Source organism: Camelus bactrianus, chromosome 13 (assembly GCF_048773025.1).
Source record: "Camelus bactrianus isolate YW-2024 breed Bactrian camel chromosome 13, ASM4877302v1, whole genome shotgun sequence".
Taxonomy (NCBI): Eukaryota; Metazoa; Chordata; class Mammalia; order Artiodactyla; family Camelidae; genus Camelus; species Camelus bactrianus.
In genome coordinates, this window is record NC_133551.1 from 76909088 (window position 1) to 77050212 (window position 141125).

Consider the following 141125-nt stretch of genomic DNA (forward strand, 5'->3'; position numbering starts at 1 on the left):
ATGGGAGTGGTGTCTGCTTAAAGCACTCACACGCTGCAGCAAGGATGGCCCTGGACTCGCGACAGAACTCACAGCTCTTAGTAACTTCTCCCGTCGTGGCTTGTGCAATGGCTCCATGGAAGAGGCAGGGAAAGACAGCCCGGTGGAGTGTGGAGACTCACTTGGGCTGGGATCTCCCCATACGGCCAAAGAAAAGGTGTGTACTGGCGCCATTTTGAAATGAAGACCCTGAGGAGACCCAGCCTGACCGTTAAAGGGCTGCAGGTGCCAGCCCTGAGCCTGAGCCCTGGAACTGCTTTCTTCCGAGAGAAGCCTCAGGAACGACTGATGATACTGGACCACAGGGGAGGAGAAGCAAAAGAGATGGGATAGCTCCACGGGCAATGGACTCAAAGGGAGACCATGCAAGGCGAAGGGTCAACTTCCCATTATGTTTGTTTCATAGCCTAACATAGGGGGGCGGACATCCACACACAAAGTTCCTGAATCCAGTGCCTGCAAGGAAGGTTCTGACTGACGCTGAAACGTGGCTGAGAAGGAAAAACATTTCTGAGACAATAGAGTGCTTGACGGCTGCAAGATCACAGCAGTGGCTGCTGACTTCCTGGGGGGCAAGTCCAGAGAGCTGGTGGGGTTTGCCGAGGACTCTAGGTTTCTAGGTTTAAAATGCTCACGAAGGACTGAGATGAATGTCTGGGAGCTGAAGCCAACACAAGGGGCCACCCAACCTCAGACCAGAAACACTTTGGAGAAAACGTGGCTTCCCAAGTGGCTTCTCTTCGGACCCTGCTGGACTCTGAGTTTGGCAGAAAACGCTCAGGGAGCCTTCGTGGCCCTGCCTCGAGCATCTTCCCCTCGGCACTCAGAACCTGTAAACAAAGTAATGACACCCTTCACTTCAACCAGACGACAACGGCACCATGTGGGTGAAGACTAGACGCAACCAAGCCTAGAGGTGGACCCCACCACGTGGTGGATTCCCGAAAACCAAGCCCAGTCGTTGCGGAAGTTTTAAGGGTCTGCAGGGAAGACCCGGCGGCCCAGGACGGTGGGGCTTCAGGGTCACTGAGGGGATGAGATGGAGGTGGACAGGAATTTGGGACCTCACTGGATGACGTGGCCCTTTGGGCACTATTCCTGAGGGAGAAAAGGGCAGAAGCAAGTGTAAGGACCGAGCCCTGGAGGCTAAGAAGGCTCAAACCTTTGACGGAACAGGGCAGGGTCGCCGATGGACTCTGAAATCCAAAGAGCCAAGGAAAGGGAACACTGAGCAACGCAGGATGTCGCCCAAGGCTGTGGAAGGGCGCCCGCGTTTGGACATGTGCACGGGGGCCCGATTCAGGAAGAAAGCCTGCGCTGCTGCCGCTGTGTGGTTGGAGCGGAAGTCTGTGGCCCGTTCACTTGCACTTTTTATCTCCTTGCACAGAGATGATGTTTCCAGGTAACCGTTAAAAAAATAAAATAAAACACCTCTATGCTCCCTCCCTCAATCGTCACGAAATGGGAGGCTTCCCCTAAACGGATGTTTTGTTCTGACAGGTGTGAGCACAGCGCTGGACTACTGGGGGGGTCAGGCCGGCGATGGCTGGTGGCTGCACACGTGCCTCCAAGCTCTGCCCTGAGCACCTGTCCAAGGGGCTGTTGGGGTGGGAAGAGGGGGCTGTTATTTCAAACTTCCTTTGAAAGCTTGGCGTCACCTGCATCTCTGGAGAGTTCAGGCATCCCAGGGCCGCCTGAGCTCTGGGGCGGGTGCCGAGCTGCGTCCCCGCCAGGAATCCTGGGTGCTGCTGTGGGTGGACGGGCAGACCCCCTGCCATCACCTCCTCTCAGCGCGTCAGACACAGAGCGGCCGCTCCCGGCGCCCCGTCGGCTGCTGCCGGCTCTGCCTTGGCGCTCATGTCAAGCTGCGCCTGCCTGAGTAAGGAGAGGCACCCTCCAGCGGGAGAAGGACCGGAGGAGGATGAGAGGGATGAGCTGCGTGACTGGCAGGCCACCACGGAGCGCCGCACAGGTGAGTCGGGAACCCGGGGACCATCGCTGACAACGGCTACGTTCGCGGCATCTTGTTTGATGTGTCAGAGTTTGGGGGGCGGGAGGGAGCACAAAGGAAACCAAGAAACCACCTTTCCCACCTCAGGAGCAGCCTCACTGATTCAGGTCTTCACAGGGCGGTGGGCCCCCAGCGGGCATCGCTTTACCCCTCCCTATTTCAGAAAGTACAAAAGCCAACTTTTCAAACACATTTCAGGTCAGCAGCCTGGCCAGTAAGCAAACGAGAGGTCAGCTCCCTGCCTGACGACCTTTAACCTTTAACCTGGCCTACAGCATCTCACCCAGTTGGTTCTCGCACCTCCTGGTGAAACCGCTCATAGGAGGCCAGGCACGTGGCATCTGGGGTCCCCAGGCGGACACGCCCTCTGCCTGAAGGGGCAGCGTGGGGTCTAGATGGGCCCCCCATCCCTTAAAGCACCCCCACCGACCGCATGACGGGGGCCGGGACACCTGGGTGAGGTGGGGGCTGTGAGGAGGTGTCTGCGATGAAGTGTGTGTGTGGTTGGGATTCTCTGTAACAAGACGCTGGTCTGTGCCCCGATGTCCCCCAGGTGGCTCCACCGTGGGATTCTTGACAGCAAAGCACAAACGCTGGCCGATGGGAGCCGACAAGAGACAGCGTCTTTGCTACCCCTCCACCGTGAGTCAAAGTCGCTCTTGGGCTCGAGAAAGAGCAGGCAACCTCGGAGCGCCTGGTGTGGAGAAGAGACCAGAACACGCCCACCCAGCCCCGTCCCCGCCCGGGGCCCGGCGCCCGGCCCCAGACCCATGGCGCGCTCATCCATGGCTCAGCGCTGCCCTGACGAGCGCACACAAGGCACCAGGCTGCAGGCCTTTAATTTTTGGAACTGGAACATTTTCTTTAATCCGGTCTAGGCTCGTATAACACAAAGATGGCCAGGAGCCCATCACCCACCCTCCCAATGTGACGCTCAGGCCAGCTGGTGAGCGGCCGGCCACACGAGGGCGCACATGGCTGTCAGGTAGCTTCTTCAAACAGGTAAATGGAAAAAGGTCGTATTTATGTGTCTATCTAGTACGTGTATATATATGTATGCATATAAAACCATGGCGTTCTTCATTCTGGCCCAAGATGACAGTTCAGCACACCTCTGGCGCCACCCAGCAGGCAGCCAGCACGTGCGGACCTTGCCAGGCCAGGGTCGCCGCGTGCGGGTCGGGGCCGCCCGTCCGGGACGGATGGCGGCGGGGCGCCAGGTCACCAGAAGGAGTATGCTCACGGGTGGAGCTCCGTGTCCAACGTCTGCGGATGTGTGTGCGTGCGTGTGTGTGTGTGTGTGTGCACGTGTGCGAGTCTGCAGAGTAGAAAACACCAGTTCATTCTACGCGTACTAAGCATGTTCAATAAATCTGATTTCGTAACTGAGAACACATTTTCTTTTTTTTTTAAAAAGGAACATTGAAGATCTTCAAAAATTGCTACAGTACAAAAAAGGGGTGTGTGTGTGTGTGTGTGTGTGTGTGTGTGTATTTATATATTTATATATGTATAGTAACCAGAAACAGCGACTCTGGCGGAAGAGATTCTCGCTCCTGCTTTCTGTACGACTTCTCCTCGCGGCTCGCGTGGCTGCAGCTCTGTCCCCAAGTCCTTCGGGTCAGTACATGGCACATAATGGTATTATTGGCACGGGTTCAGAATCGAAGTACAAATCCCAGCGTCCGGCGCGACCTCCTTCCTGTCCCTTCCCTCCGCCTCCAGGTCCTTCCTTCCCTCGCGGGTCTGCTTCCTGTTCCCCGAAGCAGCTCTGGGAGAAGGCAGTTCCCATAGGCAACAGCATCTTTATAAAAATATATTTGGCCTACAGCGTCCTGCTCTGCGAGTTCCCCACCGGCAAACAGAGGTGGTGGGCGCGGGGACCCTCCCCTTACATAGTTTAGTTTTAGGTTTTGTGGGGGGGTTTTTGTAATTTTTGATTTTTTTTTTTTTTACAAGTTCACCAACGGAATCCTGTGTGGAGAGAAAACAAGAAGAGATTAAAAGGCAGTAGGCCAGGGGCAGGGGTGTCTCGGCAGCCTCCCGAGCCTCCAACGCAGGGCCCCTGCCCCTGGCTACAGACACCTGAGAGTCCCGGGGACACCCAAGGCTGCCTCGCGGGGCCTGGTCACCGGAAGTCGGTGCGCACGCCAGGAATCCCAGGGGGAGCCGAGAGTTAATTACGGGGAAATTGATGGAGGGGGGTCCCCCGCCTGCCTGAGATCGGGTGTGGGCTTCCCCAGAGGGGGCCGGACCACCCTACATTAACTGTTGAAGGGCAGGGACACTGCACCCCAGACCTGCAGGTGACTGAGCGCACCCAGCACCCTGCTTGCTCTGGCCGCCAAGGCACAGAGGGGGCCCGCCAGCTCCATTCCTGGGCTGCGGGAAGCAGTGGAGTCCACTTCAGTCCACTGCTCAGCTAGGAGCTCGCTGAGGCTGGGACTCAGGGGAGGTCAACGGACTTCATCAGAAAAACCACCTCCTGGGTCTGCCCAGGGGCTGATCTTGCTGGAGAGAGAAAGAGACGGTGAATAACCGTGCACACAGCTCAGGTCAGCCGGCTGCAAAGAAGCTGGCGGCTCTCGCCCCACCTGGGGGGTGCCGCTTCGGAAAATGGAGACCCCAAGTCTTCCTGCTGCAAGGAGAGACCCCAGGGACAGCGTCCCCCTGGGAGTCAGAGAGCTGCAGCCGTCCTGGGCAGGGCCAGGGGAGTCGGGATGCCTCCCAGCTCAGCCCCGAGGGGTGCTGGCTCCAAGCCGCAGCTCTGTTATGAGGGTGGGGCAGGGTGTCTCTCTGCTGTCACTCAGAGTGCCCACCCGCGTCCCCACAACTACCGGAAATCCGGACCCTCAAAGGTGTAAGGAGGAATGATGGTGCATCCTTCCTCTACACAGACTAGGGGGTAGGTGCCTGCTCCTGAATCAGAGAAGCCCTCTGGGTGCTCCTTGGTAGGACTTAAGGCTGAAGGGCACCCGGGTGGGGGGCACACCTGCAGGGGTGGTGGGAGCAGTGTCCCGGTCAGCACCGTCTCTGGCATCTTCTCCAAGAGTCTTGGTGGCCGAAGACCGGGGTGGGGGCGACGGCGCCCATTCCCTCTCTAGGACCCCTCCCCGTCTGGATGATGAAGGCAGAATCACCTTGACTTCCTTCTACCTCCAAACAATGCCCGTTTGGGCAACTCTGGGAGGCCTCAAATAGAGCTTCTAATCACCTCCTGTGGGGTGGCCCGCCCTGCTGTGGGCAGGGGTGTCATCGCGTGGAATGGGGCCGACATCCTGTCAGCTGTGTGCCGGACGCCCTGGGCAGCTGCTCTCCAACCGTGCCCCGCCCCCGCCCCTCCTCCGCTCTCTGGGATTTGCGGGGGGGGGGGGGCTTGGTTAGAAAGTGCAGTTGTTGAAATGAGAGAGGAACGTCCCTCTTGTGTGTCTCTCTGCATTATAACCTTTTGAAAGTTAAAAAAAAAAAAAGCGGAGACAAATCCTCTGCGATCTCCCTGATACAAGGTCCCTGGAACTATCAGATGCAGTGAGACGGAGGGCAGAAGGCGGGGTGAGGCGGGTGCGGACACAGTATGTCAGTTTGGGAAAGTGAGAAAAGTTCCGAGATGAACGATGGTGATGGTTTTCGTAACAACTGTGGCTGTATTTAAAGGCCACAGAACTGCCCTGTTTAATGGTTCAAATGGTCAGTTTTTTGTTATGGACGTTTTACGACAATTTTAAAAATTTAAAAAATATATTAAAAAATACAGGGACCCTAAAAGCTGGGTCTAGTGACCCTCCCCCCATCCTGGTGGCCTAGGACCGTCTCGGGTTTAAGCTGCTGCCCATTGCCCCAGGGTGACGGCTGCTCTCAGATGGGCCCGGGGTTGGACCGCGAGTCACAGGGCCTCCTTCCCTAAGAAGGGGGCTTTCCTCGGAGAGCCGCCGCTGGTGGTTTCCTTCCCACCCTTTATTCCGACCTTACGCAGACAGACCAAGGGAGGCACTGCTTCTGCTCCGACTCCTGGGCTCTTTTCTTACAGACGTCATCTGCCACTTTGTTACTTAAAAGTCTTGGCTGCCTCTGCCGCGGGCTCCCTGCATCCTCCAGGACAAGGTCCCACCACCTCCACCCCATCCCCCCCAGTTACACTTCCAACTCCCAGTTTCCTCCAGTGGACTCTTCGGTCAACAGTCAAGTACAAACCACAGCAGCAGAGTCTTCAACAGGAAAGAGTCATCAACCACAGGCCCCGACAGGACAAGACTCACACTGCGTCTCCGACAGAAAGCCGCCACCCTGGCCGCGCGGCCAGCGAGAAGCCGCTCACACCCTGAGCTCCCGGTTTCCCAGCAGGCTTTCACTAAAAACAAAACCCCAAACCCTCTCACCTGCCTCATTTTTCTCTATAAAATAACCTCTCCTCTGTTTGTTGGACTTACCCGTGGCTTTTGTACAGCCTGCTTGTTCCAAATTGCAATTCCTCTGCTGTTCTTGAATAAACCCACTTTTGCTGGTTTAACAAAACAAAACAAAACAAAAAAGCAGCTCCTGTACCCTGGCCTCAAAGCATAACTCTCTGGCTTCAAATTCCCCACGTCCCTGCTGACCTCCCCTCCCAGGGAGGCCTTCGTGAATACTGCCTCCTCTCCTAAACGTGTTCTGTTTCATTTCTGTCCATCAGAGCATCCGGCTCTGCGACTCCTCGGGCACAGGACGACCGGCACTGGTGTTATTTGCATGTACGTATGTCACATGTCACCCCAGGTGCCACGGGTGCCTGCTGGGTCCCCGTGGGTTTGCCCAGGTTGCAGCTCTGAACCTGGCCCGGGAGGGAAATCCACGTGGAGTGAAGCTCAGAGAAGAGGCAACTGTACCAGAGGAGCTTTGTCCTCGGCATCCTTATCTGCCAGAAGTGCCTACAGGTGAAGTCACGTGGGAGGATGGAGGGCAGGGCTCTGGGCCACTCGGGGGCCAGCCTCTTCCAAACCTACCAGCATCTGCTTCTCCCCGGCATCTCAGGATGGTGCCAGCTCTGCACCTTGAATTGCCATTTGAACAGCGGCGCTGGCTTCTTGTAGAGGGGCTGGTAGGTCGCCTGCAAGGAGGAGGAGCGACCCCGGCCACGCTCCAAGCCGCCAGTTCCTGCTGCCTGCACTCAGCTCATGGGGGCTGCTCGGGTTGTCCTGCTCCGGAGGCTCAGCACGAGAGCCTCTCAGCCGGGCACTGACCCCAGGAGGGCTGGAGAGAGCGCATCCTGCCTAGAGGAGGGCACAGGCGGCGGTGTGGACGCAAGATTCTGGGCCAGAACGGGAGGCTTCTGCTTCAGAGATCCGAGAGATGAGGATGTGGGATAAATTCTGACTTGGGAGAAACTAGTGCCCTCTGCTGCCTGGCGGGAGAGTCTCGGCTCCCTGGGCCCACCGGGCTGCAGGCCGCACGGGGTCCTGGGCTTGAGGGTCAGCGCCTGCTTGCGCAGAACGAAGAGAACAGCAGGCAGACTGCGTTAGGGCCCAGAGTGCGGGAGCTGCGGCGAGTCCCCCGCACCCCGGGAAGGCTCCTTCCCCACTGCTCCGCTCGGCGCCGGTCCTCAGCCTGGGGAGAGAGGAGTTTCCAGAAGGGGCTGGATGTTGCTTTGAACACAGCGTTCCTTTGAATTACAGAAGCTGGATATTCTGTTAATGTATTTTTTAGAACAAAGCGGGAAGGCTCAGGTGCGTTTCTTGTGTTTTATTAGTTATGTCTTTGGTGTGTTTTTGAAAATAGTCACAACACATGATTTATTCCGCACTGGCTTCGGTGCGGGCTCACCAGGCTCGGCTCGGCGTGACGTGGCCGTGGCAGACGGGAAGGTCTGAGCACTAGTGAGGTTTTCTGAAGTTTACTTGCTAACATGAAAAATGACAGGAAATTAGCGCACGAGCGATGGGAGGCATGGCTCCAAGGTCCCTTTCCTGGGAGCATCTTGTCTCGTCCAGAGCATCCAATCGGGCCCCACCACGCAGGGGGTCTGGGGCTAGAGTCTGCTGGAATCTATCGTAAAGGCTGAACCTAGGGAGACAGGCTTAACTGCTGCCCAGGCTGGGCTGCCTGTGTCCACGAGCCCCGGTCTTGCCGTCAACCTGCCGGCAGGGAAGCGGGCTCTCTGGGGCGGGGCTCCGGTCCCCAGTGTGCTGGAGTCAGTGTGAGCACGCAAGCCGGGCGGCGGGTAACAAACAGCTATATCATCATTAAAAATGCATGTGGAGAGGCTTAGTAGCCATGCAAGAGATCAGTCTCTCTGCTGGGTCTTAAACCTTAATTAAATGTTTTAGTATTACTTGCTGTTTATTTAAGGGACAGTAAGTGCCCCAGTAGATCTGAGCCATTCTCTCCTCCATCCTTACGCCCAGGCGTTGACTGCAGGAATCAGGGCTGCTTCAAGTCCGAACGCTTTCCCCCGGTGAGTGAAAAGCAGTCGCCCGATGCTCAGGGACGGGATATGGAAACACTTATCAAGGACGGTCAGGGCTGCTGGCGTGGCCCTCCTGGTCCGTGTCTGAGGGGGGATAGGCGGAGAGAGCGGATGCTCTGAGTCCGTGGGCGCCGTGGCTGAGTGTGGTTGCGCTTGGAGCAAGTCCCATGGGTTCTGCTCACCTCCCCACACCAGCCACCTGAGATCACGGTGACTCGGTCAAGCTCTGGGGACACAGGTATCCTCCTCCTGAAGACAGGACTGGTCCTGAAGCAGCTCCTTGAGAGACTTGGGAAGTGCGGCCCAGACACACGAGGAGAAGTGGTCCCCGGGGCCCATCTGGGGTCACACACGAGGAGAGCCCACCCCAGTGTCCGTGGGTCCCTGGGGTCGCACACGGGGAGGGCCTGCCCCAGTGTTTGGGGGGTTCCTCTGTGCCCTGTGCTGCTAGAAAGGGAACTGGGCTTGAGACATGAAGGTCTTTGGAAGATGAGGAGGGAATAAAAGCACTTTCTCCCAATTTGATTTGCATTTAAAGTCAGAGCTGTGGCTCCCTGTCCACTGGGGCTGAGGAGGTCCCCAGCCCAGGCTTTCGGACACGCAGGACCTGCCTCCTACCTGCGTGGCTCCCTGCCCTGCAGAGTCAGGCTGAAGGGCCCCCATGGGGATGCCGAAGTGGCTGGAAACCCGCCCTCATCTCCCACCACTCAGCTCTCATCCCATCTGGGGCCAGGCCGGAGCTGGAACGAGGACAGAGGCATTCCACAGGGGACTGCGATCAAGGCTCTTTGGGTGGTGGGCAGAGCAGGGCCCGGAGCCAGGTGACCAGGGGACGTGTGGCCCCACCACTTACAACCTGACTGTAAGCTCAGGCAGTCACTTCACCTCCCCACGCCTCAGGTTCCCATCTGTCAGATAGGATTGCCGAGAGGACTGAGTTTTGAGATGTTCAGAGTGCTCCAATGAGCTGCGGCTGGAATGCCATGGGAGGGGACCGTGTGCCCCCGGCCCCCGGCCCAGCAGGGGCCTCCCTGGAGTGGAAGCATGTCCACCTCCAGGCCTGGGGTCCCGTGGGGCTCAGAGGAAGAGAGTGAGGTCTTTGATGGGCACGGCCAGCATCTCCCAGCTCCACGTCTGGTGTGTTTGTGCATTTTTGAAATCCTGACAGAGACACTGGCGCCCCTGTGGCCGCCCTGACGAGGCCCCACAGGGCAGCAGGAGTTCTGCAACTAATGGGCAGGCCCCCCACCGCCAGCCCAGCCGGGACTCCAGCGGGAGCCCTGTCACCGGCCTTGACGAGGCCAGTCGCATCCAGGCAGACAAAGGTACGAGCTGCTGGCGGACGGGCCGCACCAGGGCATCTGGCCCTCGACTGCAGGGACAGACCTCCTCTTACAGCCTCAGCAAAGGCCTTTGGGCCGGAGGGGGACTCACTTTCCATCTGAATCTCATTAGGTTCCTTCACCCATCGGCTACTCTGAGCGCTCAGTGGGCTTTGCTGGCTTCAGGGCAGGAGGTGAGGGTGGGAGATGTGGCTTGGAGCAAACAGGCTGCTCACTAGGGCTGGGATTAGGGCCTGATCGGTTCACTCCTACTTCTCAAAGCAGCCAGCTCCCCCGGCCCTGGCTAAGCGCTGTAAGCAGAGTCCCCTGGGGGTCACGAGTGCGCCCCAAGAAGACGCCTCCCCCGCCCCCGGCCTTCCCCCGACTCTGACAGTGACGTTCCCCCTGCAGCCCCCACATCAGAAGGTCAACAAAAGTAACAAAGAACATTTTCAAATATCTGTAGCCCCAGAAATTGGTTTCCTGCTGGTAGAAGGGACCTGACGTCACGTTCAGGAGGAACCTCTGGGGAGGGAAGATGCTGTCTGTGGATGAGCGAGACGAGCGTCCTCTGGAAACACAGCGTCAGAAAGGAAAACGCAGAGCCCTGGCCGCAGCCACTGCCTGTGCGTGCGGGACGCGCGGCCCCGGGGCCGAGACGCTCTCCCCCCAGCAGCCCGACGTTCGGGAGGCTCAGCCCAGAAGAAAGCAATTTACCGTTAGCATTAAAGTCAATATCACTGAAAGCAAACGGAATGTTCCCACCCAGCAGAGCGTGGAAAATTCAGTGCGTTCTGGTGCCGGTCTCCGGCTCCAAATTAGTAGATGTCTCAGCTCTTCACTTTCCTCCTTTATCATCTTCTTTCTTATCTCTTATTTTTATATTTCAAAATTGTATTTTAATTCTGCTCCGCGCCCTCCCCGCCCCCCCACCCCCGTAAAGACACGTGATGGAGGCCCGGCCTGGCATCCACCCGCGGCGCCGCGGCCCTGCCTCCTCTTGTCGTGGAAACGGGAGCTGCGCTTGGAGCTCGCTTGGAGAACTGGGGTCCCCGGCACTGCAGGGGAGTGGCACCCGCAGAACAACCGGGTGCCGAGTGGGGGTTCGAGGGCGTCCATCGGTCCCTTCCAGGGGGACCCGGGGGCATTTCTCATGAGTGCAGCAGAGAGACCACAAGCCCAGCCCTCTGGCTGGCAACCAGGGCGGTGATGCCCTCAGAATTCTACCTGCCACATCCGGAAGGGAGGCGGGGTGAGGGGGTGGAGGGAAGGTCAGGCAAAGGGAAAATTAATCAAGGTCCCCAAAAAAGAGGTACGTACCATGAAACAGACACATGGCGTCTGCCCTGCCCCCAGGAGGTAAAAAAGACTTCGGCCAGTCAGCAGGAGATTTCAAACCACTTCTCAGACACAAAGGCCACAGGAATAAGATGCCGGTCAGAAGAGGAGGGTCTGCAGCAGGCAGAAAGGCGGGCTGGCGCGTGCTGGCACCCGGCACCCCACCAGCCGGCTGGCTTGGGCCCGCCCCCGAAGACTGGCTTCTTAGGAGGAGGGTGTCGCTCAGGGGTAGGGCGTGCGCTGCGCACGCACGAGGTCCTGGGTTCAGTCCCCAGGACCTCCATTAAACAAAGAAACAAACAAGCCTAGTTACCCCCTCCCCTACCGATAAGGAAAAGGAGCCTGGCTTCTCGGGTAGAGGGGAGCCCCAGGGAGGTGATGCTCGGCCTGGCCCCGCTGGCCGCCCCGCCCGGAGCCGGCCGGTGTTCCCTCCCGCCCTGTCCTTGGAGGTCACGCAGCCTGAGGCGTCTGTGCACAGGAGGAATCTGGTGCTGAGGCCCACGGTGGTGCCATCTCCAGGTTTTAGTTTTTGACTTGCAGGATGAGAGCCAGGCTCAGCGTCTCTGCCTCCACCCGCTTCACTGCATGTTATAGGGAGGGCGAGGCCTGGCGCCTAAAATGCCGCCCCCGCCCGGGTGTTTCAACCCTTTGAGACTGAGCTGCCACTTCCCAAGGCCGGCGAGAGCCAACAGAGCATCACCTTCAAACAGAAAGCAAGAACCTGTTCCGCCCGGGGTTCCCACGCCAGCCAGCTGTGCCCGCCCTGCCCGCGGCCAGGGGCGGAGGGTTAGGGCTGTGACACCTCGAGACCCACCCGCCCCTCTTCCCCCAAAGGCGGAAGCACTGGCCGGCCGGGGCTGGCACCCAAACGGGCACACACACGTTCGGGGGGACGGTCTGAGAATCCGTGCGCACACGGCCCTCGGCGAGGCTGGGATGCAGCCCACGAGCTCCCCAAACGTCGCCGAGTGGAGGCCACAGCATTTAGACGGGCCATCCTGAGGGTTCTGCTGCCCCCTTCTCCCCTGGGGAGGGGGCCTCTCAGACAGAGAACACGGCAGAGTCCGGCTGTAAGTAAGTATTAAAGGAGCTCCCACTCGCTCTCGGGGACAGGACAAGGCGACATCAACTCCGGGAACAGCCCCTGCATCTCCTGGACGTGGGTGCAGGGCGGAGCCCCTTAGGGCACTGGGGCAGCGCCCCGGCTTCTCCCACTGCTGACCATGGGCCCTCAAGTCTGCCTGGGGTCCTGCTCATTTCTTCCTAAGATTTTTAAGTTGTGGGATTTTTTTTTTTATTATTTACAAAATGCTGCATGAGTGAGGGCTCACTCAAAAAATAAAACCTAGTTTATTGCTGTTTCAATCTAATTCTGGATGAGCCTTCAGAAGCGACTCAAGGGTTTCTTGCACACTCCCCGGGCCGGTGAGAGGCGTGTCTTCTTTGAGGGATTGTGTATGATTAATAAAAAAGGGCACTTAACAACCAGGAGTCGGGCTGGTGTTTGATATTTTCGCTAGATTTGCTGCTGACATTTTATTGATGGGGGTTCAGAGATGCTGGTGGGGGCGGGACGATCAAGACTTGTCGGTATCTGGGGAGCTCGAGACTGCGAGGCTGGCTTTGGACTCTGGGCAGTGAGCCTTGCTCGGCCTCCGAGACGCGGGACCCAGGAGCGGGCAGGACAGTCGGCACGTAGCCAGGTGCCGGGGTCTGGACTGGACCCCGACCGCCGCCGCCGCGTCCCCTCCCTGGAGGGCGAAACCCCTGTTTGCGCCTACCCCGCCCCTCTCGCCTCACCTCGCCCGGCCGGCTGCCTGCGTGTGCGCGGGCCACCGGCAGGACAAGAAGGCTGCCTCACCCCGAGGACAGCCCGGCACCCCCAGGAGCGGGCGGCGACCGCGCCCGGCTCCCGCCTGTGCTTACCGGTTCCCGTTAAACGTGGATTTGTACTCCCCGGTCGGGTGCAGCGTCTCGTCGGTGTACACGGGCACGGACGCCCGGACACACTCATGCGAACACTGGAGGGTCTCGTTATAGGCCGTGAAGATGTCCAGGCTGCTGGGCACGCGGGCGGGCGTGAAGTCCGTCAGGTTCTGGCAGCTCTCCTCCTGCTGGGTGGCCTTCCGCTGGTGGCCGTTCCTGCGCGTGTTCCCGCTCTGGGCACAGCTGGGCCGGAGAGACGTCGGGATGGGCGGCGGGCAGACGCCGGCACCCACAGACAACGCCAGCGCTTAAAGCGGTGGGACCTTCCTCTCCAGGCATTAATTATCCATCATTTAATATTAAACGGTAATTCCCAGCCTCTTCAGAAAGATGGACCACAATCAAGCAATCAGCGCTCTCTTTTTATTTTTTTAAGAAAATTTGAATTTTAAATGTGGTCGTTATTGCAGGGAGGATTCTGAGGTAAGTGGCTGAGCTGTGCTATCGGGGAGCTGAAGCCTCCTCCGGCCACAGGATGTCAGCCGGACAGGGGTACTGACTACGCTTCCCCAGGAGCGTCTGAATGGGATGGACACCATGGCAGGGGCCCGTGGGGAAGACTTTGTGCCCCGGTTTGAGTGGTCATCGTTCGCTGGGACTGGACCATGGAGTTATCCTTGGGGAGAATTGGGGGGGGGGAACCCTGATCCTCAGCCCCTCCCCTGACCCTTCTCACAAGCTGGAAATGAGACCGGATCACTGGGTCTTGGAGAGAACTGTGCTGTGTGCCTCGTGGGTACCTGCCTCCATTCCCCGTTCTTCTGGGCCACAGAGGCTTCCAGACACTGTGCAGACCACACGCGGGACCCCACCCTTACGGGCCAAGAGATCTGATGGAGAAGACACGCAGTGACCCCTCCCAGCCCCCGGAGGTCACTTCTACGGCAAGTTCACAAGGATGGAGGGAAGTGTCTTGCCCACAGAGGAGGGCAGGGAAGGGGAGATTCCAGGAGCCTCACTGGGGTACCAGATCCTTCCCTCTCCCCCCTTCACGTTCAGAGCCTGTGCAGAGGGGGCTGTAAGGGGCGGGGGTCCACGAGCCCATCTCCCCGTAAGTTGTTTTAATTCCCTGCCACGTCTTCCCAATGAGAGGAATCCTGGTTGCTGGTGGGACGCCTCGCCCACAAATGAAGGTGGGAAGATGGGTATGAAAGCTGGGGGCCCCTCAGCAAGTGAGTGGAGCCCACCCACCTGCACCCTGGGGCGTCCTCCCTAAAGGAGTCTTGGCGGGCTTGCTGCAAACCCCAAATGCAGGACAACCAGGAGGAAGGCTGCCTGCCTGTCACATAGCGAGAGGGTCGCAAAGTTGGCCGCCTCCTTGGAGGGAGGGGCTTCCCCTCATCGAGCCAGCCGGGGGCACTGGGGCCGCCGCGCACGCACCCGGCCCAGGGCCCCGGAGCCCCTTCCCCAGTCAGGCAGCCCTGCCCAAGATGCCCCGCCGGGGGCTGAGTGCCATCCACGTCGCCTGCCCCAGAAAACACCCTGGGTCCCGAATTTGCTGGCCGCCATCAGGCCACTCCAGGCCTTTCCGGCTCAGCGTGAGGTCTGTTCCGGGGTGGTGCCCCCCAGCCCCATCCTCTCTAATCCTGGAGACTGGCCTTCGCTCCCGTTTCCATGCTTCTCTGCTCCCCGGAGGCCCAGGGCGGCCCCTCCCCTCAGCCCGCCTGACCTCCTGGCCGGTCAGCAGTGGGGGCTGGGTGTGTTACTCTACAAGGGCGGGTGGCTTCGATGCTAAAAGGAGCTGCGTTGCTGGAGGAGTGGCAGCAGGGAGGCGCACGAGAAGCAGTGTTGCCCAGCAGCTCCCTGATTTTCCCAGGGGTGGAGCAGGTGTGTACACCTAGCAAGGCCAACCTCAAAGTAGGCCAATTTCCAGGAGGAAACAGGCAAAGACAGGCTGCCTGGAGCAAAGCAGTAACCTAGTTCGGCAGACCCAGAGCGGCCTCAAGAGGAAGGCAGGAGACAGAGAGGCCGGCGGGGACAGCCGGGGACAGCGAGGGGCAGGCACAGACCCCCCCCCCACCGCACCCCCGCACCCAGGCAGCTGGTGGGAAATAATGAAAAACGCGCTGGGAGGGTGACATTCAAAGGGCACTGGGATCTGAGAGACAGGCTCTGGGAACAGGACACCTGCTGCTGCCTGTGGGACTAAGTCAAGGGGCCCGGGCTCGCCACCGGAAGGAAGGGCTGTGCCAGGGAGCGAGCCGCCCACCTGCCGGCCGAGCTGCCCAGGGCAAAGGTGAGGGGTCGAGCGTGGAATTCACCAGCAAACAGAAACAACTCCCTGGGCTGTGCGCTGGACCAGATTTGAAAAGTAGAGACTCTCCTGTGTGCATGTCCCCGGGGACCCCTGTTTCCAGGCCAGCAGGGCCGAGAAGCCTTACCAGTTTTTTAAGACAAGAGTTGTAATCAGAGCAGCGATGACCATGATGAGGGAGACGGTGATGGTGATGATCTGATGGACCGCCAAACCTGGAGACAGAGAAGCAGAGAGGGGAGCCATGAAACCAGGGGCACGAGATTCAGGGGCCCAGCTGAGAATGCTCTGAACACCAGTCCCCTCGTGTAAAGGGTGTCCCAGCAGGGGACCCCAGTTGACAGGGTCACGTGTCCTTCTTGCACCTGCCAAGCCCTTCACCTGGTGCAGGTGGGCTCTGGTGGAGGCACTCCCCAAAGACCCATCACCCCGCCTTTCTCTCCTGCCCTGGGTAGGTCCTGTCCTGAAGTCTGAGCCCTGGGGCAGCTGGCCTGCAAGCAGGAGCAGGGTTTGGCCTGACCCAGGAGGAGCCAGGACAGCCCAGGGTTTATTGGGAAGATGGGGGACGCGTGGGTTGACACTCTTGGAGACTCAGGCACTTGGATCCCTGGGGAGCATCTTCCCCTTTTCAGAATTCTCTCCAAGAACCATACTGCCGGTTGAGGCTCTGGGGAATAAAAGATCCAGGCCCAGAGCTGATGCTTCCCCAAGTCCCACGGGAGGATCTGCAGCCTGGCCTTTGCTTCTGCTTTGTGTGTGTGTGTGTACATGGTGGGGAGGAGGCAGCAGGATGGGGACAGAAGGACCAGCCACTCCAGCAGCAGGACAGCCAGAGCCTGAGGGAGAGCAGCCTGTGAACCCCACTGGAGGACGAGGATGGCAAGGACAGGAATTCTCTCCGCACTGTCCCTTTGCCCCTCGCCCCTGCAGCATCATTGTCCACCAACCACAGATGCAGGGGGAGGGGGAGAAGACAGGCTGGTAACAGCCCCCACCTCTGGTTCCCTCCCCAGCTAGGTCTCTCCGGACAACTCATCCATTACATCCTTCCTGGGACATGGACATTAAGGCTGAATCCGCTGGTCAGTGTGGGCCACCTGGAAGGTCCAGGGCCCTGAAGTTCTCTGCAGAGAGCCCTGCAGGTGGCAGCAGCCCGCCCCACACAAGTGTCAACTCCCCAAGTCCTCCCACCTGGGTCACTCGAGCATCTGTTTCCCTCCACTCCCGGCATCCAAGTACAGAGACCCACCCATCGCACCCGAGGCCCCGGCGGGTCCTGGGGTGAGAACATCACGTGTGCGTGGTCCAGCATGGAGCTTTTCAGGGTGTAAGAGTTTTCTGGTGCCTCCCAAGGACACAGTGTCACAAACAGATGTTACCTCTCTACTGAAGAGGATCCTCGTGGGGGAATTGCTAATAAATAATTCAAAGTTGGCGTGACCAGAAAACGAGCTTTCTCTTCCTGGAGGCCTCACTTTTGGGCTATTTCTGTTTGTCCTGAGGCATTCCCTTCCTGAGCCAACAGGATAAGCACCCCTGAAAAACTGGAGAAGATCCATGAACGTCATGGGACTCCCTCCATTCATTCTTTGAGCCATTGATTCAATAATCTTTTATCGAGCACCTGCTGCACGCAAGGCAGAGGCCGTTTTGACTAGCTTAGCCCTGGTGCCTGCTTTTAGGAGCAGCTGTGTTGGTGCCCATTGTTTAAAGTGGCAGCGTTCACTGTGGGTTCCGGCTTCCCATCCACCTGTGCCCAATCTGTGGCATGTGCTACAAATCTCTGAGCCAGCTTGCCTTCCCCCTAGGACTGCCAAATCAGCTTGCCAATGGGGCTGATAGCGACTTATGCCGTAGGGACCACCTTCAATCTTACCAATGAGGATGTGCCCACCAGCCTCAGTGATTGCTATTTATTCACAAGCTTCTCTGAGAGCCGACTCAGACTTTGTTGGGAGAGGGAGGTTGAAATGGATGTCCAGTCTAATGGACAACTGGGAGAGGTGGCTGCTCAGTTTTTCCTCACCCTCCCTCCATCTACACAATCCTTGCCCAGTCAAGAGATGAACATGCTGTCATGAAGTCATGAAGAGTAGGTGCTCATCCTTTGTGCTTCCCGTGATGAGAAGGAGGCTGATGTTGGTGATGGTGGTGGTGATGATGGTGATGGTAGTGATGGTGGTGATGATGGTGATGGTAGTGATGGTGGTGGTGATGGTGATGATGGTGGTGACGATGGTGATGATGATGATGGTGATGGTGGTGATGGCAGTGGTGCTCATGATGGTGGTAATGATGATGATGATACTGGTGATGGTGATGTTGATGGAAGTGGAATGATGATGATGGTGGTGATGGTGAAGATGCTGGCAATAGTGATGATGATTGTGATGGTGGTGATAACGAAGATGGTGATGATACCGAAGATGGTGATGATGATGGTGACCGTGATTATGATGATGCTGGTGGTGATAATGATGATGACAGGCGTGCTCAACAAGCATTAGCAATCGTCAGGTGTGGGCTATCCCAATTATTCCCAGCAACGACCCTCAAAGGTAGATACTGTTGTCATAAATTATGGAAGTGAAAACCATCTGGGCAAGTTTGTGGAAATTCCTTGGATCACATAGAATCTTCTGGCTCAAAAAGCAGTTGTGTTAAATGATTTTGAGCTCAGACTTTGTTCAACTCAGTTTTAACTTTGATCTGAGGTCCTCACTTTTTCCAAGGCAGAGGCTGGCAGGTCTACCCTCTACCTGCCTGGGGAGAACAAGCTTCTAAATTACAGAGGCTGGTACTTGAACCTCACTACTTCCTCCAGAGACAGACCCCTAAAAGAGAGCTCTGGGCCCCATGAGAAAAGCCTCTCAGCCATCTTGGCAGGTCACATGCCAAACTTGATGGCAAGTACTGAATTTTTGTTTCTTGGGATAAACCTGCCATCTTCTGGGCCAGGAGAATTCTCTGTGGAGGAGGGCGATGTAAGAAAGCGTGCTGAGTGGCGCCAGCAGGAGCAGGAGGGAGGGTTCAGTTGCAAGGCCAGGCCCAGCGGGAGGCACTGAGGGTCTCCGTACAGGAGCAGAGCGCTCTGTCGTCCACCCCCCAGTGTCTGCAGGGCCAGAGGAGGCCGGGCCACCAGCGGGTTCTGACCTGCCATCTCGTTACCAAGGGAATCCTTCTGTTGGGGTGAATGTCTGGTTAGCAGGCTCTTCGGAAGGTCACCTTGAGGTGACCAGTCGTATCTTAGATACCCGATTCCCTCCCACCCCCGCTGGGAGAGATGGGGAAGCACTGAGTCTCTTCTTCTGGTGGATGGAAGGATTTGAGGCCCAGAGGAGAAAACGTTTGGCTCACGGAGCCCCCTCACCGAAAACCAGAACAGAAGCCCTTTGCCGGAGGCTCTCGTGCATCTTGGAGCCCCTTGTAAAAGATCCAAACCTTCACTGGCTTTATGTCCGCCCCACCCCCAGCGCGCGCTGCCGGACACAGCATCTTACAACAGCAGCTGCGCCTCACGTTGTTAGCTCGGGAACTGAGAAGTAGAGGATAAAAAGCGAGGGGAACAGGAAGGAAGGTAACGACATAATTCCAATGCCTGCCTTGTTCTGGAGGCCCCCCTCCTGCCTCCGTGTGAAATTTCTCCCTAGGACTTGCCAAGTTCAAATTTGGAGGAAATGATACATGGGTTAATAACCAGCTAGGATCATCAGGGCGGGAATACAACGGTAACACCATGGTGATGCTCTCTGGAAAGACGTCGCCACGCCTGTCTTCACACACGTGATCGATTTAACCCGCTGCCCAGCCTGCAGAGCAAGGCGATGCTCTGCTCTGGAGTCCCGGGGACAATCAAGCATCCAACGCCAAATGAGCAAACCTGGTAATAAAGCCGGTTAGAGGCCACCTCCTTCCTGCTCCTCGCACACTTTGCTTGCAAAACAGTCCTGTGCTTCACCATCTGGCCCGTGGGCTTTGATGGGTCACTGGGCTCAGGCATGCAGAGTCAATGGTTACAGGAAGACCCCACGGACCCCACAGTCATGAGGGCTGAACGAGGACTGAGCCTTTTGACGTGTGGTAAGAGTGACATTTGCAGGAAGCAGGTTGGAGGATGGAAGCCCCACAGGGACGCCCCATCTTTCCCTCTCTTTGGGAGATCGCTCCTAAGAGGAGAGCAGAACCACTTATGAGAAGCTGTGTAGTTTCAAGTACGTCTTATCAATGAGGCTTCTCCGAATGCCAGGAGTCAAGTCCTCAACTGGGTCCCTGAGGTTTGCGTGCATCCTGGGTAGGCGAACCTTCCCCGTAAAGGGCCAGTTAGTAAACATGTTAGGCTTTGCAGGTGGTGGGTCACTCTGGTGACTTCTCACCCCTTCCATTACGGCCCAAGAGCAGCCGCAGATGATGTGCAAACCAATGGGTGTGGCTGGGTCCCAATGAAACTTTATTTATAAAAACAGCTTTGGCTTATGGGCAATGGTTTGCAGACCCTGACTTAGGTGAACAGCTGAAGGTGGAGTGACTTACCAAATAAATAAAAATGTAGAATCTACTTTGAATAGCTGGTTAAATCTGGGGCTCAAACAGCAAGCTTTTGGTTCTGTAGAACCTTCCTGCTCTACCAGCAAAGGTTTACAGTCTTTTGAGATTTTCACTGGCCACTGTCAAGGTGATTTCAAAGACAGCCAAGCCCCTGTCTTATCAAGTTGGACCATAACGACCAGCAGCGGGCAGCTCCGCCCCGCAGGGTGCGTCCATGTCAAGCCAGCTTCAGAGCAGATCCCTCTGTGTGACATGCATTAATCAGGAGTCTGGATTTTTGGAGACTGGAACTCAGGGAGAATCTTACCGATGGCATCCCACCAATGGCCCTCGAAAATATTTAGGCTCTGTGTCTATCAATTTTTTTCCATTAACGTTGAAAAGAAACCGCATTTTGTGAAAGACACAAATATTCAGATCACGGAATCTTTGTGCTGAGAGGACCTTACCCAGTGGTCTGTGGACAGGACTTCCCCCCACAAAAGGCACCGTTCTCAGGGGGACCACCTCCCACCCCCTCCCTCCTCGCTCGTTTCCCTCCACACTCGCTCCTGGGCCAATGTCCCCTCCAGCCGGATCTCCGGTGCTTATTAAACACTGCAGGCGGGGGTATCTGCGCCCGAGCCCTCGCTGACCCTGGGGGGGCCACCCTTGAACAGTGTCTACACCAGCTGTGGGGCGGCGGGGCTGTCACTGGGGTGACAGTGATGTCACTTTAAGGGAACGTGCACTCTATACTCCCAAGGAAGGGGGAAAAGTCAACAAACTTTCTCCTCTCCACTTCCAAGGTCAAGATTCTCCTCTCTGTCTTCAACCCTTGCAGCACGGAGCGAGCTGGGCGTGGAAGCTGGAGCCCCTTTCCTGACAGGTGTTATTGTTCCTGCTAATTTAGGGGTTCCTTCTGCTCCCGGCAATTGCCACTTTATACTAATGCGCTAGGAATCAGCTGCCGCCCGGATAGTGAAAAATTATACCCGGAATAATGGATGGCGACAGATGGATTACCCAGCTCGGCATCCATCAATAGGGCTTTTATGGTTATATCTGTGCTGGTTTGTGATAAGATCAGACCCTGAAGATTGATGTGGAAGTTGGTAATCTATCTCTGGGTCTCGATGAGTTTCTTATTAAATGGAGCTGAATCAACTGTCCAGGGCAGAAACCTGCCCCCCCAGGACCCTTCTCGCAGCACGGCAGGGGTGGTGTGGCACACCTGGCTGATGCCCTCGGATGGAGGCAGAAACCATGGCCCTGGAGTTTGTCGAGGCAAAGAGATGACATTTCTGTGTTTACCGTAGCTCATTTACAGAGCAGGGCTCTCGTGTGCCTGTGTTATGGAAACAAGGACCCAGTGATGGATGGATCCAAGGATGTCTGTCTCCTGGGGTTGGGGAGGTGACAGCGGGCACCCGCAGTGCAAATTCCACTGCAGAGGGACCACTCCTTCCCCGCAAACACTGCAAAATGTTGACTGCATAGTACGTCTTTGACAAATGGTCCCTGGAAAGTGGAAGCTTGCGGCATCCACTGGGAGACAGCCGAGAGGCCAGCCCCACTTCCTTGAGGAAGAGGTACCCCAAAGTTTAGGCCCATGCTGAGGCAGCTGGCTGCCTATGGGGGGTGGGGGGTAGGCTGCTGAGGGAAAATGCACCTTCTAAAACTGGGGTGTTTACCGAAAATCAAGGCCACCTGCTTTGTGGCAGGGACACAAAGGCACACAGGTTTCTGAGTGACCCTGAGAGGCCTTCCACGGGGTGAGTGATGGTGGTGCTTGGAGCCAAGACGTTGAGATGAAGTGTCCGCTCATCGGAAGTTCCCCCAGCCGAGGGCGGGACCGACCATCAGGAGAACAGAGCCTCCCCCAGGAAGGGGCTGTGCGGGCGTCTCACAGGACTCGGCTCTGTCCTGACAGCACGGGGAAGTGAGCCCTCAAGGAAGCAGCCCAGAGGGGCCTCGGAGGCAGGCAGCAGCTGCGGTCCGTGGCCGGGGAGCCGGGCCATGTGAGGCACTTCTGATTGTCAGCGGGGATGAGGGAGCCTCCTCCCCTGGCGTCTAGCGAGCAGAGGTCCTGATGCTGGCAGACATCCTGCCCGCACAGGGCGGCCCCACGAGAAGGAATGATCTGGACCCAAACGTTAAGGGTGCTGAGGTTCTCCGCTAACAGGAGAAATGTGTGACCGCAAGAAACGGGTGTTCACATCTCCAGCCCACGTCACGCCATCTGAATCGATTCACAGGGACACCATCACAGCGGCAGCATGTGGTTAGCGGGTCACAAATGTCCCGAGATTACACCCTGTGTGGCTGTAATGTGAAAAATGTGGTCCTTTCTCTGTCACCGCCCTCCTCCTCCCTCCAGCCCCGTCCACGTTAAGAGCACAGACAAGACGGGAGCGGGGGCGAGGGCGAGGGTGCAGGATGGACTCAGTGGCGGCAGATCGATCCACGTGGTGAAGTGAGTCCCGCTGGCAGTGATGCCCACGTCGTCCTCGGCGAATTAGCACAACCCCATGAAGCTCCCCGTTTCTGCAGGGAGGCTGCACAGGGCAATCGGGGAGGTTCCCAAGACTACGCTCAGGCGCAGCAGTTCCCAGGAAAGATCCACGGCACTGAATAAAGCCGTTACCCTCCACTTACGGCCCATGACAGCCAAAGCCTACAGACGAAAATCAGCACTGGGGAGAGGTGCCTGGTGCGGAGTGCAGGAGCGGCCAGGAGCTTCCCCCATCCTCGCTGACGGGGATGGTGGTGCCAACTCCCCCCAGCGACACCGGTGATGACATGCGTGGGGTATCGCCAGGCAGGGAAGCGCCCCCGAGCCTGGGTGTCCAGATCTTGTTGGGGCGTGGTGGCGCGCACATGGCTGACCTCCCACGTGGCTGGTCTCGGTCTCCCGCCGGTCCAGAGGTCAAGGAGACACAGCACCCCAAGGCCCCGCCAGAAGTCACATTGTTGGCGTAGCCGGCCTGCCCAGCCCAAGGCTCCGGATAAACAAAGACACTCTTCTCAGGAAGGACACGCCATGGCTCAGCGGTGATCTCCCAGGACGGGGACCCAAGACCTTTCTTCGAGCCAGTTTAACTCTTTACTGCACACACAACAAAGACCCAGAAAATACGAGACTCGGACCCAAGCAGTCTTGCTCCGGGGCCCAGGCCTTTAGCAGAACAGTGGTCCTCCCTCCGCAAGGGCTGGCCAGTGACCACGGGGCCCGGGTCCAGAGAGACTCTGCAGGTGAAGACGTGCGCCGCGTGCAGGGCCCACGCTGGAAGGGGAAGCTTGCAGCGCCCATGGGGGCCCGTGCTGGCTCAGGGCTCCACACGGGCCTTGGAGCTGGATGGCATCCGCCGACATCATGCTCAGCTGAAAGCTGTCCCACCCCCGGGCTGGCCACACCTGGGGGCGAGGTCCCCAGCTGAGAACCTCCTTTGCGTCGGGAGACACCGCTGAACTTGAGAACTAAGTTGTGCAGACGAGAAGACAGAGGGAGCCCGACCCTAACAGACAGACAGCGCCAGACCCCAGCAAATGCGAGTGTCTGCCAGTCCCTTCTCAGCACCATCTTCTGGGCCAGGGAGGAGGCAAGCTCTGCCCCTTCGGACCGGGGACCCTCAGGGGGGTGGGGTGTGATACACGGAGAGCCGGGGAAGCCCCCTCGCTGGCAGCAGGATTTGCTTCCTGTCATGGGGTCGAATTGTGTCCCCCTGTCCCCCGCCCCAAATGCAGATGCTGGCGTCCTGCCCCCATGGCCCCAGGAGCTCCTATGCCTTCTGCGGTTTGTGATGCTCAGGCCCCCGGGGGGGCACTGTGGCAGTGAGGGTCCCGGAGGCCCAGAGCCCCCACCCGAAGTCTGTAAGACCACTACCCACCTCCCAGCTGACTCAGAACCACGGCCGGGCTCTCCTTCTGGCCCCCCCACCCCACGCCCTTCAGCTAGCCCCCCCCACCAGGACATCACAGAGCAGGGCGGGGCCTGCACCCTGAGCCCCGATCTTCACCGCACACTCCCCCGGCCCCAAGACCGCTGACGCCGGGACAGGTGATGGGGTCTCTCTGTCGTGGGTTGAACAGGGTTCCCCCAGAATTCACATCCCCCCAGAACCTTGGAATATGACCTGATCTGGAAATCTGGACTTTACAGGTGTAATTAATCACTTAAGCATCTGGAGGCACTGTCATTCTCAACCCAGCGTCTGGTGCCCTTATAAGACACACGAGAGGAGAAGACACGGAGACGCAGGGAAGAAATCCGCATGGGGACAGGGGCAGTGATGCAGCCACCGCGGCCACCACAGCCACCGGGAGCTGGAGGCAGACATGGGAGCGGCCTCCCCCCGAGCCCCGGGAGGGAGCCCGGCCCTGCAGGCACCCGATGCTGGCTCCTGGCCTCCAGACCCGTGAGAACACATTTCTCTTATTTTATGCACTCAGCTCGGCCGCGTCTCGGGGGCTAGCTTCTCCCTCCCCGGCAGGCGCAGACCCTCCAAATCCCCGAGGGGCCAGTGAATGCAGACCCTGACTCAGCCGGCCTCCTGAGGGGCGACATCCTGTGTCTCACCTGCTCCTGGGGTCGCCGACACCGCACCCAATGCAGCAAGGCCTTGATCAGAAAACCGCGGCGTCCTGCCCACCGCCTGCCACTGGGGATAAAGTCTTACCGGCGCGCGGACACGGCCACTTGTTTCCATGTTGTCTCGGGCTGCCTCTGGGCTGCAATGGCACTGAGCCGTGTGGCCTGGAGGCCTGACGTAGTTCCTAGATGGCCCTTTATGGAAAATCTGGGGCCCCTGCCCTAGGGGACGGCTGAGAATCCCGGAGCAGGTACGGCGTGCGTGTGGCATGACCAGGGCGGGGACGGAGGGGCAGCTGGGCAGGGCGAGGGGTGACCCTCCTGGCCCTGTCCACCCTTTTCCACCTGCCTCTCGCGCTGCCTGACCGCACGGATTGGGGGTTGAGCTGCCCCTTTCAGAAAGCGGCAAAGGCTCGAAAGGGTTTCTGAACTGAATTTCATGGCTCTGAAAATGGGTCACCCACGGAGGCCAGGCTCCATCCATGTGGCTCAGACTTGCATTCAGTAACAAGAAACAACCAAGACACCGAAGGGGAACCCGGACACGTGGCTGCAGCCTGGCGCCCCGGCCTCCGCAGGCCCGGGGTCAGAGATGCCCGTTCCTGGCCCGCGTCGTTTCTGGCAGAAAGACCGGTCCCGAGGGGAACGCCGGAGCCCCCGGGGGGTGGGCCCGGGCTTCAAGGCAGCGTGTGCGCCGGGCCTTCTGGAGTGTGTCACCGGCCCCACCTCTCCCGTGCTGCTCGTGATCCCCGCCTGGAACGCGCAGGCTCGCTCACGTGCTCACGTGCACACGCACGCACGGGCACACGCACATGCACACACCCGGGCACACACGCACGCATTGAGGTTATTGCTCATCTCACTGAAGAACCAAAGCAGCTGATCCTGGGCTTTGAGCTCAGAAGCCAGTAAGGAAATGACCCATTTTCCCCTTAACTCCCAACAGCACCTGGCGACTTCAACGAAGGACGGCAGCCTGGGAAGGGGCACCGGGGCAGCCGGAACCGCCCAATGCCAAGGAGGTGGTGAGGAGGGACACGCAGCGCCCATCGGCCAGGGGTGCAGAGAGCTGAGGCCTTCTGCTGTCAGAGCGGCACGTCCCCGGGCCTGGGCCTGGCAGCTGGGGCTCTTGGTCCCACGTGTCAGCTGCCAAGTCTGTGACTGGATTACTCGCCAGCGGACCCAGCACCCGCCATCAGGACAGGGTCTAAATTTAGCCCATAAAACAGTGAATGGATCAAACCTCTGGCAGACAGCGAGGCTCTCCCCACAAAGCCTGGCTGCCCTCACTCCACACCATCCTCATGGCACCGCCTGCACATTCCCCGTCTGCAGGTCCTGTGCCAGGCGCTGCCATGGGGCTCCAGACCAGGAGGGGCAGGCACACAGTAGGTGTGTGGAGGACGGTGGCTCCCACCCGGTCTTCACAATGGCAGAACCCAGGCAGAGGCATCTCGCATGTTGCTGTTGCCATGAGAATATGCCCAGCCTTTGGTGGGGGGATGGGAGGTGGAGCAGAGCTGACAGCCTTGAACTCGGGGACAAAAGCCAGTCCCAATGAGTGACAGAATGAACCCCGGTAATTCATACAGTTGTACATCCTAAGGTTCAGTGCTGTTTGTTATGTGGCATTTCCACAGCCGTGGCTAGCTGATACACTAAGTGAAGAGGGAAAGGGATGGGTCTTCTGGGGAAAGAGGATGCGCTGTGTGGAGGATGAAGGTCAGAGATGGCTTCCTGGGAGTGTGAGGACTCAGGGCAAGAAGGCTCCACTGATGGACAGTGCAGGAGGGTCCCGGCTCCCGGTTGGGGGGGGTTCAGTTCAGAGCTCAGAGGCCCAGTCACCTTGGGGGCCACATCTCGTGCTCCCAGCCTTGCTCACTGTTCTCACATCCTGACAACCACACACAGGTGAGCCCCAGGCTCTCCCTTCAGGAACGCCAGGCTGACACTGGAATGAAGAGTGGGGACGGGGGACGGACAGAAGGGATTTGCCCTGCATTGTAGAGATAGAAGGCTTAGGGAGGTGGCTGTGGGCAGCCTGAAGGGAGGGGCCACGGTGGGTGCAGGCCCTCTGCCTCCCCAAAGACCCTTCTCGGGGTCCCCCCAAAACCAGAGTTCTGGGCCCAAATCACAACGTGTATCCTGCACTGAGGCCCCCGCAGGGGCTCGTGACGCACAAATGTGAGAATCGCCCGGGAAAGAAGCTGACTTCAGAGAGCTGGTTTCACCCCACGTTCCGCAGACATGTTGGCGTCTGCGCTCTCCTCCCCCAGAACACACGTCTGAACTGCTGAGAAGCCGCGTGTCCGTGGAGCCTGACAGGACGTGGGCTAGGAGAGGAGCCCGTCCCCGCCCCCGCCATGGGGTGCCGCTGCTTCCCCAATGCCAGCCCACTCCCTGTCGTCCCCTCCACCCTCAACAAACGTCTCTGGATGGAGAGAAGAAACTCAGCTCGGGAATCTGAGTCCAGGAGGGGCGACCCCTGTTGCCTAGTCTTGGCTGGGACAAGCTTCAGCTCCAGAGAGCCAGAGAAGCATGGTCAGGATTCCTGTCCACAAACCCCACCAGGAGCATCCAGAGCAAGGGTGCCCAGTGCCAAGCCAGCGGCCCCCGCTGAGCCAGGACAGCCATGCCTTCAGCCGTCTCTGAGCTGTTTCCTGCAGTGTGGAGCCTCTTACCTGGCTGGCTTCTCCTGGTTTGGGGCCCAGCTCTATTTTTCTGTTGAGAGTCTATTTCTCTGCATTGATGTGGCTCCTGCCCTCCATCAGGGACATGCCTTCCTGTGAGTTCTGAGCCAAACCTTCAGGGTCAAACTGAGCCTCAGGGGCGGGGTGCGGTGTCCGGCCCAGGCTCCTCGGAGCGCACAGCGCTAAGCTTGCAAACAGAGCGCGGAGGCCCAGCTGGCTGTCAGCTCTGCCTTCAAAATCCACTGGCAGTGTCAACGGAGCCAGCAGGAGGGAGATGGCTATCCCCACGTCCCATTAAAACCTCTGTGTAGCCAGAAAGTTTGGGGAAATTGCAATGCAGTTTTGACCCGGGTGGGGAGGCGGACAAGAGAACAGAGGCAAGGCGAGCGAGCCCAGCGTCAGCGGCGCGCATGGTTCCTGGATCACATTTCAAGGCTTCCTGGCGGGAAATCCTTACATCCATTCGCCTCTGCTGTCTTTATGCTGCTAACTACCTTTTTATTAAAACAATAAACAGACAAACAGCCACGCTTAAAAGACCCCAATACCACCACCCCCAGCCCCCCCAGAAGCCCCAGTGGCCCTCCCGAGGATCCTTCCCCAGCCCCTAGAAGGTACAGTGTCAAGGCTCAGAAGAAATCATGCAGGACCACCATGGAAGCCCATTTCCTCACTATGTGGCGGTGGTCTGATCCTCCCTCCCCCACCAGGATGGGAGCAGGGCTGGGCAGTGTCCTGCAGGGAGGGGCACAAGATGAGAATCACCGCTGCCACCCCCACCCCCCCACCGGGGGTAGACCCCCTGCCGGGCCAGCTGAGAAGCGTTGGTGCCCGGGCAGGGCTGGACCTGTCTCTGCATCTTGCCTCCCGGGGCTGCTGCAAGGTCAGAGCATAAAAGATCCAGGCAGTGATGGCTTTGGGATCCATCCCCATGATGCCAGGGGAGCAGGGAGGAGGGCCTGAGGGTGGGGGGCCCAGGGGAGGGCTGCGGAAAGGAAGCTGATCGGCAAACAGTGGCTCTTTGCTTTGTGGTGGGGTCCCGGCAATATTCTAACCCGTGTCTGCAAGACAGGCTTTTTCAAAGCACGAGACTGAGACCCCATCCAAGAGAACAAGCAGAAACAGACGGAAGAGTGCTCAAGTTCAGCCTGGGCGCCAGGAGCCGGGAATCCCCTGCGGGTTCAGGGCACAAAGACGGCGCTGTCCTACCACCCACCAGAGGACGGCTGCTTGGAATCAAGGGGGTGTCCGGGGGCTAGACGGCCTTCCAGAAAGACGGAAACCCAGCTTCTGGCCCACAGGAGCCTGCCCTCACTGCCTGGCCCCGGGGCGGGAGTCTGCAGACCCTTCCAGCAAAGGGCCAGCCGGTTAAGCTGAGGCTCCACGGCTCACACCGCCTCCCGCACAGCCCTTCATCCTGCCTGCAGCCCAGAAGCCGCCACAGACACAGCCGAGCAAACTGGGGGTGGGGTGGGGGGTGGCTGCCGCGTCCAAAGAAACTCCGCCCGTGGACACCGCCGTTCAGAGCTCACGTAATTTTCACAGGTTACGAAACATCATCCTCAGGATTTTGTTCAGCCATTTTACATGTGTTAATTCTCAGCTCCCACAACAACGCACACACACAGGAAACAGGCAGGGTTTGGTCTACCTCTGATCCAGAGCCTCAGACGATCTCTGCAGCTTTTCACGCATGATGTCCAGCATCTAACACAAGATTACCAGACACACCCAGGGACAGGACCAAATGGACAAAACACAAGGGAAGGAAAAAGAAAAAAACAGAAAAAGTCTCCTAGAATATCTAGGTTCTGGAGTTTTCAGGCACCGACATTCACTATTTTATTTTATTTCTTTAACAGTGGTACCGGGGATTGAACCCAGGGCCTTGTGTGTGCTGAGCATGTGCTCTACCACTGAGCGATACCCTTGCCCCGGCACCAACTTTAAAGTAACAGTGACTAATCTCTTAGAGACAACAGATGACAAGACAGAGCATTTCAAGAGAGAGCTGGGATAAATACTAGTATCTTATGTATAAATAATGCATATGAGTAATTTATGTATTTATATATGAATAATGCATCTGGCTATTTTTGAAGGAAACAGAATCTGTTCCTGCTAATCCATGTGTGATTGGCCCCGGGTAGGTCTTGCTTCCTCTTGGGGCCCTGGTTCCCCATCCACGTCATGAGGAACTGGGCTTCCATGGTGGTTCCTCCACCTGTTCTGAGCCTTGACACCGTGCCTTCGAGGGGCTGGAGAAGGACTGAGGAGGTGGCTCTGGGTCCCCACTCATGCCTTGCTGTCCCCCTTTAACTCATTCTCCATCCTGGGGGTGTGAGGGTTCACTAGAAAGAACTTTGGAAACTTTGGATGGATTCGTGCACAAGGGTCCTTCCAGCAGCAAAGATGTACAATTCTGTGAAGGGAGGAGATTCGTTTTCTCAGAGGCAAGGAAGGGATGAGCAGGAAAGGCCACAGAAGGGGACTGTTGTCTGGCCAGAATGAAGGCCACACGGCCACGGAGCCCCCGGGTCCCGACTGGCAGGAAACCTGTGCAGCGCCTTGGGCAGAGCAGGGGGCCGCTGCCACATCTGCAGCAGGACGTGTCTCCCCAGCTTCCAAGGTCTCCCTCTCCCCGGAGGACCCAGCCTTGGTCTCACGCCTTGAATTCTGCCATCAAGCTCCTGGTTTGATTGTTGTCTTTGAGACGCGAACTCTCCTTGGAAGACAAAATCATTCAGGTGGCTGTCACTGGGTGGGGGGTGGGGGGCAGGAGGTCATTTCTCAGTGACAGAAGGGATTGAGAGGAGCAAGGAGACCCTGGGTCCTGACGCACATGGTGGTGCGGGAAAGCTAGGGAAGGATGGCGGCTGACCCTCAAAAAGAGCTCCACGGCAGGAACTGGACCAGGTTCCTTCCTCCTTGGCTGGTGTCGACTCGACAGTGAGGCGGCCCAATTTGTTCCACCCCTGCTAGGTGCCCGGTGGACCACTCAGCCCTCCCAGCTCTGCAGGACGGTGAATACGGGCTCAGAGAGATTGCGCGCACGCCCCCCTGGGCCATCCTGGGAGCTCTCAGCTCTGCGATGACCGTCTCCACGCTGAGGAGGCATCACCCGAGGCATCACCTCCCACCGAGACCTCACCTCCTGCCCTCTGCTGGGATCTCCCCGGGGAAATTCTGCACCCTTCAGGCACCAAACAAACCTGTCCCTTCCTTGCCCCTCCATCTTGGCGGCCGCCACCAATCTCTTCCGCGCCTCTCCCCGGTCCTTTGATGACTGACACTCTGTGGCTTTCCCTCCAGTGTGTCTGGTGGACTTTCCTGCACCCACAAGCCCTGCTCTTTGCCCGGTGGCTCCAGGGCTAGCTCGCCCAGCCTCACGGTGGGCACTGACCACCATCTAGTGAGACAGCAGCGCCAGGGGTGGGAGGAGGGCTGGTCGCATTAGGACATGGGGCCAACAAGAGGCCGAGTCCAGGAGCCAGGCCCAGCCTCCCAGCTCCGGTGTCCAGAGTCACTGTGCACCCAGCTTCTGCTCAGGCCTGGCCGGCGTGTCAGGGTCCAGGGACACATGTTTTTGGAGAGCAGGGAAGCTTTTTCCCTTGACTTCTGTTGCAACAGACTTCTGTTCTCCTGGGTGAATACCATCATCTGGGCTGCCCAGCAGGCCTCTCTGTTCCTCAGAGGGAAAGGCCAGCTCCTAAATAAAGCTGGAGAACAGACACGCAGCCAGAACATGCTGGGCCGTGAGCCTGAGGGCGCCCAGATGGGCGCACCCGGGCGTGGGCCGGTCCCCTCCCCTGGGCTCCTGCCCCCGCCCCGCCCAGAGAGCCCTGCACCCAGACCCGTCGCCTCACCCACTCTGGAACTGAATGGGACCAGAACGCTCGTTCACGGCTGCCCCGTGTGCCAGAGGCTGTGCTGGACTGAGTGGTCAGAATGGTTCCCAGGCCACGGAAGCCTCTGCTGGATCCGGGAACAGGGATGTGGTCTCCGGATGAGGGTGCAGAAGAAAGGCTGGGATGGGGAAGAGGGGGAGTGCCTCCCTGCAGGTGCCGCGGGCGTGGGAAGCAAGGTCGGGGGAGGGGACGGGGCACTGGCCTCCACGAGTGGCTCGGTCACTCCTAACCACGTGGCCGTGGGCAGGGAGGTCGGCTACCCGCTCAGAGTCTCAGATTCCACACAGGAGACCGGCGAGAACTGACTGCTCCCCACTCGCCCTCCAGCCCAGCTCTGGGCAGTGGGTGGGGTCTCTTCCGCCTCCAGGCAATGCCATCCAATACGTCACCAGCTCTGGGGACAATGGCGGTGTGGCTGGAGTAGAGGGTGACCCTTCGCTCCTCCTCCTTCTTCCTTGGTCTCTCTCTCTCTCTGTCTCTCTGTCTCTGTCTGTCTCTATTTGTCTCTGTCTCTCTTTGTCTCTCTGTCTTTGTGTCTCTCCTTGTCTCTCTGTGTCTATCTCTGTCTCTCCATCTCTCTCTCTGTCTCCCTTTATCTCTCTGCCTCTCTGTGTCTCTCTGACTCTCAGAAGGTCACATTCCCTCCTCACTCGTCCAGTCAGGCCAAATCGGAGCACGTCGCCCTCCCACCCTGGCCGCAAGGGCCCCTCCTGGGCATGGAGGGCGGGGGTTCTGCAGGCGATGTGAGGCTCTCGCCGTGCCCCACCTCAGCCCCACTCCGGGGGCACCCACTGCAAATGATCAAGAGGATGTTTCTGTCCGTCAAGGAGCAGCTGCCACGGGCACCGTTCACTCTAGGTTTCCCCGAACACCATTTCTAGAGAACTTAGATGAGCTCGGCTGTCGGGGCCCTTCAGTCACCTGCCGTCTCCGTCCTCAGCACGGAAGTGTGCAGGGCAGTGAGACAGCCGGGCAGCCTTGCCTTGGTGGCCTGAAGTGCATCCACGCCTCCACTGTTTCCTGATACACGCGTGTACACGCATGTGCACACACATGGGCAGGCCCAAACAGGCACCCAGACACACGTGCACACGCCTTCCTGAGACACCCCTGCCATACAGAGCCCCTTACCCGCGGGGTCTCTGTACTCCTCTGGCGTCGGGGTCCTGGTGCCCCTCCCGGTGATGAAACAGACACCTGGGGTCACAGCGTCTCCTGCTTCGGCTTCCTGCAGAGACGCATGGGGTGGGGATGTTATCTCGCGTTGGTGGGTCAGACGACCTAGGGTCCAGGGGCAGGGTGGCCTCTCTTAGCAGCACAAAGCACAGCCCGAAGGCAGTGCCCGCTCCACGCCCCACGCGAGATCCTGTAGAGGTGCGCATCCTCAGAGGCCGCTCTGGCCCCGTAGGTCCTGACGGGGGTGGGGGTCCCATCAGCTGTTTAAACGCCCAGAAGGTACTTACCGATTGTGCAGGGAACATGAAGTTAACAGGACTGAAACGCCAGTGCCCCTGAGCCTGACCTGCTGGGGGCAGGGGCACCTGGAGTGTGACCGAGTTTGAGAAACAGTCCCACAGACAGAACTGTACCCCCTTAAAAGGTAGGGTGTGATCCTTGCCCCCCACCCCGTGCATCCGAATGTGCCCGTATCTGGAGACGTGGTCGTGGCAGATGTGATTAGCAGCCAGGTCGCACCGGAGGTGGGAGGCCCTGATCGGATGTGACTGGTGTCCTCATAAGGAAGGAGGGGACACACAGACATGCGGAGAGGAAAGGGCCACGGGACCACGGAGGCAGCGATCAGAGTGATGTGGCCTCGAGCCGAGGGTCACCTGGGAACGGAAGCGGCGGGACCATCCACCCCGAGCGCTTGTCGGGCGCACGCCCTGCCGCCACGTCGACCTTGCTCTTGGCTGGGGCCGTGAGGCAGTCCTTTCCGCTGCTCTAAGCCCCAGGCTGCGGTGCTCTGACACAGGGAACTAACACGGCATGCGGTGACCCGGGGTGCCACCGCTCCTGTCTCATCTGGGACACCCAAGGTCACCAGCTGCCATGTCAACCAAACTCCCGACTTGGGGGGGGGGGCACTTTCTCAGGCTGGAGAGCATTTCCAGAGGCTGAGCTGCCAACAACCAAACGAACAGGCAAAACCTAGAGCCTGCTGTTCGTTCCACCCAAACACCCAAGCTGGCGCCTGCTGAGCTGCAAGACGGCGGGGCTCAGTGGAAAGAGTTTGCAGCAAATGTGAAGATTTTCGCCCTGAGCCCTAAAGCCTGTTTGCAGTCATGGTGTGAAGTCAGCTTGCAAGAAGACTTGGAGCGGCCGGGGCTGGACGGTTCGGGTCCTTCCTAGGGTGACGATGACAGACCACCGTTTGTCAGGTCATCGCTGCACACCAGGGGCTGGCGGGCCACTGCGCATGGCGTCACTTCTTCCTACAGTGGCGCTCTTATCAGGCAGGTGCAGGGGGCTGAACAGTGCCCCCGGAGATGTATCTAGTTCCTGCCTCCCCGTGCCTCTGCATGGGGCCTTTCCTGGTAGCAGTCTTTGCAGACAGAGTTAGTTAAGGGTCTCCGTTCTGCTGGACTTAGGCTGGGCCCTAAATCCAGTGGCAGGAGTCCTTAGGAGAGAAGAGAGACAGAGAGACGCCGGGGCACGGGGGGAGGCCGTGTGGAGACAGGGGCAGACTAGAGGGGTGCGGCCACAAGCCAAGGGAACCGAAGCAGGAAGGACCCTCCTCCAGAGCCTTCGGAGGGGGCAGGGACCGCCGACACTCTGATTTGGGACTTTGGGGGATGACGTATTTCTGTCATGTTAAGATGCCCCATTTGTGGTGACCTGTCACCCCGACTTTGCTGCCTTCACTCTGCGGGGAGGAAAGCAAGGCTGGTCCCGGTGGCCGGCAGCCCGCTAAACGCGAGAGCCTGTGTTCAGACCCAGCTCAGCCTGGTTCCAAAACCCACATTCTCTCCACGCGTCTTCAGTCCCAGCCGAACCCCGAGCAGGCCGCTCGCCCAGCACCAGAGGGACGTGGCACGAGGACTTTCTCTGAGAGTGAGATTCTCAGGACCCAGCAGCCCCCACGGGCCGGGGTCCGCCTGGGGTCCCCGCGGGACCGGCCTTCTGGGCTCAGCCAGACGCAGACGGGGTGCCTCACACCTTCCGGGGCGGCCTTTCCTCCCCCATCCCCTGCGCTCCGCGCCGCGCGCTGGGAGCTTGGGAACATGTCCGATTCATCCCTGGGCACCAGGCGATCGGAGGCGCGCGGCGGGCTGGCCGTGGCGGGGGGGGGGGTGGTCCTGGCCCCCAGAGGAGCCCCTCTCTCAGGCTTGTTCTGTGTTATTTCCTAATCAAAGCACCCAGATCTGGACCTGCCGTCCAGGTTGGAAGGCGGGGACGGCGGTGGCCCCGAAGGCAGGGAGAGAAGCCAAACAGAAGCAGGATGCCCGCTCCCGCTGGGAAGAGGGGGCGGAACCACACCTGGGCCGCGGGGCTGGCGCCGGAGCAGTTAAGGCAGGAGACTGTCATCCTCGGCTGCCAACCAAGGCCGGGCCTTGGAGGGCCCCCGACGACCGTTTGTTATCACTACACATTGTTATTGAGCCTGATTGCCCGTGATTATTCTGATTATTTCAGTTCCAGCCGCGGAGGGGAAACGCAGCTGCAGGTTCCCCTGGGATCGCCTCCTTCACTCCTTCCAAGGAGACTCTGAAGGGCTCTTTCCCTGGTGCGGTGGCGTCAGTCTGAGGTGGGAGGACGGGGTCTGGGCCCCCGGGCCCCTCAAGAGCTGCTGAGCTCAGCGTTCGGGCCCCACTCGGGTCGCCTCACCTGAAGTCCCCCTAACTCACGTGGCACCCCCACCCTTGGGCGAACCACTGGGCGAACCCGAGGCTGGCGTCGGCCTGGTGTGCCCCCGTGCACACGTGCCTGCGGGCGCTACGCACCTCTGGCTGGGCGTGCCAGTGCGCACACACCTGCCGCCGGCGTCCGCGTTCAGACCCCCACCTGGGGCGCAGCTCAGACCGGCCCACGACCTTCTCCTCCGGGCCCCTCCGGCGGGGCCCTCGGCACCACGCTCTCTGATAGCTCAGTAATTGCTCGGTTGATTGATTCTCTGACCTTGGACAAACCACTTCAGTTCTCAGCCTGCTCATCCGCAGGAGGAGAAACCGTGTGCGAGCCCTTTAAACATCGCGGAGCCTCATACAGACGCAAGGATTACGTCTGCGGCTGGGACAGGAGGGGCGGTCACGGCCAGCCCTAGGGAGCCAGAGCTGAACCCGCACGCACGTGCCTGCCCTGGGCAGGCAGGCGACCCAGGCAGGCCTTGAAGGGCCCACTGGGTCCACACACTCAGCTGTCCCGTGGGCTCACGATGGCACTGAGGGGACGCCGTGAACCCACGTCCCCGTGCTCACACTCCTCTACACCCCTTGTCGGTCCCTGCAGCCTGTCCCTACTGATCCCAAACAGAGACACCAGACTGCTCCACCTCCCATCCTGAGCTGCGTTCCAGCCCCTGAGGCTCTCGGGCGACCATCCGCATGCCGTGGCCCCCCTTCCCCCACAATTGTATCATCGAGACCGAATCAGCACACGAGTGTTATCAAAGTCCGGAGACCCATTGCTCCCCAAGCAGTTCTGAGTAGGTAAGTGAGGAGATGTTCTTGGCGAGGACTCCTATACATGGGGTTCAGCCAACCTGAGCGTCGTGTGGCAAATCCACCCCTGCCGCCCAGAGGGCTTCAGGGTCCAGGTCGCAGCCTAAAGCACAGACTCGCTGTGGGCAGGCGGGGCTGGGCAGGGAGGAGTCAGAGGGGCCCAGTCGGGCTGGCCTGCCACGAGCTCCCAGCAAAGCCTCCGCCTCCGCCCACAGCCTCCAGCTAATGACTGAGCGAACGAACGGATACACAGACACCCGGGAGGGCGGGCGCGGATCCTGCAGTTCCCGGGTTTTCTGTGTTTCTGTGCCCATGCTGAGCCCTCTCCCCTGTATTCGCGACAACCCCAGGCTCCAGCTCTTGCCCCCATCACGTCCCCCCGGCGCATCCCTGACTCTGCCCCACCACACACGTGTCCCCGGCTATGTGGTGCTGGGTTTCCAGCCTTTGCTTGTATGGACTCTGTCCTGCGTCCTGTCGTCCTGGGGACTCTGATGACATTGAGGTAACCTGACAATAAGGAGCCCAAATGACCCCCTGGGACCCGCGGCAGAGAACACATTTCCTGTCTATCAACAGCCTCCCACACCTGGCCCAGGGCAGCCATCAGTGGGGCCGGGGACGGCACTGCAGCCACCATGGGGCGTGTCTGGGCACAGGCCACATTTCAGGACCCCCGAGTCCCATCTAGAGACAAACATGGAGCCATCACAGGCTGCGCGGGCACATGGGGTCTGAGGGCATCTCCCAGGAGAGGCCAGCACATCTGACCTGCCCTTCCAGGTACCTGGGAACTGGCATTCGGTCTGGCGGGTCTTTGCCATCATCGCCTCACCTTTGTTTTTGTTTTTTCCCCTACAAGGATGCAATTACCAAGGGAAACAGCTCACGTGGGAATGGCCTCCGAAGACCAGGGCTTTTACAGAAAAGTAAATGTACTGTCTCTGAGCTGTGTTTTACCTGAGGGTGGGGTCACGATGTCCCCTGACTTACATGGATTCCGGTGGCAGGAACATTTTTTCTTGTGTGTGCCTGTGTGTGAGTGTGTGAGCCTGTGTGTGCACGTGTGTCAGTGTGTGCCCGTGTGTGCGCGTGTGTCGGGGGGTGTGCCTGTGTGTGCGCGTGTGTCGGGGGGTGTGTCCGTGTGTGCACGTGTGTCAGTGTGTGTGCCTGTGCGTTGGTGCGTGTGCCCGTGTGTGCACGTGTGTCGGTGCGTGTGCCTGTGTGTGCGCGTGTGTCGGGGGGTGTGCCTGTGTGTGCGTGTGTGTTGGTGTGTGTGTCCGTGTGTGCACGTGTGTCAGTGTGTGTGCCTGTGCGTTGGTGCGTGTGCCCGTGTGTGCACGTGTTGGTGTGTGCACGTGTGTCAGTGTGTGTGCCTGTGTGTTGGTGCGTGTGCCCGTGTGCGCGCGTGTGTTGGTGCGTGTGCCTGGGTGTGCGCGTGCAGGGAGAAGCTTAGGGAGGCACTGAAAAGGGTGATCGGCTCTTAGGTTTGGTTGTCTAATTTATTTTACTTTGTCTTTGCAAACAATTCCAAAAGGGGCGAGGACAGGACACACACCAGCGTGCCTGTCCCCAGAGCCCCACGGGACCCACCAGTGATCCCGGCACCTCCCGGCCTGGACCACGCATCCTAGTGCGTTTCGGTTTGTCCAGTCCCCTTCAGTCTGGGACAATTTCCCAGACCTTGGTCTTTTTGGACATAACAGAATAATCAGGCATCCTGAGCACGTAGCTCTGCTTTCTCTGACGTTTCCTCCTGAGTTACGGATCTGGGGGGGAGTCACGGCGCAAGGCTGGGTCCTCGGTGACTCCTGTCGGCCGGAGAAAAGGCTGACGTGTCCCCTCCCTGGTGGGGGCAACTTGGACCACTGGGCCCAGATGGTGCCCACCAGGCGTCTGCGCTGCAAGGCTGCTCCCCTCCCCCTCCTTGGGAAAATAAGTATTTTCTGGGAGACAATTTGAGATGTAAAGTCCATTCCTCACCCAACTTTCCCCCACTCTTTTACGGCCCATTGGTGCTTCCTGCCTGGACGATCACTGTGATGCTGGCACCTGCTCAGTCCTGTTGTTCCTTCTGCGTTTATTAACCGCATCCACCATCAAGGGGAAGGGCTCCCTGTCTTCATCTCTTTATCCACTCAGGCACCCCTTACTTTATTCAACCGGTGACGGCATTGCTTCTGATGTTGTACCTGAAATTGTCGCAGGATTGGTCAGCGGGAACCCCTTCAAGCCAGCTTCTCCGCCTTGTGGACACGTCCCTCGGTCCTTTGAGTGCATCCTCACCCACTGGTACCAGGTGTTCCGGGCGTGACTTCTGCTTTCCCCGCCCCGACCCTGGAATCAGCCGTTCCTTCCAGGAGCCCTTGTCTTCCGTGGACAGTGCTGGCTGGGGTCTTGCTGCTCCTGAGTCCTCTGAGCTGGGAAGCCAGGAAACATCATTCTGAACACTCACCTGGGAAAGCATGAGGGTACCAACCCCTCTGCAGTTGGTGGAATATTGACCGCCCCACCCATCATATCCACTCAGAGCCTCAGAATGTGACCTTATTTGGAACAGGGTCTTTGAAAATGTGATTAAGATGAAGTCATTCTGGATTAGGGTGGATCCGAAATCCAGTGGGCGGAGTCCTTCTAAGAAGACGAGAGGACACGCAGACGCACGGGAGGAGACCGCGCCCGGTGAGGACGGAGCAGAGACTGGAGGGATGCGGCCACCAGCCAAGGAACACCCGGAGCCCCAGAGCCTGGACGAAGCAAAGAAGGACGGTCCCCTGGAGCCCCCGGAGGGAACACGGTCCTGCCCGCACCTCATTTCAGACTTCTGGCCTCCGGAACTGTGAGAGAATGAACATCTTGTTTTAAGCCCCCGGGTTGGTGGCACTTTGTTGCAGAAGCCCCGAGGAACCATTACAGCCTCCAAATGCAACCCACGCCTTCAGATCATGCTCGCTTCCCCCCTTTCCGAATTGGTGCCTCCCCCTCTCTGGGGGGAACCTGGCTCCAGCACGTGCTTGCTGGTCTGCTCAGCTCCACCTCTGCAGGCAGCCCATCCAGCCCCGCCGACCACCGCCCTGCTCTGACGCCCCTTCCCCTCCCCCCTTGAAGAGCCCCAGCGCGGGCGTCAGCAGGGCCCTTTCTTGGTTGCAGGACCTGATGGCGCCTCTGCCGTTAGAACCTCCAGGCGGTCCCTCCAGTTCCGGTGCATCCGATGGGGGCCAGTGTCAGAAACAACACACCTCGGTCCTCACACCACATGGAACTGTTAGGTCCTTATTTTTTTTTTTTTTTAATTTTTAAAAAACTGTGCTAAAAAATACACATAATGTGAAACTTATCTTCACCATCTTTAAGTGTCAGTTTAGTCATGTTAAGTATATTCACACGGTTGTGCAACTCACCTCTGGAAATTTTTCATCTTCTCAAACTGAAACTCTGCCCCCACTGAGCAGTAACTCCCCATATCCCCTCCCGCAGCTGCCGGCACCCACTGCTTCTACTTTGTCTCCATGAGTTTGACGGCTCCAGGGACTTCATCTAAGTGGAGTCACACAGTATCTGTCCTTTTGTGACTGGCTTACATCCCTTAGGATAACATCCTCAAGGTTCATCCAAATGGTAGCAGATGTCAGAATTTCCTTCGTTTTCAAGGCTGTATAATATTCCACTGTACGGATGGTCCACGGTGCGTTTATCCATTCATCTATGCATGGCTCTTGAGTGACTTCCACCTTTCGGCGATTGTGAATAATGTTGCTGTGGGCGTGGGTGTACAAACATCTCTTGGAGTCCTTGCTTCCAATTCTGTTGGGTGTCTGCTCTGTCAGAGGCTGTCCACCTTCCCAGGGGAGGGGATCTGTGTTCTGCATGGGGACGCCCACACTAGGGGAGGGCCTGGGGCATGGGGTCTGCATGGGGGGAGCCCTACTGCCCAGTCGATACCCAGATGCCAAGGGCACACGAAGAGATGCTGGACTCTGACAGGGAGGCAGGAGGAAACGTGCATTTGGCCAAATGCACAACTCAGAGTCAGAGGTGAGGGCCACTGTGACCCTCGGGGCTGTGAGGAACAGAAGCCACAAGCACAAAAGAAGCTGCTGTCTCCTCCCGTCTTCAGATGGTTTCTTCCTTTAAAAATATGCTCTGAGGGTCACTTCTGTGCAGTGAGAGAACTCAGGAAATACCAGCCAAGATGACTCAGTGGGAAGACATGAAATGCAAATTGATCTCTGCCTCTTGGGAGCCGATTTGAGAATCTGTTCAAAATCAAATTAACTTTTTGACTTCTGTCCCCTAGAAAGCTCGGAAGACAGCCATGAGACCGCAGGTGAACACGCTCGCCAGGGAAGCACGGCAGCGCCGGGGGAGGAGTCACCTGGCTTCCAGGAGCTGTCACCCGGCTGTGACGTTGCCGGAGGAGAGCTGCTGTGCTGAGACCCATGGGCCCTCCAAAGCTGGCAGGACCCAAGGTCCGTGCAGGCAACAACGTTTGCTTGTCGGGCACCTTGGCTGGTTCCCTGTGTCATTCAGCTTCTAGTTGGTACCAGGAGTCTCAGGCTAGTGATGATGGAAAATCCATCTCCCGTGGGATTCAGGGACAGACAGCTCTGTCCTCCCCACCTCTCTCTTCTCCACTGGAACCTGGCCACCCTAAAAGTCATGTTTCTTCTCTCGTAATCTATCAGAAACGCAGTGAGACCCCACACCAAGGTCCCTGAGCCCCTGCAGCGGCCCGATCAGGGTGACCAGGATCCTGGACATGTGCCCCCGCCCTCTCCTGCCCCGCTCTGCCCACCTCCCTCCAGCTCGGCAGGTGACACACTGATCAGGTCTCAACATCATCCTCCAGCCCTGACCTCCTCCAGCTGGGACTTCTGTCCTCATGGACCTGAGTCCAGTCACAGGGCTTCCATGCAGGTCCTGCTTCACTTCGCTTCTCCTGAACCCCTGCGCTGGGACCCCTACCTGGCCTCCTGCCCCCATGTCTCTCCTCAACACAGCAGCCAGAGGGAACCCTGAGAACCAAGGTGAGAGCTCACTGCTCTGACCTTCCAGGGGCGTCTCCTGTCTCCAGATCCCCGCGAGGTGCCGTCCGTGGTCTGAATGCCCTGCTCCTCCGCCGGCCGCTGCACCTTCTGCCCCCGCACCGGGCCTCCCCCTGCTCTACTGACCCCGAGCTGTTTCATGCCACCTGCAGGGCTCACCCCTTCCACTGCTGCCCGGCGAACCCCCTCCAGCCACACTAACTCCCCTCGGAAGGACATTCATCTTCTGTAAACTCTGCCGTGGCCGCGGTTTGCAATCACGCACTTGAGTGAATTCCCAGATAAGCCCCCTTCCTGGACCCCCACCTCAGGAGGGCCCGCCTTCCCAAGGCGTCGGGCTTGCTCGCAATAGGTCGACAAAGATGAGAGATGGTGAAGGGCGTCTACGCGGCCAGATGGCCTCGACCTTCCTCTGCTCTGGGGCAGGCGTCCAGGCTCCGGGTCCCCCAGTCGTGCCGCTGCAGGGGCTCAAGGACCTTGGCGTGGGGTCTCACTGCGTTTCTGACAGATTACGAGGGAAGAAACACGACTTTCAGGGTGAGGGAGGAAAATCAGTCCTTGGTACCGGCTGGCACCCCCGGAACTTAGGAGAGGCCTAACCAGCTCTTGTGACGAGGGCTTCGGGTCACCGCCTAGACCCAGCCCGCCTTGGGCTCGTGGCTTCCTCTTCTGGCCCCTGGGCGCGACTGAGATGAGCTGGCGGGTATTCCTCTAGCTCTGGCCCAGCCCAAGGAAACGGGCCTCAGAGAGCTGGGGCCAGCAGCCGGGATCCGACCCCGTGTGACGGGACCAACCCAAACCACCCCGGGGCGACGCTAGCACAGCGCGCCCACCCCGCCCCCCGCATCAGTGCTTGTAACGCACAGGCTCGGCCGGGGTGCCGGGCAGAGGCCAGCAGCAGCCGCAGCTCCCCCGGCCCGCTCTTTGGCTCTGCCTTCGAGCCCCTCCCCGTAGGCACGGTGGCTCCAGCCGGAGCCCCCGGGGGCCCACAGGGCTCTGCCCGCCTCCCGGCAGTAACTACAGGCAGGGGCAGGGCAGGCTCGTCTCAAGAAACAACTCAGACCATCCCCACCCTGCAACAAGCCAAAATGGGTAATGATCCACCTCCCGAGCCTCTGCCCTGACCCTCCCAAGGTGCTGGATGCAGCAGGGTCCCTGCCTGACCAGGGCCCGCAAACCAGCCCTCGCAGGGTGACCCGCCCAGGCCTCGCTCTACACCCAAGAGCCCAGGACAGCCGGGTCCCCATAGAGACCCAGGCGGAGCCCAGCTGAGCTGCACACCCCATTCAGAGGGGCTCCCCGACCTGCGCCCCCAGTGCACACAGTCGACGGGGGACCTGAACAGGGGCACGCTCTTCATTTAAAAACCTTTCTGTCCGTTAACTTACTCGATAGATACAGTGGGCCCGCGTGGCTACAATCAGTCCGCATCACGCCACGTGGAGGGGAGAAAGAGACTCCCAGGGCCCCGTCAGTGGGCTGACGGGGGTCGGGGGGAGGCCCCCTTCCCATCCTATCCTGCAGCTCTTTCTGTAGATAAGCACAACAGGGAAGGCATCCTGCACACTGCAGGGAGCGGTCACTTCCGGCCACGGGGGGTCAAAGGCAGATTTGTGCGAGAGGCGTGTCTGTGGCCGGGGGCTCCGGAGCAGTGGGGGGGGGGGGCGGGAGGGCGCTGCAGAGGAGGCAAGGCCCTGGGGAGGAGGAAGGCCCCTGGGGGCCACGTGTGAAGGTGACCACTACCTTGAACCCAGTTAGGGAGCGTGGACTTTTCTCCCGGGCAGCGGGAGCCACAGGCGATTGTTGAGCAGGGGAGTGGCAATGTCAGATCTGGCTGTCCTGTGCGGACTATTTCACAGAATGTACCGAGTGAGCCCCCTCCTAGCCCTTCCTGGGCGCCAGGCGTGCTCTGAGCACTTTGCAAGGATTGGCTCCTTCGGTCCTCACAACCTGACGAAGGAGGCATTTTTCGGATCCCCGTTTCACCAAAGAGAAAGGAGAGGCTCGGAGCGGCCAGGCAGCTGCAGCAACTGGGCGGCGGAGCGGCTCCTGGACGGAGAGCCTGGCTCGGTTCTCTCCTCCTAAGCTCCGGTCCCCTGGATTGGCCGGCTGTGTTCGGGGCAGAAGACAGAATTAGAGCCTTTAGGAGACAAACAGGGCTGAGCTGGACGCTGCAGGCAGGCTGCGAGGGGTAACAGGCTCCACTGAGGCAGAGCCCAACCCTGGGTCCCCAGCTGGGACCCTGTGTGCCGAGCATCACCCCTCCCGGGAATCACTCGTCTCCCAGCTCCCGGAAGTGAGAGTCAGGAGGGGAGACAGGCCGCCGTCCCGCTGGAAATGCCTTGAGCCCAAAATGCTTTTCTTGTCTTCTCCATTTAGCAGTGAGGACCCTCTGGATCCTGCTGGGGGCCGAGGGGGCCCCAGACCCACCGAGCAGTGCCCACCAAGGGGTCAGCTGAGCCCCCTCCACGCACCGGGGCCAAGACCGGCAGCAGCTCGGACAGCAGGCACGGACGTGCTGACCTGTGATGGGGACACGGGGGCAGCGGGCAGCCCTGGACCTGGAACCTGCACAGCAGGAGGTGAGAAACGCGGCCCCGCCACCACCCATGCTCCTCTCGGGGCTGCCTCTCTCCTCCCTTCCCAGAACGAGGACAGCTTGTGCACCACACGCAGCGCCACCCTGCGGTCACTCTGCCCAGTCGGACTTGGACTGAGATGTCCTGGCGGCCGGGCTGTCGTGTGTTTATTGCCTGGTTGCAGCTGGGGAAAGGGCCGGCCTTTCCCACAGCTGATGCAGGGGTATGTGACGTCCCTCTCACCTTCTGCCCCCTCCCTTTCCGCAGATGCTCGAGCTGCCTTTGCTGGGACCTCTTGGGACTTGCACCTCCTGGAGACATAGCAGAAGCTGCCTCTGGGCTGCCTTGTGAGCTGCTGAGAACTGGTCTGAATGGGTCTGAACAGAGAGGGCTGGCCAGGACCACACGGGGCAGAGGGCACTCCAGGCTTAGCCACAAGGTGGGCTGGTCCCACACATGTGTGGGCTCAGAGGCCCGGGGTGCTGGGAACAGCAGGCCTCTGGGGCCAGGCAGCACTGGGGTCAACCTCTGCAACTCCCCTAAACTCCTTAATCTCTTGTAGTCTCCCTTTCCTAATCTGGACTATATACTCCAAAGAGTTGTTGAAAGGAAAGAACATCCCTGAAGTCGAGTTCGAATCTTGACTCCACCTCTTATAGGCTGTGTGACCTTGGACAAGTCACTTAGCCTCTCTGTGCTGTTTTGGCCTCTGCTGAATAAGGATCAGAGATGTGTTCATCTCCCAGAGCTGCTGTGCATCTTACAAGGACCCTGACTGACTGAATTCAAGCCAGGCACTTAGAACCCGGCTCGTAGTGAGCACGGAATGTATCTAATCGTTAACATTAAGGCGGGAGTTGCAGATCCGACACCCCGCTCATTTCCTGGGGCTCAGCTGACATGCTGCTATCTTCCAAGTGCAGCTCCCTGGCTGGCACCTCTCTTCCTCCACCCAGAACAGGTGCCTGGGGTTCGGGAGATCTGCAGGTCTGTATGTGGATTTTCATTGTCATGACTGGAGGAGCCTTTTGCAAATCGCTCCCATTTTCCCCTGGGCTGAGCCGAGTCAATACTTGGATGTGATGGGTTATAAACGCAGCTAATTGGAGGTTCGGCGAGGCCGGGCTGGGGCTGCACAGCCCTCGCGTGAACTGCTCCATTCGCACCCCACCCCCCAATCTCCTTTGATCCACATTTCGTAAGGGCGTCTTGCCCTAGAATTATGAGAGCAGAAATCAGAGCAAGAATCTTCTGCGTTCTATTTCTGGCTCTGACACAGACGGCTGCGTGTGGGCAGATCATAACACCAGAATCTTCGCCGGTATCTGGGAAAGAGCGCACGTCACGGTGGGCGTGCCCTGCCCCTGCCCTGCCCCCGAGGGGGGCGGGGGCTCAGCCCGGACCACCGGGGTGGGTCAGGACACGCGGGAACTTCCCCACGGGTCACGCCCGGTGGGTCCCCTGTGCTCGGGAGCAGGATGAGCTCTTGCCCTGATCGCCTAGAACCGCGAGGCCCGGCCTCTCGGAACAGGGGTGCCAGCTGACCCGGGGTCTCGGGTTCCCACTGGACTAGTCACGGACTTCCCGAGGTCAGGAGACTGTTCTGTACTTGCGAAGGCCCCAGCTCCGATTGCAGGGCCAGGCCCTTGATACACTTTGGCTGGTTGAATGAATGAATAATCGAACGAATGGATGAGCAGACGGGGTCCCCTGGGGCCGCGTCTCCCTGCTGTGCGACGTGTTTCGACCCCTGGGGTTTGCAGATGGCGACTCCCAGGGCAGCGGGGGCCCTGGGCGAGCACAGGCCGCCTCTCCCTCGTGCGGGCAGCCGGGAGGGGACAGCCTATTTCTGTAAAAAAGAAATCAAGTGAAAACCTGAGCTGAGCCCCATGGGACTCCGCTGCCTCCCGTGAGCCCTACTCCGCCAGAGCAGCAGGGAGAAGGCGGGGCAGGGGGCGGCCCACAGCCCAGGGGCCAGGAAACCCCACGACGATTCCTGAGGTGAAAATAAGGGTTTGAACAGCTTTCTAATTACTCTCCATGCTCACACATGCTGAAATACCCAGTGGGCTGAGCCCAGAACCTTGCTAACTTCATCTGTGAGGAAACTGGACCAGAAGAGGCCACGGGCAGGAGCCCAGGCTGGGATGGCGATCTGGGGAGGAAGTTCTCCGAGGATCTCTCGAGGACACAGGCGGAAGGGTGAGCGCATACTCTAACTCCCCTGGAGCTCTAGCATGCGTCACCTGGGAGCCCGGGGAAGCCTGGCAGAGGTCGCCCCGCTTCACAGATGTGCGCACTGAGGCCCGGGGCTCTCGGCCCACGCCAGGTCCCACAGGGGTGGGAGTGCAGGCTCCCCCCTGCGCTGCTGCTGCTGAGCCGCTCCGCACCAGCCAGCGTCGGGCACCGCGGGGCGCCCAGCTGGGGGTGCCGCTCTTGTCCATGGAAAGTTCCAGCACTGTGGGCAGAGTGCAGTTCTGAGGGACCTCCCTCCTTTCAGAGCCCTGGCCACGCACAGCAGGTTCCCAGGCCCAAGGACACGGGTGAAAGCCGGTGGACCATGCCGGGGATGGGCCGGTAGAGCAGAACTGCGGGGCAGGGAAGCCCCTCTCCAGCATCTCCATGTGCTTTCTCCCTGTATCCACTTCGAGGAGGCTGGACCTTGCCCAGGTCAGCCACATGACGCCACAGCCAAGCCCTTAGATGAGATGGCATTAGAGCCCCCGGACCTGTATGCCCCTCTCAGTACACGGTGACCCCGAGGGCCCCACCCCACCACACAGCTGCCTTCTCAGGGGAAGAGAGAGACACTGCTGTCCTAATACCCTGTGTGCCAAGGGCCCTCTGAGCAGGGTTCTGGCTTGTCCTCGCACCCCGAGAGGCCTGTGGAAATGGCCTCGTTGGTCCCTACAAGGGGGAAGGCACGCTCACATCCGCTCTCTCCCAGCAGAGCCCTCCTCCCTCGGGGGCACGCCCCACGGCCATGCCGAGGCAGTGGGGGCTGGCCGATGCCCCTCCCTGCTCTGTTATCACAGCTGAGAGGAGGAGGGGGCGTTCTGGCCTCCAGGGAGGGGTCTTGGGGGATGGGCAATGTGAAGAGGATTGGCTGCTGGTGCCAGCCCCCAGCCCCCGAGGCCCCTTCCTGGTGGGTGTCGAGGAGAACCCCAGCCCCCCAGGACAGATCGGATCAGAGGCAATGGGAGCGAAGGGCACCAGCCCAGAGCCTCGCGGCTTCAGCTTTTCTCTAGAAGCTACCGGGCTAAGAGGCCACCGTGTGTGTGCCTCTGCCTTTGCCCCAGGCAGGCGGGGAGCCGGCAGGAGCTAGTCCTTCTGGAACGCCTCCATATGCCACCATAAGCTTTGAGGCCACCGTCCCTGAAACCACCTGCTTCCTCTTCCTTCTCAAGCTGTCCCTGCAACTCTGACTTGATATGATGACAGGCTGACCACGCCCACGGCCCCTTGGCTGGCCTGCCTCGTCCTGCGCCCTTTCCTTCTACTTCCACTGAGATATAATTGACAAATAAAGTTAAATACATTTAAAGTGTACAACAGGATGCTTTGATATGCTGTACTTTGCTTAGCTCTTTGGGGGCACTTAAAATGCCAAGAGAAAGCTGCAGCTCTTCCCCGCAGATGACATCTTGAAGGAGCCTGAGCAAATGTCAGCTCTTCACTTACTTCCCAAAACAACAACAAGAAATGTTCTCATGGTAAAAGCATCTGCGCTCTCCTTTTAATTTCGGAAGCTGAATCTATGAGTGAGACTCAGAAGAGATACCCAAAGAAGAAAGATATACCCTCTGCCTAGAGGAAAAGGGGGAGTACAGGCACAGTTTGATCCAGCCGTGCAAGGGGACAAGAATTGTTCAAGCCCTGAGTGTGGCAGCGGGGCCGGTGGGTGTCGAGTGTCACTTGGAGTGTCTGTTCTTCCCTCTGCACTTCTGGATGCCCAGCTCCAAGATGCACCTGACAGGCGCTCCAGGAATGCCGTTTCTACAGGGGGAGGGGGGCCTCTGTCCAGCAGATGTGGGCTTAGCCCTGAAGGGCAGGAAGGGCGGGTGCTTTCCTGCTGGGGGAGATGCATCTTCTCTTCCAGCTCTGACCTGAAAGGAGGGCCGTGGGTTCTGCGGCGCCGTCTCCAGCTGCGGAGCAGAAGGCCCTGCGTCCGGCCTGCAGCCTGGGCTGGCAGGAAGCACAGCACCCCTCCCAGAAATCAACCCACAGGAACAGCAAGTCCAGCAGGAGAGCAGTGGCTCATGTTTTCGCTTTTCTTTAAGACTTGTAAAGATGAGACGAGAGCAGGAAGAAGGGAAGTGCCTCCCCATTGCCCGTGTCTTCTCCAGACGCCGGGTCAGGTGGGCTGAGACGGACCCCGGTCTCAGGAACAGTGGTGCCGGGCCCGCTGCTTCGACTTCTCTTCTGGCGTCTCGTAGACTCATTTTCTCCCCAAAGCCAAAGTCAACAACGGTAAACTTTACAAGAACCTCTGCCCTAAATGTGCAGCAGACTCACCTCCCCTCCCCGCCACCTCATCTAATAGGATGTAACATTCTCCACGTGTGGCCAAGGAAAATGTCCAGAAACTTCTGTTCTCAGGGTAAAGAACCCCTTCCCTCTGCAGCCGTCTTCCCAAACAGCCCCCCATCCAAAGGGTTCGCTCTCAGGGGGCCACACGGACAGGAAGGAAGAGCTGTATTTGGTTGGCCATGGGGGGTGGAAAGAAGGGGGCACTTCTATGGTTGAACTTTGTCCCCCAAAAAAGATGCTGAAGTGCTAGCCCCCAGGACCTGCGAAGGTGACCTTGTTTTTGAAAAAGAGTCTGCAGATGCAATCAGGTTAAAGATCTCATGATGAGATCATCTTGGATTATCTGGGGGGCGGGAGGCCCTAAATCCAATGACCAGTTGACTTGCATCCCCCTCCAAAGCTATGCTGGAGCCCTGCCCACCAGGACCTAAGTTTCCTTATTTGGAAATGGGGCCTTTGCAGAGGTAAGCCAGCTACCGCGAGGCCCAGCCCGCACGCTCCAGCTCGCCCACCAGGGAGTCCCCGTTAGCGTGGTGACACCCACGGGACACTGACCTGGCTGAGGGCTCCTCCCCCCCCGACCAGCTCCCCTGACGCAAGAAAAGGAAGAAGTTGTCGGTATCGAGGTCCGGAGCCTGGCCATCTATTCACTCGCTGGAGGTGCTACTTACGGGTGGGCAGCCAGGACGGCCGCGCTTCTTAATAAATGACCCACCTCTTGGTGTTGATGCATAATTTATTCCAATGATTTTTCTCCTCCCAGGACACAACAGAATGACGAGCTCCCAGCTGGCCAAGAACAGAAGGAGCAGGAGAGCGGGGGCAGCACCCTCGGGGGCTGCAGGCCCCATGAACATTGGGGGCTAACTCAGCGGGGGCTGAGAGTTAGCAAGATGGAAGTTTCCAGAAGCTTGATGCTTCTCTCCAAACTGGCTGGGGTGGGGGTGCAGGGCACTGGCCATCGAAAGATGGGCCCACCTGGACCCATCACCTTAATGGCCATTATCCCTGCACTCACTTGTTCAAACCCACTTACTGGCATCCCCGGGTTCCAGGCTGTAGTGGTCACCAAAGCTGCATAACAAAGCACCAGGAGCACCGGGGCTTAACCCCACCTACTCATTATGTCAGCTTCTGTGGGTCAAGAGCCCCTTGTGGCTTCCTTGGGTCCTCCACTGGGGTCTTGCAGGCCCTGAGCTCCAGACGGCATCCCTGCTCTGAGGCTCCTGGTGCCCCCGACACCTGGGCTGCATTCTTATCTGGAAGCCTCACTAGGGAGGGGCCTGCCTGAAAGTTCATTTCCAGGCATCAGCAGAATTCACACCCTCATGGCCGTGAGACTGAGACCCAGCCCCAGTGAACTTACTCAATCCCTCTGAAATGTGGATTTCAACAGCATCCTGAGCACAGAAGCAACTTCCATGGAAAATTCCATCTTGGGCTGCAGATGGCTGGCCTTGTCTCCTCACTGAGTTCTCCTCTCCACCTTGGTCCGGGAGCACCTCCTCCCCCAGCCCACCCTCCTGTGGGCTCTCTGTCATCAGCTCCCATTGGAACCAGCCTCACTGGGCCTGGCACCTCAGCCCTGGCTGCAGACGTGGCCAGTCTCCTCTTCCCTGCCTGCTGGACAGAAGATGGCCTTGCTACCCTGGGCTCCCGGGACCCTTCTGAAACAAGACTTTTCCACACTTGAACAAGACTGCCCTCCAGCAGGCCGCTGCCTGCACTCCAGCTGCAGGCGACCAGATAACCTTGGCTGAGCTGGGAGTCCCCACTAGCCTCTGCAACCTGGAGCCTGCGGGCTACAGGTGGCTGCATCCTCTCCTCCTAGACACGGCCAGTCTGCTGCTCTGGACATGAGCTGGAGTCGCTCCCCACACGGAGGAGACTGTGCACCCCCAGTAAAGCCTGGGCCCCAGAGGGAAGAGTGAGGGACTCATTTCTAAGTGTGGGTCTGAGTCTCCAGCAGGAGCAGGGCCAGTCCCGGTGGGGGTTTGAGCAGACAGTTGAAGGCTGTGCTCCAGATAGCTGTTTAGTGGCCCCAAGTCCCTCCAGCCTCCGGCAAAGGCTCCCACAGAGGAGAAGCTGACTCCCACACCTGGAAGGGGCTGAAGCTTGCATCCCCTTGGGGATGGAAGGAGCACCGAGCACTTGGTGATGTTTTCCCAAGAACCTGTTTGACTGGGGGGGGCGGGAATTGCAAGGCCTGGAAGATGGGGCGCAGGGGTTGGTGCAGGGCAGTGTCTGGGATGCATTATTCCAATTCTGCTGACCCACTACAACACCAGGTGAGGACCCCAAGCTCACGTCACCACGGTGGGGGATCCCAGTCATGGCCAAGGCCAGTGGGGACAGAAGCCGGCTTGCATACTGGGGACAGCCCTCGCATGGCTCCTGTGTACACTTTAGAGAAACATCCAATTCCTCTCCTGCCCAGGACCCCACCCGCGCCCCCCAGGAAAGCTCCAGCTCCCGCCCTGCCCCCGCCTGCTCTCCCCACAACCAGTCTCCTGCCTGGAGGCCTCTACACGTGGCCCTGGAAGGCTCCCCACCCACACCCCCCAAGACACCTCCCCGCCAGTCAGGCCTCGCTCACCTGCCCCCACCTCCACTAGAAGCGACCTCTGTTCGCCTGCTCACAGTCCCCACCTGCAGGCGCAGGGCCTCCTCTGTGCCCCCCAGCCCTGGTGGACACGTCCCCCTTGAGCTGGTGCAGGTCTTCCAGTGAAAGGGGATGGTCCCTCACTGGGTAAAGCTGTGTCTCCCAGGCCCTGATTAAGGCCCCACTCTCTCCACCACCAGCCCAACTCCTCTGCCTCAGCAACCAAGGCCAGCCCTTCCCCAGCTCAAGGGCCCTGCCTCCCCGTATCTCTGTCCTCTCCCCACCGTGAACTTTCATCCTTTTCTGCACCACTCACACCGGCAGGCAGTGGGCCTTCATGCTCCCTCCCTAAAACAGCAAAAGTCCTCTGTCACCTCTGTAGTCCTCTCCCCTCCCCGTTCCCGGCACCCCTGCAGACCAGACTCCTAAACCCTTTGTCTCCGCCCACTGCCTCCACTCGCCTCCCTCCCCTCTCCCCATAATCTTCCCCAGTGGGGCTCCTCACCAGGCCTCCCATCGCCCACACCTGACGCAGGACAAGAGGACAGTCACCTGCCCTCTCATCTCCCTTGCCTCCCAGAAGCCCTGACCCTTCCTTGTCCATGTCCTCCCCCTCCCCTTCCTCCTGTCCCTCTTCCCCACCCCGCCCTCCTCCCCCTCCCCCATGGTGAGACCCTTCCTTCTCCTCTCCTTCCTCCTGCCCCTCCCGTCCCCCCACCATTCCTCATGCTTCACTGCCTCCCCGGGCCCCATGTCCAACCCCATCACACACTGTCCACACTCCCCCTGGGTGATCTCAGGCGTCCACATCCAAACACAGGAGGGTTCCTGGGTGTCCACCCTAAGGCTCAGCCTTCCTTCCCCAAACTCCCAAACCCAGGAGCCCACAGACGTCCCACTTGGACAGTGACTGCGGCAGCTCAAGGCGACTCCGCTGAGCGGGGCCGAGGCTCCTCCTAACCCGTGCCACCCACGCCGCCTATCTCAGCCAGACCCAAACCCAGAGGCCTTCTAGACTGCTTTTTCCCTCACCTCCCTACCAGATTTCTCAGCAAGTCCCGTCCGCCCCCGTCCTCCCCTCTCCACTGGACTCCTGCCATCACCTCCGCTGTGGCCGCCCGCCTCCTGCCCCCCACCCACGGTCTGTCCTCCAGGACCCTCTATGGGACCACGTCCCTCTGCTCATCCCAGGACACTCGGGGTAAAACCCAGAGCCTCAGACTGCCTCCAAGCACCTCAGGACCTCGCCCGGCCCAGCACCCTGACCTCCCCTCCCAGACCCCCCTCACAGGACCCTCCAAACAGCCCTGACGGCACCCGTCACATCTCACTGTCTCCTTCACCTCCACCCTCCCTTTCCAGTCACTGCTTCCTTCTCATCACTGGGGTCCTGGGGGCTGCCTTCCCGGCAACACCCACCTGCCCCACCCGAGTGCCCTCTCCTCGAATGCGTCTCTCCTTGGAGTTTCCTCACTCGTGTTTGTGCAGGTGTGTCTGTCTGTCCGCTGCCCCCAAGGGGAGAGGGACCGCGCGTGCGCTGCCTTTGGGTGGCGCCTCTGAGCCAGGAGCACAGGAGGGGCTCAGGGAGCACTTTCCAGTGAACAGCTGAGTGAGGGATGGAGCGCCAGGGGACACGGCCAGTGGACCGCAAGCTCTGATCCCTGACCTGCCTGTGCAGCTCAGTTTATACAAAGCATTTTCTCCAAAGGAAGCTTCCATTTCCTCCCAGCCCCACTGGCTCCCCGCCCCTCATTCCTCTCCAGCACCACCTGGGCTGGAGGAGGAGGAAGGACCTGCAGCCGCCGCAGGAGAAAATCCCCGGCCAGAACTAATGAAAGCTCCTCCCGCCGGAGTGAGCTGAATGGCCCGGCAGACAGCCATGCCCTCATTCCTGGAGCCTGTGAATACGACCGTGTTCCGCAAACGGGCCTTTACAGACACAGTTAAGAGTCTCCCAGGGAGCCCTCCGGGGCAACCACAGTGGGCGCTGAACCCAGTGACAGGCGTCCCTGTAAGGAGAGGGGAGACGCAGACACGTAGGGGAGAAGCCACGTGCGGACGAGACCGCCAGCTGTGCAGCACCCGAGCCCCGGCACTGGAGGGCCCTCGGGAGGGAGCAAGCCCCCCCACACCATCATTCTGGGCTCTGGCCTCCAGAACCAACCGGGAGAGAGGCAGTTCTGTTGTTTTAAGCCCCCCAGTTTGCAGTGATTTGTTGCCGCGCCCCCAGGACACTCGGATGTGGGAGAAAGCTGGCCCTCTTGTGGGAAGCATGCAGGTGACGGAGAGGTACGGGGCTCCCCCAGGTGCGAGGCTGCCCCTGGGATGTCTGGGACCAGAGCAGGGATTCTCGGGGGGCAGGGGCACCTTGCAATGTGGAGTCGAGTCTGGCTGTCACAATGACTGACATCAGTGGCGTGGGGCCGGATGCTCCCCGCCCCGCAGTGCGCAGGACAGACCCGCTCCTCCACGGGCGGACGGCCCTCCGCCCTCTGTGACTTCGAGCATCCTGACGCACGTCTGGGCTCCAAACGCTCTGAGCCCACGGAGCCTCCTTCATCACCAGGGACAGACGCAGAATATTTTTTGCGTGATTTTAAGAAGCACCGACGTTTCCAGGAACTCAACCACCAAGCACAACGAAAGGAGGCTGCAGGCTGTGTTATTTTTGTCCTGAAGGTCGAAGAGAACTGTCCACTGTTTCAGAAAGTCACCTGCCGTCCAGGCCCAGGGGACACACCCGCCTCGGCTCGTGTTGATCGCAGCACCTTCCTGGTGAAGCCTGGGGTGGGCATGAGCCTTTCACGCCTCATTATGCCTCCCAGGGAAGATGGGCCCGGATCAGCCTGTCGTAAGTCACCTTCCTTTGTGCTTCCGCTAAATCAGTCAGGGCCCTGCACGGGTTTTCAGATAAACTGGTACCGGCAGGTTACGTTGTCTATGAAAAGACGCACTGAAAGGGAGTCGGGGGCACTGCCAGTGTGTATTAGGAACTCGAGCCCTGGGTCGGGGCGGGTCAGGAGGCCTGCGCTGGAAGCTGGCCTTCCCTCTCTGCTCCTCGGCAGCTCCGCCCAGCCCAACCTTCTCCAGCTGCCTCTGTCCCCAGAGCCCTTCCTCCTGCCCCGTCGCCACAGAGGACACTGGGGCTCTCCTTCCTGCGGAGGTGGGGACAGAGAAGGGGACCCAGCTGTGTGCCTCTTAGAGGCTCTGCCCTGGGTCCCAGGACGTACCCTTGGAGTCCCGGCTGGGGCCCGGGCTGCTGGCCTTTCCAGACAGTGTGTGAAATCACACCGCGTGGGTATCTGCCCTCCGCGCACCTTGCTGTGGGCTCTGCGGGCGGGGAGCCCCCTGGAGCCTCCTGAAGGCCCAAGCAGCCAGGAAGGCCCTTTGGTCGTTGGACCTCGTGCATGGGCCGGGGCGTTCCCAGTGAGGACCATGGTCTCCTCTTAGACTTGGGCCCCCGCTCAGGATGTCCTGAAGCCTCAAGCAGGGATGTGTGGTGGGGAGGGTCCCCCGGAGCCACAGAAAGGGCCCTGCTGGGGGTGAGGAGCGCTGGGGCCAAGCCCACTGGCCCCTGATTCTCAGTGTCAGCACCTCCCTGCCCCCCAGGGTGGGTTTGAGAACATGGGGGGTGAAGCCCAGCTGGGAGCCTGGACCACTCATGATGGGTGGTGGGCAGAGGGGACCCTGGAGACAAGCAGGCTGTCCCCGTACAAAGGATGCTTTAGCTCACGACCTCCCCCAGGGCGGTGCCCCCACCCCCCACACATAGGGGCTGTGGGCATGGCTCATTGAGGGGTTCTGCTGGGTTTCCAGGGGGGAGTCTGACGCCCAGAGCCTTCCAGGGCAGGTGGAAGTCACAGAACAGCTAGACCACTGATAGCCAGGCTCCCACGTGTCCTCGTCCCAATACCTTCGAGGGAGCAGCTGAAGGACACAAAACAAGCAGTGCCTCCCAGCACCTCCCAGTGTCTCCCAGCACCTCCCGGCACCTCCCAGTACCTCCCAGCGTCTCCTGGCACCTCCCAGCACCTCCCGGCGCCTCCCAGCACTGGCACTGCGCCACCCCCCGGGGGGTCCACACTCGGAGGGGGCTCCCTCACTGCTGCCCTGGACCCCTGACAGCTCTGCGCTCCACCGGAGTGGACACGGTCGAGTCTCAGAACAGCCATGGCAGGTAAGGAAGCCGGGACTCCCCAACGTCACGTGCGCAGTGGAGGCCACACCACTGGCCATCGGGTGGGTGGCCAGGGCCTGAGGCAGGTCTGGGTCAGATGCTCCCCCCCGCTGGTCCAGGCTCCGTCCCCTACAAGCCCCGCTCACCGGCCACCTCAGCCGGGAGATTCTGAGCCCCTGCTGCAGGCGACGAAGCTCCCGCTGAGAGAAGCGTCCTCCTCCGTTACCACCGCTCATTACCCCCGACGACAGACTTCAAGGCGGAGACTGGACCTGGTCGGGAGCAAAGACCAGAGGCCTCGTCCTCCCCTCTAACCACGCAGCCCGGCCATCATGTGTCTGCCTGCAAGCGGGCCTGAGTCTCCGGGATGGCGGGGGGCTCTGCGGAGCCAGAGCGCCACTGGGGCCCGATCTGCCGCGGGGGTGAGGACGGGGGCGCCCCTGCCAGGTGTATCCCCACGGGCCCTTCCACAGCAGCCCCGTCACGCAGGGCGGCTCGCGGGCAGGGGTAGGGGGTGGGGAGGCACATCTCACCCCAAACGGCGGCTCTGAAACCCAGTCTCCAGGGTCTGCCGAGCTGGCCCTGGAGCTGACCTGTGCCTGGAGCTGCTGGGCCCGCCACCTGGGCCCCCGGATGGCAGGGTGACACTGGAAGACGTGGAGGTCCCCAAGGACCTCCTTTCGCTGACGACAAAATGGGCAGGGGAGCAGCACCGAGTTTGTCTTCCTGACTCTTGGAGGAAGGACACGGGGCCTCGCACGGTCCTGCGTCAGGTCAGAGCCGCACGAGGGGCCTCGAGGGTTTTCCCTTCCAGCGCCTGTTCTAGAGGGGAGAACACGGTCCTGGGGTCGCCTCCCGGCTCCCACTACCAGGCAGGCCTCCGGGCTTTCAGGGGCGCTGGCCTCGCCACTGTGCTGGGAGCTCTCCGCCCTCCACCCACTCCCCATCTCCCCGTCCTCTGCATGTGCGCACCCTCCCTGTCCATCAAAACCGGGCCTCGCTCACCCCTCCTCCCCGACCCATTTCCAGAGCAACAACTGTGCTCTCGCCGACCTCGCATGGTGACACTCCCTCTCGCGTCCTTAGCTGTCACCTGTCTCTTGTGCAAGCACGTGGCCTTCCCTGTCCGGCTTTCCCAAAGCAATTTTTAAGCTCCTTGGAAAGAGGGCAAGATGCTGGGGGAGGTTCCATCCCCTAACCGCCCCCTGCTGCTCCCACCCCGAGGTGCAGCATTTAATGTCAACTAAGGAGTGGACGGTTCGCTGCGCAATTGATCAGAAGCCAGAAACTCTAAAACCAGTTCTAACACAGTCAAATAAAAATCCTAAAAATGATGTTCTGTCTAATATTTAATCTCAACGCTCAGAATCATTCTCCCGTGAGTGGATGAAAACCATGAATTTAATCCACCGTATGTCAAACGGACCTGTTAGTGCCGTGACCATGGAGGGGAGACTCCCTCCTCCCCGGGCCCAGGAGAGCCGGCAACCCCCCCTCCCCGCACCCTTAGAGGACACCAGCTTCCAAGGAGGGAAGCACCAGCGCGGGCCCCATCCTGCGCCTCCCGAGGGCCTGCTGAGGCCCGCAGCCCGGCGGGGAGAGGGGGCCCGCAGCGCGAAGGCAGCAAGTACACCCGGACAGGCGCCGGGGTTCTGCACGAGTTAAACGGCCTTCCGATCGCAACTTCTCTTAGAAGGAGGGTGAGGCCCTGGGGGAGACGAAAAGCTTAAGAAGCACTAAATGCAACAAGGTGGAACAGGAAGGACGCGCAGGAAATGAAGGGAGCCGGCGACAGAGTCATCTCCAGAAGAACCCGGCCAGCTTCACGAGTCAGAGCTCATTTATCCACTTGGTGTGAACATAGCTTTGCTCAGCAAAAGCAGGGACGCGCTCGGAGAGGCTGGACGCGTCCCAGAGCTGTCGGCAGACACACAGGATCCGCCTGTGGCCGCGACAGGTCCCCACCGGCAACCACAGCCCGCAGGACAAGCCACACCGCACTGATTCCGAAAGTCCCAGCTAAGACCCCAAAGACCCCCCTCGCCGCCTGCAGAGTGTAGGACGCCTGGGAAAGCGCCTTGTGCTCATTTGTTCATTGATGCTCTTACCCCAATTAAGCCACTCAAAACTTTTGAAGTTCATGAGTCATTTGCTTCGAATCTCTTTAAATTAAGGACGGATTCATTTCCCTGGCAGCAAACACCCAGAAAGTTAATTAAAAGGGGCTCAGCATTTAAACAGCCATCACGGCTTTAAGCAGAGGAGAGGGGCCCGTGCCCCTGTTACATCAGCTTCTCCTGCTTTCCCTCCCCTTCTCCCGGCCTTTGGAAACTAGTCCGTCCTCGTGGGACTTGAGCCAAGGTCTCTCCACTCCCTGTTCAGGTCAGCTGACCACTGGGGCGAGAGAAGATGACAGCAGCCTGTCCCACCACGAGGACGCTGAAGGCCCCCTACTGACAAGGACAAAGCAACTTGGAAATCATCCTTGGAGACGCATGAGTGGGTTCCAATGTAAAAATTACCAGGCAGGACTGGGATGACATCGGAGCCATCGCATCCTTGAGCTGCTAGGTGTCACGAATACGTGATTGATCTAAATGGGGACAAACCTTGAATGATAATGGGGACCTTGGCCCCTCCTGGGCAGGACACCTTCTCAGAGTTGTGAACACTGGCATTGGGGAAAGCACCAGACGTGTCTGCACTGGCTGAATCCCAGGCAGTTGTAGGGTCTAGGAGTGTCTGGTCCAGGAAATCTTTACTGAGCACTAACCGCGCGCCAGGGGCCCAGGAGCTCCTGTGGCAGGCAATTGAGGGGACTGAAACCAGCTGGCTTAGATTCCCCGCAGCTCCCTTTATGAGGCTTAAGATTAAAGCCCAGGAAACGACTTTCCGTTTTTCTCCTGGGAGACACTGTGATTCCAGACTCAGAACACGACCAGCAAGGGAGTTGTCACAGGAGGACAACGCTCCGCTGTGGGGAGCCCTCCTCTCCTGACCTCAGGTGAACTGCTGACCGTCCGACATTCACCCTCCGCCAGCACCTTGTGAGGCTGGAACTCAATACCCTGGTGAACCTGAGCCAGGTGATTTTCCATCCCAAGCAGTTCCCAGCTAGTGTCACTGCACCAAGGTCAAGGATGAGGGCACAGGACCTCATCAAATAACCTCACCATGGAGCAGCAAATGGAGCAGCAACCTGGTGATGCAAATCATCACAAGGATAACAATCATCACTGTCGTCAGCACCACCATCACCACCATCACTGTTATTCCCACCAACTTCATCACCACCATCTTCATCACCACCCTCATCACAACCACCATCATCACCACCATCATCACCACCATCATCACCATCACCACTACCATCATCACCACCATCATCACCACCATCACCACAACCACCATCACCACCATCATCACCATCACCATCATCACCACCACCATCATCATCACCATTATTTCCATTATCATCACCATCACCATCTTCATCGTTATCATATTAACAGCAGCCAACATGTACGAAGGAGCTATTATGTGCCAGGCACTGAACACCTGGCACGCACTATCTCACTTAATCTTTACAACATTATGAGACAGTTAATTCTATAATTCCCACCAAGGCACAGAGAGGAGCAGCGAGCCGCCCGCGCTCACACAGCTAACACAGTGAAGCCAGGAATTGGCGGGAGGGCAGCGGCACTCTTACCCACCATGCTAAAACTGGGAGAGACTTCTCAGCCTCTTTACTTGCAGGGTGATTCCTGCAGGAGGGGCCCTTGGATAATTCCGGCAGCTATTCCATATGATGTTAGCTCTGGAGGGATTCCAGAGGGCCCCCGCTCACCGGCCACCTGCCCATTCTATGCCCACCAAGGCCTGTGCTACAGACAGACTGGAAAACACAGCATCCACATTTAAACATGTCTCTACAGAAACAAAGACAACTCTCTAAATCTGATTGCAACTTCTTTGGACAACAGAGCTAACTTAACAACGTCTTCACATCACTTCCTAAAACCTTCCTTCCTGACTTTTTAGGGGTGCTCCCAGCTGTGAGGGGGCGCATCTGGGCCTGCTGGCCCTGACACCGGCAACCTGCTCTAGGAAGTCACTCTCCCTGGGTGTGAAACAACTGGCACGGGGGGCAGATCTTTAGGTGCCAGGCCTCGTGTTTTGTACTCAGTGTTGATTAACTGAATCCTCGCAGCGACCATCTAGGAGAGAGGTTTCTGAGCTTTGTGCTGATGAAAAAAAATGAAGCCAGGAGAGAAGAGAACTGTCCCAGGGTCACCGAGCGACACGCAGCCGAGCCCAGGTTCACACGCACCCCTGCAGCCTAGAAACAGACCGCTCACATGGCCAGCACAGCCCCCTGCCCACAGCTCAGGGGCCCCCAAGACCACCCTGGCCACCCTAAGTTCTGCCCGAGCAGTGTGAGTGGAGGCCGTACTCCACAAGGAGCTAGGGACCCCGGTCTACGTCTGAGGAGCACGAGAACCCTCAGGACCCCGCTCAGGCCCTCAGCACCCCGGGGCGTGGGTCCCACAGGCAGGACCAGCTAAGCGTGGATGGACCCTGTTGGGGAAATCATCTCAGCACTTCCTCTCTTCCTGACCCTTGAGCCAGCGTCTGCGGGCCACGGGCTGTCCCTCCTGAGCATTCAGCATCGCTTCCCAGAATCAACACTCCTCTGTGTTCAAAGCAAACACACAAATTTTCCCCCCTTTTAAATTTGTTGTGCTAAACAAATTAACCTAGCACCAGATTAGATTATGAAGAACCATAAATCTTTCCCAAGATAAGCGTCTGTCATGTTGGATCGGCAGTGGCCAATGTACTGTGAATTAATTTGCTGAACCTTATAATGCCGGCCCGGGCGTTTTACTTTAGCCATAACAAATGTAATTCGGAATAAATGGGAGTTAGTTTGCTCAGCCATGTCTGTACAGTAAGTGACGTATGCAGAGGAGATGGCAGCAAATGAAGGCAGTGCTAAATTCTATTACAATGAAGGCTTGTGAGTTTATTGAGATAAAAACGAATGCTTTGTAAACCGCTCTTGGGAGCCTGGCACAGAGATGTCACACAGGCTCTGTGTGTCTGTAGATTCTGGAAGGAGGCTACGTGGGAGACGGTGGAGGCGCCGCCCCGCAGACCCTCTCCGGTGATGCTCCCGAGCTCCCAGCCGCATCCCTGGACCCGGCCCCCGGCCCCCAGCCTGAAATGAAGCTTGGGTTTGCTTCCACAGACACGCGGCTCTCTAGGGAAGAGTTGCTCAGGATAAAGACTGCAGGTCTCTTGTCCGGGTGCAAGAAGGAAGTAGGTCACAGAACAAAAGCCACCCACTCCACGGAAACCTGCCCGACTACCGACCGCAGCCCGCCTGCCGGCCAGGATGCAGGGTCTGGGGCACCCGCAGCATGAGAGGGACAGTGTGGCACCCCGGCTGCAGAGGGACCCTGAGGAGCCGTTCTCTTCTGTCCTCTGGGTTCTGAAGAGGACCCGTGTCGGGCCCAAGCCCCGCGGAAGAGGAGAAGCAAGCTGGGGGTGGAGGAGGCGGCCCGGAGCCCCCACCCCTTTGTGCTTATGCCCTGGAATCTGCATCCTATTTTACAAGTCAGCAAATACGGCCCCTTAGTCTCAGGTGTGCACGCACAGATCCAATCTGTGAACCCGGGAGTCAGGCTGGGGCGTGGGGCCTAAGGGTGCCGGAGGAGGCTCGGAACACAGGGGACCGGGATGCTGTGCCCTCCGGCTAGATTTCAGGAGCAGAGCCCAGCCTGAAGCCGGGTACGTGCTGGGGGGTCACAAGTGAAGGGACAAGCTTTGGCCTGGGAGGTTTTCAAGGGCTACTCACTTCGAAGCAATTGGAGGGGTTACAGGAGGGAAAAGAAACACAGAGGAAGCTGCGGTAGATATGCTGAGGCCAAGAAGCGCTAATTGTCTACATGCACCTGGAATAACACGGGCAGAAGAACCAAAGCCATTCATCTGGTCTCCGTCCTCCAAACACCTCCTAATCCATCTTGGGGGAAAAGAGAGCCCCAGCCTGAGTCAGTGTGCAAAGCCTCAACTAACACCGCAGGGAGTTAGTTCCTCCTGATGTCTGACCTCAGTCTTTCCTGCTGTGTAAGGTCATTCCTAGTTCTGAGCCAGTCCGGCAGTCGTCCCTCATAGGGTCACACCCTTGAAGGTTTTTGAAGATGCCACACAGCCCTACTCCATCAGCAGATGCGCCCACGTCTTACTCCTGGGCTGGCCCAGGAGATGAAGTTCTGCTGCGAAGGAAGCTGCGGCTCTGTGTCTGGTGGGGCTCAGACACCCTTAACACAGGCCAGGCGGGTACAGGGTCCACTTTCAGGCCACCACTAAGGAGAGACCCTCTCCCTTCTCCCTCCACCAGACAGAACAGCCTAGCCCCTCCCTCTGCAGCACAACCCACGTGTGCCAGGGCACACCCATGGGCAAGTTCATGGACACACAGCACCCCGTCTCTCCCTGAGGCACCCTTTTTTTAGGTTCCACTGTTGGGGATTGGGGAGTCCCACCAGACAGCATCTCCCGGGCACAGCTCAGCGTCCCTCCTAGGCCCCACCCCAAAGGCCCCCCACAAGCGGACCCCAACCAGAAAAGAGGTGCGTACCTGAGGTCTCCCCCAGAACCCGCGGGGGCTTGCTGTCTTTGTCACTGTCTTTGCTGGGACTGGCGGAAGGCTCCGTTGTGCTAACCCCAACCAGGATCCTACTCCTGGGGTCCAGGGGCTCGGTGACCCCTTTAGTCTGCAGCGTCATGGAGGTGGCCGTGGTGGCGGTGGCGGTGGTGGTGGCAGTGGCTACCGTTGTCTTTCGTGTTTGGAAGGTGGAGACTGTGGTGGGGCCGTAAATGCCCGGAAATGTGTTGGATTCCAGGGCCTCCTCCTCCCCTGTGGGCCCCCAGGCAATGAACTCTGTCTCCGTGGTGGGCCGGCTGCCGCGGAAGTCAAAGCTGTTGAAGCCGACCCCCTGCAGGTGCCTCCTTCCCCGCCTCAGGAGGGCCTGCTGGTCCGAGGGGGCCCCGCTGCCCCCCACGGAGGACGAGGACGGGGAGGAGGAGCCCAGGGAAGGGCTGGATTTGGCAGCGGCTGGGGGCTTGGCTAGCCCCTCTTTGGGCACCAGAGCGGCCACCTGGTCCCTGGGTCTGTGCGCCCGTCGGGCCCGGACACCCGGCATCTGCCCGTGACTGTGACCGCGCTCCACGCGGGGCGGGCGGGGGCTCCACACGGGCGCCGGGACCCGGGCAGGCTGCCCGCTTTTAAAACTCCACAAGCGGGCCGGCCGGTGGGGCGGCCGGGGCAGGAGCCGGAACTCGGGGCCCGGGCCCAGGGACTCACACGACGGCAGGTCCAGGACGAGCTGAAACATGGCTATGAGTATCCAAGCATGGCTCCCCCGGGAGCAGCCGGGCCAGCGGATGGGCGTGGAGCTGCGTGGGGAAGAGAGAGGACAGTCAGTGTGGGCTCCCCTGCCTCCACCCGGCCCCCGCCCGACCTCGTCCTGAGCGCTAACCCCAGCTCCGCAAGAGGAACGAAACCCTTCATCAGTGGACTCCAAAGGCCAAGTCAAGTGTGGCCAGCTGATCAGCAACGTAGGAGCAGCAGCCCTGCCGTACATGAGCTGGTCCCCGGCCGGCACGTCCCGCCTCCTCCGGGGAGCCTGCCCGCTCACAGCTTCCCGGTGACAGTGACGGAACACTGCTGCCCGGGAGGGAGGGGGACCGGGTCTCAGGGCCCCTCCCCACCCATCAGCTGGAGAGACGACCTCACAGGCCTTCCATCCCCGCTTTGCTTTGGCCCAGAATAAAACGGGGGCTCCCAGAGGACACGAGGGAGGAAGGGCAGGGCCAGGGACGAGGTCCACACCCAGGATCTGGGGCCCACCCTTCTCTCTGGGTCACAGAAGTTCCCGATCCAAGGAGGGGGCCGCCAAGCCTGCGGCCGCGTCCCAAGGTCCAGAGGGACAGAGGTTGCAGCTGGTGGGGCTTCACGTGGGTGGAGCACAAGGCCCCGGCATCCACTGCTCCGGGCCGGGCCCTGCACTCCGCAGACCCCACCTCGTCTCTCAGTCGAACATGCATATTTTACAGCAGGCCCGAGGCCTGCAATGCCACACACGTACACGGGCAAGCTTCTGACTTTAGGCCTCCTCCAAACCTCACTCAGGAGAAGATGTGCTGCGGAGAAGTTGCAAGTTCGCGGGGCACCGCCTCTGCCCATGTGCTTGCTCTGGGGACATCTCTGCTCCCTCGATTTTTCTCTGGGGGGAGCACCCTCTGAAACCCGATTACCCACCTCCTCAGGGCGGGGAGGCCAGAGGGGAGCACCCCGCACCGCGCAGCAAGGGCAGTGGGGCTCAGCGCAGGCTGGGCCCAGGTGGCTCCCGGGCGTGGCAGGTAAGGATGCCACCCATGGCAGCCACATGGAGGGCGTGCGGACCCGGCCCACGCGCCCTCCCACCAGCGTAGACGATTGAGGCCCAGGGACCGGCGACAGGCACCTTCAAAGTCAGAGCTTGTCACCAACATCACGTCTGAAAATTGACATGAAGGCAGGATTTAGGGATGGGGCTGGGCACGTTCGGTTCAAAGGAGTCACGTGACTTTAAAAGGGACTCAGCACATGTGTGCGTGTCCCTGAGAGAGTGTGTGTGCACGTGTGTGTGTGAGTGTGCGCCCCCCGCTCTGCAGCCCACGTGCTCGGTGCGGACCCCTCTCACTGACACTCGGGGACACGCTGTCCCCGCCAGCCATCGGCAAGTCGAAGGAAGAAACACGTGTTAATGGATCCCCAAACAGTCAGGCCCCGGTTCTCTCATCGGGAGGAAAGCGCTTTGCTGCAGGAACTGGGAGATGCTCATCATGCTAATGCCTCTGCACCGCGTGGCTGCCAGGGCACAATTTCTCTGCAGCCAGCCGAGCTCGGTGCAGGGGCTGCGGCCCCGCTGGCTGTGCACGGAGAACCACCCCCCACCATGCACACTCTAAGTGTGGCTCCTCTGCGGCCACAGTGGCTCCGTGAAGGATGGATGGTTTAGGACCTCGAGCTCTCCCACCTCGCTGCACACCTGGACACGAGTCCAGCCCTCAGGGGACTGGGGCGCTGCTTCCAGCAGGCGTGCTGCTTCAGCCTGGAGGGTGCCCTTGGCCATCGTCAGGCACCATGGGGCTTCCCAAGCACCACCAGGTACCACTGAGCCTACCACGCCTCCCCGGGCCTCACCAGGCATCTCCAGGTCCCATCAGGTCCCACCAGGTCCCACTAGGCCTCACCACGTATCCCCAGGCTTCACCAGGCACCACAAGTTACCACCACCTCACCAGGCTTCTCTAGACCCCACCAGTCACCACTAGGCCCCACCAAGCACTACCAGGAACCCCCAGGTCTCACCAGGTACCCAGAGACCTCACTGGGCACCACCAGGTACCACAGTCACACTGGGCCCCACAGGCCCCGCCAGGCCCCCGCAGGCTGAATGAAGAACAGCCACTCACAAGCCTGCCTGCCATCAGTACCTGGAGGCCCAGCGCCCCAGGAAATGAAGACAGCGGCACCTCAGCCTGGCCGGCCCGCCCCGGCGTAACTTCACACGAGGCTGTCTCTGCCCTTTTCCCCAATCGCGCGCTGTAATTGGTTAGCATAGAAATCCCTCTTTTCCACGCCACCCAGCTGTTACGCAGAAAAACATCCAACTGCAGTTGTTGGCGGGAAGAGTCTGGTTCGTTCTTCCTCTTCAAGGCCTGTTTGTCCCTCTAAAGTGGTGGGTTTGTTCACAGAGGGAGAGTAAAGCAGGCAGGTGAGCAAGTCGGGACAGAAGCCCCACCACCCGCAGCCCCCGGACCGGGAGCAGGGACGGCTGCCCTCGGAGGGAGGTCCGCGGCCCGTCCTGTGGCCTGCAGGGGACTCCCGGTTGGTCTCTTTACAAGGGTCAGATGCCCCACATCCTGTGCTCCGTCACCAGGCCTGCTGCCCCCCTGCCTGATCTGGTCCCTCCTGGACTCGCGTGGGAGCGTCCTGGGCAAAGATGCACTGTGGTTTTAGGGGATTCAGCCACATGCGCAGGGACCACGTAGGCAACAAGTGACCTCTGCCCTCATCCCTCCAGCTGGTCCAACCAGGCAGGACCCCAGGAACACTCTGCCCTCCCCTCTCATGCTCCTCAGCACGGGGCTGGGAAGCCCCCAGTTCCAGACCCATTTCACAATTAAGAGGTTCTCCAGGATCCACCCACACATCTTCTTCCCCGGGGTGGGGGGTGGCATCTGGGGCGCTGTCGGTCGTCTCTCAAGATGGGAGAGGACCCCACACGTGGGCAGGGGCTGGTGACACCACTAACCATCAGAGCTGGTGGTGACACGCCGAGAAGGCCAGGCCATGGTGCAGGCCGAGGTGGGACGGCCTCCCCCCAAACTCTGAGGCATCCACAGACCCCTAACGAACGTGCCTCCACTGCAACCCCACAGGGACTGCCACCAGCAAAAAAGCCGGACACTTCCAAGTGCCAGCGAGGCTGCGGGAGACGGGGCGTCTTGTGCACCGCTGGTGGGAATGCGGAATAGTGCAGCCATCAGGCAGCCTGCAGGGTCCTCCAAGACACAGGGTTCCCAGCAGACCCAGGAATTCCAGTCTTGGGGATGAGCCCACGTCCACACCAAAGCGGGTACGTGACGCTCGTGGCGCAAAATTCACGGCAGAAGGAAGGGAAGCTGCCTCAGCACCCTTCACCTGATGAGGGGTCAAGAACTGTGACCCTGGGCCGGGGAAAGGTATGGCTCAGAGGCGGGGCGTGTGCTTAGCGTGCGCAAGGCCCTGGGTTCAATCCCCAGTGCCTTCACCAAACATTAATAATAAATGAATGAATGAATGAATGAATGAATGAATGAATAAATCTAATCCCCTCCCCAAAAAGAAGGGTGGCCCCTCACCACAGCAGAACGCTACTTGGCCGTGAGAAGGAAAGCTAGTTGCTACCATGGGGATGAACCTTGGAAACATTCAGAGAAGCCAGTCACATAAGGCTCTGTGTAGTTCGAATCCACTTACACAGAACACCCAGAATCAGGGTCGGTGGGGGCGGGGCCTGGGGGCGGGGGACTTAGGGAGTGACGGTTAGTGGTTACGCGGTTTGCTTTAAGGGCGACCAGACTGTTCAGGAGTTAGTAGCCATGGCAGGTGCACAGCCTTGTGGATGCACTACAACCACGGAACTCCACAGTTTAAAGGCGTGAATTTTAGGGAGTGTAAATTAGGTCTGAAGCAGCATTCGAAGGTGCAGCGGTAGTGGACAGACTGACTCGGGTGGGCCGCGCTGCATCCTCACTCTGTTCCCCGTCCCTAAAAGGTGCGAGGGAAAAAGGATGCTGGGGCCAGAGCCGGCCTCTGCAATGCGCGCGTGCAGCTAAGACTTCAGATCCGTCCACACGCTCCTCGCCTGGGTGTCTGGCTGCGGCGTCTACACCCTGGGCAAGGCGGGCCCCGGAGGGCGCCCCCTGCAGTAACCCAGACTTTCAGACGAAGCAGCAGCTCCGCCAGCCACCCCACCGCACCGCTTCCAAACTGGGAGCTACGCTCCACCTCACTGTGTTCTCCAGTTTGTGGCTTGCTTCTCTCCCTGTTCAATTTTTATTGAAATCTGTTTTCCCCCAAGAGCAGTTTAATAAGATTCAACAAATTGAGATTCAATTCGGTACCTTCTGTATGTTTTCTTCTCCAAAGAAAATCACTGTCAGTTAAGGGAGACAAAGACATCTCCACTGAAGGGTGTACTTCTCCCCGAGCAAGGGGTCTGCAGGGGTCCCCCCTGCCAGCAGCCGGCGCCCTCTTGCCGGAGCCCTGGGGCCCTGAGACTCAGGGCTGGGCCGGAGGCTGACACCGGAGCCCTGGGGCGGCCTGGCCCCAAGGCCACCTTGAGTTCCAGGACGAGACGGGACCTGGAGGGTCCGACGTGTGGCCAGTCTGTCTCCGCACCCCATGCACACCCCCCGCGAGAGATGACCGAGGAAGACTCCCACCCCTGCACGTCTGCCCTGGGGCTTGTCCGCAGCCGGTTTGGGGGACGAGCCACAGTGGGAAGAACTCTCTGAGGCTGGCCCGGGTGTGGGCTTGCTGCTTAGGCCCCGGGAGTCCCAGGTCTGCAACCTTCGAGGAAACGGCTGGAGCAGGCAGCACTGAGGGCTCCTCGCCCCCTAGGAAGACGAGTGTGTCTGTGACCCACCCCGATGGCCCCCCAGAAACGCCTCTGAGGACGCAGGTGGTGCACACGCCGATGCGCTTCTTCCAGGACAGCTGGTTCACAGACGTCCCTGTGCCCATGAGGGCGCCCCCAACAGCCCTGCGAATGAGGGCGGCCCCCCAGCTGGGGCCCAGGACCCCAGGGAGCCCCCACGGAGCCTACCTGCCCCCCTTCCGGCAGGACCCTGTGTCCAGACGACTCTCACTCCCACTCCACTTCTGTTGGTTTGTTTGCTTAAATAAGCTTTTCAGGTTAGGGTAGGTTTAGATATACAGACAAACCGCACGAGGGCGCAGAGTCCCTGTGTGCCCCCCTCCCAGATGCCCCGAGGTTCACACCCTCCCTCCCTCCCTCGGCTGAGTCTCTTAAAGCTGAGGGAAAGCGCGGGTCCACCACCAGGAGCCCAATTCCGTACTTCATTAGGACTTCACGTTTTTTCTTCCAGGATCCCTCTCGGGGCACCACGTGACGTCGGTCATCACGTCTCCTCGGGCCCCTCCCGGCTGTGGCGGCTGCTCAGACCTGCCTTGACAGCTGGGAGGAGGAGGGGTCAGGCAGTTTGCGGACTGTCCCTCTGCTTGGGTCTGTCTGGTGTTTCTCTCATGGCGAGACTGGGGCAATGGGTCCTTGGGAGGCACCAGAGCTGCAGTGTCCCCCTTGTCACGTGGCATCGGGGTGCCTGTGGTCATCACGACCAAAGTGACAACGTTGACCTCGGTCACCTGGTGACGTCCCATCTGCCAGACGTCCCACCCCTTTCCACCCAGGTCCCCAAGCATAGCACACACTCCAGGGAAAAAACCCATTTAAAAAAATTTTTTTCATTTTATTTTTTTTGGGGGGAGGGAATTAGGTATTTATTCATTCATTTATTTACTGGAGGTGCTGGGGACTGAACCCAGGACCTCAAGCGCGCTAACCGCAGGCTCTACCACTGAGCCACACCCTCCCCCTCCCACTTTGTTTTTAACTCTTTGAAACTCACCCATTTGCCGGCCAGGCTGTGGAACGGGACAAATCTAAGGAAGCAGCCGTCCCGAACAGAGAGGACGGTGGGTGAGTGACAGGCACGGCTTCCCCTTCCTTTCACACCTGCGTTCCCCGTGCTTGTCGGGTGTGGGCTGGCAGGGAGGGTCGGGGCGCTCCAGCTGAGGACTCGCCCCCCAGGGGGCCGGCGGGAGGCTGGAGGGAAGAACCCCTAGGTTTGCTCTCCAGCACACGCAGGGTATCTTCTCCGAGAACACGGCAGCATGGTTCTGCGCTCTGCAGAGACTGGAGACCCAGGGGCGGCAGGCTGGGGTCCTGGCTGGATGGAGCCTGCAGGGAGCCACACAAGGAGTCCCAGACCCCAGGGCTGAGATAGAGGGGAGACAGCAGCCACGCACCAGCCCTGACCTTGGGCGGAGAAAAACTCCTGGTGGGGTGAGCCTTCGACTCACGAATCTGTCCTCCTCCTGGTAAAACGTGCGTCCCATCAGGAAGAGACGTTCGATTCCAGGTGCGAGGGCAGAGCTGGCTGTGCGAGGTCACCCCTGATTCTGCGCTGCCCCAGTTCTCTGCCCTGGAGAGCGAGGGACATGGTCTTCCGTGCCAGGAGGCACCCATCTCCTCTCCCTGCACGTGCGAGCCCCTGGCGCCCAGACACGCTCAGGGAGCCTCCTTCCGCCCTGGGTCCCCCACCCCCCATCACCAGCAGGACGGCAAGCCTGAGACCCGGCCTCCCTGCTCAGGGGCACAGGTCCCTCTGTCTCCGCCCCTCAGCTCCGGAAGGGAACACACACTTTCTCCTGGAAAGCAGTCATGGTTCAATTTTCCTAATGAAAAAATGCAGCCGGGATTCCCTTGAACCATGTTCCCAGCCTGATGTCACCGAAATGTCCTGTCTGAGTGGCTCCTCACTCAGCCCCGCGACCCGCGGGGATTACAGCATCCCCCCCTCTCAGGGAAGGCCCTCAGTCCCTGAGGCTTCCATCTTCCATGGCCCCAGCGGGGGTCAGGTGCACACGTGGTATCTGACTCTCAGAGACGGAGCAGTGGAGACAGTCCATCTGTGTTGGGTGGAAAACTTCCAGCGTGACCAGCGCCTCCTCTCCTTCCCTGGAGCGGAGGGTCAGCCTCGGGGTCTGGGGTCCTCCTCGCATCTTCCCGCTCCTGGGCGCTCGGTACTGGGCGAAGCATGGGAGACTGGTCTCCTGACGGACCCACTTGTCCTGCAGCATCTGTGGGTGGGTGCGCTCACCCCAGACCCTCATCACCCACATGTCGACAACATGAGACCACACACGAAGGCGCCCGGCTGGGTCACTGCAAGTCTAGGACACGAGGACTTATGATCTCTGTGCTCAGGAACCAGGTCCCAAGCATCCTAGACCGTGGGACCAGGCACACATGAGAAGAAACAGCCAGATCAAGCCCTCAGACCCGTAGCCGCGGTGACTCGGCTCCCCGGACAGTCCGTGCAGAGGCCCTGCCCGTGGGGAGGCACCTGGGCAGGCACCGGACCGTCCCAGCCTTGTCCAGCCATCAGGGCCCTGGGTGGGGGGCCCAGGGAATCCTTTCACGGGCTCTTGGAGAAGGTAACAACCCCTGGTGGGTCACAGATGCCGCCAAGTTCACACCGACGGTGTGTCCCAGTGTGTCTCACTGGGGGTGGGGGAACCAGGCCGCCGCAGGACATTGAGCAGGGCCTTGAGACCGCCTTGCTTATCAGCAGCTGGGGAGGGAGGCACTGCCACCGGCGTCCAGTGGGCAGTGACCAGGGACGTGCAGAAACTGCCCCGTGCACAGGACAGGCCCCACCACGGAGGCTTGTCTGGCCCCAGGGTCCTCAGGGCTGAAGTCAGAAGCTCTCGCACACAGATGGTTTGCCCCCCCCCCCCCCGGGGCCTGGTGAGGTGGGCTTGGCTATCTTTATCTCCAAGAGGAAAGAGGCTTGGAGATGACCAACCCACACAGACTCCAGAAGTGGCGCTGTGTGTGGGGACAGAGGGGGCGCACAGCCGGCTACCTGACTTCCCCGTCCTGGCGCTGCAACCTGCTGGCTGTGTGAGTTTGGGTGATCCACGGAACCTAAGTCTCAGTTTCCCCACCTGTAAGATGGGGTGACAGCCTACAGGGTCTCATGGGAACGCCACAGAGACTAGGTTAGGCTTGGCTCCTCGGAAGTGCTCCCAAGCCTCGGCTGCGGTCCCTGCATGCCCCTGGTGGCTGTGGCGGTGGACGGCACCCCGGGGCCCGTCTCCCTCCCCTGGGAGCGTCTGCAGAACTCGGAGGCCCCGGGGGCTGGTGCACGCCAGGCTTCACAGGTGCTTGGAGGAGACTGAAGGATGGCAACGTGCTGGCATTCTGGTTGCCTGGGCAACGTGCCCGAGAGCATTCCGGAGGAGTGAAGTGGTGACAAGCGGTGGGTGGGAGCACCGTGGGCAGAACGCTCTCCCCAGGAGCGGGGGGGGGGGGGGGGACAGGGTTCCCGTGTGTCTGGAGCTACAGCTCCCACGGCTGCGGCCAGGTCCCTGCTGCCCTCCTGCAACCGTGCCACAGGGGGACAGCGGGCAGGCTATCCGGAAACAGCGGCCCCACGAAGCGCCCCCAGCCCAGTCCGTCCCCTCAACTTCATGTCTGTGCCCTCCCTGGGTAGCAGCTGCCCCCGTGGCTGAGCAGCCTCCCCGGGCTGGCCAGCCCGCCTTGCCAGGTACCTGAGCCACACCTCCCGTGCTCCCTCTGCAGGTGGGGGCAGAGGTCTGAGACGGGCCCCCAGCATGAGCTGATCCATCTGAGCGTCAAGCTGGTATCTCCTCCAAATCTCCCCGGGCAAAGCCAAACATTCACAGGAGCTGGGCAAGAACCCTTACGTCTGGTAACCTTCCCCACCACCGAAGCCATCTCAGAGCAAGGACCAGAGGCCCCGGAAAGGCAATGTTGATTCTGCAAACCCCTGGCTAGGGTTCTCAGCCCGGGCCTTGCGCGGGAACCATCCGGTGGGTGGAGGGTGGTTACAGAACCTGAGACCCAGCCCCCCTGCAGACCCACTGGCAGCATCCCTGGGGACGGGGTCGAGCATCGCTAACGTTTTGGGAAGCTCCCCAGGGGTGCCCAGGGTTGAGAGCTAAGCAAGGTCGCCCGTTCCTCACTGGGACCCACTTTAATCCTACTTCGTGTCCATTTTTAAGAAGAGATAGGATGGGGGTGGTGGGGGAGGGGAGAAGGGATACTGCAGGCTAGTGACCCTTCAGCACAGGGGTCTGGCACCACGTGTCCCAGTTCCTTCCAGGAGGGCGGTCAGGCTGGGAAGATGCTCTCGGGAAAGTTCTTGCACGATCGGGGGAGGAGATAAGAGCCAGGGCGCAAAGGCGTGTTTGCGGAGAACTGCACTGAAGAGGGCTCATGACGCACAGAAAGGGCCGGCAGGCACCGCATCCGTCACCCACACGGATGGAGCCCCAGCCCCGCCCCGCACGCTGGGCTAAATGCTCGCCACGCACGGTGACCCTCCCAGAAGAGCTGCCGCTACCCTCATCTCGCAGAAGAAAGAAAAGCACGGAAATAGAAGCCGTGTTTTGCTCTGAGAAGACGTCTCTTAAAAATCCAACTGAGAGCAGGCGATGCTGAAGGAGGCACACGTCCAGCCGCGGAGGGAAGCTGGCTCTGGGAAGGACGCGCCCCTCTACGGTTCTGAGAACTGTCCCGGGGTCTCTCTGACGCCGAGAGACGTGCGTCCCTCGTGGAGAACGTCCCGCGAGTCTCAGACGCTGCTCCTGGCAACAGATGGCTCGCTACCAACAGCCTCGTCCCTGAAAGGTGGACTCAGACGAATAAATGTTGTCACTTCCAAGGCACCCACGAAAGTTCCTCTCTCCTCACGGGAAGCATCTATTTTAGCTGCGTTGCCATTGTTACGACGTATTTGCGAAGCTTGGTACACGTGCTTTCACAGGCACTTTTAAAGCCAACAAAGGATAGAGGAGGACAGGGAGGGAGTCACAGAAGGAGGCAGGGCTGCCGTGGGATTTGCAGAGACAGGGAAGGGACGCCGCGGATGGAGGTGGGGAGGGCGGGGCACAGAAGGAAGAGCAAGGTGGCCAAAGGAAAGCTGTGGGTCAGGCGGTTTTGGGCTGAAGTCTGGCTCCATCACCAGCTCACCAACCTTGTGGTCTGGAGCAGGTCCCTCGATCTCCCCTGGGCACCGTCTCCTGAGGTGGTCACGCGCCCGCCCGCTTTGCACCAGGGGATGTGACAAAGACAAGACGCCAGCAGAGCTCTTAGCAAAGAGCCAGCTACTCAGGTTAGGAACGAGAGGAGGCCTGGTCTCAGGCCACAAGAGGGTGAGGCAGGGCAGCTGCGTGGCCAGGGATGGAGAGGGAGGGACAGCTGGAGCCCCAGCTCTCTCCACGGGCCTCCAGGCCGCCCCTGACGTCTCTGACCTCCGGAACCCCCGGGACAGCTGGGGCCACCGCTCGGAGGGGCTCAGACTGGCTGAAGCACAGCGGGCCCTCAGACATCAGAAGGTAAACTTGAGGAAGACAAACTCTGCAGTTTCAGGGCTCAGCGTGGGCGTCACGGAGGAGATGAAATGATAGCGGAAGCCGGAGAGGTGCAGAGCCTCAAGCAGAGGAAGGAGGCCCAGCGGTCAGGCAGCTGGGGGAGGGGCCCCAGCAGCCTCGGGGGGCGGGGCGGGGGCGGGGCAGACGGCCTCATAGGTCCTCCTGGGTCTGTGCTGCGCAGATTTCAAGTAGGAGGGAGGAGGGTCTGCTTCACAGCCAAAAGCAGGCCCACCCCACCTGAGGAGACGGGGGAGCCCGGGTGACCTCAGGTAGCGGTCTCCACACCCTGCTGTGGAAGTCGTCACCCTCGGTCCTTTGTCCCTGAGTGTAAGCGAGGCTGAGGTGCACGGGGCCAGGGACTCACACGGCAGTCTGCGTGGGGCGCGGGGGTCCTGAGGATAAGTGCGGTGGAGGCGGGGCCTGGAGAACAGGGCACGGCGGGGGCTCCCCTGTGGTCCGTTGAACACCGCAGCGTCCACAGATGGGGAAAAGAGGACACGGTAGCTTGGAAATGAGCTGGAGTTGCCGGAAGTCCATGAAATCATCCGTGCGAATCTACAATGTAGGTCACGTTCTGCCTCATCTCCCGCTACACAGAGTTCCCGGGTCTCCATCAGGTGGGGGCGTGGCTCCGCTGCCCACCCCCCCCCCGCCCTGACCCCCCACCCCCACGGAGGGGGAAGGGCAGGGACACAAGTCCCACTGGGCTGCGGTGGCACCACAGGGGCGCTGCCCTGGGCAGTGGCAGGCGTGACGGGCTCACCCAGCACCAGCAGCGCCACTGGGCAGCCGGGGCCCACTGTCCGCGGGGCCGGTCCTCTCTAGGTCCTCATCTGGCCGGCCTGTTGACCCCATCCATGCCCTCTCCCTCCAAGTGGCTAGTGAGGGGATGGATGGTTCAGAGATGTCAGCGCACCTGCCCAGGTCACCAGCCAGTGGGCGGTGCCTCGGGGACCTGGCACCGGCCTGCAGGGCTCAAGACTGCTTTGCAGCTGCCTGAAGCCCTAGGTGCAGAGTGAGGAGGGGGCCGGCCTCCAGCCAGTGGCGCAGGCAGATGGAGCCGGGGACCTCCTGCCCGATGCGGACAGCCACAGCTGGAGCATGAACAGTGACGGGGACCTTACTGCCTCCAAAAAGCACTGAGCGAGTGTGGGGCAGGGACTTGGGGAGAGAGACTTCCGGTGTCATTTCCACCCCGCCCTAGCCGTCCTGCAGGGACTCAGGACCTATCCACCCCCTGAGCAGCACGCCACGTGCGGGCCACATATTTCCGGACACACACGGACACACAGACACACATGGACACACAGGTGCACACATGTGCATACACAGACACTTGCACACGTGTTCCCAGCTGTCCTATTTCTGGTTCTCCCAATGTCCCCTCCTGTGGCCCAGCTGTGAAACCCGCAACTCTGGGCACCATTTCCCTGAGTCTCCAAGTGGAAGGTCCAGGGTTCAGCCACAAATGCAATTTGGCAAAAAGTTTATGGCATGGCCACTGCGGGCACGAGGACAAAACACTCTCTCTGGGGAAATTCTTCCTAAAACACCCCAGCGGAGCTGAGTGTCAAATCCGGCGGACAGGCCCACTGTCCCTGGGCGTGACCTCTTGGCGGGACCCAGGACAGCGCCCACTGCCTCCCAGCGAGCAATGCCTTCTCTTAAGGTCAGTCTCCCACCTCCCGGGATCCTGCTATAGACCGACTTGCGTCCCCCAAATTCATACATTGAAATCCCAACCCCCAACATCTCAGAATGTGACTGTGCTTGGAACTGGAGGTCTCTGAAGAGGTAATTAAGGTAAAACGAAGTCACTGGAGGGGATCCTAATTCCATGTGACCCGTGTCCTTAGAAGAGGAGGCCAGGACACAGACACACACAGGGACGGCCACGTGAGGACACGGGGAGAAGACGGCGGGGACACACCAAGGCGAGAGGCCTCAGGAGAAGCCACGCCTTGACCTTGGGTTGATCTTGGATTCCAGCCTCCAGGACAGGGAGACGGTGAAGGTGTGTTGTTCAGGCCCGTCTGTGGTACCCGTCAGCGGGGCCCGAGCTGAGCAGGACAGGGACCTTCTCTCTCTCACCGCTCCCGCCCGCAGGGCTCAGGGCTCAGGGCCCGGCAGGTCCCCATCTTCCTTCTCTCCTGGGGATCTGGCACCACGGCTCTGGACTGTACGTGCAGGGGTCACTCACGCACATGACGCCACCTCACAGGTCTGGACCTGGCTCTTCAGCCCGGACCTCACCACCGTCTCGGCCAGCTCACGGCAGGACTCAACACGGACATGCAAATCCCTTGTCCACCTTAAAATGGCGCACCCAACAGCGCACCCGGGGGCCCCGCCAGTTACCAGGTGTCACAGACAGCGCTCTAATGCCACCCGGGCCCGCCTTGCCCCGCCCTGCCCCCGGCGGTCCGCCCATCGCTCCCTCCCACGCAGGGGCGCTCAGCCTGCGCACAGAGACCTTGGGCTGGACCATTCTTTGCAGGGGGAGCTGTCCTGGGCACTGCAGGATGTTTACCTCCTTCATCCAGAAGACGTGAATGGTACCCCCAGGTTGTGACAACGGGGAAGGCCTCCTGACATTGTCCCAAGTGCCCTGGGGCCCAGGGCTCCGGCTGAGGACAGCTGCTGTAACAGGCACCAGGACCTGTCCCCTAGTCTCCACTTCCACCCTCGCCAGGCTGCCGTCCTGCCCGACTCCACACTGTCCCCAACTTCACACTGACTCCCCACCATCCGTCCTCCACGCAGCTGCCCAACCGCACGCTGCTCCTTCCCGCACTGCCAGGGCACTCCTCCCTGCAGCCTGAAGGGCCAGCGGTGCAGCCTCAAGGGCCAGCCCTCACCCCGCGGGGTCCCCCCCGCCCTCTGTGCTCCAGCCCCACACGCTCTGTACGTGCTGCCCCTGCTGGTCAACTGTCCGTCGAGGGAGCCCTGATTCTCAAGCCTCTCTGACCTGTTAGGACCACTCTCAGCGCTGCTGGCCGGCGGACACTGAGCCGTGGGCACCTGTGTGGAGGGAGCTGTGCCCACCCAGTCTGGCCGTGCTGGTGGACCGCGGGAGGACTTCGAGGGGATGCTGGTGCAGGAGGGCAGGGGGAAGCCCTCACTCTGTCTCCTCCTAGCCTCAGGGAGGGGTGCTCCGCAGCCCACAGGGGGATCTCCTTTACCTGCCCGCGTCAGGGAGCAAGACTCCCTTCCTGGCACTAAATGTTCTTAACGCGAGTTGGCAGATGTCCCTCTCAGCTCCCCGGCGCCCGGAGCGTGCGTGGTCGCCCCACTGGGGGAATGAAGGGCCCCTATGCAGCCTGTGGGAGTCGGAGCTCTGCTGTCTCCAAGGAGGGCATCCTCCCCCTCCCACCGCCTCCAGGAAGCCACCATGACTTCCTCCCACACCTGCCTTCCTCTCTCCTGTGTTTCCTCTGATGCTCAGAGTCTGTCTCCACCGGTGCCTGCCTGTGACGTCCAGTGACCACTGGCTGACCCCCCACCCCGTTACGGGGGTCTCTGAGTCCTGGCAGCATCACAGGGACTTCTTCAGAAGCTTTCTCCTTATGAAATGGGAGAGGGGCCCAGCCCCGCGGACCTCCCACACCCGTGATGAGGAAGGAAAATTGCAGCTGAGGTGGACTTTTATTGAACTTGATTCTTACTATTAATTATGCTTTAATACTAAAGTAAACTGTGCTTCTTAATTTTGTTTTCATCAAATTATTGTGTAACCATTGACAAAACAGCTACAGTGACGGGCACTGGGGATCTGTAAAAAGGAAACAAGGTGCCACCCCACCCCACTGCCCTAATCCAGCACCCCGCCCAGGGCCCGGCTCACAAATACTCATTCATCCAGGGAGCAAACAGATGAGTGAATGGATGGACGAGCCAGGGGCTCACAGTCTACTTGGGGAAATTGGGGGTTTTGTTGACAAATTCCTGGAGGAAGGTCTGGAAGGGCCTCATGGGAGGGGTGCAACCCCGGCGACCTCGTGCGGTGGGGACTCGGGCCCTGCAGCCCCGGGGCCCTGCAGCCCCGGGGCCCAGCCGCTTCTCTCTCAACCAGGAAGTTCCCCGCTGGGCTCCTGTCCTTAAAAGAAAAGTTCGCTCCCATTGTAAAGGTGGGAAAGGTCTGGACACCTTGGCAGACCCAGCTCGGCGTCGCAGACCCGGGAGGCGAGGGCGTGGCAGCGGCCAGCCCTGCCTGGGGAGCCGGGAAGGGGCCAGGGCCCGGTGAGCCTCCTGAGGGGTCCCGCTGGTGCAGCCGCTCCGCGGGCCTCCCAGGGGAAGTCGGCAGGTCTCTGGGCGTGGACAGCGGTGAGGCCCCGCTCCGCTCCTCCAGGGGCGGGGCTGAGCCTTGTCCGTCCCTGTCAGGGAGCAGACACACCCCTGGAGTCAGCAGGGGTGCAGTGGGTGCCACTCGTGCCGGAGCTGGGAGGCTCTGCGCTGCCCCCTGGGACTCAGCCCGGGCCAGGCAGCCCGTGAAGGTGGGCACCTCTCTCCTTGTTCACAGGGAAGAAAACAGACCGCTTCTCTGACGTGCCTCGGCCTGCGGCTCCCGTCCCGCACGGGGACGCTGCCCACACGCCCGCCCCCTCCGCCCCCTCCGCCCCCTCCAGACTTCACTGCCGCCCCTCAGGGAGCCCAGCGCTGGGACGCGTGCAGAGCACGTGCGCCTTCGCGCTCACGGCCCAGCCGTGTCTCCAGGCCGAGGACACCCAGACTCAGGATCCAGAGGCGTGCCCAGGTGCGGCGCTGGAGGGGCGTCTCCTCCGCGCCCTCGCGCCCTCGCCGCCTCCCCGCGTCGGCCCCGCTCCCTGCGGCCCAGGCCCCGCCCGCTCGCGGGGGGCTCCGCCCCCTTTGCCTGCGGCTCGGAAAGCGGCTATTTCAGGAGTAACAGACCGCTCGTTGGGCTGTTAGCCGGGCCCCCCTTTGGCAAGGGCGAGCGCGGTAACCCGCTCAGTCAGCTGAGCCCACCCTGCGAGCGCCGCTCCGACCTGTGCGTAACTGTGCCTGAGGCCGCTCTGGGGCAGAAGGGTGCTGGTGTTTCCCCCTCTTTGCTCTGCCAGGAGCGGTTTGAACGCCCCGTCCCCTCGTTCCCTGTCCGTGGTCTCGGGAACACTCCACGGAGGACAGAGTCCCAGACCAGCTGCTGGGCCGGGTCAGCCAGGAGCCCTCGTCCCCCCGCCCCCAGGGGGCCTCGCCTCCACCCCACCCGCCAGGGGAGCCCCTCAGACCCCCGTGCGCCCCAAGGAGCCTCTCCTCCGATGGGTGTATGCCACCTGCCTGCCGGCTCTGAGCAGGGCCCCGCGGAGCCCGGGCCCCCCCAGGGGTCAGTGCCCGCAGAGACCCCGTGCCTCGGCCCCCACTCGTGGAAGGGGGCGCTGCTCTCGGACGGCCCTGCGCTCCTGGGTGGGTCCGCTCCGCGGACGTGGGTCACCCGCACGGCGAGGAAAACAAGACAGAACATCGCTGGGGGGCTCTCTGTTCTCCCCCGGAATTCCATTCTCAAGTTAAGCACTTGTTTGTTTTGAAAGCAGAAGCTACACCTTGAGTGTTTTCACTAAGTAAGTCTACGTTTGAACATCGGCCAGCATATCTACATTTCACCTCAGGACTTCCTCCCTCCTGTATCTCACTGTCTCTCTGTCTCTGCCTCCGTGTCTCTGTCTCACTGTCTCTGTGTCTCTGTTTCTCTCTCTGTCTCTGTCTCTGTCTCTTTTTCTCTCTCAGTCTCTGTCTGTCTCCCTGTCTCTGTCTGTCTGTCTGTCTCTGTCTCCCTGTCTCTCTCTCTGTCTGTGTCTCAGTCTGTCTCCGTGTCTCTGTCGGTCTGTCTGTCTCCCTGTCTCTCTCCCTCCCTCCTCCCTCCCTCTCTCCTTCCTTTCTGGGACCACAGTCTACAAGGAGCTCACAGACATGGGTTAGGCTGCTCCCGGTTGGGCCCCCCAGGCCCCGGCCAGGAACCTGCCACTGAGCTGGCCCGGGGCCAGGCGGGTGGTGGAGGGACACCACCTCCTCAGAGCCTGGGGGAGCCAAGCCACCTCTCAGGTCGCGAGCGCATGGTCGTTCTGAGCGTGCCCACGCTGCCACGGCTGGGCCAGCACCCCTGGCCATGCATCCGACCCTCTGGGGCCCAGTCCTGGGGGCCCGGCCCACTGCCCTCCGGCTGTGGCGTAAGTGCCTCCTCCTCTGAACATCCTCTGGTCACCGGGAAGAGCGGGGCCCAGAGAAGCCTTCTCGTGGGCGCGGCCCCTCAGAGCTGTACCCCTTTCCTCGGCTGGGGGCCCCAAGACTCCAGGTCTCTGTCCTGGCCTGTACCCCAGCTCCCCACCCACCCAGCACACAGGTGCTGGACGGGCAGGTGGACGGATGGACGGCACCTGCGCTGCCTCCCCCCGTCCTCGTCTGCACCGAGCACCCTGGTCCTGGGCACCCTTCTCTGAACGACGGCGACCTCATCCCACGATCCAGTTCAGCGTCCCACGGCGGGGGCCCGAGTGGCCAGACTCCACGCGCTGTCTCTCCTTCTTAAAGGAGCCCTAGTCTTGGAGGGCAGGATTTCCTGCCATCACCCCTTCAAACTCTGCATCCGTCCTCCGCCTCACCTGGTACCATCTGACCCTCGACCCCCATGGGGATGAGCACAGACAGGACGCTAGGTCACATCGGGGGGACGGTCCAGCACGTGAAGCCCAGGGTTCTGGCTCCTCCCAGAGGCCGCCCGCCAGGCGGGCCCGCCCGGGGGCCTCACGCTGGGCATGGCATGCCGGCTGAAGCGGCTCACTGAGGCCGACGGAGGGTGTGCCGTTGTCTCTAGGCTTAAGGAAAACCTATCTCTGAATTTCAGCTGAGACAACAGGTAACTGGGCGATGACAAATTGGTCCGAGGCTTCCCTAAGTCCCCCCGGGGGCCGCTCCACGGTGAGCGCCCGCGTGGATTTCACAAGGTTTTCAAGCCCTCGGTCCTACGTTCTCACTGCGATCACGGCTTTAGAAGTTAAATACTTTTCTCCATTTGTGGGTTCTGTAAAGAGAGAGAAGAAAGGAAGACAGAAGGCTCGGCGGTCTCTTAGGAGGAAGAGGCCAAGCTAACAGTCCTGCAGGGAAGGACCGGGACCCCTGCTCCTGTCACCATCCGTGCTCTCGGTCCTGATCCTCACGGGGGTGGGGGGCGCGCGGGAGAGCTGGCTCACAGACAGCAGGTGGCTTCCTGGTCCGCGTGGGGCCGCGGGTGAGCAGCAAGGATGCTGGTCCGACTCTGTCCTGATCCCTCTGCAGAAGCAGAGACCATCTTTTGCTTGGAGGCTGAAACCCTAAAAGCAGGGCTGATACAAGCCAGTGAGTCGCACAGCAGGGCCCGAGGGACTGGTGACGGCCGGGAGGGAGAGGGGACGAACAGACCGGAGGGCTGTGGCCCGGCTGGCGTCCTGGCCGCAGCGGGGAGGGCGCATGAGACACGCACCCAGAGGGACGCTCTGTCCGTGTTCTCCCCAGGGCGCCTTCTTCACTTGTGGGCTTTGGGGTGGGCGGGATAAATGAGCGAGCCTGACGCGAGAGGCTCGGCGGGGCCCCGGCCTGGGCGTGCCCCCCTCGGAACTGGCCAGGGATCTGGGAGGGCCAGAGTTTATCAAAATTTCTTTACTTCCTGAGGCTGAGTAACTGTCCGCCTGGGCACTTTCTGGGAAACGGGGTTTTTCTGGGGACACAAAGGAATTAAGGGGCTCATACTCTCAGGGAAGAACGAAAACTTGAACCCAACACCCTCGAGGCTCCAGCTGCGGGGAGGGACGTGGAGCACCAAGGCGGGAGTCTGGACCCTGAAGGCCAGCAGTCCTGGGCTGAAGCCCAGCTCGGCCCCTGGCTTCCTGGCCTTACCACGTGGCCTTCACGTGCCTGTGAGCCTCAGTCTCCTCACGTGTAGTTGCAAAGGACAAAAGGTACCCGGTGGGGTTTCAGAAGGAGGGATGATGGACACAAAATCCCCAGCACACAGCAAGCGTCCCCCTCAAAAGAGGGCTCCACCTCCTAGCCCCTCGAACCTGAGCATGTGGCCTTATTTGGAAAAAGGCTCTTTGCAGATATGATTAATTTAAAGACCTCAAGATGAGGTCATCAGGGTGGACCCTAAATACAGTGACAAGCATCCTTGGGAGAGAAAGGCAAAGGGACACTTGGGGTACAGAGGAGGCTCGAATGAAGATGGGAGGATGCAGCCACCGGCCGAGGAGCACCCGGGGGTCCGGGAGCTGGGAGAGGCCGGAAGGAGCCTCCCGATGAGACTGGGGGTGAAGCCCGGCCCCGCTGATGCCCTGATTTCAGACTCCGGCCCCCAGCACTGGGAGAGGAGGGGTTTCTTTGGCCCTGAGCCCCCCGGTCCATGGAGCTTGCTTGCAGCCACCCCAGGACCCTCAAACAGGTGTGATCATTTGCCAAGGGGTCACTGAGTGGGGGAGACCCTCCCCCAAGAGCGTAAGGAAGGAGGAAACACGAGGCGAAATCATTTCATCACCACAGCCACTGTCAACCCTTGGCCGCCTCGCACCTCACTTGTGCTCTTGGGGGAGGACCCCACAGGATCAGAAAGGCCTCAACATCCAGTTTGGGTTTCCCTGGGAAAACAGGAGGCCGTCTGTCGGTGACTGCTGGGCGGCCAAGGGGACAAACAGACCAGGGGGCTCATCTTGCCCGGAGCTGTTACCCTGACCACAGCACCAAAAAAGGGGTGCTGCCAAATCTGGGGTGTGTTTCAGTGGCTGCCTGGGTCCTTCTGCTGTCACCTGACACGTCCCACCATCCCCAACCTGGCGGAGGCCACAACAACCAAGCAAACAGACTTGTCGGCCCTGTGGCTTCAGGTTGACCAGATGGCTGACTGCGGGCTGCCAGCAGCACCTGCCCCCGTGGTGGGAGCGGGGTGCTGGGAGTGGGGTGCTGGGGGCGGGGGGGCCCCGCAGCGCAGGCTAAGACGGCACTGGGGTGCGGCCTTCATCCAGCCTGTCCGTCAGCTGTCTGGGGAGGGGGCTGCAGCCCTGGAAATCCCAGTCTCGGAAGGAGCTCCTGTAACAGCAGCTTCAAGAGGAAGACGCTGCGTCCGGTGACCTGTCAGCATTACTAGTTAGGTCGAGGCTGCCGCCAGGCTCCCACAAATCGTGAGACACAAATTGTTAGCAGCCTGCAGACCATTTGCAAACAAACCCGGCGGCGAGGCATTGAGAGGGCCCTGAGTAAGCGTCCTCGCGGAGGCGGTGACGCGAGAGCGCGCCGACACCCTCTCCTGCCTGGCCCTTGCTCCGTCGAAGGAGGCCTCGCGCGGCCCGTGGAGAGGCTGCGCAGGCAGCACTTAAGATGCAAAGATCTGCTGGCGTTTCCTACGGAATTATACAAATGGACCCGCTCTTCCGTTTTATGATTGAATTAGGTAATGTATTGATGGTGCAGAAAGAACCAAGGTTATGTCCTTGTTTTCCATGATTTACGGGCCAGGAGCATCTCACGGCTCCTGGTTCTGGACACAAGCACGCTGACGTGCGCCTCCGGAGCCCAGGAAGGCTGGCGGTCACACAGACTTGGGAGGGCCGTGGGCCGGCTCTCGGCCACCAGCATGTCCTGCAGAGAAGCCCCGCTGAGAGGGGACACTCTGGCCACAGCAGGCTGGCTGGGCTGTCCTGCCTTCTTCCTCCTGCCATGGTGCCTTGTGACAGAGGGCAGAGGACAGCTCGCCCCGGACCAAGTCTGGGTCCATCCTCCGAGCCCGGCTGCCCCAAGGAAGAACCCAGCTGGCTCTCCAGGGGCAGGTGAGCTCACGAGACTGTCTGACCCGGACTCTGTTCAACTGCTGTAGCTGTTCTGCATTTACTAGCTGCCCCTGGACATGTCGATACACCCAGGCCTCAGCATTCCCATCCGTGAAATGGAGAGATGCCTGTCCATCTCCAAGGGTTAGGATGCAGATCTACTTGGAAGCAAAGGATGAGCCACTGGTGACTGCAAAGATCTTCTCGTCCCAGGATGCTCCCCAGGAAAGGCAATGGATTTGGATGCCTAAGGAAAGAAGGTGCTCCCTGGGGTCAGGACATGCGGGGAATTGGGGGGGAACTGGCTCCTGGTGCTGCCTCTCCTCCCCACTCCCCCGCTGCTCCACCCCCGCCAACCACACCTTTTTGCCTCCACCGGGCAGTCAGACAGGTCGCCGAGCTGCCTGGGTCTTGCTACCCTGAAGTCTCCCTTCTACAGCTCATGAAGGTGATGGGTGACGGCTGGGAAAACCGGCACTCACAGAGGGGACGCGCGGCTCCCCCGCCCCAGGTGCACAAGGCAGCGCACAACCACTGCCTCCCTCCCTCCCTCCCTCCCTCCCGCCTCCTGAACTCTTAAACCTGCAGGCTGTGCTGAGCCAGGAGCAAGGAGAGCAGAGAACAGGCTCCACAGAGGACAGTCATCAGCTCCTCAGCAGCTGCCCCCACCTCCAAACAGCCGGGGTGCGTCCCCCGCCCGGCGCACGCAGAGAGCAGCACATTTTCTGAACCCTGGAGCTTTACAGAGACGGCAGACTGAATCTGCCCAGCCCTTGCACCCCGAAGGGCCCCACCCTTGCGGCCTCTGATGGGCTGCTTCCCTGGCCTCGCACCCCCCCCCCCGCCCACCTTCCCCAGCCCTGCGCACCACGCTCTCCTGACCCTTCTCGTGAGGCGCCCGTCCGGGTCCCACCTCGGGCTTCCTCAGGCAGCGGCGGCTGCTCCTGCCCCGCTCCAGCCCGGTGTGGGTGGCCTCGTACCCACTTCAGAGCGGGCACAAGGTAGGACCTCACACGGCTGCAGAATGAAGAAGAGGGAAGCGTGACAACTTCATCTCGTCCTGTCTCCTGGGGATTTTCCAGCTGAGGCCAGAACATGCACAAGAGCCCCCAGGAGGACCAGGGCGGGGTCACCTGGTACGGGAAGCAGCACCCCGCCCCCCCGAGAAGCATCGAGCCGCCATTGCCGCATGTCTTTGCTCTCCTCACTCTGCGGGGTCACTGTGCCTTCCACACACATCAAGGTCACGGAAGACCCACTGAAGCAGAGCTGACAGACTCCTGGGTTCTCAGAGCCGACCTCTGGGCAGGGGCACCAGCACCCCGGGAACTGGTAAGAAATGCAGACTCTCAGGCCCCTCGCTCCAGACTCAGAATCAGAGGCCCTGGACCCAGGCACCGGCGCTTCCACAAGCCCTCCAGCGACAGCGGCTCTGAGCTCTGCGGCCAGGAGAACCCCCGGCAGCCCTGCGCCAGGCGGGGGCTGCGGGCAGGTGCTGCGCACAGAGCTACAAAGGCTGCTTGTAGTCCTCCTGCACCCCGAGGGATGGATGCTGCTACTAACCCCAACCTACAGACAATGGGAATGGGGCACAGAGAGGGTGAACAATGCACCCAAGGCCACACAGCAGGCAAGAGTCCATCTGACTCGTACCACGAACACAGAGCTGGGGCTCTGGCAGGGGTGCAGCTGGAGGCTGCACACTGCCCAGTGGGCTCCCCAGGGCAGAGGCGGCACCAGGGGCCTGGCCAACAAGGAGAGCTTGACAAGGATGCAGCCTTACTCCTGACGAGATCATCGCCATCATCGTGACACCCACGTCCACAGCTCCACAAAGGCTCAGCACGGCTCTGGGTGATGCGGGGGTGGGGGGGACAGGACCCACACACAACACCCTGGCTTCAGAATGGCACAAACCCAGGTAGACGCTATGCAGGCACCAAGGAGGCGCCTGGGAGAGGGAGCCGGGAAGGGGCCCCAGGCACCCAGGGTGGGGGCACGAGCTGTCCACAGAGGGCTCACGTGGTCTCAAGCCTGGAAAGCAGGTGAACGGTGGTCCCAATGGGCCAAGGTGGGAGTGGGCCTGGACAGGGAAGGTGGAAGTTAGACAGGTGGCCAGGCTGGACCGGGGCGCAGGCAGAGCATCCGGGAGCAGAGAGACGTACTGTAGCAATGACAGCCTCCCCGTGACCGCCGATCGCCGTCTGTGGAGAGCTCCGTCGCAAGCCCACAGCCCCGCAACACCCAAGTCTCCGTTCCTGTGAGTCTCAGACACAAGCTGCCAGCACAGAGCAACTTCACGGCTGGGAGATCTCCCTCCACGGCACCACAGCCCTGGCGGACTATGGTGTTACCGGCGGACCCGCAGCCAGGCTCCCTGGACTGATCGCAGCCCCGGCCCCTCCTGGCTGTGTGGCCTTTACAACTTACTCACCCTCTCTGTGCTCGATAGCCTCATCTGTAAGCTGAGGTCACCACAGGGGTGCTGAGGTGTCCAGCACTCAGAGCAGTGCCTGCAACCATCAATCAGACTGAGAGACACTGTCACCACGGCAACTGTCCCCTCGTCACTTTGCAGGTGGGGAGCCCCAGGCCGAGACCCCGACAAACCTGCCGGAGGTGACAGAGCTGACTGGCAACCCCACTCGGGTCTGGCAGACCCCAAGCACGTGAGCTTTCTGCCCGTGGCCTGCCCCCCCTCTGCAGGAGACGGAGTCGAGGTGCAAAGTCAAGGACGTGCCACTTCTGCAGAATTCCGCTTCTCCGCACCCACAGTGGGGAGCAGGGATTTCTCAGAATGAAGAGCTCACTTCTGCCCAGGGTCACCTCTGTGCAGTCACGTCCCCTCCACCCCAGCTGACTTGCCTGGTGAGGTGTGAGCAGAAACGCCTGGAGAAGACAGAGCCCAAGCCTGCCCAAGGCCACCCCCAGGGGCCCTGCCGCCCGTGAGTCTTCCTGGAGGCCCGCCGTCAGGGCGGGTGTGGCTGGCGTCCCAGCCTCGCTCTGGCCAGCGGCACTGGGCCCCCTCTCCTTGGCCTGGGGCTGGCAGACGGGGACGCTGACAGCGTGGCCCAGGTGACACCCCTCTCCGTTGCAGTCTGTGGCAATTTTGCACACTGTCCGCGCTGCTGAAAACACGCGCCTCCGAGGGGCTTTACCAAACAGTGCGGGCATTCAGTGGGCTGCGGGTTAACAGTGGGCATTTCATCAAACCGTCCGAAATAACACTTGATGTTTGTCCTGTCTAGACAAAGGGATTCTGTGTGCGTTTGGCTGTTTAATCTGAAAACTGCACCTGTCTCTTTGATTTATCTAACTCTGCCCCTCAGGATTTGAAGCCAATAACGGGGACTGGAAAACACTCCATTTCAAACAGAACTTGCTGAGAAGTTTATCTCCGCAATATTTCCAAATCCACCCGAATTCTAATGTCAAAGACCTATTATTTAGCTCATAGACTGTATAGGTTCTAAGATACTAAAGTGTAATCCTACAGAGAAATGGTCCATTTCTACCCCCTGCAGCCAGAAGCCCATATAAAAACACCTCTAGAAAGGTGCTCGTCCTGCGCTCCCAGCTCCTAAGCAGCCATGCTACAGTGGCTTCATCATTCTTATTGGGGTCGAAACAAATTTTATTTGTCTAGAAATAAAAAACTCCCGTGCAGCTGAAAACACAGCTGTCATTCTCCATCCTCGGGGCTGCACGTCTGCCCGGCATGTGTACCAGCCTTGAGGATGGCTTTGCCATGTCGTGAAATGGACAGCAGTGTCCTGGAGGGTGGCCAGAGCTGGGGCCAGCGGGGCGGTGCCTCCGTGCAGTCCCGTGATGGTCTTCCGCACGCGAGCATCTACTGAGGGAAGAGAAGACTGTGGGCCCAGCAGGACCCACAACTGAACTCTTTCCAGCCCCTGCCTCCCATGGGGGCGGAGTGGGTGTATGGTCACGTCCACCTGAAGCCTCAGAATGTGCCCTTATTTAGAAATAGAGTCTTTGAAGATGTGATTAGGTTAAGATGAGATCACAGTGGATTACACTGGACCCAAAATATAATGACTGATGTGACGGTTATATTTATGTGTCAACTTGACTTGGGCCAAGGGGTGCCCGGACATTTGGCCAAATGTTACTGAGTGTGTTGGCGAGGGGGTTTCTGCACGAGATTAATACCTGGGTCAGTAGACTAGGTGAAGCAGGTGGCCCTCCCTACCGTGGGTGGGCCTCGTCTAATCAGTTGGAGATCTGAATAAGACCAAAAAGCTGAGTGGGAGGGAACGCTTTCCACCTTTAATGGCTGTGAGCTGGGACATTGGGCTTTTGCTGCCTTTGGACTTGAACCAAAACCTTAGTAGCTCTTCCTGGGTCTCCAGGCTGCAGGCTTTCAGTTTGGAACTTAAACCATCGGCTGCCCTGGGTCCCCAGCTGGCCGACTGCAGATCCTGGGACGTGTCAACCTCTGTAATCACGTGAGCCAATCCTTCATAATAAATCACTTTTTATTTGTGTGTACACAAATAAAATATATACGTGTGTGTGTGAATCTGTGTGTGTATACACACACACACACATACTCTGTCGGTTCTGCGTCTCTGGAGAACACTAATACAGCTGGTGTCTTCGTAAGAAGAGGAGACACACAGACACGTCCAGAAAGAAGACAGCCAGGCTGGGACAGAGGCCGAGATGGGTGTGATGCAGCCACAAGTCAAGGAACGTTCAAGATTGTCAGCAGCCACCAGAACTGGCAGAGGCAAGGGACGATTCTTCCCTCAGGGAGCACAGCCCTGCTGACACTTTGATCTTTGACCTCTGGCCTCCAGAACGGTGAGAGAATATACTCCTATTGTTTAAAAGCCCCACCTTTGGGGCGCTTTGTTATGGCAGCCCCAGGAAACTGATCAGCTGGGGTCCCTACCGAGGAGTCCAAGACATGAGGATCGTTCATTCATTCATTCCATGGACTCATCAAATATTTGCTGAGTGCCTGCTATTTGAACATCTCTGTTCCAGGGTCTGGGGACACGGGATACAGCTTGCTGCCCTCGTGGAATTTACACCCAAGGGAGAGGAGACAATCGAGACAGAAATCGAGTAGAAGGTACAGAGGATCAGACAGCGAAGAGCACGACGGGGAAAGATGGCCGTAGCAGGAAGGTGCAGGAGGGAGTGTTACCTGAACTCAGGCGGTAGCTTTAAGGTTGGGAGGAGCCGAGGGGGAAGGCACTGAGCTGTCCCCCAGAGTCCTAGTCAGCAGCTTGCTCTTGGCCTTTGGGGGTGGAACACCTGACCTCAGGTGCTTGCTGTGTGGCTTGGGGCAAGTTACCGAACCTCTCTGAGAATCAGTTTTCTCAGCTGTCAAAAAGGGGTGATGATGGGGTCGAGCTCAGTGAACTGTAAGGATGAGAATGGTATGTTTCGAGGTCAGTGCACCTGGTCCACGGTTCTCCTGTGTCCATAAATGTCAGCGATCATTTGGAGCCCCCCAGACAGAGCAGTTTCCCCTGGTGGTGCACAGTCCCCATGGTCCCTGTCTCCTGGAGTTCACATCCCTTATAACTCACTCCCCTGAGTGTGGGTAGGACCTGTGACTCCCCTCTAGCCAACAGGAAACAGGACAGGACGTCACTTCCAGGATAACATCACGTAAGACTCCAACATCCCTCTTGCTTGGAGACTCTCCAACCTGCTGACTTTGAAGAAGCAAGCTGCCACGTTGTGGGCTCCCATTTGGAGACGGCCACGGGGTGAGGAGCCAACAGCCGGCAACAAACAGAGCCCTCGGTCAGGCAGCCCCAGGAGCTCGGCTGTGGACACTTCCCCAGTCGCGCCTCAGATGAGACCACAGCCCCAGCCCACCGCTGACTGCAGCCTTGCACAGAGCCCGGCTGAGCCGGGCTGGCCTCTAGAGCCACAGAAGGTGGAAAATAATGCATATGTATAAATGTATATAACGTTTTTGCATGGTAGAGCTGTCTTTTTTGTTGTCGTTGTTGAAGTGCAGTCAGTCACAGTGTGTCAGTTTCTGGTGTGCAGCACAGTGTCCCAGTCATGCATGTGCATACATATATTCATTTTCATATTCTTTTCTACAAAATGGAAACAGACTTGCAGACATAGTAAACAATCTTATGGTGACTGGGGGAAAGAGGGTGGGAAGGGATAAATTTGGGAGTTTGAGATTTGCAAATGTTAGCCACTATATATAAAAATAGATTAAAAAAACCAAATTTCTTCTGTAGAGCACAGGGAACTATATTCAATATCTTGTAATAACCTTTAATGAAAAAGTATACGTGTGTTGTTTTAAGCCGCTGAGTGTGTGGTGATCTGTTACGCAGCAGTGGATAACTGACACAGACACTGTTCATCTTTAGAAACGGGCCCGGCCCTGCGGCGCACATGCTGGACCAGATTCACCGACGTGAGGGACACACACACTGTCCGTACCGAGCACCTTTCTAAAGTGATTCACAAATACACGTTCCTCCTCAACTGGACCCGCAGGAATGCTATGAATTTGAGGCCGTGAGGGAGGTTCATCAGGGAGGAATTCAAGGCGGCCCCTAGTGCTGAAGGAAGGGCCCACGTTTGCTGGTAGGACCGTCCTTCTATGTGGAGGGGACGCCTCAGTCGGTCCCACCGGGGGCTGCCGAGCCCACCCCCCACCTCCCCCCAGGCTGACCTGCACTCAGCAAGCCGCCCGCAGGGAGAAAACACACGCTTCACGGGGACGACAAAAGTACCACTCTCCACGGGGTGTTTATATCTCTTCTGAAAATCACCAAATTGGCATTCTGATTCAAACCAGCCGCTAGCTCCAGAGCTACCCTGGGCAGGGGGAAAATGGGTTCCACTCCATCGTTTCTGGGGTCTGTTCGCTATTGGCTCTTAATGACCTGAACACACACTCACGCGCACACACTTGCTGTTCAATTTCATGCCACTTTCCCTCGGAACAGGGGCTGGTCCCTTCGAACGGGGCCAAGCCCTTCCGGCCCACGTGAGTCTCTGCTGACTGCCTTCAAGCGAGTTTCTCCTGCAGACCACAGCTTCACAACCACTGCTTTGGTTTCAGATGTTAGGGTGTTTGGGGGGGGTTGTTTGTTTGTTTTAATCCTTCTTTTGCTCCTTAATCCTCTGTCTTCCACCGGGCACAGCACCGTGGGCTGGGAGAGGTGGGGTCCCCTCTGGGAAGAGGTGAGAAATGCTGCTGGCCAGTCCTGGCCAGGCCTTCGCCCTTGTGAACAGCTTGTTTACTACAAATAAAATCAGTTAACCTCGGCGGCAGGCTCTGTAGGGGCTGCACACGCCGGGCAGCCTCCCTACTGGGGGAAGCAGGGCTGTGAGGTCAGAGTCCTCAGCCTTTGGGAGCCGAACAGGCTGGAAGGCACCTGGGATCGCGGCCCAGCCTGATGGTCTGCTGAGGTGCCCCCCCTGCAACATCCCTGCCACCTGTCACTCCGCTCAGGCTGATCTTACCTGCCTCTTCTGGCGGGGAACTCACTCTCAACCGCGAGTGGCTAATTCCATCCCTGGGCATCTCCGGCGAAGACAACACCACTGTTTACCTTGAACTGACCTCAGCCACCCTGTGACCCCTGCCCAGGCTTCCTGTCCCGTCACAGGGTCCACACAAGCCACTGGGCAGCCCTGCTGAGCTGGGGCCTCGGTTCTCACAGCCCAGGTCCCCGCCTGTCTCTCCCAGGCCTTGTCTCCTCCCGGATGAACCCGTAGCTCCTACCTGCCCACGTGCTTAGTCCGTCCATCCCTGGAGTCCCCCACGGACACTCCAGGCCTGTGCCGGGTGCTGGGACCCAGCAGGAGCAAGACTGACAGACGCCCTCTCCTGGAGCATCCGGCCCGGCGGAAGCCACCAGAGGGTCAGCAAGGCTATGTTAGATGGTCCCCAGTGCACCTAACATCCGTCCCCAGGTGAGGACGCCACGTTCCTTACAAACAAGGAACCATGTGAGGAGGTCTTGGGGGGCCCTTGGACATAGGGTGGCCAGAGAGGTACATAAGGACAGAGGTCTGGAGGTGAGAGCACACCAGCCTAGGAAAAGACGGGGCATCAGAGCACTCCAGACGGTCACTCCTACTTCCAGAAGGTTCTCCCCGTGGCTCTTGGTGGGACTGGCTTGGCCTGCTCATCTCTGCAGGGGGGCAGGAAGGAGTGCGGTGGGTGTGGGTCAGGGTCTCCGCAGTGACCCTGGGACCTGCCCGGGGTGGGGTGTGGGCAAGACAACCAGCAGGGCTGCCTCTTCGCGGGTGGAGACGGAGTCGTCCCGGTGGGCGGGGCTGGGAGGGCAGAGCGGTCAGTCCCAAGAAACCAGAGTGATTCAAGAATCAAATGTGCGCGGGTGCTTCCGCGGGTGGAGACCCCTCACCGCCTCCTCCCCTCACCTGCAAACTCGGGCCCCAACCCCCAGGGCTGGACCAAGACCCAACCTCCTCCTCACCCAGCAGACAGCAGCTCATTGGTGACAGTTCTGTCCCTTGTGCCCTGTTTTCGTTTTTGAACTTCAGGAGCCAGCACCATTGTACTCACTTCACCCCCTCCCAGCGAACTCGGTAACGCGACACTCCCCGCTGGCAGCTGGAGGCTGGCATCCTCAAGTCCCCCTTTCTGGTGCCTGGTCTTTGCTGAGACACTGCTAGACAAGACCTGCTCGAGGGCCACGTCAGCCCTGGAGCCTGGATGACAGACGCTGGCGGACCCAGAACCCCTGCCCACCTGCCCCGCCCCAGACCAACATCCGGGACTTTGTGGGCTGGCGTTCCCAGGGCCCGCCTTTCTTCTCTCTGGCGTGTGTGTTATTTGAAAGCGGACTTCAGAGCCCCTGTACTGGCACTGAGAAGGGCGTGGGGTGCAGGAGTAGACGTCGAGGACCCTGCGGGACAGGAGGGGGGTCAGAGTCTCACCGGCCAGCTGGACCGGAAACTCTACATACGATGCTGACGCCATCAGACCCATCTCATGAGCCTACAGCCTCTTCTGGAATTCTTCGCCAAAGTTTGAATTTGTCGTAAATAAACTCAATTTTCACTCCCTTCACACAAATCAGCTTTTTTTGGAACTGGTTTAAAAAAAAAAGAAGGGGGAAAAAAAACCAACACGAGCAAGTGCACAGGAGATGAGGAAGTCGGAGGCGCGTGACTAACGCACAGGCGCCGAGAACGAAACGCGGAGGCCAACGCACGAACAAGCGGGCCCGCTGACGCCCGCGGCGCGAGGGCAAGCCGGCGCGGGCCCCTCCCGAAGGGCGCGGAGGGTCCCCAAGCCGCAGGCGAGGACGAGCAGCGAGCGGCCGGCGGGGCTGCCCCCAGGCAAGGCCTCCCCGCCGCAGGTGTCCGAGTCCCCGCGGGAAGCGAGGCGGCTTTGATGCTGCTCCCGGCAGCGACCTCCCCGCGCACCCAGGGCGCCCTGCCGGTCAAAGGAGAAGCCGCGCTGCGTCTCTCCCTGCTCTTCTGCCCAGAAGACCTTCGGGGCAGTGTTTATCTGGCTTGGCCGTCACCACCAGCCACGGGGGGTTCTGGGAGACCCTCGGACCCTGGTGTGAGGCACGCTGCGCCGGGAAGGATTTGACCTTGCCCAGAGAGGTCTGGCCTTTGCCCGCGGCACTGGGAGACGTCCCCCGGCTCTGGGACGTCCTGCCTGATAAGAGTGTCTGTTTTCCTGGGGGGAGGGGCGTGGACACCAAAATACCTAACAGGGTGATTGGAGGGGACGGGGGTGGGGGCGCTTTGGGTCACACGGTGTCTGCTTCACCTCCCGAGGGGCTGGAGGGTGAGGCTGGCCACGTGGGCAGACAACCAGGTGAAGTGATGGAGCTCCAGGGAAACCTCTGGAGAACAAGACTCAGTGAGCTTTCTGGGGGGCGGCACTCCACCTGCACTGTCACACTGTCCCTGGAAAAGGTTTCCTGACTCCACGGGGAGGGGGCAGCCGGAGTCCATGCTGGGTTCCTTCCTGGGCTCTGCCCTTGCATCGCTGCCCGTGGCTGATTCTAATCTGAATCCTCTCCCTGTGACAAACCATAGCTGTGAGTGCAAGAGTGTTTCTGAGCTCTGGGGGTCCTGCGAGCCAAGTACCGAGCCTGAGGGTTTGGCACTGAGGACCCCCAAATGCTGCAGCTGTGTCGGAAGTGGGAGTGGTCCTGGGGCCTGTCCCCTCCCCCGGGTCCTGACACTGACATCCGGGCCTCACGGGGAGGGGAGAGCGTTCTCTGGCCGGCAGGAAGGCGCTGGAGCCAGCGCCCCGGATGACGGCCCCACGGCCGCGTGGCGACGCGGTTCCTGCCCTGTGCCTCCTGTGTCTGAAAATGCTGACTGTCAAGAAGGAAGAGCAGAATTAGGCAACGAGACAGAAACAGGCACAGACAGGTGAAAGAGGGCTTTTGTTTGCACAGAACTTTCTGCCAGAGACCCCGAAATACGGAGACGGGGAGGGAGGAGAGGGTGCAGCCTGCTGACGACGCCCCGTCCCGAGTGCGATCAGAACAAGCAAGCCTCTCACCGCACCGGGAGGGGCCCAAGACCAGCGGCCAGCAGCTTCTGCCCACTGTGCCCGCAGGCCTGGCCAGCGGCCCTCCTGGAAGGAAGTCCCCCCTCCTGTCTGCCTTCAGTCCTTCACTCCACTCCCGGCACCTCTGCTTTCTCCCTGACCTCTGAACCCACAGCAGGGATCAGCAGGCTGTTTCTGGAAAGGCCCAAAGAGCAAACGATTTAGGCTTTGGGGCTGGGCAGGGGTCTCTGGCACAACCACTCAGTGCCATCCTTTGTGGCACAAACGCAGCCACAGACAACAAGCACGCGAGTGGGTGTGGCCATGTGCCAATAAAACTCAATTTGTCTAATCAGGCAATGGTGGGATCTGGCCCTCAGACTGTGGTGTGCTGCCCCCGGACCTAGATCTGAGCTCCCAAAGCCCAAAGGCTCTCACTGAAGCCTCTCTCCAGGGCCTCTCCCAGCCACTCCCTGGCCGGCGCTGCAAGCCGGCCTCAGCAGTCTCTGGGACCAGGGCAGCCAGACTGAGCACGTGAAAACGCAGGCTGCCCAGCTCCTCTGCATTTCCGAAAACCAGCAGCTCTTTTTAGTATAAGGATGTCCTATACGAAACTCAGGATGTACGCTACCAAAAATGTATTTGTTGTTTGTCTGAAATTCAAACATAACAGGCACCGTATGTTTTATCTGGCAGCCCTACGTGGGGGCAACATGGTTGGATGCAGTCCAAGAAGATCCCAAATTCTCTGCTCCTGGCCCTGGAGTGGAGCCTCCCCTGAACCAGTAATTCAGATAAAGCCTTAAGAGGGAGAAGGAGACAAAGGAAGAGGGGGAGTTGAGGGGAAGACAGAGAGGAGGGGCGAGAGAGGAAGAAAAATGGGCATTAAGAGTGCCTCATTATCTAAGTCATGTGTATCAGTCACCTACACTGCGTAACAAGGCACCACAAACTTAGCACCTTAAAACACCACCCATTTACCAGAGTTCTGTGGGTCAGAGACCAGAGTGGTGCAGCTGCTCCTCTGCTCAGGGTTGCGCAAAGCTCACATCAAAGCACTGCTGGGTTGTGCCCCCCTTCTAGAGACCCCAGGGAAGGAACCCCTTCTGAGCTCACTCAGGTGGTCGGCAGAATCCAGTCCCCATGGTTGCAGGACTCAGGTCCCTGCTTCCTTGATGAGTGGGGACATCCTCTCCATCTTCACACCATGTCACATCCTTTTCTCCCTGCCCTCACCTGCTACATCTCTCCACCTTTCTGTCTGTGTTTCAGGGCATATGACAGCACACTGGAGCCACCTGGATAATCCAGGATAATCTCTCTGCTTTAGGATCGACCGATTACTGAGCTTAATGACCTCTGCGAAGTTCCCTTTGCTGTCAGGTGACATTTTCAGGGCAAAGCATCACATTAGAGTCACAGCCCAGGACCTGCTCGGGGGCCACAGTCCTCCCCCATCACCCACTGGGACACACACCACTGGGGACCCAGCAGTGCACCAGGCAGACCTGCCCCACCCCTGGAAATGACTTGGAGAAAGCTGCCATTTGCAATGGAAGCACCTCTGCCCTGTTCCCCGGAATTGGCTGCTTTAGGGCTGTCTGAGGCATTTCTGCCAGACTTCCGCTCCTAGACTCCCAAGCTTAGACGTTTCCCGTCATTGGAAGCAAAATCTAAGGTCCCAAACAGAAACGGTACCCCAATGTCACGTGGGCAGAGCTCATGGAGAAACAGTCTTCCATCCCTGTAGTGGACCCAAGACTGAGACATCTGACTGTGTATGGCCCTGGGGCTCCTGGCAGTTTGGCTGTTTCATTTTTGTTCAACTTGCCTGGAGCTCTCGTGTCACAGTGATTCAGGGCCCAACAACCCTTGGCAGCCAAAAGGTGCAGCCATGGAGGGTCCACGTGACCCCTGACTCCTCCCTCCACCCCATGCGGCCATGGGCTCCATGACCACCCCCCATAACAGTCCACCCCTAGGAGACACCCAGTGCTTTGCTTAAATGTACACACCATAGCATGATGTGCTAGCAGCTCAGAGTTTCAAGCCACAGAGACCAGGGGAGGCGCGTGAGGGTTTCTGCGAGGACTCCACCAAACAGGGAGGAACAGCGCTCGTTTCCGAAAGCCTCTCCTTGCGCGGTGGGCGGTCTGCGCTCTGGGTCCCCAGTTAGACCATCACAGTGAAAGCAGGCTGTAACCAGCTTCCCTGTGCAGCTCTGTGTTCCCATTAATTACATTTTCTGGTTACCCAGGGATTCAATTTTGTTCAGTCTCCGGATCTACAAAAGCAGGAAAAATAATGGGCCAATATCTTTTAGATTAGAAGCACGGCTAACGAGGTTTCCATGTCATCATGCCAGCATCCTTTGATGAATGGGGACATGACGTGAGCACAGAATCAGGAGGGCATGGGGAGAAGGACTGCTGGACCAGGGACAGGTCCGTCTCCTCCACCTCCTGGGCTGAGCCCAGGGCTGGGCCCAAGCCCCCGGGCCCCACACCGTTACCCTGTTAGATGGGCAGACCCGCGTTCCGATGCCCCAGTGGGCGTGCGGATGAAGAAAGCTGACGTCCTCGTGCTGTGTGACACATCACACACTCCTCGTAGCAGGGGCTGGCTGTTGCTGCTTTTATGAACACGGTCATCCTGATGCCGACACTGTCACCATTATGCTTTGGACCTCAGTTTCTTCCAGTATAAAAAGAGCAAAACCACCCACCTCTCCTCACGACTGTGAATGACAAGGGACGCAGTGCCTGGGAAGTGTGACGCAAGCTCCAGGACACCGGCAGGTGTTACTATGACCATCATCACCACAGGGGGAGAAGGATGAATACAACTCAGGGTACTTTCTCAAAGGGTCTACAGGCCGGGACATCAAAAGATGTCTTCCCAGAACAGAAACCCCCAGATCGACCTAACGGGTTGCCATTTGCTTTTTCCTCTCTTCCAAAAGGGAGAAGGCAAAGAACATTCTGGAAAACCTTGTTCTAGATAATTTGGACAGGCTCCTGCTCTCACAGGCTCCCCTGAACACGTCACCCAGTGGGTCCTTGGGCGAGGAAACCGTAGATGGATGAGGCCAGGCAGTGAGACCTCCATCTGGTCGCTTCGTGGCCGCACGGGCGCTGGCGCAGAGGGGTGGCAGTGTCCCGGGTGGCAGTGTCCCGGGTGCCAGCAGCAGAGTGGACATCTCACTTCAGCAACAGCAAGATGCAGCTCTCAGAGAAAGGCAGCAGGCTCGCTGGGCCAGGCCATCACCAGGGATGCTCCAAGCTCACAGCCCGTGCCTGGGCCACGGAGGCCCCATGTGACTGCGGGCTCCTGGCTGGCATCTCACTAATAGGATAAATGTCAGCTCGGGTGGTTTTCCACAGACCACAGGGCTCAGCTCGGAGGTCCAGGAAGAGGGAAGGGCAAAAGTCACCGAGAGTCAGATTCCTCCCAGGGGCGATTGCTTTAATCCACTCCCAAAACGGCTCATAATCCCTCTTTAGTGCGGAGCTTATGAAAGTGCAGCGTCTCCCCCGAGCCTCTTCCCCGGGGAGGTGTTAGGAGTAAAGACGAAGCAGCTGCTCCGTGCCCCGCGCTCCAGCACCGGGCACACAGGCAAAGCGGAGGCCTGGCTGCTCTGTGACGGGGGCAGTGGGGGAGGGGGTCGGCCCTGTCGCTGGGCAGCCAGGCGCTGGGCTGTGCTTTCCACACAGTCACCATCCTCCCAGCCCCATCCGTCCCAAGAGGAAGCTCGGAGGGACCATGGGAACGGTCCAGGATCACACAAGAACTGCAGCTGTCCCCAGCCCAGTCAGCTGTGGATAAGACTCGTTTTTGAGAAGTGTTGTCATCTAGGCACACACCCCAAAGAATCAAAAACAGGAACCGAAACAGACACTTCTCCACCCACGTTCACAGCAGAACGATTTACAATGAGCGGAAGGTAAAACAACGCAAACCTCCATCAATGGATGAAAGGAAAACAAAACGTGGTCCATCCATACAACGGGATACTATTCAGCTGTGAAAAGGAGCGGAGCCTTGACTGTTGCTGCCACGTGGACGAACCTCAAAAACATGATGCTGAGTGAAAGAAGCCAGGCACCCAAGGTCACATATTATGTGACCCCATTTATGTGCACTATCCAGAATCCACAGAGACTGAAAGCAGACTGGGAGTTGCCAGGGCATGAGGAAGGGGGAAGGGAGTGACGGCTAATGGGTACCAACTTTCCCTTTGGAAGATGAAAATAGTTTGGAACTAGTTAGTGGTGATGGTTGCACAACACTGTGTATGTACTTAATGCCACTGAAATGTACACTTTAAAAGGGTTAATGCTGTTATGTGAATTTCGCCTTCAGTTGAAAAAGGAACGCTGGCTGAGTCTGGATCCCCTGTTGGCTGAGTCTAAGTCACTCCTATTGGCTGAGGCTGATCCCTCCTATTGGCTGAGTCATTCTCTCTTGTTGGCTGAGTCTAAGTTGCTCCTGTTGGCTGAGTCTGAGTCCCTCCCGTTAGCTGAGTCTGAGTCCCTCCTGTTGGCTGAGTCTGAGTCCCTCCCGTTGGCTGAGTCTGAGTCCCTCCCGTTGGCTGAGTCTGAGTCCCTCCCGTTGGCTGAGTCTGAGTCCCTCCCGTTGGCTGAGTCTGAGTCCCTCCCGTTGGCTGAGTCTGAGTCCCTCCTGTTGGCTGAGTCTGAGTCCCTCCTGTTGGCTGAGTCTGAGTCCCTCCCGTTGGCTGAGTCTGAGTCCCTACTGTTGGCTGAGTCTGGGTCTCTCCTGTGAAATCCAAATATTCCCTGTGGCCACTGACATTAACTCAACCTGTTTGTGACTCAGTAGGACTCTGGAATTCTTACACAAGAGGAGTCTTAGAATGACAAGAGAGGCGGAAGGAGATTATGGAGGGGGCTGGTGTGAGGTCCACCCTCCCCATCATCCCGTGGAGCTGCTGTGGACATCAGCCCTGGATGCCACCCCCATCTCCTAGGTGGGGGCTCCTGGCTCCAGGACAACCATCACATGCAGAAGAAGGGAAGGATGTAGCCATGCTGTCCCTGGTGACCCCTCCCAGGACTGGGGCCGGAGAGCTGGCTGCCCGAGAGTCTGGGCAACTTTCTTTGCTGGCTTGGCATGACCTTAGAAACACTGCTTAACCCTTGCTCTGCCTCAGTTTACCCATGTGTGAAATAAGGCTAATGATGTTTCCTGACCTTGAAAAGACGTTGAGAGATTTTGTTAAGTAAGGTTTTTACTGCTTGATAGCTGATGGGTGAAAAGGGCAAAGACTTACTAACTGGTGATTTTCAAGTCCACTGCTGCCCTGCACCCACTCCCCCACACAACACACACACACACCCCTCCACATACACACCCCTGCACAACTCCTACACCCACACACCCCCAACACACAGACCCAGACACACACAGACACACACACTCCCAACACACAGACCTAGACACACACACACACACGTACCTCCACATACACACCCCTGCACAACTCCTACACCCACACACCCCCCCAACACACAGACCTAGACACATACACACAGACACACCCAACACACACACAGACACACACCCAACACACAGACCCAGACACACACCCCAACACACAGACCTAGATACACATACATACATGCCTCCACAGACACACACATATCTCCACATACACACCCCTGCACACTCCTACACCCACACACCCCTCCAACACACAGACGTGCACACACACACACCCCCCAACACACAGACCTAGACACATACACACAGACACACCCAACACACACACAGACACACACCCAACACACAGACCCAGACACACACCCCAACACACAGACCTAGATACACATACATACATGCCTCCACAGACACACACACATCTCCACATACACACCCCTGCACACTCCTACACCCACACACCCCTCCAACACACAGACTCAGACACACACACAGACACACACACCCCCAACACACAGACCTAGACACACACTCACATGCCTCCAAAGACATACACACAGACACTCACACATACACACAGACACAACACCTACCTGCACATACCACCACGTGCACACACCCAGACACACACTCACATGCACCTCCATATACACCTCCATACACACACAGACACACACCCAACAGATACAGACACCCACACACAGACATACACACCAGCTCTCTCCCTACGCGGCTTTAAGGGGGCGCCTTCAGCTCTTCTGCACACAGCTTTGGACCCACACGTGGACAAAGGAAGCAGGGCATCATCTGAGGAGGAACCAAATTCCCCAAAGTCTCCCTTCCCTCCTTGAAATTTCCACCCGGACTCGGAGCTGCTGGTTGGCCATCTGGCTCCGCCCACTCCTGGCTCCTCCTTGGGGGGGAAGTGCGTCCTCAGAAAGTCACTGCCCTCACGTGCTCCAGGCCCCGCCTGTGAGGCGCGTGCACTGTGAGCTGTAGATAAACAGCAGCCGCCCTGCTCTGTCTGCCTGCATGCACCTTCCTTCCCCTCCTCCCAGATGGGGGCCAAGTGCCACCTCCTCCAGGAAGTCTTCCCAACCACTCCAGGTAGAGCCACCTGCTTCTTCCCCTGGGCTTCTGCAGTTCCCTTTGCATCTCTGCTCCTGCTCTGATGAAAAGTTCCTGAAGGGCTAGAGAGGGTCCCCCATCTCCATGCCCAGCTCAGCACAGCACCAGGGGCAGGCCATCTGTGCCTGCTGAATGAAGGTGTTGGGAGAAACCCTTCCTCGGGCCTGTTAGGCCCAGAACCAGCCTCAGCTGCAGTCCTGGGGCAGCACATCTTCAGGTGGCCACCCCGTGGCTGGTGCAGCAAAACCACAGCCCTGACCCCCCCACCCTCACTGTGGGGCCCTGGGGACAAGAACCTAAGAAACAGACTCCAGCCACGTGAACTTGGGGCCGAGGTTTCCAGGAGCACCAGGCTTCTGTGAAGAGGATCCAATTAGCCTGAAAATGCTGACGGCAGGAGGAACCCGGGGCCAGGAGGGCTCCGAGGGACCTGGGGGCAGTGCCGGGCAGGAAATTAGCCCAGTGCTGGCCTTTCAGCAAGGGCCCACCAGCGCCCCCCGAAACCCACACTGCGTGACGCCACAGAACCCGGGCCGGCGCCTAATGGGGCCATTCCGTCAACGTTTTCTGGGATTTTGAAATGCAGTGTCATAAAAATAAACATGCTTACTCTTGTCTTGCATAATTGGCTCCCTGAAGAATCCTCGCATCCTGAAAGCCACCGTGTCCCTCGGCAGGAAGCACAGGTTTTTTCTGCATCTGGGTACAGTCCTGAATTTTCTCTTTACAAAACAGAGGGGGGTGGGAGGAGGGAGGAAACTGGACCCCTGGGTGCATCCTTTCCCCTCCATCACAACGTCCTCCCTGCTAAGGGCGAGAACACGGTCTCCAGGCAGTCCAGAGGCTGAAGCTCTGTCACAGGCTGGCCTCATGGTTTCTGGAGGTTCACTGCCATGTGCGAGACATCACCCTGCCTGGTCAGTGATTCTTACCTAGAAAGGTTGGTTTTGTGAAATAGTGGCTGCGTGCCCAACACGCCCATTGGCCGTCCCGGGGGTAACTCCTCCACTCTGGCCTAAGATGGCTTTTTGCAACAGTTCAGAAAATTGGAACCACAGGAGAATATTTGCTTTTGATCACGGGTACAGTCAAGCTGGGAGGGTGGTTATGAGACTCGTTGAAGGTGAACTGTGTTATTTAGGTGCTCGTACGGGAGCATGTGGGAGCTAAGCAGTGCTTCACCCGAAGGTGGGCTTAAGGGAAGAGAAGCAGGGGTGGCCTCGCCCCGCCCCGTCTCCAAAATCCCATCTCCCTCCCCAGGCCATCCTTGACCTGCGTGAGGATGATGGGCTCGACCCACCCGGGCAGGAGGGCAGACAGCACTGCAAAACCAAAAGTTCCATCCTGTGTGTGTGGACCCTGCACTGCCTCCCTCATCTGAAATGATGCCCTTTGTCGTAAGACATTCCATGAGGGTGGCCTTCCCTAAAACTGCCCCCACTGGGAGGACGCCCATGATCCCAGAGAACCCCGAGGGCCACGCCAGCCATGCACAGTGGGAGAAGGCTTTGCGGTGGGAGGGAGGGCGGGGGCAGTCTTTGCAGGACCACCTGCCAGCCCCTCCCCTCCCCCACCAGGCCACCCTCCCTCCAGCCACAGGAGCCACACCCAGGCCAGCTAGGAGCCCTTCCTCTAATGAGTCACCATGTTCCCCCCTCGTGGCATCTTTGAACAGAAACCTTTGTTCTCGTCATTATCTCGCCAAGATGCAGCACCCTGGCGAGACACCGCTGACACTCAATAAATGTGTATCAGATGAAAAATGAACAAATAAACAATGGCTTATGTGCAGTCAGCTCTTCTCTCCAGAGCAAAGGGAAGGAGCAAATCCAAACCCAGAGGTGGAATCTGGGATATCTGGCCTGTGCACTGTCACCGAACAAAAAAAACCAGGAGGCTTCTCTGACCTCCCCACTCCCTGGAGCATTTATGTCTATGGCTGTAAAGTACATGGAGCAGGGAGAGAAACAGAAACAATGTTCATGGCAGCATCATTTTTATGAGCCACAAAGTAGCAACAGACCAAATGCCCATTAACAGACGAATGGATAAACCAACTGTGGTATGTCCAAAAAAGGAATGCTACTCAGAAGTGAAAAAGAATGAAGAACAACATAGGCAAGCATCAAGAACATCATGCTAAGTGAAGAAACCCAGGCAAAGAAGTCTAATTCTATTTATCGGAAATGCCCAGAACAGGCAAATCTATGGAGACAAAAGTCGAATTAGGGGATGCTTGAGGCTGGGGGTAGGAATGGAGTTAACTGTAAACAGCACAAGGGAAATGCTCTAAGATAACTACAGTGATCATTGCACACACAGTAAGTTTACTAGAAATTGAATTATATGCTTAAAATGGGTGCGTGTTATGGTACATAAATTATACCTCAACAGATACATACACACGCACATGGTGGGCAATCCTTCTTACCCAGACTCTGAGTTATGTTAAGCCTAACTCTCTCAATGTGGCCATTCATTAGTTCCCACTTGAATTTCACCAGAGCTGTCAGGAGAGGCTTCCTTGGAATTGGTGGCATATTTATTTTTAATTATTAAATAGATTGAGTAACTGTATCTGTGTCACAAATACGTGTTCATCCCTTTATGACATTTTATGAATTCTTTGATGCAAAACAACCTCTCAATGAGATGACAAATTTTACCTAAAACTGTGGGTGCTGGAAGGACTTGTGACTTCAGAGTCAGGTCTAGATCCACAACGTGCTGACCTGACATCGCAGCAGTTGGGTCCTTCTCAGCTTTATGTTCAATTTTGTGTTGTTTAAATTTGGTTTTGTTTCTCCCAGAAGGTCAATGTGTAACTTCATCAAGGGAATGAGAAGTAGATTTTACAAAAGATGTAGACGGCACACTGAACAGGGTAAAGAACATGACTGAACCCTGGAGGCCATGAAATCTGGGATCAAATCTCAGCTCCCCCACTAGCCAGCTGTGTGACCTTGGACAAACCACTTAACCTCTCTGAGCTTCAGTTTCCCTGTTTGTAAAATGAGAGTAACAAAACCTGCCTTGCAGGGTCATCATGGGGATCCTGAGGGCAGACTGAGATGGTGTAGACTGGCTGGGTCACTTAATGCAAACCCTGGGTTACCGAAAGGTCTGGAGCTAGTGTGTTCCAGCGCCTTCTAGCTGGACATAAAAGGATGAAAAACACAAGTAATGCATCTAGTTCATGGGATATCTGAAGCTCACAGCCAAATTTGGCATAGAGTTTCCCATTACATCACCCAACTTCATTCAACAAGCATTTATAGAGTGTATATGTGTGGGTGCCTGCGCGCACGCGCGCACACACACTCTCTCTCCCTCTCTCTCTCTCCAGTTCTTTTATCATAAAGACCAAGTGAAGTGAAAACAGCAAAGACACAAATGAACATTCTGCCTTCACAAACTTGAGGCTCTTGTCTCACTGCTCTAGAAACAAGAGACCAACTGTTCTTGTGTTTTCCTCGGAGCACGGTCTTGAAGCCACCCTACGTGCAGGGCAGGAAAGTGGGGCTGTCCCCAAAAAGGCCGTGCTATTTTCAGAGCTGACCTGATTTATGGAAGGATCTGGACGGCTCTTCTTATCCAATAATTATGCGCCGGGTCATTCATTACTGTCACCGGTAATGGATCTCATAACATTAGCAACACTGCACCTTCACTTGCTGCTGTATTCGCATTCTAAAAAGTGTGGCAGAATCACAACATAGCAAATTTCATTAATTTTTTACCCATTTGCCCATTTCCACATCACCCAGGACTGCCATTAAATCCAAATACATGGTGAATAAAGAGGTTTTACACACACACACACACACACACTCACACACACACTCACACTCACACACCCCAATTAGGTGATAAACTTTGACAGAAAAGTAGAGAATACTACTTTTCTTTTAGTGCAACTTTTTAATTTGAGTTAGTTGTAGATCCACAAGTGCTGAAAAAGATGCAATACAGAGAAATCCTGTGCACCCCTACCCAGCTCCCCAAGTGGAAGCATCTTACAAAACCACAGTATAACGGTGTAAGAGGATACTGGCAGGGATGCACTCAAGACAGAAAGCACCCCAGCACCCCGAGGGCCCCTGGGGTTGCCCTATTATAGCCATGTCCTCTTCCCTTCCACACCCCAGCTTCTCCCTAACTCCTGACAACCAGTACTGTGTTCTCTGTTTCTATCATGCTGCCACTTCAAGAATGCCATGGAATCATCATATCGTGTGTGACCCGTGAAGTTGGCTTTTTACACTCAGCAAAATTCTCTGGAGGTTCCTGCAGGATGTTGGGTGCACCAGTCATCCTCTCATTTTTATTCCGTGGTGTGTACGTACCACGGTGTGTTTAGCCACTCACTCGCTGAAGGGCACGTGGGTTGTTTCCAGTTTGAGACTTTATTTAGAAACAAAGCTGCTCTGAACATTCACATATAGGTTTTTGTGCGAACAAAATTCTTCATTTCTCTGGCATACATGCCCCAGAGTGAAATGCTCAACAGTATGGCAGCTGCAGGTTTAATTTCATAAGAAACTGCCAAAGTGCTTTCTGGAGTGGCTGTAACATTTCACCTTCCCACCAGCAGTACAGGAGGGCTCCAGTTTCTCCATATTCATGGCAGCATTTGGTGTCTATATTTCTTTTTTTAGCCATGTTAGTAGATAGATAATGGTTTTAATTGCATTTCTCTAATGGCTAAAGATGCTGAACATCTTTCCTTGTGCATTTTACCATCTAAATATTCTGTTTGGTGAATTGCCCTGCCATGACTTTTACCTGTTTCTAATTGGACTGTTCCATTTTTTCTTACTGAGCATTTTGAGAGGTCTCCGTGTATCGTCAATACTAGTCCTTTGTCAGATACACAGTGTGCAGATATTCTCTCCCACTCTGCAGCCTGCCTTTTCTTCTTAAAAGAGTCTTCCACAGAATGAATTCTAAAATTTTGATGAGGTCTGATTTATCCATTTTTCCTTTTACGTATTGTGGTTTTGGTGTTAAATCTGAGAACTCTTTGCCTAGCCCCACAACTTGAAGGCTTTCTCCTTTTTTCCCTACAGGTTTTATAGTTTTATTACATTTTATATTTAATTCTGTGACCCGTTTTGGAGTGATTTTGTATAAGGTGTATAAGGTGAGGATTTGGGGGGAGGGAGGTGGTGGCTATGAATGTTCTTTTGTTCCAGTACCATTTATTGAAAGGCTATCTTTCGTCCACTGAATTTGCACCTTTGTTGAAAAATCACCTGTGCATATTTGCAGGCGTCTACCCCTGGGTTGGTTCTCTGTTCTGTTTCATTGATCTATGTATCTACCCCTCCATTGATACTACATAGCCTTCATAACAGTGGCTCTGTAATAAGTCTTGTAATCAGACAGATGACTCCTCTCATTGGATTCTTCTTTTTCAAAACTCTTTTAGTTATTCTAGTTCCTTTACACTTACACATGAATTTTAGAATTATCTATATGTACAAATATTTTGCTGGGATTTTGATAAGTATTGTGTTAAACCTCCATACCAATCTGAGGGGACCCAATATCCATACTATGTTGAGTCTTCCATCCATGAACATGGTATGTCTTTCCATTCATTTAGACTTTCTTCCATTTCTTCCATCAGCATTGGGTGGTTCTCAGCATACAAATTGTCCACATAAGTTTCGTTAGATTTACACTGAAATACTTCATTTTTAGAGCAACTCTAAATGGTACTGCATGTTTAATTTGTGTCCACGTGTTCACTGCTAATTGATAGAAATACAGTTAATTTGTGTACATTTATCTCGTATCCTGCAGCCTTGCTGAATTCTCTTATTAGTTTTAGGAGTTGCTTTACAGATGATATGAAATTTTCTATGTAGATAATCATATCATCTGCAAATGGGGACAGTTTCATTTCCTCCTTACTGTGTACCTTTTGTTTCCTTTTCTTCCTGTATCACACTGGCAAGAACTTCCACTACCATGTTGAATAACAGTGGTGAGAGTGGACATCCTTGACTTGTTCCTCATCTCAGGGGAAAAGTGTCCAGTGTCTCAACATTAATTATGAAGTCAGTGGTAGATTTTTTTACAGATGTTTTTTATCAAGTCAAAGAAATGCTCCTGTATGCCTATTTTCTGAGAGTTCTTATCATAGGTAGCTGTTGAATGTATCAAAAATGCATATGATCATATGATTTTTCTTCTTTAGCCTTTTCTTACGATAGAGTGCATTGATTGATTTCCAAATATTGAACCATCCTTGCATTATTCGTGGAATAAACCCCACGTTGTCATGGTTTATACTTCTTTTTACACATCGCTAAATGTACATATTTGTTAATATTTCGTTAAGGATTCTCTTGGCCTATTTTCACAAGCCATATTGGCCTATAGGACTGAGCATGTTAGTTTTTTAACAGCATTTTCCTGCTGCCAGACCTTCCCCGCTGAGATCTTCCCTTTCTCAAATCTAAATATTCCTTTTTCAGGGCCAAGGATTCCAAGAAATAGCATGAAAACTCCTTGCAGGGCCCTGGTACACTGTGGCCCACCAATCAGCACTGAGCACTTGAGATTCCATTCTTGGAAACGCTGGTGATTAGTTGCCTTCCTCATCCTTCTTTTGCTAGAATCTTCACAACAGCTGACAGAGCCTGTATGTCAGTTTGAAGAAGCTGCACCATTGCATCTGGTTAGAATAAGGCACCTGACGTACAACTCACTTGCCTCAAAGTTCCGTAAGTTTGAATTTAGGAATCTTACCATGAACCTGTGCCCTGCTTAACTAAGTCAGTGCATGCAAAATAATAATAAAAAAAAATTAGATGAGATCAAAAAAGGAGCTATCTCAGAGTTTGAAGAATTTACAACTTAACTTAGAAAGAGCTCCCAAATTGGGGAATTGTCCCACAATACAAATTCCTTTCTTTTAATATTTAAGGAAGGGTGGTCACAAATGATCACCAGGGCAGCTCAACAAAGTGCACTCTTTTCACAGATCACACCCCACTGCCTGGAATCTGTGCCTGGCATTGAGTCCTTGCACTTAGTGGGTGCTCCATCAGTGTTCCATGAAGGCACAGGGTGGGCTTGTCAATGCAAGGGCATCCCCTCCAAATCCCCTCAGGAGCCCCCTCATGCCTGTGCAGCACCAGCAAGCAGCCCACCAGCCCACCTGGAATCAGCTGCCTGTCCGCACCTGTGTTAGAAGCCCGGTTCTTGATGTGGCATGCTCCACACTTCCTTATCCAGACCCTCAATCCTATGAACTCAGCAGATTCCCTCCTGCAGGGGGAGTTCTGTTTAAAAAACGGGTCTCTTCACCCAGAGTTGGAGCTCCTGATCATAAATGCTTGGATGCCCACTGGCCCCTAAACTCCCCAACACACACCATGCACACCCACATACACACACTCACACCCACACCCCAGAAACCCATACATGTTCCCCAACAGACACCACTCCCCTCACACACACCACACACACACACCCCTACTTCTAGAACAAGGTTCTCAAAGGTCTTCATTGAAACCAGACCTTGACGATTCCCCGTCATTCCTCCTCCTGTGGACCCGATGTGTCACAGGCTCTCAGCATTGGCGACAGGAGCTGGGGGGCCGGGGGGAGGCTGGGGGCCCCGGCCTCAGGTCAGGCCCAGTGAATGCACCCTGTCAGAGCTGCGAGGGGCCACCCCGATGTCTGTTATCCCAGGGTGTGTTCACTCAGGGCGCTGGCTCTGGGGCACATTGGTGGAGACTCTGGAAATGACCCTCCAGGAGGGCAGCTCTCCTTCCCAGCAGGTGATACGGCTTCTTGTCCAGCAAGCTCTTTGACTCGCTGGTCTTGTCTCTCCATCCACTGAACCCCCTGGCCCCTGACAGCTCTGTTACAAATGAGCAGTCCCTCCTCAGGTCACCAAGAGCATTTCATCACAGCGTGGGCTGGGAAGTGCCCTGGTAGGGCTGGACAACCTGCCCTGCCTGCACGGTCCAGCTCCCTCTCCAGACCATGGGCCCCCCACCCCCGACGCCAGCGGCCGCTGCCCCCGTCCCAGCTCAGCGGCCTGCCTCCGGCCCTGGCGCTGGCCCAGCACAGAGCTGGCACTCCGCACGTGTCCACTGTAGAGAGAGGGCTGCTGGCCAGGCTGGCCCTCGTCGGAGCGTTTACCAATGCAGCATTGGTGCCAATGTCGCACACAGCCTGGGGAAGCGGCGGTCTCTGAACACTTTTCTCACGGCTGAATTTCCGTAGGAAAGCATCCAATGTGGCTGCCCCTAACCCCACGTGCCCACTGAGCCCCCCAAGTGTAGCAGGTCCACGGGGAGATGGTCTGGGACGACAAGCTCCTGATTTCCACGACTTAGAGCAGCGTGCGAATGGAAAATGAACGCTCATTCACAGTTTTATATTGATCACACACTGAAATAATAGTTTGCATGTGGTAGAAAAATTAAATTTACCATTCAAGTTGATTTCACCTTTTTTTTTTCTTTTAATGTGGCTACTGGAAATTTTCAAAATACAAACGTGGCCCATGTTCTGTTTTTACTTGACAATGCTGGTCTCCACTCCTAGTAAGAGTCATTTTGCCCGCTCACATATTCTCCCTCCGTTACTGGAGTGAGGAGCGTTTGAGGGCAGGCACCCACTCATTTCCAGGTCTGCGGGGCATCTGGTCAAAGCTGAGTACCCTCAGGCGCTCAGGGACTAAGGAATGGATTAAAGGTGTGAACGAAATGAGTGAAACAGAGGTCTGCACGCAGACATGGACAGCAGGCAGGTTGCATGGACCTCAGTCCCCACGCTGTACACGACATCCCCAGGACTTCTCTGTTCCATAGCTGGACTTTGTACCTCTGACCCCTTCCCCCATCTCACCCATCCCACCTCCACCTCTGGCCACCGCAGGTCTGTCCTCTGCCTCACATGTCTGGAAATAGCTGAGAGCGATCTTCAAAGTTCTTATCACAAGAAGAAAGCAAGCCTGTGACTACGTGTGGTGACGGATGTCAACTGCATCGACGGTGCTGCTCATTTCATTCGCACACAAGGATGGCCTCATCACGTCGCACAAGTGAAACGAATAAAAAGTTGTCTGAAAGCGACACCTCCACTTAAAAAAGAGCACGCGGACTTTATCAAACGCAGTGCAAACTCCACAGCTCTCACGGGAGACAGGAGCAGACGCGTCTAAGGTGGGTACGTGTCACAGACTGTCCCCGGTCTCCTCTACCTGCCCACCCACGGACTCACAGACTGACCAGAACCTTCTCCGTCAGTCCCTCATAGGTACAGCAACTGTCCCAGTCCCCCAAGAAAGCCGAGGGGAAGAGGAGCCCTCAGCCCACTGGAAGGCAGGTTGTTTCGCCTCTTGCCCGAGTCTGCACCCTAACGTCTCCCAGTCCTCCCTCGGTGGCATCTTGGCTCCCCCACTACACCGCCAGACCCGTGCACCTGCCCTCGTGCTCTCTTCCCGTCTACACCCACCTTTCCTCTTAAGTTAAAGATCGGATGCCCTCTCTCCTGCTGAACTGATAACTGAAAGCGCTCAGTGGGGCAGTTTTTCCCGGACACGTCTGCATGCCCCTCGTGACTAAGTGTCAAGCCAAAAGAATGACTCTCTAACGGTGGAATTGCGAGCACCACCAAGTGGGGCAGAAGAAGTGTGATATCTATCTGGCGCAGGACAGGGTCAAGGCCTAAGGCTGGCCCTGGATGGGCACTGCCTTCCTGGGTCTCGGTGTGGACTCGGGGATGAGTTACCACAAGGGCGAGACTTGTAAAGCAAGGGCACTGGGCCAGGCAGACAAGCTCACTCACTCACAGCCAGCTCCTGAGCATCTTCTATGGGGCAGCGCTCTTCTCAAGAGGTGACGAAGGCTGAGACAGTCCCTGCCCTCATGAGCCCCCGGTCCAGTGCCCAGAGCTTCCCCCCAGCACTAACCAGGAAGCCTGGACACAGACACCCCAGCGTCCCTGGCAGACACGCCCCCGAGTCTCCACCGCCAGCCGCAAGGTCCTGGCACCACTGTGGGTGCGCCCTTCCCACAAGCCCCTGAGGTCACACCGGGCCCGAACAGCAACTCCGTGGGGAGGGTGGGCTGAGGTCTAGGCGGCCACCCACTAGGGGCTGGAAGTGACAGGAGGGCAGAGAGGCCATGGGCTCTGCACGCCGGCCCTCCCTCCTTGGCCGGCCACCCAAGAGAAAGGGCCACAAATGGCAGAAGTCCCAGCGAGTGGACAAACGGAGCACGTGAACGGGGCGGAAGGGGGAGGCGGGCAGGGAAGCACAGATGGACTCAGCACGGCAGCCGCCCACCTTGTCTTGGGTGGGAGGGGAGAGAGAGAGACAGCCTCTCCAGAGTGCACGCATGGGATGGAGACGCACATACAGCCCCAGGCCCACCCCCCAGCCCACCGTGGCCCGGCAGCCGGACCTTGTTCTTTGCCAACACACCACACCTGGATGGTGCCCAGGTCAGGGGGCTGGGGCCGGCATGCGCAGGATGGATGGCACTGCACCCACCGTCCTCCACTCCAGGTTCCCATTGAGTCGTGCTGGAGTTATTTATCAACTCTGAAGACCCTCTGAATGGTGGGCTTCTGGCCTCTCGCCATCCCCAGGGCCTTTTCCAAGGAGTAGCAACACTCACTGCCCTGCCACTTCCCTGCACCTATCTGGGCATCCCAATTAACTCGGCGGGTCCGTGGGGGCTGCCCCGTGCTTCCTTCCTCTGCCCACTGGCAGCAGTAGGGGCTGAGTCTTACACACTCTCCTGGAAGGGGCTTTGGACCTGGCCCTGAGAAGCTCCCTACCATTCCTGGTTCACTGATGGGTACAGAGTGCTGCCCACAATGGGGAGCCAGAGCAGTCACACCTCCTCCAGGCAGCCAGATCCAATCCAGGACCCAATGTGGATGGACACCGGGGGAGCCAGGGCCCCCACCTGAGGGCTCCCGGAGCTCTAACATGAGCACTGCAGCCTCCGACTTTCTATTAACTGAGAGTTAATCCGAGTTATATAACCACCACTCCCCACTGGGCGGCCTCCTGACTCACGGACTCCTTTGAATTCCTGGAAGGGGGTCCTAGAGAGGGAGAGAGAGTCAGTGGGCCGTGGGGTCTGCCTGCTCCAGCTCCAGCCAGCCTTGCTCCCGCCTCCCCCTCATGTCTGATTGGCATCGGCCAGGAGAAACCCTCTCGAGCCAGACTTCAAACACAAAAATCTAGATCAGGGATATATTTGGCTTTCCAAGCTAATCTCTACATCAATTTGGTCTCTACTGAGTTGTAGCCCTTTGAAGAAAACTTGGCAACTACGTATGGGAAGCAGATGACTCTTACGTAACCCCAGACAGAAGACCCTGGGCTCTGGGAGGCTTGGCAGTGGTCGGCCGGGGTCGGGGCGGAGTTTGGTGTCCACCCTGTCTGTCAGGACCCAGGGTGCGGCTGCCCCCACCTGCTCCCGGCACCCTGTGGGTCTCCCACAAAAAGCCCAGGGGAAGGAAGGACTTAGGGAGGACCTCCAGCTCACATCTGCCAAACGCCTGGATGGCGCCCAGGCTGGTGGGCTGGGGACAAGGAGGGCGCCATGTGAGCGACCCCAGGGAGGAGGATGCAGGATCCGGTGGGGAAGCAGCTGCTGGCTCTCCAGGGACCGGGAGACAGACGTCTCAGGGAGGCGTGGAGCTGTCTCAGCCTGGGAGCCGCCTTGCCCTGCTCCCCACTTATCGCTCTTTCCGATGCACAGAGAAAAGGAAGCAGGTGATTAAAATAAATCAACAGAAGGTACAGATGGGGAGGAGCTGGCTACCCTCTCCTCTGCTTGGACAGTGGGTCCCCCGGGGGGAGGGCGGGCGTGAGGGGAGGGGGAGGCACCCGTGTGGTAGAAAAGCTGTGAGCTGCCCCTTAAAGTGGTGATTTATTCCAGTAATACTGGTGCTGGTGAGCCTCACGGCCACCGACACCCGATGGACTCCAGTCGCAATCAATTTGGTGGCAGCAGCTGGAAATGGGTGCGAGCCACAGCTGACCAGGAAGACAGTGTCTGCAGACAGGGACTCTGACTCCGACAGCCTCTGAAGCCTGGCTGCTCGTCCCCAGCTGCTGGAGGACTTTACAGGCCGGGATGGGGACAGGCGATCCCCCGGGACCGTGCAGTGCAGCCCAAATGTGGTACAGCGTGTCTAGTGGGCCTGGGGACTGAGAAGCATCCCAGGAAAGAAGAGAATGCCATTATGATGTCACAGACCCACCCCCGCCGCACACACAGCCAGGGCCTCGGGAACAGAAGGGGCAGCAGAACCTTAGGCAGAGGGACCACAAAGGACATGCCCGGGAGAAGTGCGGTGTTGGCCGCGGCACCTTCGAGTGGCACCTGGCAGGTGCCTTGCAGGCTCCGAGCCCCTGTCGAAGCAGCGACGTGGAAGGCTGTGGCCACAGGGGCCGCTCACAACCAGACAGCCCAGCTCCAGAGTCCCCGCCGCTCGCTGAGTGAGCGTCCCCTCCACGCGGCTCCGGGAGCTGTTTCCTGTGAGCTCCGACGCAGCTGGCCGCGCTCCGGGGCCACCTTCACGAGGGGCCTTCATCTGTGCAGATAGAAGGTACCTCTGGAGTTCTGCTACAACTACCACCGAAAAGGCACAAAAACAGCTCCGAAAGCCTCACGCTGCTCTTCCTCCTAAGAAACGGCTTCAGACACACAGCTCCCTTCCAATGCAGAAGCAAAAATCCAAGCCCAGACTTTGTCTTGGAAGCCAGAGCTGGGAGCCCTCACTCAGGCCGTGCCCAGAGCCACCTTCGTCACCTGGGCTCCAGGCTCCACGTTTGCCTGATCTAACCAGGCCTGAAGCCGGCAAGCCCTCACCGGGGAACCAGGGAGGGGCTTGGGAGCAAAGACGATGAGCTGTCTCGAAGGAAAAAGCACCTCCCCAGGGCTCAGGCCAGCACCCCCTGGATTTCCGTCGCCGCCACCCTGTGCCTGGTGAGACACAAAAGCAAAGAGCCTCCAAGCACAGCCCCTTCTCCCGGCCAGGGGACAGTTCTCAGACATGACAGAGCTCGCTCCTGTCATCCTCCCAGAGAGGTGACAGCTTGTCCTCAGAGGCACATTTACCGAAAATCTCTTGTGCTAACACTGAAGGGAAAAAAACAAAAGGTCAAACTTCAAAATCACCCACAGAACTATTTCCTGAAGCAAAATCTAGAGTAGATCTCACTCGGGGATGCCTTAGAGGAACTGTTTTAGTGAATTTTGAACCAGCAGAGAGGTTTCTTTCCTTGATATTTACTCTCCTCTCTTTATCCAAATCTTTCCATCTAGCAAGTTAGTAAAAAAAAAAAAAAAAAAAGATGTCGGTTCAAATAACTTGTCGGCAGTCAATCAGAAATGGAGTGCCAGACAGCAGCTCAGGAGGTGTCTGGGAGCCCAAGGTGCACCCTCCGCGGAGCGGGGACCCCTCTGATCTTTCCAGAGGCCCTGGGGTCTGGCAGACACCGGGGAGGCAGAAGGCAGGGCACCTGGAAGGGGTCACCCGGGCAGAGCTGCTCTCTCTCCATTTAGTCTGCGTCCCAGAATGGCTGAGCCTAAACCTGAACCAGTCCAAGCACAGGACATCGATTCAGGCCGAGCCAATACCCAACGCAATTCTCCTCAGGATTAACCTTTTAAAGCCCACACTGGGGAACAAGACCCTGTCACCGAAAGAAGGCATGCCGCTTTCCAGAAAAATGCCAATAATAACATTTGGCAATTTTCACTAGATGTCTTCACCCTGGGAGTGGAGAATTGTCTCATAAATCAAGGGTGGCTTGAAAACGCTTGGCGGGCTCCGTCCTCGCCCAATTTCTCAAAATCAGGACGCGCACTTGATTCTCCCTTCAGCTCGCTCTCGTCCCTCCCCCCAGCTCTTATCGGGTGGCGGTGGGGGCGGCTCAGGCAGCCGGCTCCAGCAACGACCGGCCCCTTTCTCCCCAACGCGGGAGCGCAGTGCATCCCAGTGGACGAACTCGAGAACCGCACGCCGGCTTCCCCTGCCTCCGCCTATGTCCTCCCAGCTCTCGGATGCAACCCGGGACCCAAACGCACCAGCTCCGCCGAGACCCCCGCCCGGCAGGAGGGCGACGGCTCGGAGGCAGCCTGCGCCGCCAAGGGGGGCAACTGCGCCCTGCTGGGTCCGAGGCTTCTCGAGGCAGGGGATGAAACCCGAGCTCCACGACAGGCGGGCAAAGTTTGTCGAAAAGGGTCTTCCTGGTTACCACTACCAGGGGCCCCGAGCGCGAACCCCCGGTTCCTGCCGGCCCTGGAGTCTGGGACACAGACAAGTCCCGGGCGCTCCCGAGGGTGTTTGTGTGAGGCAAGGAGGGGGTGCCCGCCTGTGCTCCCCCAGAACCCCAACGTCTCCCGCCCCAGCTGCCCGCCAGCTGTGCGCGCCCGTCGGGCCCGGAGGTCACCGGCAAACAGCTGGACCGGCAGCTGGGAGCCCGGGAGGCCCCTGCTCAGCCCCGGGGCCCCGAGGATGGGGAAAGGCGGACAGAGTGGCTATTAGGCTTTGGTTTCCGCCAACTCCGCCTGCCAAGCTCTCGCCGGGAGCCCGGAGCCTTGGCTTTCCCCGGCAGCCCCGGCCCCCGCCCTGGGTCCACGGCCCACCGCGCCCAGCGGCCCGCGCCTCGCCCGGGCCCCAGGGAGGAGGCGCGCCGGGGCGGCCGGCCAGGACACTGCGCTGCTGGCGCCGGGAACCGCGGGCGCGTCCGGCTGGCCCCGGTACTCGGGAAGCTGGGGCGGGCACCCCTGCCCGGACCCGGGCGCGCGGAGCCTGGGAGAGCCAGACGCTCCCTGCAGGGCCGCGGGGCCCCCGAGCTCCTGACTGGCGCCCCGACCGGGCTGCCGGGGCACCGGCCGGCCGCTCGAGGGGAGCAGGGAGGGGGTCCCTTTATTTGCAACACCGAGGAAAGCGCCGCTCCAGCCTAGCGCGGCACCCACGCACCCGCGCACCCACACGCACCCGGACGCGGGCCGGGTCGCTCACCTGAGTCCTAAAAGCTGTTGAATCCACATGGTCACGTTTCAGGGAGCGGAGCCTCAGATCTCGCTCGCCCCGGCCATCTGCGCGGCGTCCGCGCCCGCTCGCTTCCGTCCCGCGGCGCCGGTCTCTGGCTCTCCGTCTGCCGCCGCCCGCTGCCCGCCGCCCGCCGGCCGCGGGGCGCAGAGCGAGTCAGAGCGCGGCCGCGCGGGGCTCCATGCCGGCCGGCGCGCCGCCGCCGTTGGGGCGCATGGCTCAGGCGGGGCGGCCCGCGGGGGCGCACATCCTTCGGCCGGGGCGTGGGGCTCGCGGCCCCCTCCGGGGGCGACCCAGCGAAGACGGCGGCAAGGCGGGGGCGCCCGCTGCCGGCCCGGGAGGGGCGCGCTCCGGCGCCGCGACCGCGCAGCGAGGTTCGGAGGAGCGCCGGCTTCGCCCTCCGGGGCGGCGAGGAGGGAGGCGGGCGGGCGGCGCCGCCGCGCACTGTGCGTGTCTCGCGGCGAGACTCTCGCTCCAGCCCTCGCCTGCGCCGAGGGGGCGGCGCGGTCCGGGGGTGCGGGAGGCGGCGACGCTGGCGGACGCGGGTCCTCTCCGCGGGACGCCGGGCCGGGGTGCTCTGCCTGGGACTCCTCTGCCGGTCGGCGCCTCTCAAGTTGGCCGGGGGCTCCGTCTGAGCGCTCGCTCTGCAGACGGCCGCGGCGCCAGAGGCCGGCAGGAGGCGGGCACCGGAGGCGCGCGGGGCGAGGGCGCCGTGGAGCGCGGGGTGTGGGGACGCGCGGCGGCGGCGGCGCCGCGCCGAGGAGGCGCGCGGGGATCCCGGGGCCCCGCCGCCCGCGCCCACCGCGCCCGCCGCAGAGCCGCCCGCGCCGCTCAGCCGCCTCCCTCCGCGCGTCTGTCTCTCAGCGCGCTCGCCCCCGCCTCCCCGAGCGGGTCCCAACTCCGCCCGCCCGGCCCGGCTCACGTCACCCGCTTCCCCGCCCCTCGAACTGGAGCCCGAGCCCCCGGCCCGGCCCCGGCTGCCGTTCGCCGCCCCGCCTCATGGTGGCCCGCTTCGCCGCGCGAATCTGTGCGCGGCCCCGGAGCCGCGGCAGGCGGGGCCCCGGTCGCCCCTTCCCCAAGCCTAGCCTCGTCCCGGTCCCCACCTTGGGAAAGGCTCGAGAGAAGCCGCGGGCTCGGATTGGACCGCCGGGCGCTGCCGGATGGTGTTGCCACGGTAACCGGATGGCATGCGAAGCAGTTCGAGGTTCTGACCCGGTTACTGGTGCGCCCAGTGGACCCGGAGAGCCGGTTTTGCGGGGGGCGCTCGTGAGGAAGCATTCGGGGGCCGTCTGGGTCGGGGGCTCCAAGAAAGTTTTCTCCAGGCGGAGCTGCGCGAAAGCGGCCGCCGGAGTCTGGGAGGCGGGGAGAGTTCGCTCTCCCCCTGCGGTCTGGGCCCCTGTCTCGGGCCCTGGTGGAGGAAGTCCCTGCGTTCCTGGTCAGAGCTTCGGCACCTCTGCCCCAGCCCAGCCGGGTCGGTTCTGAATCCTGACCCTCGAGCAGTCCCCAGGCCGAGCCTCCGGCAGCCCCAGCTGCTGCTGGGCTAGGCCCTGGAGGAGGAGGACTCCAGAGGGGTCGCTGGGGAGTTTCGGGACCCCAGCTTCCCACTCGCCGCACGCGCATCCTGGCCCCTTCCCCATCCCCTTTGCATACCTGGGTGGGTTGTATTTGCAAGGCCTTGACTAGAGGAGGAAGGCCCCTGTCCCTGAGAGAAGGGACGTCCAGTGAAACCCCCCTATTGAAGGCTAGAGCTGCTGACTCCGGAGAAGCCCTGCTTTCAACTCTCCATGCCTGCGAGGGAGGTGCCAAACCAAAGGCCCTAGAAATCATGCCAGTGCAGCTCTTGTGTGGCACGTGTGGATGCGGGGGTCCAGGGAGGGGAAGAGGGAGATGATCTATGCAGGTCCCCCCCCAGCTAAGCTCTGTAACACAGCCCCCCGGCCCAGGTGAGAGACCGCCACTTAGCAGAAAAGGCCTCCCTGAGGGGCAGCCATTTGCGGGGTGGAGTGGGGACGGCTGGGACTGTGGACTCCCAGGCATGCTCTTCATCCCTGAGCCTCCAGGTCCTTGAAAGCCACAGGGGTCTACTCTGCCCAGGCCAGAGGATGGGGTGGGGGGTGGGGTGGCCTGTTTCCCCAAGAAGATCCCGGAGGAGACAGGGCAGGGGCAGAGAGGTGTGGTGGCCAGAACCCAAGTCTTGACTCGGGCAGACCAGCTGTTTGCTCACTGTGAGGTCCTGGGTACACGATCTAACCTCTCCCATCCTCAGTTTTCACACCTGTGAAATGGATTCCATGTTCCCTTCCACACAGAGATTTTTATGGGGGTTAAATGAGATCGGATTCACTGTTACTGTCTAAAGACGGCACAGGCTGAGTCAGCACTTTGCTTACGTGACCACTCGTGGCTGGTGTTCTCCCGGGAGCCCTCTCCCAGAGGTCTGGGGCAGATCCCAGAGGGAGGTCCGGGAACAGCAGTCTGAACCCCCCACCCCCTCACCAGGGAAGTAGCGATGCCCTCACTGCTGCCACCTAGCGGGAACACGTGGGGGTGCTGCACCAGAGAGGTGCTTCCAGAACATCCCTGGAGGAGCTGCTGGGTCAGGAGCCGCTCTGCTCCGGGGACCCCCTTCTGCAGCCCTGTGCAAGCCTTGTGCGGGACCTCGTGTGAGGACGCTTCTGAGTGAGTGCAGTAAAACGCACAGGATTATTAGGAAACCAGGCATATTGAAACGTATGATCGAAATATTAAATTCTTGACATAGTAAAGTAGAGGGGCAGAGAAATATGTTCTTTTAGTTACATGAAGTAATAAATTGGCAGATCCAGAACGCCCCGCAGTTTGGGTGTGGAGATGCGCAGCAGAGCCCCTGGGACCTGTCCACAGCGGCAGCGCGGCCACGGGATTGGGCGGCCGTCTCGGTGTGACAGTCAGAGGTACGTCACACCGCCTGCCTACCTTTCTCCGGGAAGAAATGCTGGGTTTCGGATGTAACTTTTTCACCATCCAAGTGTAAAGACCCCTTGAATTCTACCCACATGTCTTGGGGGATCTGACCTCAGGTATGAACCTCGGGGCCAAGAACTGAAGTGTCTTCTGGAAACAGCAGTCAGGATAAGCAGGGGCAGTCAGGAGGGGAAGCTACACGGCGGACGGGCGCCGAGTGAGTGCCGCCCCCTTAAATCCCCGGGGGTGGGAGGAGAGGGGACGGTCGCCCCCCAGCCCCGCCCAGGCTGGAAAGTGAGACTTGGGGGGGGGGCACTGACGACACCACTCCAGCTCCCCCAAGGAGGGCAAATCCTATTATTTTGTTTGTTTGTTTGGATTTTTCCCTCTTGTTGAAACATTGTCGTCTTTTACACGCTGAACAATAACAAACCCGTGAGGATGCTTCGCCCTCGGTGTGACTGGTTTCTTGTACTTTGATGGCATCTGATGTTTCTTACCTGTTCACCTTCCTCCTCTCTTGGGAATTGGGGGGCGGGGTATAAGTCATCCCCCACCCACCTCTCTCTCTCTCTCTCTCTCTCTCTCTCTCTCTCACGCACACCTACCAGCTTCAGCAAGGACATGGGGAAGTTTTCAGAAGTACCCACCATGGAAAGATCACCTGGTCCCCCACCGGGGGTACGTCTGCTCCCTGGAACCTGGAATCACAGGCTGGCATGGCCTCTCTGAGCCCCCTGGCCTCTGCCCTGCCCTATTTTCCCAACAAAGGAGCCGGCCGATCCCCAGGAGGCCCTCTTTGAAGCTCTCTTAGGCCATTTACCTAATGGCCTTCACAGGCATGGCTATTTTTAAAATCCATCCAAAGCCAAACTAAGCTGCCACTGTTCATTTTTCTCCCAAGGAGGCAAGCGTGTCTTAAGCATGACATTTGATTAAGTAGCGAAGTTTGTGATTTTAAATGGAAGGGAAATGCTAATTTAAATTATTGTAAGTTTCTTGAAAGCATTCACACTGTCTTCTCTGCCCCCTTACTTTACTAGCGCCCCCCCCCTTTAGAAATTTCACGTGGTGATGGGAGGCCGGGTGGGGGCGGGAAGGATCTTCAAGTCACTTTTCCTTCTGGGGGGAAGGTAAGGGCCCAGGCCTTGGAGTCCGGCCCCTACCCCTGCCAGCATCGCATCAGAGCTGTTCCCAGGTGGTGCTGCAACCCTGCTGCCCGCTCCAGCTGAGGGCAAGGGCGAGGCTGCCAGGCTGGAGGCTGGGAGAGAGGCTGAGACTCCCCCGACGAAATGACTCCCAGGACAGTCGCCTTGCATCTCAGCCTGGCCGTCAGGGAGAACGCAAGTTCTCTGCTACCCATGCAAACCGGCTTGTGTATCAGAAAGAGAAACGGTCCCCCTGCTTCCTCTGACCAGGTGATGGGTGAGAGGGCTGCTGAAGGATTTGAGCCAGGCTGGGATGGAGAAAACCTGCTCTCAAGTCTTTTGGGAATTCTCCGTGATGGCACATTTGCCTATTCTACTTAGGTGAGCAAGGAAAAGAATGAATTCGCATCGCAAAATAAAGTGACAATTTGATCCCAGTCCCCTGGCATTGCGGGGTCTGGAGGTTTGGGGCATGAAGCTGGAGAGAAGAGGGGAGGGTCTGGAGGGTGGGCAGGCATGTGTGGGAAGCCAGGAGGGCTGGGGTGCCCCCAGAGGACAGGTGCGACCCCCAGCCAAGTCCTTACACGTTCTCATAACTGTGACTGGGGTTTTTGTCCCGCATCGAGGTTCTGCTCCAGGGCAGTGGCCTGAGTTAAAGGGGTCAGGGAGTGAGGGACAGATGGTCCCTGTCTTGGGCAGTGGGGCAGGGGGAGACCCAGTGGCCGTAGGAGACAGGAGGAAGAATTGGGACACAGTGACTAGCTCTGGAAGGGATGCAAGGAACATCCGCTCCCTTCCTCACATTCCAGCAGACTCTGGACCGTGGGCAGGTGGGAACGGTGGTAGCAGAATGCGCTGCCTGACTCCACAGACTTCTGTGATGGGACTCCAGACGGATTAACTGGGTGTTAATGAAAAGCGTTGGGATCAAGGGCAGGAAGGCGTCAGACCCTTGGTTGCACTTACGATAAGGTAAAGGGGCTGGGGGCGCCACTCGCTGGCCCCAAGGGCCCGGCAGCTCCTTCTAGGGGGAGAGGTGAGGGGGTGAGGATGCGCTCACAGCAGGACCGATCCCTGAGAGTGTGCAGAAAGTAGCAGTGAGTGAGACTTCCTGGGGACAAGCTGGCCAAATGGGGGTGGGGGTGCACAGGGGACGAGGTCTGATTCTGACCCGCCCCGCACTGGGGGTGGTTGCTGCTGCTGGCTGGTCCAGAGACCCTTGGCTCCAAGCAAGAAGGGCAGAGCTGGACCCCAGTGACTTCAGGCTGCTGACGTCTCTTCCAAATCAATTCATAAACCACATCAGTCAGCTCAGGCTAGCTAATGCTGCATCAACAGACAACCCATGGGAGCTCGGTGGGTGAACCCAACAAAGGTCTATTTCTCACTCATGGTCAGGACGGCCAACGGCTCCACCCGCCCGTCTGCACGTCATCTTCACTCTGGGACCCGACCTGAGGGAGCTGCGCCCACCCGGATGCCCAGTCACAGAGCACAGGGCAAGAAGTCGTGGTGGGGCCTCCCCGTGGCACTTAAGTCTTCCCCTGGGAAGGGGCATATGTCACTTCCATGTGTCTTTGGCTGGCCAGAGCAAGTGCCGTGGCCAGGTTGACACCAGTGGACGTGGAAACATAATCCTCACATAGGGAGGGGCAGGTGACATTTGGACATTCAAACAATCTTCTAGACTTATGAGTAGATACCAGCAATTCAAAGAGATTCAATATCTTGTTTTCACAGAGCCCCCAAACTTGATAATGCCAGAGTTTGTTCAAAGAAAGGAAGTGCATTTTCTAGCAAGCATGCTGGGTTTGCATACTTCTTTCTATCTCCAAGCTCTAGATAAATCTTTGATTCTCAAGGTTGGGGAATTCTGGACCAGACTTCATCCCCTACCAAAGACTCAGGCACTGACTAATGCTGACACTTGTCAACAGTGATGCGGGAGGGGGTGGTGAATGCCTCATCCCTGACAGTATAGATAGATGGTCAGATCATGTGTCTTTGGGGGCTGTGCTTCTCTCGAGAGGAGACAGCAGTGGTTAGTCAAGAAAAATCATCACCATCACCTTCATCAGCACCACGACCATCATTAACCCCAATGTCACCACCATCATCACCATCACCACCACCATCACCGTCACCATCATCATCTTTAAGAGTTTTGTTGGTGCTCAGGATCTGCTGAGAGACCCATTCTTAACGAACTAAAAAGCGTCTGATCCTTCTATGGCTCACCTTCTCAGCCAGTAATAGTCGGACCCTGTCTCCCTCCAGCAGCAGCTCAGGTGGCATCTGGGCTGCTCTCAGCCAATCTAGTGGGTAATTGAGCAGAAAAGCCACTTCCTCTAACAATGCCTCGTCTGAGCACTTATCCTCGGCCTGAAGAGGTTTCCGGAACATGCCAAGGAGGGAGGAAGACTTGCTGCTTATTGAGTGCCCTGATGCAGAGCAAACGCCCAGCTGGTTTGCCCCAGTGTAGCCTGAACGTCGCCCCTGTGTAGGCGTCAGCTGTGATGTACTGAATGGTACATCTCTGATCTCCTGTAACCTCCACAACACCCTGGAGAGGCTGGAGACGTTCTCACACCAGAGCCTGCTAGCATCGCGCAGCTTGGGCCCTGGCAGGGAGGCTGGCCTCGGCCGCAGAGCCAGGCAGCACTTCTGGGAGGGAACTTCCCTAGGGCAATCTGGGAGGTGCGGGGGAGCTCAGGGGCTGTTTCCAGCTAGGAGGAAGGTGTTCCAATATTGTAATATCTGGCATGTCTGCTCCCGGCCATGCTGGCTGAATACCAGGCCTGATCATACGCATATGCATGAGAAGTTCAAGGTGGATGGTCGAAGAACCCCCAGCAGGGAAGGGGTGACTCGGCGATCCGGCCTGGGTCTGTCCAGTACCAAGGCTCTCTTTGTTGTACCATATGAAGGTCACTCGGCAGAAACCCACTTCACTGCCCGCTTCCTGAGTATATTAAAAAGCAGAAGCACGTGTTCAAGACAGCGATCCCCAAATTCTGCCAGTGGCTGACCCAAACCGTTATCTCCTTACATACAGGTCCTGGTCCCTGCATGATCAATGCTGGCCCTTAATTTCACTTTTTGGAATTGTGCTTTTATGAAATGTTTACTTTTATTTAGTCTTCTAGGGAACTTGGCTACAGTTGCACACTGCCAGATGACCACTCAATATCCATCGTCCCCACCCTTACTAACAGACCTTTGGTGTTGGGGTGGGGGCTGATAAATGTGCCTGGAGGGAAGTTTATATATAGCCCAGCCTCCCTTGTCGCTGGGGTGGCTGGTAATAGTTCTGGCCAAGGAGGTATAAGCAGAAATTACTTGATGGCACTTCTGACAAAGTTCTTTAGAAGGGGGCGGACCTTTTGGCACATGCCTTTTGCCTTCTTTCTCGTCCTTACTCCTGCCTGGGATGCAGGTGGGATGCAGGAGACAGAGCAGCCACATGGTAATCATGAGGTGACAGGTATGCAGGTGGAAGAAATAGACCAAAAATGCCAGAGCAAAGGGATAGAAGGAGTCCGGGCCCCCGGGGCAGGGCGGATATCCACAGGGATCCCAAATTACCTGCCTACAGACTTCCTGTTAGACGAGAAAAGTAAATCTCTCATTAGTTCAAGCTTCAGTTGATTCGAGTTTTCTCTAACTTTTGTGCAAATGTAATCCTCACTTAGAGCAGGCTGGTTCTTACCTGTAAGGCTGGTAAGACTCAGGGGAAGGCCTTCATTTCTTCAAGATTCTAAATTTTCTGGGGTGAAATTTTACTAACTGCCATGAAAGCTTATAGTCAAAGAGGATGACTGAGACAAATTTGGAGAGCAAAAGGCTTAGCAGAAACGTGACACAGGGGTTTTCCGTCTTCACATTTTCCCCTAAACATCTCGATCTATGTCTGTTTCACCAGCATCACACCTTTAGCTGAGCTCTGCTTGGGGCTGGGGGTGGTGGCTCTAAGAAATCCTTCATTCCTTTGTTCCCGTGTTTCTGGAAATTTCACCAAGCAAAGAGGTACGTGTCGTGTCTCCCAGGAGACAGCAACTCCTGGCTCGACTGGGTTTGATGTCTGACGCTCTGAGTTCTCCTTTGCTGCAGGAGCCAACGAGAGGCTTGGGAGAAGGCAGCACAGGTCTGCAGTGTCTGGAGCAGGTGCTTAAAAGCTGAGTCAGGCCCGCGGCTTCCCACATGAGCTTAAGGAGTTTCGTTTCCCCAAGCTAAATAAAGTGACATCAGCAATCCAGGACAGCTTTTGCAGGAGTGATGTTACTAGAACCCTTCCCTGCTGCCCCCACCCCCGTAATCAGCAGGGATGCCTGTATCCAATGAGAGGATGCTTGCATTAATGAGAAGGACACAGGTTTTGTTTTTTCCTTTTTAAAAAGAATCAAACAAATAATTTCAAGTCCTGCCTCCACCATGTACCAGCTGCTGATCTCAGACCAGTTGCATCACTGCCTTAGCCATGGTTCTGACATCTTGCAAATGGGAGAGGAAGGAGCACACCTTGGGGGGATTAAATCAGATGACCCGGGCAACTATCCTACCGTGTTAAATGCCCATGAACCATTGCCATTATTAGGATGGGGCTGTGGTCAGTGAAGCTGGCATACATCTGAAGGCAAGTATCAGCTGTTTATGAATTTATTCTTCATGCAACAGGCAATTATTGTGCACGGTCCTAGGTGCCAGATATGCCTTGATAAGTTCCACACACCTGGTCTCTGTCCTCATAGGATTCACATTTCAGAGTAGAATTCAGACAATAAACAGTTACACAAGATATAAATGCATAATTGTCTGCTGAAAACTTTCTAGGGATCATAGGCTGGCTATTGGCTGGTACTCCACACCATCACCTTTCTTCTAAGATCTCTCCTGCACGCAGGGGCTAGAAGCCTACAAGCTACATTCTTAGCATTCCTTCCTGTGGAAGCAAATGATCCTGGGAATGGCTATGGATGAGTGTCTGGCTCTCAGAAGAGACGTGCAGACTCACAGGAGGAAAGCCAGGGTTACATCCGCACAAGTCCATGAGAGTAATAAGTTACTCAGCAGTAACAGTAACATTGCTGCAGGCAAGGATCCGCTGAGCGCTGTGAGGGATGGAGGCTGCCTGTGCCTCTGAGCAACATGGGAGGGAAATAACCACACACACACATTTGGGTCAGTTTCTCTCTGAGCAGAGCACTCAGAGGCTTAGAGTCAGCCTATTGCAGAAAAGCGTGTGACAGCTCAGTGTTACAGCTCAGTTGTGACAGCAACCTGGATCAGGGCGAGAGACCAAGCAGCACGCGGAGAGTTGGAGAACTCGGGTTTATTACGCCAGCGGGCCCATAGGAGTTAACACTCCAAGTTCTGGATCCTGTCTGCAGGTTTACACAGGCTTTTATAGGCTACCAGTCTAGACTTTGTGACATTTTGTAACATCATATGCAAATAGGGTATAACAAAGGTGACTAATTAGGAACAAGCTTTTTAGAAATGGACCAATCAGGAGTGAGAGAAATAACCAATCAGGAGTGAGCTCCATGCAAATGAAGCACTACAAATGGGCCAATCAGGAGTCAGCTCAGGGAACCAATAGAATCTTAGGGGTTAAGTTCCACTTTCCTAGAAGTAAGCCGTTTCAGAGGCAAAAAGTGAGTTGGAGCTGCTGGGCCAGGGAACTGGATGGTGCTGGCAGGAGAGCAGTGGCGCTGCCCGGGGGTCCTGCCGGTCTTTTTTTTATGGAGCCTCCCACTTCAAGCCCTCCCTCCGTCCATGTATTCCTGGAGCTCAAATGCATTCTGTGACTGATGATTCCGACAAATGAGGTCTCTCCTCTCAAGCTGTTTTTTCTGGTTCAGTTTAGTGGGTTTCAGAAAACACGGGCTAGGCAAACATCCCTTTGGAACCTAGACTTGGGATCAGGGTCTGGTGAGACTCTTCATGCCCAGATTCCTCAAGCCCCAAACATCCAGGTTGGAAGGTTAGTAAACTCTCTGTGATCAGGGCATCAGGCTTATTAAAGCTGCTTGAAAGTTGGGAGAGGGGCAGGTAGCCTCATCCACATAATGTTTAAAAAGGTGATTGCCAGCCCGGGAGACACTGGTGTCGGAGTGGGGGGCTCTCAGCAAGCAGAGGGGCCACATGTTGCAGACCTGGGACTGTTGTCCTGGGGCAATTGTTTACACTACCCTGTCTCGCTCTCAGAATGTCTTGGTTTAGACTATACATTCTAGGCTGACACAGTCAATCAAGTATCCCCTTGTCAAAAGGTATCAGACGTTAAAGACAGACCACCTGGGCATTTAAATACCTGGGGGTCTTAAGACTGAGAGGTTAAAGTCCAGCTGGAAACGCATACGTGCATGTTCGTAGCAGCCTTATTCACAACCGCCGAAAGGTGGACACATGAGCAGACACGTGGGTAACCCAATGTGGACCATCCCTACAGCGGAAGACTGTTCAGCTGTGACAAGGAATGAGGCACTGACGCATGCTGCAGTAAGGGACATCCTCGCAAACATGATGCTACTGCAAGGAACTAGGCAAAGGGACATGCAGGATTTATGAGAAATGCGCAGACCAGGGAAACCTAGAGACGGGGGTGGATTACTGGCTGCTCGGGGCTCTGGGGGTGGGTGAGGTGGGAGGAGGACGGGGAGGGGTCACTAAAGGGTACGATGTCTTTCTGAATGATTTGAGGTGATGGAAATGTTCTGAAATTGACTCGGTGGTGGTTGCCGAGATCCGTGGATACGCCGAAACCACTGAGTCATACAATTTAACATGGCTGAGCTGTGTAGGGCGTGAATTGTATCTCAATAAAGCTGCTTCAAAAATCATGCAGGGGGTAAAAAATCCATTCTAAGTAAAATAAACCAGTGGGTTTTAATGTAATACAGTACACAAGGCATGAATATGGAATTCCACTTTGCAACTAGCCATTAAGAAACCGCCACTTGTCAAATCTTTGTGTGGTATCAAACAAGATACCCACAATTATCTGAAAAAGCTATTAAACCACTCATCTCTTTTCCAACTACATCGATGTCTGAGGCTGAGTTTTCTTTAAACTTCAACCAAAACGACATGTTGTAACAGGCTGAACGAACACACAGCTGTGAGGATCCAGATACAATGTCTTTTTAGTTTGGAAATGTTATTTTTAATAAAAGTGTTAGTTACATTAATAACAATAATTTAAAAAAAAAAAAAAGAGTGAGGCTCAGCGGCCGGCTGAGTGCCTGAAGTCAGCGCAGTCCTGTTACCGAATTTACGCCGCCTGTCATCCCTTCATTCAAAACAGTCATCAGCTGGTGCCTGAGTGATGAAGATGACAACTATATTAATTCCAGCTAACGTTATAAACTAGTTACTCTGTGTCGAGTGCTTGATAAATTGGGGCCATCTACCCCTGACAGCTGCCCTTAAAGTGAGAATATCGTTATCTCAGACAGCCGCTCGGCGAGGCAGCCGAGGGGCAGGTCCGTGCTCTATGCTCTGGAGCAGAGCCGGGGTCGAGCCCTGGTCCGGGTCCCTGGGGAAGAGGCACAGTCCCCTGCCTTTGTGGCCAACACACAGGCCCCCCCCCCGTATGTACACTGTGGCAATGGCGTTCTTGGCGGGGTGCAGAGGCAGTGCTCAGGGAACCTTCCTCATCATCATTATGGGGGGACATAAGCCTCCTCCCCATGCTCCCAGGTGGGACTTCCAGTGCAGAGACTAAGCTCTGGGGGCAGTTAGAAAATCCACTTGGCTGCCTGCTTCAGCCACGTCCTGTGGGCTGTTGGTTTCCGCCTGCCTGCTTCCTGGGTGGCCAGCCTCATGGCTGTTAGGAGGTGTTACAAACTGAACATTTGTGTCCCCCCAGAATGTTGAAGCCCCATCCCCCAATGCGACGGTTTTAGAGGTGGGGCCTTTGGGAGAGATTAGGTTTGGGTGAGGTCATGAGGGTGGGGCTCCCGTGGTGGGATCAGTGCCCTGATGAGGAGCTGATGAGACCAGAGTTCACTCGCCCTCTGTTGTGGGGGTGCAGCAGGAAGGCAGCCTCCTGCAAGCCAGGAAGGGAGCCCTCACTGGGAACAGAGCCGTGGGTTTCCAGCCCCCAGAACCATGAGAGATAAATGTCTGTTCTTCAAGCCACCTGGTCTATGGTAGTTGCTGTTGCGTAAGCTGACCAAGATAGCACCTTGTGGGATCTCCCTGCCAGCCTCCAGCCGGTGCTAACCGCCTCTCATGGTCTCTCATTGGCTCAGAACCCCAGCAGACTTTAAGAGGTATCCAGGGGCCCCAAGAACTAAAATTTCTGTTTCTACTAAAAAATGAGTAGGGATTGGCCAGGTCAAAGAGGGTGGGCACAAGGACAACAAGAGAGGTGACAAAGTCCCCAATGGAGGAAGGACCGACAACCTGCAGGGGGTCCCAGGATGGAGCATGAGGCCAGAGGGAGTGAGACCCACAGCCAAGTGTGCCCGAGCCCACGTCTGGGTGGTAATGCGGCTGGATTTCACCGTCCAATTCAGAATCGCTGTAGTGCTGATCACTCACTCATTCACTCATTCATTCATTCATTATGCATCAAGGGCCAGCATGAGCCAGAGTGAGAAGCTCTGTGCAAGTCCCCAGAGGTGCTGCCTGGACACAGGGGACTGGACCTCTGGGTCCCAGGTGCTCCTGGTGCCCCCAGGTGAGGTGCAGAGCGCTGAAAGGCACCCAGGCAGCCTCCAGCTGTAATGGGCGATCTTGGGCATCAGAACAGGAGGCCGGGGAGAAGGCGGCAAGAGGGCAGGGCCTTGTCCGAGTGGCCACAGCCCCCACCCCTAATTCTGCAAGCGGGTTTTCTTCTCGTGTTTCACTCTGGGACGATCAAGTCCCCTCTGGGTGACTCCTGGGTGTGTGTCCATTTACTAAGAAGCTACATCCGCACGCCCCTTGTCCCCATATGGTTCTTCTCCCACAGTGTTCAAGAGAAAGTGGTCACAGTGGACTTGACTGAGAGGAAGCCCCACTCCGCACCGGCTGGCTGTGTGTCCAGATTTCCATCCACCCCCATGAACCTCAGTGTCACGGGGCCACCCTGTTTCAAGAAGCTGGAAGTTAAAATCAGACAGCAGGTGGGGAAGCACTCTGAAAAAGGTCAAGACACAATTCTGATGAACGTCAGTGTCTGGCTGGTGGGAACCTCTTACAGCCACAGGGATGGTGGTCTGAAGGGGGCACAGCTGCTGAGGGCCCAGTCACTGCCCCAGGGTTGCTCTGACTCGGGGACTGGGACCCTGATGCCTCAGGCCGTCGAGAATGAACCTTCAACCGTCTTACACACCCCAGTTCCCACCCAGGGCTCGAAGGCAGACAGGAAGGCTCAGGGCTGAGGAAGGGAGAGGCTGTTCACCAGTCAGGCTGGACAAATTATGACCCAGAGAGGAGAGTGGAATCGAATCCCTGCCTCACACTGTACAAAAGCTCATCCCCAACTGGCTGAAGACTTGACATCCAAAAGGAAGCGATGCAACACTTAAAAGAATCGGCACCCGTATCTTGGAGGAGGGCGAGAGTCCTTAAACAAAGCAGACACAACTCTTACGTGGAAGGCTGAAACACGTGCCTTCTCTAAAATTAAGAACTTCTATTTATCAGACGTCCCTTACAGACAGTGAAGACAGGCTACAAGCTGGGAGGAGGCCGTTCCCATGTATGCAATTGAAAAAGCACGTGTGTATATGACCCAGCAGTCCCACTCTTGGGCATAAATCTGGAGGGAACTCTAATTTGAAAAGATACGTGCACCCCAATGTTCATAGAAGCTCTATTTACAATAGCCACAACATAGCAACAACCTAAATGTCCATCAAGGGATGGCTGGATAAAGAAGCTGTGGTATATTTACACAACGGGATACTGCTCAGCCATAAAAAAGAATAAAATAATGCCATTTGCAGCAACATGGATGGACCTGGAAATCGTCATTCTAAGTGAAGCAAGCCAGAAAGAGAAAGAAAAATACCGTATGAGATCGCTCATACGTGGAATCTTAAAAAAAAAAAAAAGGCACAAATGAGCTTATTTACAAAACAGAAACAAACTCACAGACATAGAAAACAAACTTATGGTTACTGCGGGGAAGAGGGGTGGGAAAGGACAAACTGGAAGTCTGAGATATGCAAATATTAACTACTATATATAAAGTAGATAAACCACAAGTTTCTTCTGTGCAGCACGGGGAACTATATTCAATACCCTGCAGTAACCTGTAATGAAAAAGAATATGAAAAGGAAGATATGTATGTGTATGTACGGCTGAAGCATGATGCTGTGCCAGAAACTGACACATTGTAAACTGGCTAGACTTCAACAGAAAAAAGAAAACGCATGTGGTCAAATATCGGTATTTGTCAAACCACACATCAGTAATGTAAGGATAAACAACCCATTGGGCAGATGGACAAAAGTGTAAGAGGACATTTCACAGAAGAGAAAATCGGCACGGCCGACAAAAATTTGAAGAAATACCCAACCTCCTTAATGATCAGATTGAGTACAGACAAGCCAGAAAGACTGGCAGACAATGTGCAGCATGACGGTCTCCGTAAAAGTCAAATTAGGAACACTACCAGTGGTAAATCCCCTGGAGCACGCAGAGGTATGGTACAATGATTTTAAAAGAAGGGATGATAAACATAAAATCCTGGACGAGGCATTGCAGAAGGGTTTTCTGCTGGCCAGGGAATATTTCTGCTCCTCTGTTTACCAGACGATTCCCAGAGCCAAGGCATCCCGCAGCCTCTGGTCGCCCTGCTAGGCCAGAGCGACCAGCAGGTGCTCACTTGGGCCCTGGAAGAACGAGGCATACGCTGCTGTTTTTGTTCCCACCAGGATCAAGGAAGTCAGTGAGCCACCCTCAGCTTGGCCCTGACAGCTCCCCCTTCTAGAGCCTGCCCCACTGTCTTGAAGAATCCTGTCTTTTCTTGCCTCATTTCAGCATCTCCGACGCACAAGCATTCCCCAAAGATCCTTTGCCTGTGGGATGCTCCCTGCCTCCCCAGCACAGGACAGGGAGGGAGGGCTTGGCCTCGGGGCCATCGGGCACCTAATGTTGAAATGCACAAAGGGAGACACTGTCCTGCCTCTGCTTTGCAGGTCACTCCCCATGGCGAGCGTGCCTGGGTGAGCTTCCTGGCTGGAGGTCGCATCCCAGGTCCAAAGGCTCCGTCCTTCACTTTTTGTCCATGTTTTCCTGTAGCTCGAGAGGGATGGTCCACAAATGCGAGCATCTTGTGACTTCTCTCACCGCCCAGCCTCCGCCAGCTTCCGGTGCTCCCAGCGAGCAGTGGAGGAAGGCCCTCAGGGAGAGGCGGAGGGCAGCGCGGTGAGCAGGGCGTCCTGGGCGACTGGCCTGACCGACCCACCAGGGACGGCGAAGCACGTCTCCCCTCCCCCACCCCGGCTATCGCTAACTTCACGAGCCTTTAGGCACGCACACCATCTGAGGCTCTCACTTGACCCAGTCCAAGGTGAGAGATTTCCCCGTATTTGGGGCAGAACAGACGTTGCCGCCTCCTGAGTCCAGCGCACAGGGTGGACACGTGGCCTGGAGCTGCCAAGGAGGGCTTGTCCTGGATTCTAACATGTTTAAGTCCCCAGTGGTCCCAGGGGCTCCTGCTGTGACACTAAAGCATTTCTGCTGGATGTTCAGAAGGCCGAGGGCAGCGGAGAGGAAGCCCGAGGTGGGACCGCCGTCTCCCCGCAGCCGTTTCTGTGTGAGCCACGCTCCTGGGCCGGTACCCTTCCTGCTTTAGGATGGGCAGGGCTCAGGTTTGCAGCATGAAGGCAGAGAGCGCTAATTAGCTCTCCCTAACTTCAAAACTGAAACCCCTGCACACGCGACATCCTGATTATGATGGCTGCTATGACCATGACTGCAGCACGGTGCGGCCGCCTTTTCATCCCCGAATTTCAAAGCAGGCTGCTTTATAAGCAGATGGCTATTCGCTGGTACAATGAGAAGCAACCTTTGATTTCAGACTCTTGATGGAAAAACCTCTGATTGCTTTCCACTCAGCATGATTAACAGGCTGAGGAGGTCCCTTAGAGAGGATGTGTCTGTTAAGTGGGGTCTGGGCACTGGGTCTGGGCACTGGTGTCAGAGGCAAAAGGTCCCCTCCACACTGCAGAGGCAGTTCCTTGGGTGTCTAAGCTTCTGAGACCCTCTGCAGCCAATTCTGCCCTCTTCAGGTTCATTCTCTCCCCAGGAGCCATGGTGTCCATCAAAGGTCAAGGGCAAGCCAGACCCAGGCTGACAGCCCAGCACAGCCAATGCGCAGGCTCCGGCCGGACTGCTTGTGCTCAAGCCCTGGCTCTGCGTTGGAAATGTCAGCTCGGGCAGGTTACTTAACCTTTCTGTGCTGCCATAAAGTGAGGTTAAATAGGAGTGTCTACCTCTTGGGGGCCGTTCTAAGTACTGGATGAGCCGTCACAGATCCAGCCTTGGAATGGTGCTTGGCGCACAGTAAGCTCACAGTAAACTGTGGTGAAGTGGGGGGTGGCCACGAGGACATCACTTCCCTGCTTCAAGTTCAGCAGTGGCTCCCAACTCTTCCCGCACGACTCAGACCCTTGACCCGGCACCGAAGGCTCTTTGGGGCCTGGCCCCTCTTACCCCTCTGGGTAAGTGCCTTGGTGCTCACCACCATGGCGCCCACCCAGCCCAGCATCGCCAACGCCCCACACACCCCGAAGCTCTCTGCACCGCTTCCCTGGCCCATGGGCTTCTGCACTGGCCAGTGAGCCCTCTTGGAAGCTCCGCTCATGTTCCTGGGCAGCTGGCCCTGGTCCTTTAGGACCCAGTTCAGTGTCACCCCTCTGGGAAGGTTTCCCAACCTCCCTATTGGATTAGGTGCCCTCCTCTGGTGTCCACAGAACCTACCTGTCCTCTGTGTTGCCATGACCCACGGCCAGTCTCCTCCTCCCTGTCCTCCTCGTCTGTCTTCTTCCTTCATCCTCATCCTCGTCTTCATCTTCTGTTCTTCCCGCTGGACCATCATTTCCTCCAGGGCAGATTTTGAACTGGCCATTTTAGGAGCCCTTCTGGGCTTCACCAAGAACACACACGCCTCAACATGTAGTTCAGTGTTTGTGGACAAAGGCGATGTCCACACTTCCTCAGGAAGCTCTTTCCCTTCTATTGGGCTTCAGGGGTCACAGAGAGAAGAGGGGCCACTCACTGCCTGGCTCGCCGAGGGTGCTGAGTGGTGAGTCAGCGGAGGGGGATGAACCGATGGGTGAGTGTAAAGGCGGGCAGTGCCGGCCACCCCGGCCAAGGCTGGAGCAGGGCTTCTGATGCCCCCCCCCCCAATCTGCAGGAAGGTCCTTGGGTCACCTGGCAGACTTACTCCACTACGTCGCCGTGAAACCTTCTGACATATCAAAAGACGCCACTTCGCCTAGTGAGCAGACGATTCTTTTCGTGGTTGTTAAATACTCTAAGAGCCGAGCTCCTCTGGAAGCACGTTACACGCAGGAACTCTGCGGAATGCCAGGCTCCCGCCCGCGCTTTGGGGTTCCCTGGCTGGGAACCAGAAGTTGGTTTGACCAAGAGGAGACGTGGGAGGAGGGGTGCTTGCAGACAGGACCTCCTCGTGGCTCCGCCCTCCTGCCACCTGCGCTGCAGAGACAGGCAGTTCCCATCGATTGTCTTCACACGCCCGAGGAAGACCGTGCTATTTTGGGCTCTGGGGACTTTTTAAATACAAATGAAAGCCACGCACAGTAGCTCAGGACGTCCGACTCACTCAGAAGCGAAGCAAGCCCACCTTCCAGCAGAGGGGAGACCAAGGATGCCGGGAGATGGGGGTCCTGGGGGGAGGGCGAGGCACAGGGCTCAGCCACGGGGACCCAGGGGGAGACGGTTGCTTATCTCGGACTCACACCGTCCCGCCCGCTGCCGGCCACACTTCCCCTCCAGCTCAGGGTCCCCCTGGTGATCTGGGAGGCCTGAGGCTGTGCCTTCTGGAACCTGAGAGGGGGCTGATGATGTGGGAGGGGTTGGCTCTCCAAACCCTCTGATACAGGCCGAAAACTGCTGAACCTGAGCCTCGCTCTGCTCTCTTCCTGACACGAGGTTGTAAGAGGAGACAGGGCACAGCCCTGAGCCCTCCCCAGGGTACCAGGCACCTGGTCTGGCCTTTGTGTTGCTGTTCGTGGCTCACAGATTCCCGGCTTGAACAGGATCCCGGGGGCGGAGGACAGCCGGAGAGAGAAGGGTGCCTCTGTGCTCCGCGTCATGCAGCCAAGGGCAGGAGAACCGGCCTCCGTGGTGGGTTGGTGACCTCCTACAGCTGCCCCGTCCCTGGGGCCACGTGCCCACATTTCTCAGAAGCAGCTTGTCCCATCAGACTCCAGGAGGTGACCCGCCAGCCCCGGAATCCCGGGCCGCAGCTCGGCAGCCCCCACTGCATGGGGCAAGTGAAGGTGGTCTTGAGTGGGTACTGGGGTCCTCTGACCTTGGCAGGCTGGCAAAGCCTGGGTACCCCTGCAGAGCACAGAAAGGCACACCCTCCCCGGAGAGATGTCCAGCGTTTACGCCAGGCCCCAAGCACAGGCTCCCGGCCCAGGGCCGCTTCTCCCAGGAGCCCCAGCACCCCCACCCCGAGCGGGGCTCCGGCAGCTACATTCCAGGGCTTCTGTGGCTGTGGCTCCTTTTTGTCTCTAAGTAACGTGCACTAGGGAAACAGGTCCAGTGGCTGACCACCTCGAAAATGCAAATCAGTCTAATTTCAATCAATACAGCAGCACTGAGCATTAAAAATGCAAATTTCCTGCTGCGCAGAGAGCAAGAAAGAGTGGTGCCTTGTTTAGAAAGGAAACTCAGGTGGCAGGAGGGCTTTTCTCGGCTCTTAAGTGGGACAGAGGAAGCGGCAGAGCTGGGTGACATTAGCGGCGCCTCCCTTCCCCAGCTGGGTCCTCCAGGATCCTGAGCTGGCGGGCAGGGGAGGCCTGCCTACGGGTCCCTTTGAATTCGAGAGAAATTGTTCACCCGCCTTCTTTGCTTTATTCATTCACTTCCGCGTCCCGTCCTCCCCCCGTTTCTCCTCGGAGCTTGAAGGGAGAACTTAGTGGCTGGACAGCCTCCAACTCCCAGGTAGAAGCAGAAGCTGGGGGAGACCTGAGTGACAGACCTGGGAGGAGCGTTCACGCCACACCTGGAGGAGCACCTGGCCCAGGTGAGGGGAGACCTTGGGGTCCTGACTCCAAGCCAGCCTGCATCCTTGTTGCCTCTGAGGGGCGATTAGCCTCCGTCCTCTGCGTCGGCACAGCAAACCCATCACTGATGTCACCAAGCCGATCCTTCTGCCAGGAAGGCCCCAGCATGGTCCCACCCTCCCAGGGCCCTCCCTGCACCGCAGGCCCTCAGCTGCACAGTCCAGCGGCCACAAGCCTGGGGGGTGACATCGGACCGTCCCCTCTTGCATCTAAGCCCCCTGAGGGCAGCACCACTGGGTTTTTGCTCTAACGCGTGCTTTGCACGAAATGCATTGCAATGAGTGAATGAATGATGCCCACCCTCTAGTCCGTCCACCTGGAATAGTGGCTTCTAGATTCCAAGGACGAGCGGTCTGGTGCACCCTTTCATCCAGACCAGAATCCCAGCCCAGCACCCACGTCAGGTGGCCGCCTGGCCGGTCCTTGAGCTAGTGCAGAGACAGGAAACCAGAGCCTCCACCACGTGTGATGACCGCCACACGCCCTGTGATTCAAGCAGCACCTGCCAGGTATCTCACAGTTGCCGTCGGGCTCACCAGGCTGCCAGCCCGGTGTTGGCGGGGCTGGGGTCTGGTCTGAGCTCCCGTGGTTGTTGGCAGAATTCGGTTCCTTGCAGCTGTAGAATTCATGGCATCTTCCTGCCTCAAAGCCAGCAGGAGAGAGATCCCTGCCTGCGGAAGGGCCCCAGTCCCTCCTGTAAGGACTTTCCCCGAACTGGGTCAGGCCCACCCAGGATAACCGCCTTTCTGATGAGATCAAAACCACCCAGTTGGGGGCCTTAATAACATGTACAAAAGCCCTACAGTCCCCAGGTGGGAAGCCGGTCACCGTTCGGACTGTGCCCGCCGGGAGCCATGATCACGGGCCATCTTGGAGGTCTGCCTGCTTGTCCCACAAGGAGAAGGCCTGCCCTGGGCTCTGCACCAGTGTCCTCTGGAACCATCTCGTCTCATCGGGTGGGCGTTGTCTGGAGATGAGGAAACTGAGGCTCAGAGAGGTTGAGGTGAGGCCTGCCTGGGTCTAGGGCGGCAAGATAGAAGACAGGACACCAGGGAAACGTGAAGTTCAGGTCAACAACAAGTCATTTTTTAATAAATGCATCACAGACGTGGCGCGGGCTGCCTCTGCGCGGAACGTGCGTGTGGCTTACCTGCAACCCCCCTGTAGCTGGCGTCCTGCCTCGCGCAGCTGGTGACAGACGAGGGAGCGGGAGTGGGGAGCGGCCTCCAGAGACTGGGCTCCCCCTCGACTCGGACACGTCGGCATTGAACACCTGCTTTCCTCTCCCTGCAAGGGGGGCCTGCGGCCACAGCCCCGGGCCACCTGGAGGCCCAGCCAAAGGCCGGCGGTGGGTCAGGTGGGAAACAGGTGCTCGCCAGGGGGCATTACAGGGTGACACCCTTGTAGGTGTGGTCCTGGTGGCCACCTGCTGCTGACTGACTGTGTGTATCCGCCCAGCTCTTATAAGCCCCGCCTCCTGATGTGATGGTGTCAGGAGGCGGGGCCAATGGGAGGTCCCGAGGCTGGAGCCCCCATGATGGGATTAGCGCCTTCATAAGAGGCAGGAGGGACCATCTCCTTCCGCCAGGAGAAGACAGTGAGATGAGGGCGGTTTGCAGGGGAGGAAGCAACCCTCACCCGTCACCAAAGCTGCTGTTGCCTCAGTCCTGGACGTCCAGACTCCAGAGCCCCGAGGAACAAACGTCTTTGGCTTAAGCCCCCTCTGCAGCGTCGGCTATGCAGCCCAGCCGGAGCCCAGGCCACTGCCTCCCTGCGGAGGCCGCCCCTCCCTCCCCTCCCCTTCCCCACCCCTCCCTCCTCCCCTCCTCCGCCCCTCCCTTCCTCCCCTCCCTCCCCCTCCCCCACCGCTCCCGGAAGCCTCGCCCCCACGCGGCCTGGTTCTCTGCCTGAGCGATTTATCGATGCGGGGGCAGGCCGGTTACACCAAACCCTCCAAGGGAGAGTTAGGGGCGTGATCGTTTCCGTGATCTGTCTCCGCCGGAAGCCGGGCAGCTTTCACTCCTCTTCGTGTCACCGCTCATCTTGAAATGTCGTATTTAAATGATTAAGCCGACGAACAGTTTTATTTCCTCCAGCAGCCGACAATTCCACGTAATGGAGAGATTTTAAAGCGGCACAATAAAAACCTTCGTGGCTTCAAGACTCAGTGAGGAGGCGCGGAAGGGAGCCCGGGGCAGGAGGGGGGGGGGCGGAGGGGGGCGGTGCAGGCCCGGCCCCCCTGGACCCGTTTCTCTAGGGCCTGCCAAGCGCCCCTGACCTGTGGCCAGTGGCCAATGTCCCCTCACCGCCCCACCCCCACCCCGCCCTGGCAACTTCTTACACAGAAGCAGCTCAGGACCCGCGCCGTGTGGAGAAGCAGGGCCGAGTCCTGGAGGGTTTTCGACGCCCACCTGGTGGCAGGAAGGTCTGGTATTTACACGTGCAGCTGGTCCGGGCTTCCCAGCTGACCTGTCCCCCCGCCCCCCTCCGGGACACTGGCTCCTCCGTGGCATTGCTCACTCCTGTCCCGGCAGAGAAAGCCCCGCAGGGGCTGCTCCCAGCTGCGTCCAGCAGCCCCCGCAAACCTGCGGGAAACCGCCGCGCGGCCGTGCGTGGGCCCCAGCGGCCCGCCCCGAGCGGTCCCGGCCGCCTCCCCTTGCTGTTCCCCCAGCACCACCCCCCAAGGCTGCTGTGCCCCACAGCAGCCCTGTTCCTCCTCATCCTGGTGTCCTGCCTCCTTGCTGGCAAAGCGGCTGGAAAAAGAAGGAAAAGGGAAAGTTTTGCTTTGCTGTCTTTGCCAGTTCCCGCGGCGCCCGTACTCCTAGGGGGCCGATTTCAGTCACGAACCGCGGAGAAGCCGGCTCCCCGAAGTCCTGGGTATCCAACCATCAGCTCTCGTGAGCCCCTCTGCGCAAAGGCAGCAGGAGCCCCGCACGGAGCCGCGTGGCTGTTGTGGGTTGTCTCCGTCGCCGGAGGGCCGGGCCCTGTCTCCTCCATCCTCCTGGCGTCCACAGCGCCGGCTTCCGCACGGTGGGCAGGCACGGCCCTCCTCGGTGATGCGCGCCGGGCCTGCCCTCCCCAGGCCCCCAGCCCTCGCCTGGCCCGCTGCCCTCCTTGCCCTTTGCGTTTCACCAGCGCAGAACCTGCGTTTGTCACCTCCACACCTTCCGGCGTTGGACCCCGACACAGCCTGGCTCTCACCCCGCCCTGACCAGGCACCTCTCGGGCGGATCAAGGCCGCCCCCCCCCCCCCCAGCCCTGCACAGACCCAGCGGGTCCCGTGCGCCTCACTTGATAATTGTTTCTCGTGCTTTCTCTGCACGAGTGGCCATATCTTGGGCCTTATTTTCTCTAAACACACACCAGGTAGGACAGGACACAAGAGAGCAGTAAGCCTTGTGGAAGGGACACAAACATGACTCTGGGGCAGCAGAGGCCCCAGGAGGCCCCCAAAGCCACCAGTCACCTCCCGAGGGTCAGGTCTGTCCTTACATTCCCTCCCCAGATCTGCCTGGACGGGCTTGGAAATCACTGGCTGCGTGCTCAGCTCTGTTGGGCACACAGTAGGTGCTCAGCGAAAGTAAAATCCGAGACTGAGTGAGGGGCAGGCTCCCACGCACGTTCAGTCTCTAAGTTCATTTCCAGACCCGAGAACCATGGAGGGAAGGGGGCAGGGGCACCTCGTTCTGCGTCTGCTGTTCGTCCTTCCTGTCACACAAGGGCCTGGAATTAAAGCGTCACCATTAATTGCGACGCTTCTGTCTGGAAAGTCTTCCTGTGTGTAATTTGGACAAATTGCCCTGTATCCTCTGTCAACGCATGTTGCGTGCAAAGTGACTCGAGGAAGGACTGGTTTATTTTCTGTTGCAGGAGAGACTACCATCCCGTGGGAGGCCGCCCCAGGCAGGTGCCGAGCTGTGGCGTCTCCGGGGGCCAGGGACGTGCTCCAAACGCTGCCCGTCTCCAGTCAGGGCCCCAGCACTGTCTGCGCCCTCACCTGGGCAGGAGCAGCCTGGAGGGAGCCGCACCTGCAGGTGACCTTCCTCACCTTCCCCAGTGAAGCTGGGGAGCGGAAGGCAGGGCATGAGACCAGCGAGCAGAGGTGGGCTGCGTGTAGAGACTGAAGCTCCCCTGGCTTGGGGGGGACCCCCAAGTGAGCCAACCAGGCAGACAGAGCAGGCGGAGTCAGATGGTCACCTGGACACAGGCTCAGGAGTCAGACACACCTGGGTTCAAACCTCCACCCTGAGCCAAACAGCTGTGTGCCTCTGGCAGAGACAGAAAAAGACCCTGGATTTCAGTGTGCACATCTGCAAATCTGGAGGATGGGAGATGTCACCTGTCCAAAGGTGGGCGATGTCTGTGCTGCATCCCTCCCTGGGGAGCCATGCACCCCCCACTGCAGTGGGTCCTGATGAGAGTGTCCATCCAGCAACGTCCCTGGAAGCCCCTCCCCTGCCATGTGGGGGAGATGTAACCAGAGCAGGGTCTCTGGAGTCTGTCCCTGCGGTGAGTGCCGACCAGGAAGGGCAGGAGCCCAGCTAGACACTACCGTGAATCCACACCTTCACCGGGACCTCCTCCTCTTCCTTCAGCACGTGTGACCGGCCAGGTTTCCCCGCCTCCCTTTCTATAGACGAGGCATGTGTCTGCCAGCCAAGCAGAGAGATGGGCCCCTGTCCGGAGAGGCGGCCTGAGGAGAGGGTTTCAGCTCCTGGGGCTCAGGGAGGAGGGACAGCTCTGGGCAGTGGTGGGTGGCTGTCCCCCAGGAGGGGGCTGTCTTAGTCTGGGCAGCTGTGACAGAACACCAGAGACTGGGGGCTTATGGACACCGGACGTTTATTGCTCAGGGTTCTGGAGGCTGGAGTCCAAAATCAAGACACCAGGTGTCTGGTGAGACCAGCTCCCTGGTTAATAAATGACCGTCTTCCAGCTCTTTCTCCAAGTGTGGACGGTGCGAAGGAGCTCTCTGGGGTCCCTTTTGCTGCTGTTGCTGTTTTAATTGAAGTAGAGCTGATTTACAATGTTGTGTTAGTTTCCGGTGTACAGCATAGGGATTCAGCCATATATACGTGTATACGTATATCCTTTTTCAGATTCTTTTCCATTATAGGTTGTTACAAGCTACTGAATGTAGTTCCCTGTTCTATACAGTAGGACCTTGCTGTTTATCTGTTTTTTATGTAGTAGTGTGTATCTGTTAATCCCAGGCTCCTGTTTATCCTTTCCTCCCCGTGCCCCTTCCCCTTTGGGAACCATAAGTTTGTTTTCTATGCCTGTGAGTCTGTTTCTGTTTTGTAAATAAGCTCATTTGTATCATTTTTTAAGATTCCACATATAAGTGATATCCTAGGATATTTGTCTTTGTCTGTCTGACTTACTTCACTCAGTATGGTCATCTCGGGGTCCATCCACATTGCTGCAAATGGCATTATTTCATTCTTTTTTTATGGCTGAGTAGAATTGGGGTCCCTTTTACAAACCCACTACCCCTATTCTGGGGGAGCCCAACCCAGACATAATCACCTCCCAAAGGCCCCATCTCCCAATGCCATCACACTGAGGGTTAGGGTTCCAGTACATGAATTCTGGGGGGACAGTCAATCTGTGACAGTGATCTTAGTTCCCGATCAGTTTGGCATTCGTGCCAGACTTTTCATTCTCAGACCCGTCATTATGGTGAACATTCGCGTTAACATAAGCCGGTGTGGTTTGGCAGTTGCCGCCTTTTGGTCCCTGGCTTCCGTGACATTCCTGTCTACTGGTGCATGAGACACAGGCGGCGATCTGTTTTAGTTTAACACGTGGTTCGAGCTGAAAAGACCACCAATGATGACAGAAGTGCCTTGTTCTCAGCCCTTTCCAGACTCAGTACGTCTCTCCTGCTTCCAAATGGAACGGCCGAGGGGCATCGCTCAGACACATTTGGCAGCAGGAACGACCCCCACCCCCGGCCCCTGGGGAGGGGAGATGCGCCCACGTTACTGCCCCAGCCCGTGACCTGACGGCCGGCCGGGGGTGCTGTGGCCAGTGCCACCACCTAAGAGACCCCAGAGCCCCCAGCTGGCAGCCAGTGGGGACAGCGGAACATTCCAAGTAGACACGTGTGAGACCTGGAGAAGATGAGAGGCGACCAGCCCTGCTTAGAACAGACGGAAGGGAGCAGCCGCAGGCTCCACTACAAACCGTCTTTTCTTTGCCATCAGGGCAAACACACGGCCAGTTATTTCTTTGTTTGCTAAGGATTTTGCAATTTTGTCATGAACTCTTTGGGCAGCAATGAGCTAAAATAACAAAAGTATACATTTAATGCAAAAGCAAGTGCTGAACTTCTCTGGGTCCTTAAAATTCTGCCAAAGCTGCAGCTGGCACCAAGCGCTCGTCCACGCGGCCCCTGCACCTGTGGCCGGAGGCCGGACCCTGACCACCCAGTGGCCTCTGCTTCCAAAGTCAGCGGTCATTTTAAGAAGACTTTGCTCAAAGTTGGGGATTTACCACGTATGGCTACGTAAGGCTTCTCGTATGTGGCTCCTGATTTTTCATTTAGATCAAATGCTGCTTTTCACAAACTCAGGTGGCTCAGTTCAGATTTTAAGTTTTCTTGGGCATGAATGAAAGATCAAGCAGTGAGCTGTGGAACCGACAGTGCCACCAGCAGAAGGATTTGCAAACCGGTAAAGGAGGCCAGTGTTGAATCATGCCACCGGGGACTTCCGGTTCAAAAATCCGTGAATTCCGAGAATGGTTCGACATTTCTTAATCCCAGTTATAAACTAAAAATACAGCTTTTGGAACTTCATTCCACTGGAAGCAAAACCCCTGAGACTCCTGGGGCTGCTAATGCAAATTCAGTGGAAAATCCACATGGAGGTTATAATTGTTTGTTTTATTATGCTGATAATACCCATTTGAGGCACGTTGCAGGGTAAAAGCAACGTTCTTGAAGTGAGAAACGCAGGGAGCAGAAATGAAGGAGACCCGTAGTTCAAAATTGCATCCGGAAAGTGGAGACCACATAGCAGTCAACTGGCAGAAGTTGTCATTGTCAAAAATTTACAGCTGTGTGTATGCAGACACTTAGGGTAACTGAATTACAGTTTATGACAAGCCGATACTGAATTTCTGAAAGCCCTCCAATGTGGCAATATAAGCCCTCAGTTGCTTCTCACTGTGAACAAGATTCTAGAAGTGTTTGAGCCTTGAAGAGCTCCTTCGTAAATCGGTCTCCAGGGTCCTATAAGGGCACTGAACCCTTCTGTGCACAGACCCTCTGTATTTTGGTTGCATCCAGTAATCCAACAACAGGAACAAAAACAGCAACCACAAAA

General features: G+C 58.1%; 1 protein-coding gene across 2 annotated transcripts; it reads right to left on the minus strand.

Moving 5' to 3' along the window:
• Nucleotides 1-2898: 2898 nt before the first annotated feature.
• AJAP1 (adherens junctions associated protein 1) lies at nucleotides 2899-114557 on the minus strand. Of its 2 annotated transcripts, none has more exons than XM_074377590.1 (6): nucleotides 114419-114557; nucleotides 61346-62163; nucleotides 15517-15604; nucleotides 13076-13318; nucleotides 11132-11263; nucleotides 2899-4024 (listed from the first exon to the last, which is right to left on the minus strand). In XM_074377590.1, exons 1-5 carry the CDS (start codon nucleotides 114445-114447, stop codon nucleotides 11191-11193), a joined length of 1251 nt encoding a protein of 416 aa, XP_074233691.1. In that variant the 5' UTR covers nucleotides 114448-114557; the 3' UTR covers nucleotides 2899-4024; nucleotides 11132-11190. The 2 variants fall into 2 exon arrangements, with proteins under 2 accessions (XP_074233691.1, XP_074233690.1); XM_074377589.1 differs by lacking the exon at nucleotides 114419-114557 and adding an exon at nucleotides 62247-62728.
• Between the last annotated feature and the right edge of the window lie 26568 nt (nucleotides 114558-141125).

What these genes read in the sequence shown, in the direction of transcription:
- AJAP1 (XM_074377589.1), bottom strand. Translation starts at nt 62,278, where the DNA reads ATGAAGGGTTTCGTTCCTCTTGCGGAGCTGGG. An exon ending in GGTTCTGGGGGAGACCTCAG is followed by an intron (nt 15,605 to 61,345) that starts GTACGCACCTCT and finishes CTCTGTCTCCAG; the next exon opens with GTTTGGCGGTCCATCAGATC. An exon ending in ACTCTTGTCTTAAAAAACTG is followed by an intron (nt 13,319 to 15,516) that starts GTAAGGCTTCTC and finishes TCTCCGGCCCAG; the next exon opens with CTGTGCCCAGAGCGGGAACA.